Here is a 120,436-nt window from a genome sequence, read left to right as displayed (position 1 = left end):
GTCATTGTGTGGCCTATTTTTTGTATTTTGTTTTAGATTCGAACTTGAGTCGATCGTAACGACGAATTTCAATCGTTTGATTCCACTTATAATATGATTATCAAGTCATTGTCATATTATACAAAAACAGCATTAAAAGTAATTGCTTAGTCATTTGTGTTCAACTTTTTTTTTTTTGCTATCTAAAACCAGTAATTTGCATTTAATTGAATTGAGAAAAGATTGTCAAGTACTTATGGTATATATATATTATGCATATCATGTCGGCTTTAAGTATATACAGTTATTCTATTTTAAAGAAATCAACTTTTATGGTTGTTGATAGTCCGAAAAGCTAATCAGAAATGTTGAAGAGTTAGCTTATACTATAATCTATTCCAAACACAATAACATACAAGCTCCTCCGATTATGTGTTTCTGCATTACAGTCTTTGTTCTTTCAGTTATCACCATATGTCTATATATACATATATGTACATATGATAAACATAGTCGTCGTCTGTGGCTACTGTTATTATTAACTGCGATCATTGATAGACTTCAGCCGGCTGGCAATTGCAGTGAACACTCAATTTCAGTTTCCGGAATTCGAGTTCAGTTCAGTTCAGTCGAAGTTTCGTTGCAACTCGTCGACATCGTGTTACGCCCCATTGGCTATAGAAAAATTGTGAAATTGTGGCAAGTATTCGTACTGGTAATGCAAATTACTGTGTACTTACATACGTACATATATGATGTTGTTAAAGCTCTTGATTTATAAATAGTTAAATAAGCATTGTTGATGTTTACCTTAAACAAGTTGTTGTTGTTCAAGTTGATATTGAACAACTAATTGTAAGAGGCTATCAAAATTAGCCAAGTTAATTGAAAATTGCATAAAATACCTAGAAGGGGCCAAAGCTTAAATAAATTAATATATATGTACATAGTTAGATCGAGGCAAACAATCAACCAATTAGACACAATTTTGGATTTATTTATAATCCTATTCAAAGTAAAGGTATACGAGTTTTTCTTGCCCTTTTTTGATTGCGATTAAGAATGATTTTTGTTTAAATATGTAAAAACATAAAATATATAAGAACGAAGTTAGAATTTAGCTAAAAAGATATAGCGAAAGTTAATGAGTTACATATAAATTAATAATTGTAAATTACTAACGAGCAATGCAACAAAATTTAATAGTTAGTATTTTCTAACTATTTGTCATAGAATTGAATTTAAAGATATTGAAAATATTGCACAAATTTTGTCACAAAATTGTATAAAAAAAGGTTCTGCATCCTTTGTGTCAGAAGGGTATTGATTGATCACAAAAATCCCAAAAAGAAGATGAAAAAGGTAAGGATCAGCAATGAATTTGAAGCAACAGAGTTAAGAAATCTTTTCTTGAACATCAAATTCTCTGCATTGAAATATCTTACATATATAAAACTTTGTAAGAAGTTGTAACTTCACATAGTTCTTAATTCTATTGGCATCTGAAAACATAGCAAAAATCTGCATTCTCTATAGGAAACAGGTCAAATTTGATAACAACAGAAGGAGGACCTACAAATTGAGGTTAAAAAAACTGTCAAAACGAAACAAAACCAAAGAAACAATATCTATTTGTGGCTAAAATCATTGCATTCAGTTGCCTTTAGTTATTTTTTGCTTAACTTTAACTCATTACTTTTAAAAAAATTTAAAAATTAGGAATATATGCCAAATACGTTAATTTGAACTTTCTTTAGACTTAATGTAAGTTATGATCCTATTATTTCTGTCTTTTATATGTGCTATTCACCCCAGTGCCCTATGTTTATTTTGTTAATTCTAAATTCCAGACAATTGAAGGCCTTAAAAATTAAAAAGTTCTCAACATTTAACATTTAGAACTTGAAATTTCATTTTGAATACAAATTGTTAATTGAATTGTGTCTAAAATTGAAACCAGTTTTGATTTTGGCACTTGATTTGTTTGTTTGAAAATGTCAAACACCAATCAGAACTTGGACCTTGTTCTAAATGAAAAGAACTGCTTAATCACTATGACTTGCCCATGTTTACGGGAAACAATATAAACGAAAATAATGATGGTGATAAAAACTATGGGAGATACTTACAAAAGTGTTTCCTTATGGTTAACGCCTTTCTAAATTGTTTAATAAGCTAGTCAGCTAGTCAACAGAAAAAATAAAAGTTACTATAATTAGCACCTAAGTAGGAAGACAGGTAATTTTGCTGTTGGTTTTTTCCCTTTCATTGAATGAAGTTAATATTTTTAGTTGTTGTTTTTGTTTTTTAGCAATTTATTTTGACACTTTGCATGCGGTTAATTGGCAATTAAATTTGTTGTGATATGACAACTTTGTTTTCAAGATTAAATAAAATATCTTCGTGACATGTCAAGTACTTTTGGACTATACTATGTACATACATATGATATAGAGATTTCTCTATATACACACGTTTGTGCAATATGTGAATCAAAATCGAATGATGGAAAGGGTCCAAGCAAATGAAATATATTTATGCGCATAACTTTATGGGCTGTTGAACTTGGCGTGTGTGACAAAAAGACAAAAGGCCCAAAAAAAAAAAAAACATCAAAGCCAAAGTCAAACATAATGTACGGTTTTATTTGACGAAATTTGTGGACATTGAACGGGTTTCTCACCCATATATACATATATGTGTGTATATAATGATAAAAATAACCCTAACAACTCTGTTAGTAACTCGAAAAACTGTCTAAATATTGACCTTGACTTGGTAAGAAAATAACTCAAAAAGTCTTGCTAATTGCTCCAACTTAATCGCCAGATCAAAGCCCATTGTCAAGTCCTTCAGTGAGGTCTGAACGGTCATAGATCAATTGTCTTGCTACGTCATCATGAATTTTTGTTGTGTTTGTTGTTATTGTTGTTGACGTTTCTTTAAGCCAAGGTGTTGCCAAGTCGTCTACGTCGTTTAAATGGCCAGCCCACGTTTCGTTTTTTACTTTGCTTAGCCAAAAAAAATGCCTGATCATCGATAAAATATGAACACAATTTGTTGTTATTTATGTTTGCTTACCGAATATTGTATACTCTGCTTCAAATTGATGCATTAGTGTTGTAAAGTTGTTAAATTTGTTAAATTTGTTTCAAAAAATGTTGATTTTGTACATTTTTGATAACCCACGTTGCTTAATTATTTATTCTTATTTATATTATTATAAAGTAAACACTTTAATAAGTAAAATAAAATTTAAGTAATATTGGAATTCATACTTCGCGGGAAAGTTGAAAACTAAACCTAATTTTTCTAATATTCTTTGACACACATGTTGAGAAAAGTATTTAACATTAGAGGATGAATTTAGCGCTGCTTTAAAATTACTCAAATCATTCGTGACCAGAAAACTTATTCGGGAAGAGAAAACCGAAATAAAATTGCCATGTTCTCTTTTTTCGAATGCAAAAAACTTCAATGAAAAATGGATGATGAAATTAGAATCATATTAATTTCAAAATCTACAACTTTTACCCTTGTTATTATTAGCTATTATGGTTACAAACGAAATAAAAACCATGCTAAATTTAATATAATGGGCAAAAATGGTTGAGTAGTTAGTAAACTAGACTTCACTAGAAGTCAGATTATCTGTTGGCTTAAGTTAGGAATTGTTGACTCTACAACGTAGAGCATAAAAACGAAAACATGCTTGAATTTTTGAAAAATTCAAACTGTTTGCCTTTAAAATTTGGTTCTAGTCATTTGAAGTTTTTTCAATCAAACTTTTGAGTATCGAAATCTATGTATAAAATGCCCACTTACTCCTATACTAACGATATTTGAGAACTTTATTGTCGACGACTCCAAGATCTTAAACTCTAAAGTGTTATTATTTCAGCACAACATAAATATCAGAAATTTATAGGTTACCAAAAATTGCAAATCCAATTTTATATTTACCTTAAAAATTGCAAATTTATAATTGAGTAAGTCGAGCAATTCTTAAAAAATGTTCAAGAAACAGAAAACTAAAAAAATGATGACCCTTGACCCAGTAGTTCTAGTAACTTTCTAATAATATTATGAAGTTTCAATGTCTGAGTTTAAATGACGTTCTAGCCAGACTAAAAATCCTTGAAGTCTGAGAAGTTGAGCAGCATCTTTTAAGGTTTCCTCAAGACCATCACCTTCTGCACAAACGCCTTGATATCAATCAATTACTCTCATTTTCCATAGAGTATATGTATATCTACTCAAATTTGAACGTTTATCGACGCACACGACTCTAAGGTTGTGTGACCAGTTTTGGGCACTCTATTGTCTAGCCCACAACACCGCTTCCTCGCCGGCCTCTTGTCTGTCCATGTCTCTGACAACTTCTCTTCCGTTGTTTTCATCGTCGTCAATAGTACGGTGGCTTTTGCTAATGAAGATCAGCATTGAGTCATAATTTGATTGTATTGGCTTAGAGCTCAGGCATTGAACTGCTACTCTATGCTTCTTTGGCTGCGGCTGCGGAAGTAACCCAGTTGTGTCAGTCACACCGAGGTATTGGCAAAGAAGGAAATAGAAACTTTGACAAAATGTTTGAGCATCTGACTAAAGACTTTTATTCTCGATTTCAGCTTGAGCCGGTGAACAACAGTGGACAGACAACAATCAACAGACACTATGGGTAAAGCGGATTGCATAAGCTACGATGACAATAAATTGCCCTACATTGATTTGGGTAGTGCGCGGATACGCATGGATAAGGAGCAGGCACCCGAATGGGCTCTAAAAAAAGCACAGGATGAGCTGAGAGAACTACCAGGCATCAAGGAGGAAGCCATCAAGGAACTCAGAGTGCTGATACAAAGTAAGTGAAGAGAGGAGCTTCCATTGGGATTAGATGTTTTATAAATTTTCCCTTTCTTAGATGAAAAATACCTTAACTTGCCTTTGGATGATGAATATATGATGATGTTTTTGCGGCCTTGCCATTATTATCCAGAAAGTGCCTTGAAAAGGGTAAGTGAAAAAATCAATAATGAAAGTTTATTTAAGACCGGAAACTAAAGCAAGTTAAAGGCGGCAATTTATGCCAAATGTGAAAATATTTTGACTCTTATACAAAGAAACGAAATGACCTTTATTCTATATATGGAATTCAATTAGCATATAACTGATTAACCAGTTCGTTAACCATATAGAAATTTATGGAATAATAATCGTCCCATGTTTTCGTTTGTTTTGGAATTTAAGTTCTTTTTGAACTTCTTGTTTATAGTTTTAGAGTTCTAATAACTTTTTTTGAACTTTTTGGAACAATATAATTATTAGATTAAGTTCATATCTTTTAAAAACAGTTTAAAGTATTTGATTATATTATTTTTAAAACGATTTCTAGAGATTACGTAGAAAAAATTATTGACGATATTGAAAGATTTTATAGTAAATCTTTTTTAACTCTCAGTAGAATCTTCATTGTGCTTGCTTCAATTTTTATGTCATAACTTTGACTTAATATATTTTCTTAAAAATATAAAAAATAAGCTAATGCTTTAAATTATAGCTATGCACTTGCAGTTTATAATTTATTCAAAAAAATAAAGTAGATATTTTATTATGATGTTTAGGAACAAATTTTGATATTCGGAACTAATTACTTTGCTGAGTCAATTTTCTTTCCCATTCGAAAATATTAACTTTAAAGACTACAATTATTTTGGCTTTAGAATTACAGATATTTATACACTAAGCTGTAAAAACCTGTATAACAAAATAATCCTCCTAATCGTAATTGATATAAGAACCCATAAAGATAATTATAATCGCAAAAGATTAAGCTGATTTCATGTACAGTAGAAATTAGCTAAAATGTAATGCCAACTTTTTTTCTTCGATCAGCTCAAGAACTTCTATCACATGAAACTGAAATATGGCATTGCATGTGAGAATATAATACCCTCGAAATTGCGCAACGTTTTCGATGCGGATATACTCAATTTGTTGCCCACAAGAGATCAACATGGACGTCGTTTGCTGGTACTGGAGGCAGGAAGTAAGTAAAATGATCATATATACAAAAAAAAACTCGACGTCTAATAATTATTACTTGTATTTTTTCTCTTTTTTGTTGTTTTGTATAGAAAAATGGAAACCTTCACAGGTGCCATTGCCTGATCTGTTCCGCGGCATACAGTTGACCGTGCTGGGCTCCATGGTTGAACCATTTTCACAAATTTGCGGTGCTGTGGTCATAATTGATATGGAAGGTAATACAAAATAATGATAATGAGATCTCGTGACATGACATTGACATTTCTCTGAACTTACTTAGGTTTGCCCTTGAGCCATATTACACAGTTTACACCATCATTTGCCGCCATGTTATTGGATTACGTACAGGAATGCATTTGCATGCGTCTGAAGGCCGTTCACATTGTGAATAATTCATATATATTCAATATGCTTTTCGCCATATTCAAACCTTTCATTAGGGAAAAGTTGCGCAAGCGAGTAAGTAAATTTACAATAATAAAGATTTCCATAAATTTAAGATTTTTTTCTTTTATTTAGATCTTCTTCCATGGCAAAGATTGGAAGTCACTGACCTCTCACATTGAGGCAAATGCCTTGCCACCGAAATATGGCGGCACTGCCACCTGGGAGTTGCCTCCTGGTAAAGTGCTGGGTGATTTCTTTGAATGCTATTCCAAGGATTATGAACGTAAGTTCAGACGACCTTTTATAATTGGTTTCTCATAAATTTAAAATATGTTTTCTTTTTTATTACAGTTGCCGATAGTTATGGCTATGCTGAGGGTTATTCCATGAAAAAGAAATAATCTTTTGGGGGGATGGGAATCAACTATAATGCCTAATCCATTTCGATTCGTATTTTTAGTATATTAAGTTGGGTCATTTGTGATATTGCAAAACATTATTAAATCTAATAACCAAATGTGGAAAACATCGAAGCCAAGACTTTAAGTAGTGCACTTACCATAGGCCTTAAACATTTCTTGTTGTAATAATGGTTTGTCTATGTGAATATGTTGTTTATCTTAAATATAAATACAAGAAGTTGTTAAGCACAATTTTCAAAAATTAAACTTGAAAGACACTATGTAAATTAATCTGAATAATCTGAAACGTCTTTAAATTATTTAATCGTACACCAAATATCTATCAAGATTTGCAGCTAAATTTGTTCCAGGCTTTAATTTCCAAATGATTATCAAGTCACCGTTGCGCATACGCAGTGTGTTACAACTAAATAAGTGTCATTATCATATTGTTAGTTATGATGCTAGTTGTTGACAAGGGAAAATATATTCCAAAACTGAAACCTGAAACTGAAACTATATTTCAAGATTGTTAAACCTTATTTGAATAGCCCCTAATTATCAGGCATCGATAAAAAGAAATCTAAGAACGTTTTTCTTCTGTTTTTCAAATATATTTCTGTTACCGAAAGCTTTACAAATGTCACACAGAAAAAAAACATGTAAAAAATACATCAATGTATACTTCCGCACCGAGTACGCAGAACACCCAGCGAGGAACTCTTTCTGACAGACGTTTTAAAACGAATGTTGGCTGATCGGATGGCTTTAATGGCTGCTTGCGACGGGCTACATCGGAATCGGGTCTGCTCCGTTGTATGTTGGGGTTATAGACTAATATGTTTCTAAAAAGTATCTATATAGGTGATTATGATTTATGATTAAGATCTAAGTTCGTATGGGTGTTTTTCAAATTATGCCACATATTCTTCGAATTATTACTATTTTTCATATCTTCTTGTCCTCAAAGTAAAAAAAGTATCCTCCATTGGCACAATGTGTCATAAGTAAAGTTTTTGACTTAGTAATATGATAAAATGAAGTAAGTAAGTCGTCTCGCCGACTTCGGTATACCATCCACCAGGTGAACAAATATTTTAAATTTAGAACACCAAATGTATGCTCTCGTTCACTATCACAAAGACAAAAACAAACGAGCACTCTAGCGCCGCCACTAGCCTACGGCCAACTCCGCCCTTGAAATTCGCCTAGTAAAATTCGTTTATACGTATATGTATCTTCCATGTTTATAGTCCGATTTTATTCAAAGATCTACGTGCTCATACGGACGGACGGACCGACATGGCTAGATCGGCTGTTAGTCCTGATCAAAAGAATTTATATACTTTATGTGGTCGGAAATGCTTCCTTCTGCCTGTTTGGCGACTTTAATATATCATTTCTCCCTATGGGTGTATGGTATAATGATTTGTAGTCTGATTTATGTTGTGATAGTCGAGTTCTTAACTATTTTTTTGGTCCCTATATTGACTTTCGTGATGTCTCCATCACATGGGATTTTGTAAATTATGTTGCTTTGAATGTAATAGTTGGTCCTTGAGGACGGTTACCGAAGTGTAAGCGAAATAAATTGGAAAAACAGAAGGATGAAAACTTTCACTTCATTCTATAAAAAGCTTATCTCATTACATAACATAACTTTAAAATTTACCTCGAGCCAGCCATCAATTTATTACAAAAAGCTTTTATAGTATAGTGTCAAAAATTGTTGAATTCTGATTTTTGTTGCTTTTTTAAGTTGCTTCCAAATTTAATTATTATGGAGTATTCTTTCTAAAATTAAGGAGTTTTTTAGAAATAAGTTTAATTTCAAGGGTGTTAAAAGGGTATTTGAAGTTATTATAGTTTTCCAAAGGTTTTCTATAAAGGAACCACATCTTATTTTTTTTAATACTTACCAAATTCCTAAAAAATAAGCAAACTGTTGTTCAAATAAGAAATTCTAGTGCTTTCATATATAGTATATATATAAAATATATTTAATTCGATTTGTCTGGCTTTTTGGTTAGAGTTATTATACATATACACATTTATCAAAAGAGGAAAACATCCACAAAAATTCCAAAATACATTTAAGGAGTATTCATTAAGACTATGCAAAGTGTTCATTATTGGATTGTGTATATCAGATCTTTGCCTCATTAATCTTTGGCATAGGCACTGGAGTATGTAATTGGGTTTTTGGGGGGGGAGTAGTAATACTCTATAACTAAACTAAGAACTAATAAGAGACTTAACTAGGACGGCTTAGTAGCTAAGCTGGCAAATTATCAACGCATTCTTCGCATCTGTTAGATTAATTTTGTTTACTCTCATCACTGATTCCTGTAGAGGCGGTGGCAACACTTTCTCCAGTCTGTGATTTGGACATGGGCTGGATCGATGGCTTTTCCTTGCGTCTATCTTCGAGAAGTGGTGAACTATCTGGACCCTGCTCACACACCAAAGTCGAGGCCTTCGATTTAAGATCATCTGCACTGGAACTGCGACTCTTGTACTCCTGACCATTGCCCTTGTGCTGGGTCTTGAGATCATAACGATCAGATCGCCGTTGACACCAGATCAAAAGTTCTGCCACTGGCGTCCAGCAGAGTAGGAGCAGGCCAATGGCCAGACAAGTTCCAGCAAAGATTTGTCCTGCCAGCAGAACAATGGGTAGAACCTTCAATTGATCAGCCAATTCTGGAGTGATTCTTACTTTCTGCTCAAACCAAATGAGAGGAAAGAATATTCTGGGGATGTCTGTATACAATGCGATTCCTTCGATGGGTTCAACCAGCATGTTGACCTGGAAACGAGCTGCCACCTCTAAGGCAATGCCTGTACGTGGTTCCAGGACCATATAAAACTCATGATTCTCCTTTGTGGGCTCCAATCCCTCGACTTGATCGACATAGAATTGATCGCCATTATAGAAATGTGGATAGGACATAAAGACGGGCGATCCGAAACGACAGGAACTTATATTCATGACACCCGAGGGCACACATTCGCCACCGCAAAAACAAAGGTTCTCCGGAAATTGTGTGCCTAAGTGATAATACAGGAAATATATTATATTTAAGAAGAATTTAACTATTAAGCCTCACCATTATCTACCGAACGTGGTCCACCCGAGTACTTGAATCCCTTCAGGCCTTCTATTTCCATCGTTTCAGTGTAATCCAAAGGAATAGTGCGACACATATCGGGGGTAAAGAGACCCACACTGCCCCCTGGTTGCAATTGGGATGGTTGAAATTCACCCGCTGAGCCGTTTGTCATCCCGCAATGGGAGTCAAAGAAGCCAGTGTGTTGATTGAAATTCCAGGTATGCATTTGGCCCAATTTATCGATATCATCGGCTCCGGTAAAGACGTTAAAAGTTCCCGTGAGATCGGCACTGCCATTGCGAGTATAAAACCAACCAAATTTATCGAAAGGAACCTTGACATCATCGCCAAAAACTGGCATGGCAATGGCCATATCAATCATTATGTCATTATAGCCAGTGAAGAGGAGCTCATCCACCGATTTGCGTACCGACATTTGCTGATCGTAAAGCTTTAAGCCGACATCAACCATGCCCCGTTTCACACTATTCCATCTCTTGGCTGTGGCAGCAGCAGACTATAAGAAAGGAGGAAAATAAATCAATAGAGGATGATAAATGGAATGGAATGGAGTAACCTACCAATGCCACCGCATTTAGGGTTATAATCTCATCATCTAGACTGCCATTGCTACCCTCCGCATCGAAGTAGTAGAAACTTCTTTTCCTATAACTCACTGAGCTATTTTCGGGATGCCAATTGATGTCGACCTTGTCGGGTTTCTCACTGAAACGATACGGGCCAACTTGCTCCAGTATGGGCTTTGTAGAGAGATTACCAAAATCCTCGGGATTTGTCCAATTATACAGATATATATCTAAATTAAGTTCCAGCGGCGGAGTCTTCCAATTCTCATAGACACGTGTGTTGGGTGACAAAGTCATTTCCTTTAAACAATAAAAATCAATTTCAATTAATTGAACAAAATCTTAACAAATGCGCCCCGAACTCTCAGTGGCATTGCAACTGAGCAATTAAAGGCGGTTTCTTCTGAGAGTCGTCCCACATCAATCAAATGTGCAGCTGGCTCTGATTTAACCATCCATCACTAGCACTTGCTCTTGACCCTTGATTTGGACCCAAAACACTAACCTTATGCATGATGCAATTGAATATATCCTCCCAGAACATGCCACACAATATGCCAAATAGTCCCAGGCAAAAGCCAAATATGCCGATAATTAATTTTCGATGACTTTTTTGTTGGCCCCACATGGCGGTGTTTTGTGTGGGCATGGCTGTGGGGTCGACGCCTCCAATGGTAAAATGTCTGGAACTAAATGGACAAAATAAACTATTATTAGCCACGTGCAGAATAAGTAAAGCCAAACGAAAGAAACGGAAGCGAAGCCATTTTGGTTACAAATAAACAGATGACTAATTATATAAATATAGAAACAGGAGTTTACTAAGCAAAAAGCCATCTTAATGTCTGGCAAACTTATCAAAAATTGCAGCAAGAGATTAGATACAAATGGACTTTAGTTGTTTCTTTCAATATGCAGTTTAATTAAAGTTTAAACTAAAGTGGAAATCGACTAACAAAATACTAATTAAAAGCTTTCCAGTCGCAAAAATTTAAAGCGCTTTATTTTTTGAGGTTTTTTTATAAATTGATTTCAACTTCACTTCTTCACAATTTACAGACGACTTAAGTGCGAAGCAAAATTCGCATCAGAATATAAAAACTGAAACAGAAAACTCAAATTTTGTCCAACATAGTTTAAAATCCTTATAACATTTCCTTTTAATAAACTATTCTACATTTACTTTATAGCTCTCTTGGCAACTAACTAAATCAAATCGATAAAGAAACTGAACTAATTTAAATATATGTATATCAAGGCAGATTGTTGGAAACCTAAATTAATTTAAATATATGCAAAAATAGGAAGAAGAAAATTTATTTTAGGACACTTTGTATCGTTGGAGCACTGAAATTCCGAAATTCCGAAACCGAGTTCTTAGTTCCACTGACGACAATTGTTTTGTGTTTCTATTTCGAAACTTTACATTTTAATTGAGATAATTATATTTGATTCAATTCTGATCGATGCTCAAACGGAACTGATTTAATTGTTGCCTAAATCTTCTAGAATCATGCTGGCCAAAAGACTTTTAGACGAGGGCAAGTTAATAAGTGCGTGAAATTTGAAACAGAAAGTAAGAAACTGCATCAGTTGGTTGATTGTTGACGTTTCTAAGAATATTAAATATTGATTTGAGAATGAATAAAAACGTAAGAAACTGCATCAGTTGGTTGATTGTTGACGTTTCTAAGAATATTAAATATTGATTTGAGAATGAATAAAAACGCTAATTTTATTTTATGTTTTTCAATATTCAGATGATGTTTAACGTTCAATTGTTTTCATAGTTTAATCTGTTTTTTTCCCAGGTGCATTTGATCCAAAAGTCCGTTTTTTTTTGCGGGGCATATATTTAAGACTTTTTTGCTAAGATCTTAAATATTATAGATAGAAGTATGAACTCTTTGAAAAAGTTGGAGATTTGGCAAAACTAAGATAAACTGCATACCACATTTAATTTTTAATTTAGCCGCAATTTTCAATTTGGAGCCAATTTGTATGAAAATGTTTACGATACTAGTTTGTACTAAAGTACTTTTTTCGTTGAACTACAAAAGAAGGTAAATTGAATATTCCGTCCAATGACATATTTTTCATTAAAATCAGATCAAAATTATATAGTTTTTTTGCCTTTATCTTTTTGCAGTTTATCTTAGTTTTGCTAGATCTACAACTTCTTCAAAGAGTTCATAAAAAAATCTGTGAAAAAAACACATTAAAATTTGAAGACCGTTTTTCTGGTTCATCATCTGAATACAATAACCAACAAATTACAAAAAAAAATGTTCCATTATGTTTTTCTATGAGCCAAGAACGTCAGAACTAAAGTTTAAAAAAAAAACGTCTTAAATTCGTGACCGCCACTGTATGTACACGTTGATGGGACACAAATTTCATGTTTTCAACTGATATTCAAACGAGGAATATTTATAAAAAATAATAGTAAAGGCAGGCTTTAAATTTATTTAAATTTACAGCCTAGAACTAACATTTTTTTAATGTGATTTTTTAACACTTTTCCACCAACATTTTCTGATTTTAAAATTGATTTCTAATTGAATAAATGTAAAAGCAGATCTAATGGATAATTGGACATAGAACGATGGAAAAATGGTCAATAAACTTAGCAATAAATTTTATAATAATTTAATAAACGGTTTGAAACTCCGCTTAACAGCTCGATTAAATGTCTTCGTATAAATTATTTGTTTGTAACTAATGGCTCATATTCTTTTATTCAACTGTTTTTATCGAATGTTATGAAAAACGAACAGTTTAATAAAAGAGTTGTTCTTAAAATAGGTTTTGAAAATATGTAAAACATTAAAAAAAATTTGTTTGAGCGGGGCTTCAGGTCAATCTTACTAATTTATTTGTAAGATTTTAAATCATAGGCAGCACAAAAGGTGAGCAGGTTGTCTGTATAGCTATTTCAAGAACCATCAAGTTCTATCTAGCCCCGCTCAAACAAATTTTTTGATTTACTTCAATAAGGTCGAAATCTAGACAAATATTAAAAAAAAATTCATTGCAACAAGTCCTCTTTCAATTTTAATTGAATTTTCAGGAACATACTATCCAGCTAACTCTGACAAGAATATGTGCACTTTGGCGCCGCCACTGGTCAACGGCCAATTTCACTCTTATGGGCCATCTAGTGGAAAACGTTTATATGTATAAAATTTGCCTATTTCTAGTCCGATTTAAATAAAATTTCGTATGTCGTTAGAAATAAATGTCAGCTACTAATTGTAGTTTAAATTAAATTGTCATACTTAAAATTTGAGACATCAAATCATCTCAAATATACACACATACTTAATCTGATGTCTCCAGCTTTTAAAGTCTTTAAGAAAATATCTTTTAATTAAATTAATGGATCGGCAATAAATAAGAAAATAAGTTTGATAATTAACTTATCAAATTTGCTGGCTTAGCTGTTAACTATAAACTATTTCGAGATCTAGATGTTCATACGGACAGAGAGACTCGGCGGTTAATGCCGATCAAGAATATATATACTTTATTGGGTCGGAAAAGCTTCCTTCTACCTGTTATATGCATTTTGGCGACATTAATATACCATTCCACACTATGGGATAAAAAGCACATGAAATAATTTTTCAGAAATTATATTTTCTATTTCTTTTTAAGTGTGAACAATTATTTAATTTTATCGACACTTTTAATCATTTTAGTCGCACGAAATGTTTACCAGAATAATTATACACAAATTACCATAATTTCAATAGACTAAAAATAATTGTACTTAGTATATGTATTTTTATTTCAATTGAATTGAATCAATTGAAAGAGAAAAACGTGACTTTCAATTGCAGTTCACACTGATGTAAACTCAGTCCAGACTATATATGTATATATATGTATACCTATATATAGGAATATAGACAAATAGTATATATAAAAGTCATATCAGCGGAGATAATTTCTGAACGACGCCTGACGCACCGGCTTTTTAATTGAAGCAAGTGTTTTTCATATTTCAATCCAATTTTGGGATTTGAATTACAAATCAGACAATGACGATATCGACGGGATTTACTTGAATATATAATTCCTTCTCCTGGGGCGATAACAGGTTTTTGAACTTTGTAATAAGTATACATGTGAAAAATTTACACATACAATAACTTTGGCCCTTCCAATTTGTACTATATACTTATATACCTAATATATATGTGCACATTTATAATATTCCTCGTTCTGGTTTTCATTTTTTTTCTTCTTTTTTTTTTGCATGCTCTTTCTCTCTGATATATCATCATAATTGAGTCTATCAATTGACCCCACGGTGAGCTATGGACTGGGTCTTTGACACTTTCCGTTTTATTGTACACGAATACAAATCTATATATATATATATATGTATCTGTCATGTCAGAATGGGAGGTAAATTGATATGATTATGTGAATTTTTCAAATTTGTCGGCGTTTTCTCTTTTTTCGTGACATATTCTATTCATATTTTTATGAAAGATTATTGAAGTATAATAGAGCAAGCGAACTTAAACTATTTTTAAAGTTCTTCCCCAAGGTTTAATTGAAATCAAGAGCAACACTCACTATATAATTGCTTTCAATTAAGTTTTCTTCTCGTTCCTTTATTTTTTTTTTGGTCTTTCATATTTTCATTATTAAATTAAGCATCACAAGCGTCTTTTGACTTTTACGATTCCAATCTGCCTGCCACTCGAATGACACATGAATAATACACTGTATCATATATTCTCGATGCAAATTTTTCGGGGAAGAAAGCATTGAACCCAAAACTGAACTTTCTTTCTTTGCATATTGTTTGAGTTATATGGCCAAAGCCTTAAAGTCTCGGTCTCAAGTATACAAACAATGTGTTAAAATAAGTGTTTGTTCACAAGTCAACTAAGTTTTTTCAATAAATCGCTTCCAAAGTCACTGGCAAAGTGCAAGCTAGAACTGAGGGCATTAATATTGAGGTAGGCATTTAAATAGAACCTAATGTCTACTGGAATGTGATTAACTATTCAAATTTATTCCTAGAATGGACGCTTATGTATATGAGTGAATACTCCAATGTGGTTAACTATTCAAATTTATTCTTAGGATGGTCGTTTCACTAACTTAGAGGAATAGCTTTTTCCATACAAAGTTTTTGGTACACATTTTTAGAATTTTTCAAAAATTCATTTTAATCAAAGAACTGAATTCTTTGGAAAATCTTTAATCGCTTATAATCTTAAAAAAAATCAACTTTATTTTTACCATTATTGGCAGAGGAAAATTAAACTATTTTTTTAGTATTTGTTTTAAATGTTTAGAATTCGAAGAATTTTTAAAAAATTCATTTCAATTGACGAACTTTTTTGAAAAATCTTGAATCGCCTATAATCTTAAATCTACTTCAAGCTCGATTTAAGGTTTTCAAAAGAAAGTCCCAGTGCCAATGAATCTTTTGGAATTGAATACTCCAAATAACACCTAATACAGCTTGTAAAAAAAAAGTATACATTAGTATTTTCACAATGATGTACTGATTTAGTTATATGTATATTTTGATTTAAACTGTCCGAATTGATTATTTTTTTCACAAGACTTATTTCAATAATAACAATACTTAAAAAATAATTCGGAAATTGAACAGTTTTAGTTATTTTTTCTGCTAAATTTAGTGATATTGGGGAACTTTGTTTTAGACGTATTTCGTTATCCTTCAGATTGTTAATATCCTTAAAAGTTTCCGTTATGTTCTTGTTTCCCTATCCTTCAGATTGTTAGTATCCTTAAAAGTTCTTGTTATGAAAATGTACATATTATTGCAAAAAATAGTAGTTTAAGTAGTTTTTGGAATATTTCAAGGAAAGAAACTATTTTTTTTTGATACTGATTGTGAGATTTTTATTGGTTATAAAAATTAAGTTAAATTTTTCAAGCATCTTTTAGTTTAATTATAAAAGTTTTAAGAGATTTTTTGAGAAACCAGGATAATATTTTGCGAATTCCTAGAATTAATTTTAGATCCAAATAATTAAAAAATTTAGACTTTTGCTAAACCAATTGTAACAATCCATAAACCTTTATCTTAATATTGGGGGAGTTCGTTCTTGAGAACTGCAATAAATATAATTTGTCACTTCTGAAATGAGTGAATACTGAAAAAATATTGAGGGAATCCTTAAGAAGTTTTTAAATTTCGTTTCAATATAGGTTTCTTTCATTAATCTTTAAAAATTTAAGTGTGAGCTTTGAAACTGAGATGAAATGTTCATATCAAGTAATACAAGAGAGCATAGACTTTAGTTTAATCAAAAGATCACGATTGTAATGGAGGGAATTTGTTCTTAAGAACTGCAGAAAATGAAATTGACACTCCTGAAATGAGTACATATAATATATTAGTAAGATATTTCAGGTCTTGAGAAAATCCTAGGAAAGTATTTAAACTTCCTTCCCATATGGCACTGTTTAATTGATCCCTCAAATCGTAAAACTTAGCCTTGAGACTGCGATGAAATATACATATCAATACCAGAAAACAAAGGCTTTTTTTGAAGCCGGTTACTTTTTGTAAGAACTTTGCAATGCATAGAAGGAAGCATCTCCATCTATATAAAGTGTATAAGTATTGTCCTGATCTAAAGTCGAATACCTTATCTTTAAATAATGAAATTAATATGCACATATACATAGTATAATAGTCATTCATAGATTTATAAACAAATCTGGACGTAAAAAGTAAGTCTCAATCTGCGAAAGTAAAAGAAATTTCGAGTTATCCTATCAATAAGAATTTTTCTATTTGTACAAATTTTCAGAATTTGTCAAGTGCTGTCAAAAAACCATTTGTCTAATCTCAATTACCATTTACGTTTGATCGTTTCTGATAAAGTAAACAATGAAAAAGTTGCAATCTCTATTTGTCAGAGGCTTTTTATATATATATATATTTTTTTTTTTTTGGTTTCCAACTGTTATAACACCTGATCGAATTTCCAGGCAATTTCCAAACAAACCACAAGACTCATAAATTGACATTGAGATTGAACCGCAGATATTGTAAGTCTACAAATCTCGGAATTCAATAATACTTAATAGACCCAGATATATACATACATATGTATACAAGCATAAGAAAAGTAATCGAAAATAGAGAAAACGCAATTGCCTGGTTAGAGGAAGAGATTGATTGATTCTAATGAGTTATCAGTTTGCCATTTGATATGTGTAAACTAAAAATATAATCTACAATCGATGTAAATATATAACTTGGGGGGCTTCAATTACGTTACATATAAATAAATATGAAGTCAATCTAAACAAAAAAGAATCGCCGCATCGTGTGAAAAGTGAATTGAATTTGGCACGCAAATGCAATTAGTAAGTACTCGAAATACTTGAAGACTTGAAGAAATGGCAAAAAACGAAAAAAAAAGGCAGCGCAAACAACTTGGTTACTGTTTATTCAACAGGTGTTTCTCATTGTTTGCATTCTGAAATTCACTTCGAAAATGCCAATTTAAACGATTTAAGTAGGTAGGTAGATTGTATATAAGCTTTTTACTGTTCCCGTCTAGGCCGATTAACCAATAAAACCAATCAAGTTGAATTTATAATAATTTATATTTCATAATTGCCAGTGTAATCGTAATCTGGAAAAGTCTACTAGCGATTAAATGAAGGAACATATATGTCTATATGTATATACTAGACGATGGTAGGTTCTCTTTTTTGAGGCACATTGTTTCACTCACTTTGTTCTTTCTTTTTGCTTTTTATTGTTGTTGATATATTTTGTTGATATATTTGTTAAACAATCACTAAATAAATTTGCAAAAGGAAATTGTATAAGGCTAAGGACATGCTACTTGGGCACGTGTGTATGTATATGTGTGTGTGTGCTTGGACGGGGACTTGGGGACTTATCACAGGAAGAACTCAAAAAACCGAAACGGGCGCCAAGAAAAATCAACGTAAACGGAATGAAATGAAATGAAACAGCCGTTGGATAGGACCGTTACTCGCCAAAGCTCGATTACGACTAAGCGGCGAGGCCGATTCTACGGCCAAGTGGAGGCTACGTCGTTTTATATATATAAATATTATGTGTGTTTGTATTTTTTTTTACACCCGATGATACCCATGATGATGATGAAGAAGATGATGATGATGATGATGAAGAAGATGATGATTAGTGAGAGGAATATGATGAATGTCAGTCAAGTGCAATGCAGCCGGCTGCCTGGCTTGAGACAATCTTCAAATGTGTGTGTGTGTGTGTGTGGGGGTGGGTGGCTTGGGGGATGTGGGGACTAATTTGCGATTTAGTTTTCTGTCATTGAATTTTAACTACAACCGATTTCATTTAGCGGGAGGGGATGGGAGAGTGCCCGCATTAGAAAGGAAGTGGGTTAAACTTTCCAGTTCACAATATAAACAAATTGTAATTGAAATATTCTGAAACTGATAAATAATCATTCTTATCAACTTGGCTAATCGTATTGATTAGCCCCAAAGCATATGTACATACATACCTTTTTAGTATAACAAATCTTTACAGGAGCGGAAGGTGTGAGTAAAAGGTTTAAAGGGATTACATAGAGAATTTCATTTACTATTCTTCATTCATTTAAAAAACCCGTTCTTCATTTATTGAATTCAAAATACGATCTAATTTACTAAAGTAATATATGTATATGAAATCTTAGAATCTAGGAGGCGAAAATTCATCTTAAAAATACTTAAAAATACTATGATTGAAGATTTTTGAACAAGTGATCCTCAAAAAATATTGCAACTCTTACTATTCAGAGCGTGAAATTGTTTGAAAATATACAAACACTAAGGTACCAAATTGACTCCACATTTTTGCAGTTTTAGCTCTATTTTACTTTTCGCGACCGACAACTTTAAATATTATTCGACGATCGTCTTATTTATCGATAAATGCAGATCTTATAAAGCAACTACACTGAATTCCTTCGACTTAATTCAAAGTCTAAGGGGTTTTTTTTAGCTATTTTTCGACACAACATTCTTAAAAAGCTTTGAAGCTTTGCAATTAAAGCTTCAAGTAAATAAAGATATTTTTCCAATTGAATGTAATGAAAATATTCTGTCCTACAGCACTTGAAAGTATGTCAGGAAAAATCCCCTTCTAATTTAGATTCTAGCCATGCCTTGAGTTTAGTTCCTAGTCCTTCGAATTCCGAACATATTTTAATAATTTCAAAGTCAAGTCAAGTCGTTAGTATCTTCCAATGCTATCTTAGGATACGTCATATTTCCAACATTATAAAAGTGATCTTCAGCGAGTTTTACAAGACCCCTTTTATTGCTAAATCCACACCTGTTGATTGCGGGTATGTAAAACAAAGAAAAACATATTTATAATACCTATCGGCACACATGTATTATCATAACGCACAACCACCCACCGAGTTTAGTTCACATAGAATTGGCTGAGGCAATAAAACAATCAAATGTCGTTGCACTAGTTGGATGATTGAGACCAGGCGCCATCCCCTAATTCCCACCCCCAAGCCCCTCAAATTTACTTCAGTGACTATTCGGGTTCACTTATTGGATTATGCTTGCGTGTAGATATATATACATACATATATATGGATTAGTTCTCGAAATAAGTTGAGCGGAATTAAATTTAAGTAGTGATTCGGATTGTGGTTGCATTGTAGCAATTGGGTTAATGGGTCGAAGTAAAAGCAAATAGTTAGTAAGTTTATAACGTTCTTTGTTTAAATAAACCGATAAGTCGATTACTTAACTGAGTGTCGTACATTTTAGCTGTGAAAAAAAGCTTTTCCCAATGCCAAAGCTTGACAACTGAGGGCGCTGCTTTTGGTTAAGTCATACGAGACACGTTTGAATTTACCAATTTTCAGTTAATTTGTATAGCGTTATACATAGTGATAGATTTACAATCAAGGCGTTGTGTTTTTTTGCATCCCCTCATTAACTGAAGAATAACGTATACGCACGGTGTGACAGCTAATTTTCACGACTATATTTGGATGAATGTTAACATGATAATAATACTTAATAGGTCTTGAAATTATTGTCTAGCAGCCATCGACTCAATGCGAATTTCATAATTCAAGTTTTGTATTCTTAAATTTGTTCACAGAAGACCAGTCGGATTGATGTTTAAAAAATTGTGTTTCCCTATGGAACTTTACATTGTGACCCGAAAGTACCTCAAAATTGTGAATAAAACGCAAAATTTGGAATTGGTTAGATCGTCTTCAGAACTTGCTCATTTCTGAATAATACAAATATGCCATCGCCCTTTGCCAGAAATCGATGTCCGCCGGCCAGTATGATTAACATATTAAATGATTTCACTTGTTCATTTTAAGGTTTCGCCGCGTGTTTACGTATCCAACAACGATTATTGGCTGGTTTAATGGTTTGGTGAATCAAAGATAGTAACTTTCAGCATGTCCAAGGATGGTTTTTATACCATACACCCATAGGGTGATGGTATATTAAAGTCGTTAAAATGTATGTAACAAGCAGAAGGAAGCTTCTCCAACCCCATAAAGTATATATATATTCTTGATCAGCATCTACAGCCGAGTTGATCTAACCATGTCCGTCTCTCCGTCCGTACGTCTGTCCGTATGAACACCTAGATCTCGGAGACTGTAAAAGCTAGAGCCACCAAATTTGGTATGTAGACTCGTGTAGTATGTAAAGTGATCAAGTTTATTTCAAATTTTTGCCACGCCCCTTTTCGTAACGGAAATAGCCGAGTTATGCATATAAACGTTTTTCCATAAGGCTGGAGTTGGCCGTTGGCTGGTGTGGGCGCTTGGGTGCTCGTATGATTGAGTGAGCGAGATACTAAGATATGCTTGTTAAAAGCATGTGAAAATGCATTTGTTTAATAAAGTTGAAATATTTGCTTTACTGGTGTATGGTATACCTAATTCCGCGAGACGACTTACTTACTTCATTTGGTACAAATTCATCATTTTTGAAATATCTCATGATCAAAGGGTCCACCAAAATCAAACAAACTTTCTCAAAACCAATATCCAGCATTGGAGCATTTTTGAGAACTATATTTTGCTTTTAAAAGATTTTAAAGATCGCCCTGAGCGAGTCTTTAACTGTTTTGTTTCAATCGTGGGATTGAATATTTGATTGAGCAGAGTCCCCAGAAGCCTACCCATAAATATTCAAAACAATTCCGCATACGTTAGAGGGTAAAAGGTATAAAATTGAATGCGAATTATTTCCTTAAACCTTTTTCGCATTGTACAAATCGAAGCACTTCTGAGGACGACTAGTTAAAAAATATGTTTTAAATATTCAGGATGACAGATCGCATGCATTTTTGGCACAGTTTGACACAAACCCACTAACTTAACAGAAAAAGACATATTAAGAAATGTCAAAAATATTTCAGTTATTCATAAATGTGTGAAGTTTCTACACATTGTTGATTTTGGTCAATGCATATATAAATATTTGTAAATGTAACAAAGTTCAATAACCAAAAAAAAAAAAACAAGAATTGCACTATAAGAATTTTTTCCCATTAAACAATTTGAATGAAATTTGCACGACAAAAGGTTATTTTAATTTTTCCATATTTTTACAGAACATTTTTAATAATGGCACATGTTATAGTAAATAATTTTTTTTCGTTATGAATAGACGAGATTGGCAACGATTTGGAAAGCTTTTGATTCGGAACATTTTGGCAAGCCATGGATATGGAATGAAAAATATTGAAAATTAAATAATTCAAGACTCAAAATGAAAATATCTATGGGATAGTAACATTTAAATTACTTAATGTAAGTTGATAATGGCAATAAAAGTCCATTTTACATGATTTGATATGGGTTAGTTAAGCAACTATTATACTAAAACAGTTTTAAACATTCAACTAAATTTAGAAAATATTAGATTGTTGAGTATTGTTGTTGTTATCGTTTGATTCCTCCATGTGATGGGTATAACGAAATTGTATTAGAATGATAAGATAAGTAGTGGCAGCTCCAGTTATCTAAAAATAAAAGTTAATTAATCTTAAAAAATTGAAAATTACTTTTCATACTCACTGTAAAGTAGAGCGTACGATCCAAAGGAAATAATCCCGCTGCGGTAAATCTAACTCTGCGATGGGACAATTGCAACGATAATCGGAATAGTCGATCACGTAACTCTGGATCATCCGTAATATTGAGAATCTTATGAACCATGGCCGGAGTAATGCTATTCTGCAGAATTGTTCTACTGCTTGCCTCCACAATGAGAAATATAATGACAATATACCAGATCATTTGGCTAAGGAAAAAGGCAAAAAACTCATCAGCCTCAAATTTATCCAATCGCTTCGGATTCAGCTGGGCTTCCAGTATATAGAAATCGTCGAAGAGTATAAACAAAAACGATATGGCTATAATACCCAATAAAGGATATGTAAAATACTCCTCAATGGTTTGACAAATGTCGCAGAGTAAATTTTGTATATTCGAAACCTGTTTGATGGCATATTCCGGATTTTGGCGTATTATTGAGGTAACACTGTACCGCTTCATGGGTGTACTGATCATGTTACGTAAGCGGTATGCGTAATGATTATTATTGACCACTGAATGCATTGGTGAAATTTCCAGAGCATTATACTGCTCGATGTGAGCATCAAGAATGTCCTGAAGGATCTAGAAAAACAAGAAATGAAGGAAAAAACTAAATTAAGCCTCCAAACTAGAGTAGATGTTGAGTTGAGTTTACCTTTAACAATTACTCATATCGATTCTTACCTCGTTAAGCATACTAAAACGACTTCTGGCCAAATGTGTGGTACATAAAAACTTAAAGACCATAAAACTGATGTTAATGTGCGGCAAGGCAAATGTGGTAAATGTCACAAATGACGGTGAAAAGGTGGCACTTATTAGCAAGGCATAACTGACACACAAATAGATCACATTGAAAGTTAGCATGCCCACTGAGATTAGGAAACAGATTAATAATATCCTTCTGTAATCCAATTTCATGCCCAATCTAACGAATATTTCATCGACCACAATTATATTTTGAATGATGGAAACGAAACGCTGACGTTTGATAATGACAAATCCGAAAATGCTGCACATGGCCAAAATGCCAGTCAATTTGACGGTGCTATCACCCAATTTGGTGATATTTGTTTGAAAGAAATAACCAATTATGGAATCGCCATTCCTCATGGAGGCCAAAAAGCACAGGACAAAGAACAGAAAATGAACGATTCCGGCCACAAGTGAATATGTCGATGTGTGAACCTCCTTATCGGCTGCTTTGAGATTAAGGCGAAAAGGGGCCAAGCCCAGCAGAGAGATATAGGTGAGTGGGCGTAACGATTGAAATACATTATCCGCCTGGGAGATGCGCTCCCAGAGCTTGAAAGCCATTGCAGTTAACAAGTTGATTGGTTGGTTTTCACACGCGTCTGTGTCTGTTCACTGGGCCAACTCGAGGGCAACTAAACTAAAAGGAAGTCTGATGATTATATTACCATTATACACGGTCTATGCCTTATTCCTTTTTCCCTCTTTCTCTTTTCCTCTTGCCATATATCATAATCATCAAAAGTGACACACACACAGACAACACACAGATACCTGTTGAACACCTTACTAAGCTAATATCAATTGCCAGCAAATATTTAATTAAGCTTAAATGGTCGAGACCAGGATTGGTGGGAAAGGGGGAACAAGGTCATCAGCAACAGCGGAGTTCAACTTAAGTTCGTGTCCTGGTAATTTGCCTACTTTACTAATTTGATTACAAATAAAACAATTTCGGGCATGACAAAGCGTTTAACCGAGTCAGGCAAAAAACAAGAAAAAAACCAGAGGGCCGGGGCTAACTTCGACCGCGTCAAAGTTTGTATACCCTTGCAACATTTTTGGTAACTCTTTCCTTACCTATAGCCATCAAAAGTGGAAAAACGTTTAAGCTAAAAAGGCTAATGTTTGCGAAAGAACGGCCTACATAGGAAATAACGGAGTTATTGGTGAAAGTCACTGTTTTCCACCGATCGTTCCTATGGGAGCTATATGATATAGTTACCCGATCCTTATCAAATTTGGCACAATCATTAACAGATATATTAAACTAACAAATGTTTAATTTGAAAGCAATCGCGTCAAAAGTAACGAAGTTATTCACCAAAGTCACTGTTTTCGAAAGATCGTTCCTATGGGAGCTATATGTTATAGTCACCCGATCTTGATCAAATTTGGCATATTCGTTTATATGTGTAATTAACTCACCAATATTAAATGTCACGACAATAGCTCAGAAAATAACGAAGTTATTAAGAAAAGTCACTGTTCGTGACTTTGCCTTTTGTATGGGAGCTATATGATATAGTGATCCGATCCGGCTGAATCCGAGATATACAACGCCTGCAGTATATACAAGCCTACATGCAAAATTTCAGCTCTGTAGCTCTTACGGTCTAGGAGGAGTTTGCGTTGATCCAGACGGACGGACGGACGGACGGACGGACGGACGGACGGACGGACGGACATGGCTATTTGAACTCGTCTCGTCGTGCTGATCAAGAATATATATACTTTATATGGTCGGAAATGCTTCCTTCTATGCGTTGCACACTTCTGACCAAAATTAATATACCCTTTTTGCAAGGGTATAAAAATTGATATTTAAGACAAATTGGAAATTTGTATAAAATTGTGGTGACTCTCAAACTGTCAGCCATAAAAAAGAGACAAGCCATTAAACTACGAAAACTATTTTAAGTAATTATCAGCAACTAAAATAAGAAAAATGCATTAAATTTGAAAGTAGTTTAATTTTCGTTCAGCTTTTGTAGGAAAAATGGTTTGATATTGGGTTGTTTACCTATTTAACATGTTAACCAGTTTCTAAATAAGTAAATGCATGAAATATTTACACCAAACAATTAAATTATACAGACTTTTATTTATGTAAAACTAAAGACTTCACAAACATTTCCCACGAAGCTTTAGTTTTTAAATCAATCAGTGAAATTTGAAAGTATTTATAAATTTATATTTGGATAATTTATATTATATAAGCATAATCAAAGGTATTTTGTGGTAAACCGCTCTAAAAACGGACGTTTTTCTTATCCAACTAGTATATTCCGATATTAATAAAACGACTATAACCTTAAGAAATTAAAGACGTCACCGTAGCAATATTTGAGAAACATTTTAAATAATGATTAACAACTACAAAGGAACATGAAAAATTGGGCTATGTATGGGAACACCATTTGACTGAATTTTATTTAATATATATTTGAGAATATCTTATTCGATGCTGCATATTTATACCCTTGCAAAAAGGGTATATTAATTTTGGTCAGAAGTGTGCAACGCATAGAAGGAAGCATTTCCGACCATATAAAGTATATATATTCTTGATCAGCATGACGAGACGAGTTCATATAGCCATGTCCGTCCGTCCGTCCGTCCGTCCGTCCGTCTGTCCGTCTGTCCGTCCGTCTGGATCAACGCAAACTCCTCCTAGACCGTTGGAGCTACAGAGCTGAAATTTCGCATGTAGGCTTGTATATACTGCAGGCGTTGTATATCTCGGATTCAGCCGGATCGGATCACTATATCATATAGCTCCCATACAAAAGGCAAAGTCACGAACTGTGACTTTTCTTAATAACTTCGTTATTTTCTGAGCTATTGTCATGAAATTTAGTATTAGTGAGTTAATTACACATATAAACGACTGTGCCAAATTTGATCAAGATCGGGTTACTATATCATATAGCTCCCATAGGAACGATCTTTCGAAAACAGTGACTTTTGTCAATAACTTCGTCACTTTTGACGCGATTGCTTTCAAATTAAACATTTGTTAGTTTAATATATCTGTTAATGACTGTGCCGAATTTGATAAAGATCGGGTTACTATATCATATAGCTCCCATAAGAACGATCGGTGGAAAACAGTGACTTTGATCAATATCTTCGTTTTTTCCTATGCTAAAATTGTAGGCCATTCTTTCGCAAACATTAGCCTTTTTAGCTTAAACATTTTTCCACTTTGATGGCTATAGGTAAGGAAAGAGTTACCATAAAAGTTGCAAGGGTATACAAACTTTGACGCGGTCGAAGTTAGCCCCGGCCCTCTGGTTTTAAACAGTTTTTGGTTTTAGTATTGACAGTAAGAATGAACTGATCAGTTAAAGATTGAGTCGAACAAAGTAATGTTTAAACATTAAAGCTAAATAAAGAGAGACAGTGAGCTAATTATATAAATAGAGAGAGAGAGAGAGGCAGAAATGAAGAGAAAGAGACAGAAAGAGAGAGAAAAAAAAACCAGAGGGCCGGGGCTAACTTCGACCGCGTCAAAGTTTGTATACCCTTGCAACTTTTATGGTAACTCTTTCCTTACCTAAAGCCATCAAAGTGGAAAAATGTTCAAGCTAAAAAGGCTAACATTTGCGAAAGAACGGCCTACAATCTTAGTATAGGAAATAACGAAGATTTGATCAAAGTCACTGTTTTCCACCGATCGTTCCTATGGGAGCTATATGATATAGTAACCCGATATTTATCAAATTCGGCACAGTCATTAACAGATATACTAAACTAACAAATATTTAATTTAAAAGCAATCGCGTCAAAAGTAACGAAGTTATTGACAAAAGTCACTGTTTTCGAAAGATCGTTTCTATGGGAGCTATATGATATAGTCACCCGATCTTGATCAAATTTGGCACAGTCGTTTATATGTGTAATTAATTCACAAATATGAAATTTCATGACAATAGCTCATAGAAAATAACAAAGTTATTGAGAAAAGTCACTGTTCGTGACTTTGCCATTTGTATGGGAGCTATATGATATAGTGATCCGATCCGGCTGAATCCGAGATATACAACGCCTGCAGTATATACAAGCCTACATGCAAAATTTCAGCTCTGTAGCTTTTACGGTCTAGGAGGAGTTTGCGTTGATCCAGACGGACGGACAGACGGACAGACGGACGGACGGGCGGACGGACGGACGGACGGACATGGCTATTTAAACTCGTCTCGTCGTGCTGATCAAGAATATATATACGGAAATGCTTCCTTCTATGCGTTGCACACTTCTGACCAAAATTAATATACCCTTTTTGCAAGGGTATAAACATAGACAGAGAGAAAGTAAGAAGGTATCTGAGAAGCTGTAACTTAGAATTCGTATCAGAAGATGGAGTTGCAGATGAGATGCAATTGTTGTTACCTTTTGAGTAGCTGATCTATAGGATACTGGGTAAGTCGATAATAAAATTTTGATAACACCCAATTTATTGACGGCTTTTGGAACATATGCTTTACATTTATCTTTACCTTTAAGCCAAGTAGATTTATATTCACAACATTTTAAGTTGTAGTTGTTTGATCTTTTTGGAGTTTAGGAATATGATGCAACACATTAAGAAATATTAAAATAATAGTTTTCATAAAGATACTAACAATTCGTTAGCGCAATTTTCAGATACCACTATTCATATAGTGGTCTGATCCTAATAATTTCTAAACTTGGTCAGCTCAGCTCAATAACCACAAGTTTTATCTTGATACCTTATAAACTGAAGCCGTGAAATTGATTTAAACAGGCGTGTAGTCAGACAGGAATATATTGATTCAACTTCTTGTGATGAGTGAGAATATACATATACATTTTTTGGGTTGGAAAACTTTTCCTTCCGTGCATGTGACGAATTATAACTATCTTTCCCTCTGTAATAGTATAGAAAACGCAAATACATACATATCTAGGAAGTATGGAATCACATTAATATTATTACACATGAATATAATAACTATAAATTCAAGGGCTTATTTAATTTCCTTTGAAATATTTCTAAATTTACTTTAAACTTTAAACTGAACTATTTAATTTGAATTTCCGTTTCCTTTTTTCTCCACAGAAATTACTCTCAATTTAATATTTGTTGGGGATTATCGATATTTATTGCTAAACATTAATTTCCAAACAGGATAATTGAATTTGGGATAACATCTAAAAAAATATTTATATATGTATGTGTCGAATTGTATTAGCTGCGCACAGTTGGACGTATTTCTTTACAATATTTCACCCGCTCCATTCTCGCCACTTCATCGTCATTTCATCAATTCAACAATATTCATCTAGAGAGTGTGATTCGCTGTAATATTATTCAAGGCTTCACAGCAGGAATACAGATGACTATTATTGCTTGGGGAATTCGATGTGAATTGCAGCAATATAATGAGATAAGTTGTCAATGCGCCGCTTATCTATTTGAGAGTAAAAGCAAAATGTTAAAGGATTGAAATCTAATTTTAAAACATATATTCAATTTCTATACTCACTGTGAAGTAAAGAGTTCGATCTATATTGAACAGGCCAGCTGCTGTGAAGTTGATTTTCAAATGCATCAACTGCATGGAGAATTGTTGCAACTTCTCTTTAACTTCCACCGATTTGGTCTTATTGAGTAGAGCATGGACTATGCCGCCAGTTTTCTCACTCTTCTTGATGGCCCGATTACTGCCCTCGACTATGGAAATTATGGCAATCAGATATAGAATCATTTGGCATGAGAAAAATGTAACAAATTCCACAGTCTTGAATTTGCTTTCTCTCTTTGATTTGCCCAACAATGTTTCCAGAACATAATAGGCATCGAATACGATTATGAGAAACGCAATCGAAATGATGGTCAATAGCTGATAGGTAAAGTATTTATTAGCTGTGGCCGCTGCCTCGCAGATTAGATGATGGATTTCCATGGATTCTTGTATTATTTCAGCTGGATCCTTTGTGACAATGGTGTACATGGAAAAGGAGTCAAGACATTGTAGGGAACGCTGCTTTTGTGTGGCTTTCAAACTGCGAGAATCCCATTGATGTGCCAGATTCTTAAGAACCTGTAAAGGAAGAGAAATATAAATATTAAAATCTCTTTTAAAAGGTCATTTAGTAGAAAGTTTTTTTACTTCTTTATTAATTCATAAATTTTAAAGGATATTCCTACCATAGATCATATTAGAGATAAGGAGATATTCTAAGCAATATATTTACAAATTGGCAGTTTATCACTTTTTATAATGATTATGACCTACATGGCGTATGAGTGATCTACCGGCTATAAACTCAAACTAAAACTTGGAGTAACCCATTACAGCATTTGGTATAAAGTTTAAACATAATTTCGAAATTTTTGTTATCACTTTTAATCACTATAGTATGACCTTTTAGGTCACATGGCGTATGCGTGATGTAACGTGTAGAAAAAGATCTAGAACCAGAATTTGGTCAAAAGTTTAAACATAAATCCAAAATGGCTTTTAACTAATTGTGTTTGATATTATTCACTTTTCGAAAAGGTCAATATATATATATCAAAAGGGATAGCATTTGTTTAGAAATGATTTTCTACCAAATGGACTGACGAATGTTTGCAACATCATGATAAACTAATTGTAAGATTTAAGTTAGTTTACTTGGGCCTGAGTACTTTTCCTTTAAAATTTTATTATTTAACATCGAAAAAGTCTTCTTAAATCGCAAATATCTTCGACCCACCTCGTTTAAAACCTTCAAGTGCTGCCAACATCGATGAAGGAAAGCCTCAAAAAGCAATACACAGCTGAGTAGAAAGATTTGTGGTACATAAAAGGCCACGGTGGCTGTGTAGATGGGTCTCACATTATTCCACAACAACATGCACAAGGAACTAGCCAAATAGGCCACTTGAACAGAACAAATTAACAATAATTTCACATGTCTCAATTGCATAATTCGGTTATAATTAAAACAAACGCCAATTTCGAGAAGTTTATCATCAATGTGATAGACTAAATCACATAGTTTGATCAAGAGTCTGACACGAATGGCACTGCATGTGAATAGAATACACATTCCGGTCATGCCAATAAATTTCTGCAGAGAATCTCCCACTTGGGAGATTTCCGATTTAAAGAAATAATTCACTATACTCTGTTGTTCAATGAGAGCCGAGAGGAAGCAATAGCTAAAGAAACTCATTTGAATTAGGGCATTTAAATAGCCCAAGCGACTGAGCCGGAAATGGCGACCTCCTAGTGGACCCTTTAAACGAAAGGGTGTCAGGCCGAGCAAATAGGTGAAGAATAACAAACTTTGCTCTGCTCCATAAGCATCACTCGCACTGAACATTTCCTTGTAAAATTTGCCCATTTTTATTTAAACCCGAAACTATAAATGACAAAACTGATTGGCTCCCAGACATTTTATAGAAACTTTCACTTAGCTTCAGTTTGATTGTGTTATTAATATTTCATCAACCTGGGCAACACCTTGAAAATTGTTGGTAATGGAAACCTGTCAGTTAGTTCCACGTTCCAACAGTTTTCATTTAATGGACAGTTTGCTTTACTTCATTCAACTTTGTTTTTGTTTTGTTTTTTTGCGTTGTTCTTTTTCTTTTTCTTTGTGTCTTGTTCATAAAATTATAAAGTATATTTTGTAGGGAGGGAGGTAAAAACGTTTATGACTTGCCAACTTGGGGCTAACGGGGTGGTTAAGTCATTTAATTAATTGAATTTGGTCTAGAACTAATAATTGGCTTGTTAAAGAAACGAGTAAACCATTAAATTTTCTCACGAGACTTGTTCACATTTTGAGTATTTTATTTTTTAATAAACTAATTCTTTGACTTAATTAAAGGCATGGGACTTTTTAAGAGTTTTATTAAAGTGCATCAATTAAGATGTAAAACTTGACCAATTTTTTTTTTAACAAATTCTTTGACTCAATCCAAGGCAAGTATTAATTAAGTATTTATTTAGTTTGATTAAAGTTTATTAATGGAGATGTACTTAAAGTACACCGATTAGAGCGGGTTGTTTGTCAATTTTCATTAAAAATTTGTTAAAAACGATTTATTTATCCGATTGTACCATATTCTTAAAAAAGGAAACTCACTTTCAAGTTTCAAAAGAGAAAATGGAATTAGAATATACTGAAAGTATATAGACATTGGAGAATATATTTCTAAAAGGATATGTAGGAAAACATTTTTCGGTGATCCCTTTATAAATAGCGGAAAAAAACTTTAAACTTTTTTAATATTTTTTTTTAAATTCCTGTTTAAGATTAAACGCTGTTATTCACTTAAGGTTTATTCCTTAAATGAAACCTAATAAAGAAACAAACACAAGGAAGTAAACTCTCAATGTCACGACACTAAAATTTTCAATACAAACTCAATATCTCCTTTAAAATTCCTATTCAAGGGCGTATTGAAAAATATTAATTTAAAATGACAAAAATTACACTATATCCGAATTTTGGAGCTCTTTATAAAAATTCATTTAGAAGAAAAAAACGTTAGAGATAAGCCCACAAAATTTAAAGTACATCATCTCAATTGAATGTCCAATTGAACGCTATAAATTAACACATCAAACCTTTTCACTAACAATATATAAAAATCGTATAAAATCAGAATTTTAGGAATAAAAACATGTATGTCTGAAATTTTTTGCCGCCACTACAGTGCACTGTAGTTCTTTAATATTGTTTTACAATATAAATAAATATTTTAGGGGAATGAATTACTTTGAGAGTCATTTGAAAGATTGATACTTCTAACTAAAGTTGTATTTTGCAAGTCATTCACAGAACTAAAGGTTTTTTCTATCTAATTTTTGGGTACACTTTATATTAACGAAACCGAAACCCAAACGTTAAAAAGACTTTTTTTTGGAAAATAATGCATCATGAACTTAGATAATGTTCACAGTGATTTCAAATTTTCCAAAATTGATCAATTTTACTTTAAATTAAAAAGTGTATAGGATTAGTTTTAGCCTTTTTTTCTTGGTTGGTTTAGACCGCCATTCTACCATCTTTAGGAATGGTTTGGTAAAGTAATATTTGAAATGATTTCAATTTTGAATATTCCGAGAGTATTTTTGAATTATAATCTTTTATTAATGTTAGATCTTCAAGAAACAATCTGCTCTGAAATATATCTTTCTCTCAACGCGAATATTTCTTATCTTAGTACCAAAAAAGGCGTATGACTGCTACCCAAATAGAATATCAACTAACAACTTTATCTAATGCCAAAAAATTGATTTAAAGTAAGGAAAACTTGTCTGTGACAATTAAATGTTATGTTAAGCATAGAAATCATTTCATCTCTTTAAAGAGAAAACCTTTCATTGTGCTTAATTTCCCATCTTACCTTATTAACCATAATGAATCGCATCTCGACCAGATATGTGAAACAGGAGAACATGGCAATGGCAATGGATATGATTGTATGTTGAATGATGAATGTGAAGTGTAGAGCCCATGTTGGAGCCATGTCGCTGGAATACAGGACCGAAAAGGTGCCATAGGTGAAGAAGACGTTCACAAAGAACATGGTGATCAACAAGGCATAGCTGAATCTCAAGACTTTGCTGTACATAATCTTAACACCGCACGTTTGCAATTGCATGTCCATGGTGTGGAATTTCTGCAGACACTGTTCCAGCCGATGCTTGGGTATAATGGCAGCCAAATAGATGACAGTGACGCCAATGAAACCGCTGACAATCTGCATCATGTCGCCAAAGTAGGTGATGCGTGAACGAAAGAAATAACTGGCCACCGATTCACAATTGTTGATAATGGTCAGCGAATAGCAGACGGTATACAGAATAATGTGCATAATTCCGTTCACATAGCCGAACACGGATTTCTTAATGTCCTTGCGACGCGTTTTACTATCGGAGCAGATGTAGAAAGAAGTAAGACCATGCAAATAGGTGACATGGAATAAAGGACGCAGACACTCGTACAGTTGCTTGGCGGACAACCAATGTCGCAGGCGTCGTCTCAAAGGACTTAATTCCACCTCCACATCGGTTTCCACTTCCTTGACTTCCATTATGTATATTTAATATTCCTGTAATTTCGACTGCTTCGTTTGAGCTTCGTCAGACAACTGACTAGAAGGTTAGCAGAATGTTTTGCATTTCACTTTGCCGGTCATACGAAATGACAGGACAGGAGGTTCTTAGGTGGGGTTCCGGTGAGTGAAAGTAAATAATTTTCCCATTTTTATGCCGCTGGTTAAACTGTTGCATTTTAATTAATGGTGGTGGACATTTTTCCCCAAGGACAAAGTATTCCACTTTATTCCCTCTATTCGTTCGGCAATTTTTTTTCGTAACTGACTTTATCCTCTTGGGTATTTACCTCTATTTAGATCAATGAATGACCAGAGACTACTTTGTCATCCACTTTTTGTTATTTTTTTTTTCTCATAAAAATTAAGCCTAATGAATTTTATGGTTACAATATGTTCGCTGGTATTTATGTGGCTTACAATGACCATAAAAATGGCTTGTCAAATGTAGGTGAGATTTAGGAATTAATTCGCCGAAAAAGTCAGTTGTTATAAGAAAATTTAATAGTACTATATACTCTTTTGGGGGCTTGTCAACTATATGAGTTCGTGGAAAATGTCTTAAATGGCAAATCGACTCCTAGAAGTATACTATACTTGTTCATAAATTTTAAATATCATTAATTTAAAGGCTTAACAAAGGTTTTTTATAATTCAAAAATCTTAACATGACTTATAATTCGACCCAAAAACTTGTTCTACTAGAACTTTTGATATTTTTCGTATTAAAAACCATAAATGACGCCTTAAACTATGCAATACTTTTCTTCCAATTGCTAAGCCACCTGCAAATTGTCCACCTTCATTACTTAAATGTGTCAAAACAAGTCCCACACAGTTCATTAGAGGTAAAAGGATTAACATAAATTAATTATCACACTTGATTTACTGCCATTGGCAGCGGTTTCAATCAGGGAATTCCCCTTTGGTAAATAACACTAGTCTTTGTTGTTGTTGTTGTTGATGTTTACTTATTCGTACCTGATTGATGATACTCAAACGACGCTCGAAACTGAAGGCAATGACACAAAACAAACAGATTGCAATCGAAACGACCGAATGTTGCAGAAAGAACGTCATGCAGACACAAAACGACGGGGTGACATCCAGCGAGACGAGCAACCGGAAAACGCCAACAAAATAAACACCCAAAATCAAAAGTTTGAATATCAAAACCAAAATCGAATAACGAAATATACGTGAATATTTCACTCGTACGCCAATATTTGAGAAATTTGTATCCAAACTGTGTAGAATGGTTAGAGTGCCCAGCAGCTTGCAACGTTTCAGTATGGCCGAGGTATAGATCACAGCTCCAGCGATGAGACCATTGAAAATTTGCAAACGATCACCGATCGTGGAGATTTCTGTGCGAAAGAAATAACCCACAATGGATTCACCTTGCCGCAGCGATGATATATAACAAAAGCCACATAAAAATATATAAATAAATATATTGAAAACACCGAAACAGGACATCTTCAGATACGATTCGCCCATTTTGCGGCGGACCACATGAAACGGTGTTAGGCCATACAAGAAGGTTAGGAAGAACAGAGGACGCAGAGCCTCATACACTTGTGACGAGATAAAATACTTGCGTACGCGACGCAATGCTGTGGACATGATGATGGGCGACCGTTTGCCTCTAGCTATCAACGCGAACTGCAGCCAGGATAACGACAACACTTGCGACCTAACCTTCGTCTGGATGTGGCGGTAAAAAAAAGAGAGAAAAAATGCAAATAAAAATAACAGAGAAAAAAACGAGAGGTACATGCTCATAATGAGGTTTCAGGATACCAACAAGTGTGTGCGTGTGTTTGTGTATCTGTGTGTGTGTGTTCGTCGAGGGGATGCCTTGGGGAAAGGAAGCATAGTCAAACAGACGCCAGACATTGAGTTGTGGGTGAGCAATGGATACATATGAATGAGTTTGCTGTGTACTTCTCGTGACCAGCAATTCGTTATCATCATCAGCATGATAATCATTATTGTCACTGTAGAGACAGACACTCATGTGACACTCAGTTGGCTAGTCACACTCCAACTGGCTGACTAACGATAGGGTTAGGTTTGGGGGTGTCGTCGTCGAAGAAGAAAAAGGCCTTTCCCTGCCATATGCTGATCAGTGTTTTCTATTCTGTTTGACCAGTATGCAAAATAGTTTATTTTGGCACTTGACATTTGAGGGACATTTTGGGTCAATAAGCTAGAAAGATAAAAAGATTCAATTCTAATTACAGGAATTACATTTAATTAATGAACATTTTGTTGGTTTCAGAAGTAAGTCATTGAACTGGAAAGTTAATTACTATTTATTTAATCAATCAAATATTAACCACACAGACAAGTAAGATAAAATTGAATTACTTCCTTCATTTACAAGGTATGTAGTTACATAGAACAATATGTAAACCGAAGTTTAAGGTAAAATGAATAGAAAAAAGGTATCAAAATACTTATTATTTTCTTGTAAAATATTATTAATATTTGCTTACTAGCTTAAGAAGTAGAGAAGTAGAGTTGATATTTTTGAGTAGATAAAATTTGTCCCCCAAAGTATACACAAAAATTATACATTTCTATTTTACGAAAAAATTATGTAAAAATAAAGGATATAAATAAAATTAACTTGGGAAAATCCTTTAAATATATGTAGCTGGACCGATTTGTATCCAATATTTACAAAAAATATCTCATTGGGCGGACAAGAAAAACTTAAGGAAAAGATCGTGAGTATGATTTAGTGTTGTAAAACGGCATTAAAAGTAAAAATGTATAAGACAACATTTCAAATTATAAGTTCATTTAGCTGTCTTTCGTAAAAAATTTAAAAAAATGGTTGCTCGATTAGGTGATTTCAAAAAAACAATAAAAATTGGATTATTAATAGGGTATTTGGAGATGCTCTGGAAAAATCTAGTGTATAATTTTTTTGTAGTTTTGTTTACCTTTAAAATTTTCCATCTCTTGAACCAATCCGGAACAATTTATTTGCTTGTTCATCAACTGTCAAGTCACTTGTTAGATGTTAATTTAAATAAGAATTTAATGCATATGTCGGACTCAGCAAGCTAACCTTTCCTTGTTTTATACCATACAATTTCGACTTGAATTCTTCAATATTACTCAAAAATCGTCCAAGCATTCCGTTTTCAAATTGTTTCGCTTTTAATCCTGCCTATCGCCAATATATTCTGCTTGTAAGCACTGATGGAAATGTCCTTGCCCTATGTCGCCTATAATGCAATAAAACTGGAACTTTGTTTCGAATCCCGAAACTTTGTATAATCCTAATCTATTTGATCACTTTAAAGTCTTAAGTTTAGATCTATTAGTTCTCAGTTTGTTTTTAGAGGCTCGTGATTACAATGTAGGTTACTTTTTGGAAATAGTAAACACTTTTGCAATGGATTACTTTGTGGCGTACTCTTTTGAAAGGGGTGGAGTACTGTAGCCTTCGATTTAGGCCAACTGTTTATGAAAAGCTGCCATACAAAAATGGTGTGATGTGATTGCATGTGATTTCTTGATTAGAAATGTAATGGATTAAATCGATACTGTGTACAAAGTAAATCAGTTCATCAACAAAGTTCCGTCTGGGAATCTAATAGAGTAGGTTTATTAGGCTGTTGTACAGAAATTTACAATGGGCTTGATAAGCTAATCAGAGACCAAACTAATCTATTTAATTACTTATTCATTGGAGAGTTCGATAGGAAGTTAAGTTGCTTTCGTTATAAATAAACTTTTTGTTATGTCTACTCACCATATGCAATTGAGCTAAACGTCGCTGTAACGATCGAGAGATGGCACAGAAGAGGCAAATTGATATCGATATGGCCACCAGATCGTAGATCATAAGAAATGTCAATTGCCACGAAGCTTGCACTTCCATATTGGCCAGGCACACCAAACATGCGACAGTTACAAAAATATCCAGAGCTGCTACACACGTCAGGACTATCCAGGTTGTGTTCAGTATTCTATTATAGTTCATGGGAAAGTGTAGGGCCAGAAGTCGTCGATCGATTGCCACGATCAATTCGATGGAGCGTCGAAAGTGACGACGCAGAAACAAAGGCAATATGAATACCACAATTGCGGCACAAATACCGCCCAAGTCATGAGCCCTCGTGGTAAATGCCGAGACACTGTTGTTCATGAAGTGACCAATCAGACTCTCATTGCGCAGATTGATGGATGCATAGCAATAGGAAATGAGCAACCAACGTGAAATGACATTCACGAAACCATACCAAGTCTCTTGAATTGCCAGTGAATTATGAGGCTCTCCGACTTTTGCCATGTGATAGGGTATGATGCCAAGGCCATAGGCAAGGCCAATCAGCATCCGAGTGCCTTCATAGAAATCGTTAGCCCTAAAGAGGCAGTGCCACAGACGTTGGCCCCATCGAATGCCCCAGCTACGGCAAGAGCTTGACGTATCCGCCAGGTAACGCAACATTTTCTATACTAAATTTGTTCACATACTTTTCTGCGCATTTGTTTAATTCGATTGTGCTTGTTGTTGTTGTTGTTGCTGTTGGTGCTTGAGCTGTTATCAGAGATTAAATCCGTATCGCTCGAGTAATTGTTGTAGACCCTCCATAGCATGTCATCATCATCATCATCATCATCGTCATCACCATCGTCATGGAGTGCGCCATGGGAACAAGCTCAATTTGCATTTAGCTTTGCCCATAGGAAGTTGTAATTGGAGGTGTGGTCGATTGGATTTGATGAAATCGGGTTTAGTTATCTTAATTTGCTTTGGCTAATGAGCAAAGCGTGCGCTGCCAAAACAAATGCCGGTTAGATAAGGTATTAGGGAGAACAGCCCTCAATTAAAAGTCCGTAAACTACATATATACTTTTACAATTTTTTTACACAAAAAAAAAAGACAAACATATGAATCAAACTTTCTTTAAAGTTAATTTCAGATTGGTAATTAATTGAGCTTAAAACAAATGTGTGTAGAAAGAAGAAACAAGCCATTACAAGCAAACAAATATACTAAGACAAATAGGCACATAATTGGCATCAAGTCGAACATCATATGGAGGCAATTGTAATTTCAGTTCTATGGACTTCAAGAAGATCAACTACTTATATATGTGATGAATATGTAAGTAATATTTGTAAAATGAAATTTAAATGTGGTTTGAAAATCAATTGAATCATCAACTATTTTCTGAATGAAAATTGGCGAAAAAATAAAAAAGTAAGATGAATTTGTTTGTGTAATAAAAAATCTTTATTTATTCATGTAAATCAATTTCATCCCCTTCAAATTAATCCTCCCAAAAAAATACAAATATGCCAAAGTTTTTTTTCAATCCTCGAAACATGCCAAATAGTCCCTTTCCGGAATAGCCATCAGCGCCCCCTCCGATTCAGCTTTTTTCAATTTTTGCAATTTTGCCAAAATGGTCACAAAGAACGAGTGCAGTGTGAGACGACTTTCTTGCAACGAGATTTGACTTTTCGTTGGCCCCAATGGTCTTTCAAAATGGTGTTCACACATCCTTCGGATATTCCGATCATATCATTAGGGTTTTTAACAGTTAACCGATTTTCACTTCATTGACGTTTTGGTCATCTGTTGACGTCGATGGTCGTCCGGAGCCCTCCAAGTCATCATCACATTCTCGACCCTCTTTGAAGTCTTTGTACCACTTATAAACATTTTCCTGCGTATCGTATATGTATCGTCAAAAAAAAAAAAAAAACAAATATACATAATTCAAAGTGCATTTCTTTTGTGGAATAAAAACTAATATTCTATGAGTTTCTGTTAATAGTAATAAAAGTAGGTATGTGAAAATAACGTAGAAAGTTAGTTGAAGTTACTGATATTTGGTTCTTTAACCGCGCGATTATGGTTAAAATGTATTAAATTAATGTTCAAACTCATTTTCGGGCTAAAATCTAACTAACTAACTAATTTGTATGTTTCTCCTAAAAAAAACTTGCCTAAATAAATTAAAACAAAAAAAGTAGGTACATACATATAAAAATGCAGTGTTATAATTTTGTCCAAATCGGGCAAATCCGATTGCAAAACTGAAAAAATTGAATTTATATTTTCGTCCTACTAATGTGAATGCAAAATTTTATACCTTGATCTTTTAAATTTGAATTTATGCCGAACAAAAAGTGAATGTATTCCGATTTCATGTAAATTTTATGTTAATAACGGCCTCTATGAAACTTTGATTGGATGGTCCATCGGCTAAACCTAACCTATGCCAATAACATATGACGTATACGCAGAGTATGTCAGCGAGTCTAAAGATAAGTAAAAGTACAAGTATAGACATAATTACAATACTTATTGGTGTTATAAATCAATTCATAAACGTACCACTTAAAGACGTAAAACACGTAAAAGCTGCAAAGATGATAAAAATAGTCGTTTTTGAAATGAGGGTCAAATCGATAAATTAAATTTAATTATAGTTTCAAGTGTCTTCTTCTACTGCACTTGTTTATTACTAGAATACTTAATGTTACACTTTTATTATACGCAGCTTTGCCGAGTAATGAATTGAGATGAGACTACATGGAAGTTAATCACTCGAAACATAGTTTATCAAATGAGTCAAATAAAATCTCAAATAATTTCGAAAAAATATTAACTGCTTTGAATCACATTTTAGTTACATCATAATGTTTATTACTTAATCTTTTTACGTGTGGGATAGATATAACTATAACTTCCCTAGCGAAGACAGATCAATAAAGATCTATATATGTATATATCTATGTTATCGAAAACTCTTCTGAGGATTAGTGCCAATGTATGCAGATGACCTAACACCTTTCGGCAAACATTTTACATAGAGTTAATTCATCTATATAGATATAAATATAAATACATATATATGTATGTAAGTCTGGGCCGACTTAGTATTAGCTTGGCAACAAGATAAACTGGTAAGCAAGACGAAAACTGGCTGCCATCTTGAACAATGCAAACGAGGATGATTGCATAATGTGGACCCGCACACACACACAGTCCATAGTTAATGAGCTCTCAGCAACAACTGCAACAACTTCAACACCCACAACAACAACAACTCGAACTACGTCACACTCGTGTCAGCCACAAATCAAGCTTAGAATTTTGTCGCACAATTTGTTAGCAACAACAATACTAAGAAAAAAAAAAAAAAAAATGCAACCGCAATGGAAGGTCTCAACATCTATCCACTTCTGCCCTGGTCGGTTGGCCCTCCCCTTTCCTCTCTCCTTCTCTTTCTTGCCTGTCTTCTGCTCTCTTTTTTCATCTCCTTTGACAATGGCGCCAAGTTAACCGAATTTTTCCCACGTGCAACGCTGAAGAAAATTTATACATACATAACTATTTTTCGACATGAAAATAATGAATAGAATTTGCAAATAAATTACCAAATTGGAATTGAAATGAAAACTGAAAATAAAATGGAATTTTAAATGGACTAAAAAAGCCCTCGACATCATGAACTTGAAATGCACAAGATTAACTTATAAATAAGAGTTGAATAAAGTAGATGAAGCTAAAAGAAAACGAGTTAAAAAAACCAGAGGGCCGGGGCTAACTTCGACCGCGTCAAAGTTTGTATACCCTTGCAATTATTTTGGTAACTCTTTCCTTACCTATAGCCATCAAAGTGGCAAAACGTTTAAGCTAAAAAGGCTAATGTTTCCGAAAGAACGGCCTACATAGGAAATAACGAAGATATTGATCAAAGTCACTGTTTTCCACCGATTGTTCCTATGGGAGCTATATGATATAGTTACCCGATCCTTATTAAATTTGGCACAGTCATTAACAGATATATTAAACTAACAAATGTTTAATTTGTAAGCAATCGCGGCAAAATTAACGAAGTTATTGACAAAAGTCACTGTTTTCGAAAGATCGTTCCTATGGGAGCTATATGATATAGTCATTCGATCTTGATCAAATTTGGCGTAGTCGTTTATATGTGAAATTAACTCACCAATATTAAATTTCACGACAATAGCTCAAAAAATAACGAAGTTATTAAGAAAAGTCACTGTTCGTGACTTTGCCATTTGTATGGGAGCTATATGATCTATTGATCCGATCCGGCTGAATCCGAGATATACAACGCCTGCAGTATATACAAGCCTACATGCAAAATTTCAGCTCTGTAGCTCTTACGGTCTAGGAGGAGTTTGCGTTGATCCAGACGGACGGACGGACGGACGGACGGACGGACGGACATGGCTATTTGAACTCGTCTCGTCGTGCTGATCAAGAATATATATACTTTATATGGTCGGAGATGCTTCCTTCTATGCGTTGCACACTTTTGACCAAAATTAATATACCCTTTTTGCAAGGGTATAATAAATAAATTATAAGCGTTGTTTTTGACTAAGACTAAGAGAAGAGCATAACTGAAGTTTGACTAGCTGTGGATCAAGTGCCTGCTGGGCTAAAACCCATTCTACATTTCTAGATGAAAGTGAAAAAGAAAGAAAGTTCTATTTACTACTGTAAACTCTCTACTTTTTAAAGTAATTAATCCCTTGGGATTGTCTTTATATTTCCGGATTTTATTTATTTTCAAATTAAGTGCACATGCGGTCTTATTGACTATATTCAAGAGAGTGTGCCCGTACCCCGCCTTAGCGTATTATACCCTTTTAGTGTGCCCAAATTCGGTTATCGGGGAAATTCACTGAGACGAGGAGCGGGCTTATTTAAAATATTCCTAATGTTTACATTCGGCCAATCCTGACATTTGATCGACCTCGATCATACAATTCAACAAACATACAACATACAATATACATATATACAATACATACAATATACATATAAATACTGCTTATCAAATACATATTACAAACAGAAACTCACAGTTTTATCACACGCATGCATCCACGGCTTGAGTCGGGCTGATTCTAAGATACCTTTGTAGGGCAATTGAGTAAGTTGACAATCGTCAATATCAGTGACTTCGTAACGGTCATTTGGAAGAACTCGATTTATCTTATAAGGACCACGGTATTTAGGAGCGAACTTTTTGCACGACCCGGGAGTGACATCTACATTGCGAATGGCAACAAAATCATTGACTCTATAGGATAATGGTGCCCTATGCCTTAAGGCGTACCGCTTTTCATTGCGCTCCTGCGATAATTGAATTTTCGCACTTGCCTCTTGCCTAGTGGCCTCAAGGTTACAGGGGTTTTCTGAACTAAATTTCTCGTCAAGATACTCGGTTAATTCGTCTACTAAGGGGCCTCGCTGATCGCAACCAAACAACAACATTGACGGAGTTTTACCGGTACTACACTGCACTGAGTTATTAATAGCGAACTCGACACGATTAACTAATTTATACCAATCGGCTTGGGCTAAAGGTTCTGACAGCTTTCCCAACATTGGGGTCAACACACGGTTCACACGTTCGACCTGTCCATTGGCTTGAGGGGCAGCAGTCGCTACTTTAATGTGGTCAATATTTCGATTTTCTACAAACTCAGCAAACTCAAACGGCGTAAAACACGTACCTCTGTCGGATATAACTCTTCTTGGTCGGCTATAATAATCAAAATATTTTTCTAACGCGGCGGTTACTTCTTTGGTACTAGTGGAATTTACGGGATACAATTTGACAAACTTTGTAAATGCGTCAATCACTACCAAAAGGTGCTTTCTTTTTGATGTAACACTCGGTAAGGGACCTAAGTGGTCAACATGGATAGTATCAAATGGAATCGGACTTTTCGGAATACTATGAAAGGTTCTATTATGTATAGTTCTTGGAACACTATGTAGAATACACGGCAGACAATCTTTTATAAACGACTCAACCTTTGGATTCATTAATGGGAACCAGTACTTTTCTTTCAAATTGTTTACACATTTCTCAACGCCTAAGTGACCTAGTTTCTCGTGACACCTTCTTATTAATTCCCCTTGCATGCGAGCCGGTGCATACAAACACAGTCTTTCCTTAGCATTTCTTTTGTACACTATACCATCTATTAACTCAAATCCAACATCATTGCCTTTTTCTAAATTTTCTCTTAGTTTACGGATATCCGGATCTCTTATTTGTTCTGACTGCAATAATAAATCAACATCTTGCGGAGACGCACCCACTACACCAACCAGGTTTGCCGACTCATTTCGATCGAGCTGGTCACTTCTTTCGATTTGGTTACTCAATCTCGGATCAACAGAACTTTCATTTAAAGAAACGCAAGGTTTATTCTTAACCAGTTTTAACCGACTTCTTTCTAAACATAGCTCACACGGTCTGAAACAACTCTTCGCTAAATGAACACACGGGTTTGTCCCAAACGGTCCTAAATAATTCTTCCCTAAAGGAGCACATGGTTCTATTTTACACGGGTTTATCTCACACGGGTCTATCTTACACGGGTTTTTCTCACACAGGTCTATCTCACACGGTTTTGTCTCAAACGGTTTTATCTCACACGGTTTTATCTCACACGGGTCTATCTTACACGGGTTTTTCTCACACAGGTCTATCTCACACGGTTTTGTCTCAAACGGTTTTATCTCACAAGGGTCTGTCTCACACGGTTTTGTCTCAAACGGTTTTATCTCACAAGGGTCTGTCTCACACGGTTTTGTCTCAAACGGTTTTATCTCACAAGGTTTTATCTCACACGGTTCGGAACAACTCTGTTCTAAAACGGCATACGGCCTAATCGAATCTCTACTAAACTCATTTTTCTCTGAGGGGACACACGGTTCTATAAAATCGCTTTCAAACTCAGGCGGTTTAACTAACTCACATGATTCAACGCAACTATCATCTTGAATAGCACACAGCTTGGTCAAATCTCTACCAGACTCACACGGTTTAACGCAACTTTCCTCAAAAGTAATATGCGGTTCACAAGGTTCAATTGGGGCATTCTGGTCTCTCTTCACTAATAAATCGCAAGGATCAAAATCACCTTCTACAATATTCTCTAACAACTCGGTTTGCCGACTTAATGCGTCTACATGGCCCATGTTTGAACCGGGTCTGTGAGCAATGGTATAATCAAAGTTTTCCAATTCCAACGACCACCGCGCAATGCGGGGATTTATTGATTTTTTACTCAAGGTTTGGACCAATGAATTACAATCGGTAACGATCAAAAATGGTCTGCGTTCTAAATAAACGCGAAATCGGCGCACGGCATATATTATGGCCAAAGTTTCAAGCTCAAAACTGTGATAACGGGACTCGGCGGCTGTCGCCTTTCGGGAATAATAAGAGACTGGATGCATTTTGCCATCAGTCTGTCTTTGCATCAAAGAGGCACCAAAGCCATTTGAACTGGCGTTAGTATGCAACTCAGTTTCGTAGTTAGGGTTAAAGATAGCTAATACGGGCGGACTGGATAAGGCGGATCTTAATGTAAGAAATACATTTTTAGCGGTTTTGTTCATCGGAAATGGACCACCTTGTTTAAGCAACTCAGTTAACGGTTTAGCTATGCGGGAGAAATTCGGAACAAATTTGCGAAAATAAGAAAATAAGCCTAAGCACGAGTGTAACGCTTTGCTGTTAAGTGGTTCTGGGTATTCTTGAATAGCTTTTAAATGTGTATTATTTGGTAAAATTCCCTTTTCACTGACTTTATATCCTAAATAATCTATGCTCTTCTGTAGGAAAATGCTTTTCTTCAAATTGAGCTCTAAATTGTACTGAATAAAACGATCTAACAGTTTTGCTAACAACTTAAGATGCTGATCTACGGTGCGGGTGGCAAGAATAATGTCGTCCATATATACTACAAGTTCTCGATCTCTAATCATATCACTAAGTATGTTCGATATAAATCTCTGAAATACAGCTGGTCCGTTCTTTAGACCAAAAGGCATTCTCAGATATTCGAACTGCCCATCGGGTGTAACGAATGCTGTGTATTTAATTGAATCCTCTTCCATGCCTACATTGTAAAAGCCACTTTTCAAATCTATGACGGAGAAAACGGTCTTGCTCTCCAGGTATTCTAGGCAATCTTCTATCAAAGGCAATGGAAAATTATCCCTCACAGTCTTCTTATTTAAACCTCGATAATCAACGCACATTCGTATATTGCCATCCTTTTTTCGCACTAGGACGATGGCGGACGCATAGGGAGAGTTGCTTGGTCGGATTACATTATTGGCTAACAACTCACTAACCGTTTTAGAAACGATTTCTCTTTCATAATACGATAACCTTCTAGGACTACTATGAAATGGTGTTGTATCTGTCAGACATATTCTCATCATATATTTAGGCAACCCGTAATTAATTGAAAATCGGTCAATGTAATGCTCATGCACAATGTCTCGGCACTCACGCATCGCGCCTAATCCAAATTCACTGCCAACAGTAGTATTCCCGGTATCTGACAGCGTTGCACAAACAGTTTGCAACTCTGTTAGCCATTCTCGAAACGGGGATGCATTCGTGTTTACACTAGGGTTATTACAATTATTATCTAGATCAGTGGTGTTATTACTAATGGTATTATGCTTAGGATATTTAGTAAACAGGGATGCACAGAAGGATTTGTAAACAAAAGCAATGGTACTCTTTAATGATGCGGAATTCTTTTCATACTTTCTTACATTTTCAATCAATGAGAACTTAAGACCTATTTTATTCAAGGCGTCTGTACCAAGAAGTAGTTGCGTCGGCATAATATTATCGGGAATAACTAAAAATTGAATTTCATAATATTTTTTGCAAAACAGAACTAAACATTTGACTGTTCCAAAAGTCAGAATAGAGCCACCGCTCAGTCCATGAAAAGAACTTTTAACTAATTTATCGCAATCTAAATGCGGCATCAACGCTCTACTGGCAAAACTTACTGGGCTTCCGGAATCTAATAGGGCAAAAATATTATTAACATCAGTGCATCCCCCTTTACAAGATATTCTTAAACTTACTAATTGAATAAATGACTTATCATCAATGGTGTCCGGGTCTTCACTAGAGCTCATGGCGGCGATCTGGGTTCGCATTGGACAATTCCGGTACTGATGGCCCACTTTGAAGCACCGATAGCAACTTCCTTTTGGTCTCTCCGGGCGTGGACAGTCAAACATTAAGTGACCAATCTGGCGGCAATTGAAACATCTCTTATCCTTTGCAGCAGGCGTAATGGCCTGCGCACGGTCTGAAGTCTGACGAGCCTGAGGAACGTAGTTTTTGGCTGGTGGCTGAACTGTTTGAAAACGCATCATCTTCTCTCGCAATTCGTTCAGAGAAGTACAATAATACAAAGGAGCTGACAATCCGGTTCGATCTTGTAGTCCGTCAACAATGTATTTGACCACATCGGTGTCTTCAAAATTGCCCTGCTGAGCAATATTTCGCATAATGATGAAATACTGCAAGAGTGACTCTCCTTTGCCAATTGAGCGCTTCCTCATCTGGTTAGCAATCTCGTAGTTTGTCATTTGTAGGCCAAATACCTTCACAAGGGCATCCTTCAGCTCGCTCCAGGTTGTAGTCTTTTCATATGTCATATATGCTTTAGCAGATCCATCCAGCAGTCGGTTGCCCAACGACCAACATTGGGCATCACTCAGTACATACACTCTTGCTGCTTTCTCCAGCTCACGAATCCATACGTGAATGGACAGATCACCATCACCAGAGAATTTAGGTACAGTAGTTTCGACATCTTTCAAGTTCATGCGGCAATTATATTCCGGTCCACTTAAGTTCTCCTCCAGCTCCATAACACGTGTTTTTAGCTCCGCCAGGTTTTTACGTGCTGTATACAATTCGATGCTACTAAGAATCGAAGACAATTCGTCGGTTTTGCTCGCTTGTGCGCTTTCACGAACATGCACGTTCGCGTCTGGTCCTACAGAGGTCTCACGAGACATCGTCGGCGACTGGTTAGCACCCACTTGATCCGGTGTACTTGGCTGCTCAATGTTTCCCACGCCGCGCTGCTCAATAAGAGGCTCCGGACCAACATCCACAAGTTGTCCGGCAAGCACATTTGCAGAAACTGCTGGGCTGACTGCCTGCTCTTCGGGTACATCACTCTCTCCAGACTGATTCTGTGCCATGACTGTTTTTACCAATGCTCGCAATTGGTAAATTGACGCTTCTTTGTCGCAAGGTACTTCCTTGGCCGCTAGCAACTCAACAGCATTGTTTGATTTGCTTGTTTAATTTAATGATCTCGGTGTATTTCATGAAAATACGTTCTTTAGGGCAAACCCCACACCTGATTTGTAAACTCTCTACTTTTTAAAGTAATTAATCCCTTGGGATTGTCTTTATATTTCCGGATTTTATTTATTTTCAAATTAAGTGCACATGCGGTCTTATTGACTATATTCAAGAGAGTGTGCCCGTACCCCGCCTTAGCGTATTATACCCTTTTAGTGTGCCCAAATTCGGTTATCGGGGAAATTCACTGAGACGAGGAGCGGGCTTATTTAAAATATTCCTAATGTTTACACTACTGTGAAATTGTTTGATTAGTTTCTTATAAAGGAAAGGCGCCAGAGGTTGGCAAACATCCCGTAGACAAACTAAGTACCAAACTAATAGGATTGGAACAATATTCCATATTTAGAATAATATGTAACTCTCACAGGGATAGATTAGCAAGGCAAATGAAAGGAATATAGAGAACTTCAGTTACACTGCGCGCCACTTGAATAGGATACCTCTAAAGTCGATTTTCTTTAGTTAATTTCTGCTAAGCCAAGACAACTATGAATATAATTTTTGTTTTCCCAAAAAGTTTATTTTATTATAGTTATTTGACGAAAATTTCAAAGTTATTCAAAACTTGTTAGTATACAAAAAACAGTGTTAACCATTAAGTAACAAAATGTTGAGTCTTAAATGTGCACCACTTGAATAGAACACTTTAACTTGAAATTGTTTAAGGATATTTCAATCCACTTCAAATAAAAATATTACTTGAAATAAAAGTTATTAGCATGTTTTTAAACAAAAACCAAATTTTTAAATTTCTGAGGATTAGAGCCAATGTATGTAAGTAGATGACCTTGGAATTTTTGCGAATGCAAACATAAAACGTAAACAACTTTATAACGGTTCTATTCCAAAGCTTGGAACGCACCAGAAAGAGCGACGAATGCTTGAAATAAGATAATATGAGAAAATACCGTTGTTTAACCATTTCGTTTTCGAGTTATGAGCATTTTGAAACGAGCATACAGGGTGTCTATTCAAGTGGCGCGCAGTGTATAAAGGATATAAGAATAGCAATAGCTGAGCTATCAAAAACAAATGAAAGCCTAGTAAGCCTCAGTAAAGTTCCACATACTGGCGAAGTTGAAATACTTTTATGGACCCACCATAAGACGTTAGCATACTAACTTCGTAAACGTTACCAATTATACAAATCAAATTAAAGACAAGCATAACCTTTTTTTCGATCAATCGTGATTAATAATCACGCATATTTAATTAATCATTGGATTCAATTATCAATTAATATTTAGATTTTGCCATTACTAACTCATCGTACACCGCTTTACATCAATTGAAGTAAAGAACTTACTAGAATGCACCTGTTGCAATGAAGTTAAGGTAAACAGTTGTCTCAGAGACTTCATTATGTGGCTAAAAGAACTCCTCGCTGTCGTCAAACATAATATCTTCTCCACTAGGTAACTACTTTGTAATACTGGCAGTACTACGAACAACAACTGCTCTATTTTGGACCACCATAAATGTATGCACCAGCTTAACCCAACATCACCCTTACGTAAAGTCGTTCTATACCTACATTTTATATTCACAGTTTTTGTGAAACACGAAAAATTTTGATGTTTTGGAGTAGAAAAAGTTGCCAAGTTACCTCAATTACAAATAGGATACGTTGATTTTGAATATCTCGAAACGTTTAACTCAATTATCTCTATCTCAATGGCTTTGAGAGTAATGTGAAATGAAATACTTATATCTATCAAACTGGAAGATTTTGATACTCAAACTTTGATTTTCATTGTATTGAATTGTAAAGAAAGTCTAGAAGTTTGAGAAACCTAAAAAGATTTTTAAAATACGGAACTACTTTTGTAGGAAGTATGTATATTTGGTTTGCTTTTGTACATTGCAAATATTGGCGTTTAGTTGATTCAGTTGAATAAATATCAAATATTTCTTTTTCCAATTGCGGACAAGAATATGCTAAATTTTTGCTATCGAACTTTGAGCAACAAAAAAAAAAAAATTGGTTTGGTAGTTTGCCATATTAGGCATGATCAATTGAAATGGAATTTTCAATTCAATGAAAGATAAATATAGATATATTTTTGCTTTAAATTTTTTAGCTTCAAGGCAAAGACAAGCGAAATACAGAAAATAATAAGATAAAATGATTATAAAAGAAAATATTTTGATAAACTTGAACTGGCTGACATTTCGGACCACCGCAAAGTGTGGCGAAATATCTTTTTGGTGTTGTTTTTTTTTTCATCAATGTGCAGCAGATGTTTTTATACCCTGTAGAGATATATGAGGCGACAAAAGGTATATTAACTATGAGGAAAGAATAGAAATCTCATCGAAGCACTTTTCCATATGAAGCAGAGATCCACAAATTGACTTTTTGACTTATGATTGATGCCTTTCTCTATTACAGGGTATTTCAGTGTTGGTTCCTGGCCTTTGTCCAAGAGATTTTTGTTAATTTTTTTTCTTTAGTTTATTAGTTTCATTTACAGAAGAACCCAAAATAGCCAGGTGATGCTCGGAGACCAAGATGAATAAAGTCAGTCAGTGGGTTATGGTTAGGTTGCCACATCTATTCATTCATTGGCAGTCGAATAAGTAGAAGAGGCCACACTTTGGCTAGAGGAGAAGGGGGGCAGGGCTAACAACAGAAGCACCAGCAGAAGTTAATTAAGCCACAGCCCCAGGCCAAAGTTAATTATGGCCTTTATAGTGTGTGTGTGTGTGTGTGTGTGTAATTTATCTTGGTTTATGCTTTGTGCTCACAATTCTTTTTGCTGTTTTCGGAGGAGATTCTGTCTTGTCAACACTTGGAGAGCGACCTTGCTCCAACTGGTGTATCCAAGACTCAATGTTTTGATATCTTGCATAACGCCACAAATAATGAGCCCAATTGTAATTAAAAAGTTTGATGTCAAATGCAAGATAAATGTCTCTATCATTCAAAGTGTGGGAAGATTGGGTAAGTTTGTGCCAATTTTGTTAGTCAACGTGAAGAAAGTGAAATTTTTAGCTAATGGATAATTACGAAAATAAAAAAGCAAACCACATACAATTTTATATACCTATGTACATATATGTACATCGCTACATATATCTTTAAATATGTTTGGGTACTTATACAAAAAATATCTAGCTAAGGTCTCGCCTACTTAATTTCATGGTAAGCGGCTTTCGGGTATGAATTTTGAAATTGCCTTCTCTGGGCTAAACCATTTGAAAACTGAAGTGCAGATCTAATTGCAGTCTTAGCGTTTCAATTCAATTGGTTGGCTTGGCTCTATGGCTCTATAGGTCTATGGGGGTCTGTCCATTTTTTTTTAATTTTGGATTCGACCTTTTGGCAAAGACTGCTACCAGAGGCACAGACACTTCAAGTTCAAGTTCAAGTCAGGCTCGAGTCATTAAAGTTAATCAATTTGGCGATGTTCACACTTAATGACTTTGCCTTTAGAAAACTGTGTAAAATGTGTATGTTTTTTTGTTTTATTTTTATTTGTTCAAGATGCAAACACCAAAGTCATATATATACATGCATAGCCGATATCGAACTGATTTTCAAGTTGTTGCCACTTTATTTTCTGTTTGTTTGTTTCGGTGGCTGTTTTTTTTTTCTTTGTATATCAAATGCAATTAAAATTAATTTAGCAAACGACCTCACACAGCATGTTAAATGTTTGTTTGTTTGTTTGTTTGTCGTAATTCAATATTTTATATTGCATATTTGAAGATGCGTCAAGTGAAGTGCGTGAGTTGCCAGCATCATCATCATCATCAGCATCATCATCATCATCATCATTATCACCATTATTTGATTAGAATCAGGAGCTAACAGCAGCTGAAGCTGACTTGCCTTCTATGTGTGAACTTGAACATCAAATGAAACATTGAAAAGTGAAATGAAAATTTAAAAATTCCAATAGTAACCCAAAATTCAAATGTTTCAAGAATTTTCATAAATTTTTATTGCAGATTAATATTTACATAAAGGAAAATGAAGTTTATTTTGCTACTCTTACTAGGAGTGTTTGAAATTAGTGAGATGTTTTTAACGTAGAGAAGGAGACGATGGTGTCGGCCCATAATGAATTCTTGATCAGCATGAAAAGCTGAGTCATATAGCCATGTCCGTCCGTCCGACTGTCCGTGCAAATCAACTTCACGCCTCCATTTGGAAATCTATTGGAATGAATCTTGATATTTAACCTATATATGTATAACCCGGGTAAGATAAAGTATGAAAGTCATCCGTATCGACCCCTATAAATATAATTTGGTAATGTACGAAAAATAGATAAATGAGTTGGAGTATCCCTATGAAATTTACTAATGTGATAGTTTTTAATGTAATACATAACACCCCCAAATTTGAAAAAGGTCAGCCTACTACAACACTCATACTCACACATACAGATCCGATCAATTGCGAAAATGGCGAAATAAAAAGGGACAGAGTGATACTTTAAAGGAAAGTGAGAAAATATTATGGCAAAGAACCGCAACCCGAAGTTAGCTTCTTTAATATTTTTGTTGACTATAATATTTACAATTCTCTTACTTTAGCTTCTAATTCCGTGAAGGTCATTGAAATGCAATAAAAATGCCAGAAAAATATCCAAAACTAAAGGCAAAATAATCAATAAATCGGCCATCAATGGAGTGGTGACCGGCGAGGGCACCATTTATTTGACCAAGGATATCCCACAGGCTTTTCGAACCTGACATGGGCACCAAAGCAGTAAGGATTGATACATGTCCTAGTTATTCAAATTTGCATTTTGTAAAAGGAGTTTTTTCATTCAAAATAAAGCTGTGACTATTTTTTCAATTACTTAGTCGCGACTTTAGCCTTAAGCAATTCCCATTCAGCCTGATAAACTCAAGAAAAGAAATCCAATATGATAAGGGCTTAAAATAATTAAGTTAATTCTCAAGATTTTGGTAAGGAACTGAAAATTTTTAAGACTTTAAAGAATTTATAAATAATTATAATACGTCTAATTCTTCTTTTGTAGTTGCCAATTTTGAATCATTGTCGAGTTATGCACTGCCGACGAAGGCTAAACATAATACATTTTTGAAAATAGTCTAAAAAGACTTTCAATGACAAATATTTAAAATCAACAATAATAATTTCCACCTCCATAATTAGGAAAAAATGTGTTTTATTCGGCGGAGGCTTGTAAGGGCGGAGGTCGCCATAGGATAATGTCGGCGCTAGAGTGCACGAGTGTTTGAAGAGTGAGCGAGAAGTCATATGCTATGATAAGGCATGTAAAATAATTTAATAGACATACATATGTAAATTTGATCTTCGAAATTTAAAATTTATGTTCACTTGGTGCATGGTATATCGAAGTCTGAGAGACGACTTACTTACTTAATTTTTCTTAATTTTGCCACCATTAGATAAATGGTGATCAGAGTTATTTGACCCAACCATCATGGAAAAAACTATCTTGAGATATCCAGTAAAGGATAATTTATAGTCATGTTGCTCCGTTATGCTAGCTGCGATGGCATTAGCCGATGCACCATACAGAGTGCCATTGCCACACAAAGAAACATCCAAAATGAGGGCCAAAACCAAAAGCTGCAGGGGCAAACCCAAAGATTCCATCGCCACCAAAGAGATGACCAACTGGAATGCTGTCCAAAATAAATGAGGCCAGAGCTAATGTCCAAAGTATCATGAAAATATCTATGGCCAGACGATGACGTTCATTCACCAAGAGGATTTCTTTATAAAGAATCATCCTAATGTTAGGTGGATATAATCTTGCATGGCTTTTTAAATGTTGAATTGTTTCTTGTTTGTGATTATATGCATTTAGTGTCATTTGTGTCCTCTGTCAATAGTGATGAAACAACACTTAGATACAAATTTAAAGGAGAATGCTTAATGCTACTGCAGTGAGAAAAGGGTGTAAAAGTGTAACTTTGGTGGAGTCCTTTACATATTTTACATTTTCAAGTGCCAACAAACTTATGGAAATATTTTCTTAATTTAGTCAACTGAACAACGATGATCCGGGTTCGAATCCCAGGCTAGTGTATGGATGCAGTTTTGGTCTAAGCCGAAGGCCTTAGTTGCCATTGCTTGTAAAATATAGATAGGTTGATAGTTTATAACTATATCATATACTTTAATAATAATAATAATAATTTCCTTTATTTTATTAATTGAAATATTGATAATTTGAAACAACTATCATAAATTTCCTAATTAAATTACTTACACGCCCATATTGGAAAATTCGACATAAATTGACCAACTTTTTAATTATCGTTGCAATGCAAACGATCGAAAGATTCAAAAAATAAATCAATTAATCAATATAATCAAGTCAGGCCTTCTGCTCGACCTCAAATAGGCCTAAAAAAGAGAAAAAGAAGGAAAAAAAGTTCAATCCAAAGCTATATAGTTATTAACTTATATATTATTATTATTATTTATTGATGGTTTTGCTTTTACACCTTTTGACGTGTACCATGATGAGCAAATTATGCCGGAAGCAAATTGAAAAAAAGAAACTAATTGATTTTATTGACACCGTTTTTGTATGCTTTGTTGGATAACTTACATAAATGTATCGGACGCAAAAAATAAACAAAAATTAGATATTTGCTCTGGGGATTCAAAATTTCATTGGCCGTGGGGCGCAAAAAAAAAAAAACCGAAGCAAAAATTATAAACAAAACGAGGGGCAAATTAAAATAAAATCAAAAACACAAGCAACAAATAATCAATAACGGTTGTTAAATGACTTAATGATTTTTTGTCAGTTTTTTTTGTAAAATTTTACAAATTGATGCAAAACAAAAGACTGAAGCAACGAACTTGTCGTAAAGCCAACATGTTGGTCGCATGCATTTCCAACTTCACTTACTGACACAGTTGCAAATGATCTTTTTTTCTTTCTTTATTTTTATAACCAATTCACCTGGCCATAACTCAATTAACAACAAGCTAGCAACTGGCCACAACTTGTGGCAAGTTTGGCCAAAGAGCAAAACTGCGTGAGGCGTCCGACAAACGAGAAACAAACAAACAGACATCTGGCGGGCATACATACAAATGTGGGTAACAACTAGTCATACTTGGTTTGAGCGGAGCCCCCATCGAACGGCAACCACTGTAAGTGGTTGTAGTTGTTGCTTTTGTTATTTGGGGACAAGCTATAAACTGGCAGATCCGATCGTCAGTGCGTTCAGTTGGTAAAAGTGAAGCGTTGCGTGCGGTTGTCTTTACACACGAAGTGCATAAAAGGCAAAACCCAAGAAAAACTTACAAAAAAACAATTCAATTGCAAATTGAATTATTTGTGTAAAAGAAACGAGTTCGTGTGTTTTTTGTTTTAAACTCAAGGTGAATATCCTGCAAGGATTAAAGACTTTTCTAACAACAGAACTTTCCCTTTACTTGTGCTGCCCATTTGAGCAAATGTGATCAATAATTATTTTATAGATTAGATCAGGTTATCTTTCTTGTAATCTAAAATTAATTTATCAATCTGTTTTATAGTGGCTTAGGACAATATTGAGGATCTATATAGAATTTATTAAAAATGTCAATAATGTAGGGTCTAAGCATTTTAATTTTGAAGCCTTTGATGAATTGTGAATAAAAAGTTTTGTAATGTATAATAGTAAATTTTTTAAAGAAAATTCTGAAAAAAAAAGAATATAGCTAACTATTTTCTTGTTGTCAACAGAGACACACACCTATAAGAAGCCAATATTAAACTTCAAATTAGAGTTACGGTCAAAACCAAATGCAGTAAATTATTATGTTATTTTTTATCACAAATAACATATTTATTAAAATAGCCATTAAGTGATACTAAACAAATTAGAATTTGTCTAAAAATATATTCTGATTTCCATAATGCTGTGGCATTAAAATTTTGTTTAATGGTAGAATTGGCCAATTCTTATTGAAGACATTTTCGAGTGCTTAAAGGATTTTGTGAAATTCATAGAATATTTTCTCATTTGAACTCAAACAATTTTATTTATAGCACTGTTATAACTTTTTTGTTTAAAAATATATAAGTTTTTTAATCGATAAATATAAATTTATTTAATTGAAAATAAAATAGTCAGCCATTGGGGTAAATAATGCCTTGGAATCAAATATTCAAAATTTTATTTACATATATATTTTTTTGTGAATTCTATTAAATAAGTAATAGTTGGTTTATTCTTTGAGAAATTGTATCCTAATTTTACAAATATGAATGCAATTTAAAAGATTCCCAAAAAAGATATACAAATAAATTCCTAAATGGATATTTACAGATAAAATAAAAAAAGATGTATGCAGTTAGTCAAATAAATATATGTTCTTTACTTGTTTGTGGTATTTGTTAAATATTCTTTTAGCTTAGAGTCTAAACAGAAGTTTAAGATACTAATTTATAGTCTAGTACCTACTTAATCGAAGGCCTGGAAATGTATGTATATGAACGGCTGTACTAGCTAATGTTTGGGTTGGTTGAGGCTTCCTTTGAGACGAGTTCGAATATTAACTGGCGTAAGGGAATAGAAAATACTATAGTTCCTAATTACCTATTTCATATTTTATTTTAGGTATATTTAGACAGATTTTAATTTCACGTTTGTAATAGCTCCTGAGATCACATTGAGAACTATTCAAACCACGAGTTTAGAGCTCTTTTCCTTTGTTGTAATTAATTTCTTAACCAGATGATAGTATTATATAATTATATGATTTGCTATCGTTTCATAGAACTCAATATTTGTCGATTTTCTTGCGTTTTATGTAAATTTTCTTAAGTAAAATAAATGTTGGATTAGGTAAAATGAATAAACAGTAAATTACAATAGCTTAGCGGTCTTTAGTCTAATAAAATACTTCATTAGATGGATGATTAATAATTATTTGATAAACGGAATACTTGTACATTTATGTTTTATATACTTTTGTTAATTTCCCTATGTCAAATCTGTTTATACCTACTATTGTATGAAAAACTATATCAAATTTCTTACGATATCTTAGTGAACATTGTACGTGATTTGTATTTTTGTCGAACTTTTAGCCCAGATATTTTTTATATCCAATTGAGATCAAATTTAAACTCGATTTATTGCAAATATTTGCTTCCTATTTATGCTATGGCATAACAATTCACATTTACTTTCGAACGACATCCTTAGATCATGCATCAACAATTAAAAAAGGTCTCTTTTAATTGTTTACCGAACTGGCAAAAAGAAAAAACCAAAACCCATAATGAGGATGACTTTGCGACTTGAAAAAGTTACAAAACTCTGATAAAAGGGCGAGAGAAAAAAAAAATTGGTGTGATCAAAACAGAATCACACATTATGCGTCTCAATGACTCTCAGACACGCCCACAACTTTCCCGCAAAAAGAAAAATTAAGGAAGAGGAAAAGGCAAAGAGTGACAGAAGACAAGAAGATGTTGCAATTTGGACATACTTTCCCACATACCAACAGCGGAACGAGAGAGAGACAGAGACAAAGAAAAATGATTTTCTTAGTGTCAATTGGCAGCAGCCTTGCAATTTTGTTTGAATGCTTGGTTACTGGCAGAGGAAAGGGGGGGACAAGGAGACAAGGCACTAGAGGCTCATATGGAGAATGGGGAATCGTGACTTGTGATTTCTTCATTGGAATTTCACGAATCGCATTCATCTTCAACTTGAGATCTCGTTTTTGTTGTTGTCAGTTGCATTAAAATTACCTACATATTAAATGTCTGCATTTTGCTACCAAACAACCAAAGACAACGACAACGACAACAACAACAAATGCAAAAATAATTATAAACAATTGTCAGTGAGTACTTAAGACTCATTTGTTTTGCTTTTGAGGTCAAATGTTTGCTTTATTTACTGGGTCTTATCTTTGCATTATGCTTAAATGGCTTAGTCATAAATGTTTTACGACCTCCAAAATTACAATTGCTCCGCTACCAACAGCACCCACATTCCACCACCCACCCACCCAACCTCCCTCACCATTATTACCACAGCATGACATTTTGGCATATGAAAATTTGCATGACTCTTTGGTAAATTAGATTTTTCCACCTATTTGCACGGTGCCTTCTAAACACTAAAATACATAAAAATCGCATATTGCGCAATCTTCTGCTTGAATGCATGTCATTTGCCTCTGTTTTGTATGGCCTTCTTGGTACCAGTGTGTGTGTGTGTGTGAGGTGTGTGGGGTATGTGGGTGTTTGGGTTGGTGGGTGGTGAGTTGTGCGTTTCATGTTTGCATGTCACTTGATGAAAGGCTCAAATATAGATAGACATATGTTGGCAAATCCATTGCGAATTACCAATTTTTAATAAGCCAAAATTTAGGGACATTGTAAGGTTTAGTTGCTGACAATTATAAATTTTAAAAACAGCATCTAACAGAAGATTAGCTGACTGTGTTTTAATCTCTAATGCTTTTTCCTAAGTATTTGTTAAGTCTTATTCTTTAACAAATCAATTTAATTCAAGAACTAAAGAATTTTGAACGTATGTTTAGAATAAGAAACACTATTTACTCGATATTATTCAGGACACTATCAAATATCATTTTGAAAGAATCAAACTTTTTTTTTAGAGATTCATTTAAATGTTAAGCCATACACGGAAAATCTAATTTTCATCATGTTTTGAGGTTGAAAAGACTAAATCTTAAACTTAATCAATTTAATCTTTATTTGTCTCTTTTAAACTACAAAATATACATTGAGGTATTAATCAAAGTCGTTCATTACTAACTAATGAATGCAGTTTTGTACACTAATTAAAAAAATAATGATGAAATTACTTTTTTATTTTCTTTCAAAAAAAAGTTCATTACGTTTTTAAACGCCAATGAAAAAGTGATAGTTAAACAACTGTGACAATAATAAAAACGAGAAAGAAAAAAAAATCATAAGAAACACAAACCCTTTCTTCTAGGTAATATTGAAATGGACTACTTATATAATAGCAGAATATAACTATTTTTACTTACCAAACTGATGCCTATTATGAAAAGAAAATCTTTAGAGTATATTCTCATACTTTTTTTTGCGCTGAGTGTATATTAACACCTCTCCCTTAGCCACTAAGCTTTTGGAAGATTTTTTTATCCCAAATCAGCTTGTTAAGTCTCTTTTGAGACCAAATGTTCAGTAAAAAATGTTTATTTTCATACTTGTTATATGCTTACTGATACTGATACTGTTCCATATGCTTAAAATCTGTTTTATATAAAGGACCATAACACAATATTACGATATTGCGGTACATGATTACAAATAAGGCACTAAAAGGATTTGAAACTGATTAAACTAAGGAATCAGATCGAATTTATCAAATAGAAGTCGAAGCTAGGGTACAATTTTCCTCCGACAATGGAATTAATTAGAACTAGAAGACAAGCTCATTACAGATTTTTTAATCAGAAAGTGTCGAAAAAGATTTGTATATTATCATGAAATTTCAAAAATGCTGAATACGTTATCGTCCTCCTTGATAACGTAAGATCCACAAAACGTCCTAAACTCCTTTCTAAAAGAACCCTTCAATCTTCCATTTTGCACTAATTTTTTTATGAATTGGTACATTAACTTAAGTGAAAGTAATTATAGATTATTCATAATAAGATGCGCTTAAATTGAACTATATAGTTACAATAGAAGACATTTCTCTTTCATTTCTTTTCAAAAACTATTAATTTCTTATGTATAAATTTTAAATTGAAAGATTGACTATTATGGTACAAAATTATCTATAATAACATACAAGAAACGTTTGATATTTTATAATTTTTCGTTATCCACTTAAACTCAACAAATGATTATAATCATTAATAATTATTGGTTATTTAATTAATAGATATAAATATTATATTCAACATAAAAGAGTTTATATCCATAACAACAAAGTCTTTTACCCTTTATTATTTTATAGGGCCTTTAATGCTTCTTTTGTTTTTAAAAATCCTTTATGCCAATAAGATAAATATTTCATTCGATTGGATGACAAAAGCTTTGCCTCAGTCGAAATAGAAATTACTTCATTGGTGTGTAAAATTCGTTATAAATATTGGCTAAAAGGCTCGTTAAGTTTTAAGTCTTTCCAAGAATTAAAAAAAATTGTTAAAAATAAAACTTTTACTTATGTAAAATCGCCAGGGAATGTCGAATACATTTTAGTATAAACGAGATTTGTGTATAAACGATTTATTAACGTCTTCTTCAACTGCAAGAAGCCAGAGATGAAAGTGAAGTGGTCAAAACAGCTGAGCAGTGACATCTCCCAGCTCTTTGCACAATTGTCAATATTTATTTATATGTGTGTGTGTGTGTGTGTGCAAAGGTATGTACATATAAATAAACATATATTTTTATGTCATGACCAAAAATCAAGATAAATCCATTTGAAAACATTTTCACTATCATTTTGCGACAGGTGGCGGCGGTAACTTGTTGATGTTCATTGTTATTGTTATTTTAGTTTTTTTGTTTTTTGTTTTTGGCTTATTGTTGTTGTTGTTGTTATTGTTGGTTGTTGAGAAAACAGGCCCCTTTCTGAAACCTGATGTCTGATTGCTGATGCCTGCTGGTGACCAGTAAAAGTAACGCACCTTGCCAAGCTCCTTTAGCCGTGTCTGTTGAAGAAAAAACTTGACTTCAGACTTTCTTCTTCTACAATGAAGACTCAAACACACACACACACACTTACGCACACTCTGTCCAGTTTGACTTTGTTTACCAGCTTCTGGAAAGAAAACCAACAACGGACCAGACCAACTCCAAGACCAGACCAGGCAATTAAAAAAACCTCAACTCAGGCATTGCATCCGCAATGCCAACTTTCTTAACAATTTCAACAGACTTTTTGTGTTGGGCTTTTTTTTTCCAGCATCCTGCTTTAGGTATGGTTAGGTTATTACAAAATAAATCGGACAATTATCAACGGTTTCTTATACATTTAAGAGGGTGGTTACTAGGCGGTGTGAGGGGAAAGTTCACACAATTTGAATTGAAAAATGTTAAATTTTCTTTTGCCTCTTGTGGTTGTTGCTGGCAAATCCGTCTTCTGTATAATTACTGTCATCATCAGCATTCACTACCACTACTAGTCAGACTCTACAGCGGGGCAGAGATGAGGCAAAACTCGTCTCGTGTTCTAAATACTTAGCTCCAGCAACAAAAGATGCCAACCAACTCAGACAGATTTCTCCACAGAGTCCCCATATCGATTGATTTCTCTAATTTCAAAATAAAGAATTTAAATGAAATCTGCTTATTAATATTTCTCACCAAATGCAAACTGGTTGCCTTTTAAAGAATTACTCAATGGGCAACACCTCCTTCCCCTTAGCCCCAGGATAAGCATTTTTACATAATATTTTGTGTTTCTTACAAAAAATTAGCAATCACCTAGAGTCGACACCTGTTCATTTTTAAAGTCTTTGATACGCTCGTAAAAAAAAAAAAAGATTCGCCAACAAATTATTTTGCGAAAAAGTTCAAATTGCCACTACTAAAACGAGTTGCTATTAACTGGCCAAGATTGCTGTAAAAATGCTGAATAAATCCAAGATTAATGGCCATATATGCCAGACTGATGTCTAGGTGGCTAAACGAGTGAGAGAGAGAGAGGTGAGGAGGATCACTTGAGATGCAACTGGCTTGGGCATTAATTATTTAACTATGGAATGTTGCACAGATGATGTGCCAAAAAAAAAATATATATTTATATAAAAAATGTCTTCAAGCCGCATTCACAAGTGTTTTTATTTTGACTGAAGGTTTTTTCCCCCTTTTTTGGCAATAAAAATAAATGAAATATTTGAAGAGCCTAAAAGTGCCTTTCTCCAGTGCCCCCATCAACATGCCCCATTAATTTATATTTACAAGTGCAGCTCCAAAACAAAAAAAAAAAAACAAAAAATGCCAAAAAAAGCAAACCAATATTGCATAACCCACAACAAAAAAAATGAGAGCTACTTAAGTGAGGTGAAGAGAGACCCGAGACAATTGGTTCGACAGTTCGACTCTTGGACAATTAGTTGAAGCAGCAAATGAGCCAATAGAAATTTAAATTACAACATTTTTACAGCAACAATGAGTCTAGTAATTGGTAATGACAAAAAAACAAAAAAACAAAACAAAAGACAAAAGCAACAAACTGAAACTGAAAACTCTCTTATCAGTCGGAAGAGTTTGTTATAGCTCAGGCTGGCATGTGGCTGGCATGACCATGGCACATCAACTACCAACTACCACCACAACAGGCACAATGTGGCCTAAACACACACACATGCCAACTTTCTCCATTAAAACCAAAATCGTCTCTTTGTTGGTATGCAAAGACACACTTTTTGACTTTAGTTGAGCTAGAAAACTAAAACTCTTGCGTACTCAATGTGTGATATACGAGCTTGTACATTTGTCTGTCTATCTGGCTGTTGGTCTCACTGTCGATCTGTCTATGTGTTTGTTTGTTTATCCAGTTTGTATGTATGTATATGGCTAGAGGCAAGTGCGTTAGTCACAGACTTCATAGTGGGATAGGTCAGTGTTGAACTGGCAAATTAACTTGCAAAAGCCGTTCCATTCAAGTAATAAAAGAAATTCTTAGTTGACTTCAAAACAAAACAAAAAGAAACTAAGAATTCTAGAAATATTTATACTTAAAGAGGTTGTGCAGCAAAAGTAGTAGTAGTAAGTAGTTGTAGGTAGTGACTTTTGCTAATTATTTTTAGCATTTAATGCTCTTATTTGTTCAATCTTCTCTTTACGTAGAGATTAAGATTATTGAGTTTCTTTCGGGCATAATAGTATCAAAAAGAAACTCTTAGTAAGCTAAATTGGAGTTACAATTTGGTATCGCATATTTAGAAATTTCTTTTATGCCTACAAAAACTTACAAATATGCAAAGATCAAAGATTTATTAAGAGTTTGACAAAGTTTTTTGAATTCTGTTTTTGAGATTTATTGATGTCCAGACTTTAGAAGATTTCTTTGGCCTTCCCGTTTAGTTCATTTTAACTCCATAGCGCTTCCGTATTTAATTCACTTTATTTTTAGAAATTCATAAGTTAAAATATTTAGAAAAATGTTAGTTCCTTTATGACTATGAAGAACAATTGTAAATATGTCACTATGGTAGTCCTTTTGTCAACTCTGTTTGGGCAATAGTTTGGAATCGAAACTTTATTTTATGCAATGGCAATGCCTCTCGAAAGTAAAAACAATGTGTTGCCAACATTTTCTTGACTTATTTAGTTGTAATTCTTAACTAGTTTTGGCTTTGGCTCATTGCCATTTTTAGCAAGGGCTGCTGATCATTTAACTTGGTGGTTCTTAAAAAAAGCTAAACAGACGACCTGGTTACAACTTTGGGATAGCTTTTAAATAACCTTTAAAAAGAATATATTTTTTTAAGCGTACTATATTAGAAGTTCATACTGTAATAAAAGCTGGTTGATTGTCCAATTTAAGGTATGCTTTTTTAGACTGCGAGCTGTTGCTTAAACAATTTCTTATGATGTTATATTAGCATTAATTTTATTATTTTTTGGATCTTATAAATATAGGAAGATGTAATATTTTATATTTTGATTATTATTAAATTTATATAACACTTTCGTTTGATTGAAAATTTCTTTAGCAGAAACTTATCGAACTTCTTTTTATGTTACAGAATAATATTACAAATTAGAATTTAGAGATTTAATGTAGAACATAGATGAAGAATATTAGCTGAGTATTGAACTTAAGTCATTTTGTATGGCAGATTTGTTACATTTTCAGGTAGTTTAAATCCAGACAGATAGAAATAGATTTCTGTTAACCCTAATTGGCAATTTTATTTAACCTACTGATTGTTAAATCATTAATTTATGTATTTCACTTTTACTTAACATGTCATACATAGGTTGCTTAAATATTATGAGGTGGGATCATAGCCTTTATAGCTTTGTATGCTAAATTAAAAATTATTCGTTATCCACAATCGTTTCCGTTATCCCCGACGAAACTACTTTTTAGTATTGCTTCATCAGGGGGAAACTCGACCTACGTCGGGGTTCGAACTCGAGAACAAATGCTAAATTAGTTAGTTTGTATTCGTAGTTGTTAAAATCAACAAGCTAATAGCAAGTGCTAGGCTTACTTTTTGAGTCAATGACATTTTACAACCATAGAACAACCATTCAGAAATAATTTGAATATACCATATTGTTTTATTATCTCACTGAAAAATGTGTAAGGAATTATTCGATTTTCGTCAATGGGAGATATAGCTTAAAATATTGGGAGGGAAAATCGGCCATTTAAAATGATAAATCGAGGATTTTGGAGGGAGAATGTAAATTTGTTTAGTTCAGACCTTAAATCGGATCCTGGGAGAAATCAACCTTATTTTTCCCGGATGATCCCTCCACTGGTGTTCATACAATAGTATCCAACGATTTGTCTTCTCTCCTCGACATTGTGTACCTGTTGTATCCTAAAATATTTGGAATTTTAATAAAAAGAGGAAGAATGATGAAGCAATTCAAAAAGGCTACAAATTCTACTTTATGTTAATATAAAAATTTTGCTTTAAACCAAAGTTTGAGAGAGAAACCCAAACTCAAAAGAAATCTTTAACCATTTTGAAATGTCATCAGAGTAATCTTCTTAAACATTTTTGAAATGTCAACAAAACATTTTTCAACATCTGATGGCAATAAAGTTTATATAGCTAAAAAATTTAATACGCTTATCATTTTTGAAACATTTAGATGAAAATGAGCCTTTTATAAATAGAAATAAAGTATTTTGTGTTTTATAAAGAGCTATTAATCTAAAAAAAATTATAATCCTATTAAACAAATATATAAATATATTGTTATATATAAAAATGTTATAATACTTATTTTTAAGAACAACGAAAATTCAATTACATTTGTAAACAAATGAAAATGCAGAAGACTTGATTTGGCTAATGGCCAAAATCATGAGATGGACACACCTCCAATGACAGATTTTTGTGTTCTTCTATTACATAGTCAAATTGGAATAATTTGTTTACATTTTCATTTTGATGGAGGTTACCTCGATGAGTTCAATGAGGCCTGACATTCTGATAGATTGACCTTTTATTTTGAATATGAACCTAAACTAAATTATAACCATTATTTACGGGGGGAGAGAGAGGAGAGGGAAGCCAATTAACCAGCACGCGCTTTCTGGCCCATTCAATTATCTGCTTAAAATCATTTGCCAATCCGGATCTAATTGTAAATTGAAAATTAAAATGAAACCCAGCTGCCATTCGGTCCATCAATGGACCATTAAAATTTGCATATATAAAACAATAAAGCCATTTGCATATTGTTGAAACTTTTGAGTTGTTTGACAGGCCCCAGATGTGGCAGGAGAATCACAATTCTCACGATTACGACATAGGAATGACCTCCCCCTCAATAAAAGAGACTGAGAGTACCAACTGAATAGATATATTCTCTGTGGATATAGCAAATTTGGTATGGAAAACTACTCAATTAGTCAACTGAAATGAATTCCATACACAAAAAGCCCGCTCAAAATTGATCAAAAAACCAAAAATTTCCAATCACTGATTTTGCATGAAAAAAAAACGCCGTGTCCAATGGAGCGGAAATGGAAATGTGAAAAAAAATAAAATAATGTAAATGTGAAAATGGAAATGGAAATGGGTGTGACATCTCCCGATTGGGTCAACTGATGGCTAATGTTCTCATTTTCGATCACTTGTTTCAGAGTTCCGCATCGAGATGTTTGTGCTGCGCACTCTGTTGCTGCTGGCAGTGAGCTTCACCGTGTCTCTGGCCCAGCGTCGTCTGGCCCTGCCCGATCCGAGGAGTTGTGCCAATCGTGTGCGCCATGCCTCCTACCGCGATGCTCGCGGAGTGTCCCATTCTTACTTCTTCAGCTGGGAGCATGCCCCGACACGTAGCCTGGAGGTCGACTGGTTGGATGCCCGTAACATTTGTCGCCGCCATTGCATGGACGCCGTTTCGCTGGAGACTCCGCAGGAGAATGATTTCGTTAAGCAACGCATTGCTCGCGGCAATGTGAGATACATCTGGACATCGGGACGTAAATGCAATTTCGCCGGCTGCGACAGACCCGATCTCCAGCCCCCCAATGAGAACGGCTGGTTCTGGTCCGGATCGGGTGGCAAAATTGGTCCCACCTCGCAACGCAATACCGGTGACTGGTCCTCGACCGGTGGCTACAATCAACCTCAGCCCGATAACCGTGAGGCAGCCCAGGGCAACGATGAGAGTTGCTTGTCCATTCTCAATAACTTCTACAACGACGGCATTAAATGGCACGACGTGGCCTGTCACCACATCAAGCCCTTCGTCTGCGAGGACTCCGACGAGCTGTTGAACTTTGTCCGTTCCCGGAATCCAAATGTGCGCTTGTAATAAATACCTAATAATTAAAACCCATCTTATCATAATATTTATGTAGCCCTAAACAAAACAAAAAAAAAAGAATAAGGAGAACAATCAATGCGGATGTGTCAATTCTGTTAACAACAAATTTTCGTGCTTTTGTTTTTTGCAACAAAAAATTAAACAAAATTGTTAAATAATTATAAACAAAACAAAAAAAAAACCATCAAATTGTTGAAATAAAAATTGAACCTAAAATTAAAGTCTACTTTCTCTAACTAGAAAAACTAAAGCTACTAAGCAGGATAGAATTCTACGCTGTTCCTAAAAAAAGGATAAAGATAAATTATACCATGAAATGGTAAAATTAAAGTCGCCAACATTACTATGTTGTACTGAACGGATACAACGAGGCGTTTCCGACCACATAAAGTGTGGTAAATCATTTGATTCGTTTTTGTCAAACGGAACACTAACCAAACCAACCTGAAACTCCCGTGGATCGATTTAAGTGCCTTAAAATGTTCTATAGACAGATTTCTTTCGTAAGAAGGTCCTAAAAAAGACAAATACATACCAAATGCTAGAATATCCAACCATGTATAACGCGCTATAGTAAATACACGATCGAGAATTTGGTCAATTCTATTCCATATGGCAGCCCGAAAATTCATTTTTTTTCGATAATTTTGTAGTTATCATATTCAATAAGACCGCTATAATGAGACCATCACTACAAATACTCTAAATGGTCACTCGACAACAAGTTATTAGGGCAAAAGTCATTTAAATCGGTTCGCGACAATTTTGAATTGAATTGAATTAAATTAAATACAACACTGAACGAACGAGTCGCCATGTCCATTTGTTCTTCCTTCTATCAGGTAGTAAACTTTTATTTGTTTAATTAACATATTTATGTGACAAAAAACTGATGGGCTACTGAAAAACCTTAAAAATTTGCTTAAAGTCATTAGCAGACAAAAAAGTACAGTTTACTTTTAGGCTGAAACTGCAAATGGCAAATAACAGTGCCAATTGTAACGACTGCTGTTAAATCATTCGTATGCATACGATTTAGGTTATAATACATAAATATACATAAATTAGGCTAGGAATCGCAATTCATTTTTTGTATATTCAACGAAGTGTGCTAATTCTATTCGCCCGGGTTAAAAACCTTTTCAGTATTTTAGACTGTGTTTTGAATTCTAAATCTCTCGACCTGTTGCAAGAAAGAACTGAAAGTTCATAGAACTAGAGTTTAACATAGCCGAAATCAGAAAAGATTTGGACTCTTAGAGTTCGACATTTTGACAATTTACAAAGGCAAAATAATAAAAGGGAAACAAGCCAAAAAGGTTTAATATGAGTTATCCCAGACGGTTATATGGGTTTGAAAGGTTATATTAGATTTTACCTCATTGAAAGACTTGAAATTACTTAAGCTTGCCCAATGTTAATTCAGCTATCAAAGAGAACTTGAAAAAAAATTTCAAAATTTCTATGAAAACCTCAACTTTGGGAACTCAGTCCACTTAAATATAAATTTTCAGTTACTACTCAAACAAAGCAAACTTAATATTTAGATGTCATTAAAAAGTAGATAAAATATCGACGTTTGTAAATTTGTTAAAAATTAATCAAATAAGAGCCAAAGAAATCGGAAGTTTTAAAATTTGTAACCTCGCGATCTCAAACTAAGCAGAACAGTGATTTGTACGACAAATAAAATCTCTTGTAGCCTTCATTGGTTAAACCTTACCATATTTAGAACGAGCAGCGAAATTGTAATACACACATTTTTCCAAGAGTCAAAAATAAAACAAAAAACAGTTTTTGTCTTGATACTTTCATATAAAGGTTTCAGCTCCAAAATTCGAATATTCGACCCTGGCAAATCTTTATTGAACGATTAAAAGCGTGTGCGATAAAGAGGAACTGAAAAAAAGCATCTTGGTGCTAAGCACGGAATATATATTAGATGAACAAAACTTTCCACCGAACCCCCTAAACACTTGAGAAGTTATCAACCTGGCGAGGTGTGGAAGATGCATGAAAAGACACTTTCACAACAGCAGAAACTACGAAATGTCCTACATTTGACTTAAATCGGATCATTCTTTTACATATAATCCTTTAATTTTAAGAATAATAATAAATTTTGTAATACTGTACATTTTATATTAAAAAGAAAACAATACAATTATCTGTTTCAAACATTTATTTAGTTTAGGATTTCACTAGAAAATGCATGTAAATATATATTCATGTTCTGTTATATATCGAATACTTTGGTAAGTTTTGTAACTTAAATCTCTAAATAGTTTATAGTTCTTGATAACTAACATTTAAAACTAAATAATTTGATTAAAGTTTCACAAAAAGTAGAAGACACACAGGAAGTAAGTGTTAGGATTTGATTTAGTTAAAAATCAAATGTATAAATCAATAAATCATAAAAAAATTTAAATTAAAAATCAAATAAATTGTGCAACATAAAAATCTAACAACAATTAATTATACCATAAGTTTCTTAAGTCTTAAAGATTAAATAATTATGGTAATTAAGGTTTATTTTAGAAGATTTACAAATTAACAGGTTTTCGTTTTTCGTTTATTATTTGGAACTGGTCACTTAAGACTGGTTGTGTGTGTGTGTTGTGGTATGTGGTGTGGGTGGGAGTGGTAGTTGTTGGTATTTTGCTCTGCAAAATACAATCCTAAAAAAAGTGAAGAATTCATAATGTCTGATTAATAGTTGTAAAATATAAGAGCGATTATTACACACATATATCAATTTCGAGACCATAAATTTTAAAAGGGATTAATAAGAAAAAAGCAAAGGGAATTTAAGTTAATTATTAGTTGGTAATACCTGCACCCTGAATATTCATTGGATGGGGGAGGTCTTAGTGTTGAGATTAGTCTCAGTTAGTGTTAATATAGCCATTGAAATTACTTTTTAGTTACATGCAACATTTTTTTGGTTTTAGTTTGTTAGTCGAGACACAAACCAATAGAAACTGGCTTTTTACCTGCCACAAACATAACTTGAATTCAACATCAAACAATATTAGGATTTCATTTTGCTACATCTACAATTACATTTGATGATCGTTTTGTCTATATATGTTTAGTATTTAACTGTGCGTTTTTGTTGTTTTTTTTTTTTTTGGTTTTTTTCGTTCGTGATTAACTTAAGCAGTACTTGAGTTATTGGAGGCGCCACTGATAGCATTAAACAAGGCCATGCTATTACGTTGAGCTATGCTGTCGGCATCGTCGTTGCTAAACGGCTGGAAGGATGCATCGTCAAGTAACTCACTAAGGGCCTGGCACAATTTCTCATAGTTTTCCTTCAAAGCCAAATGATATTCCTTTTGGTCGGCACAAATCATGCGTTCATTAACACACAAAGCCTTGTGACAGACCCCAATGAAATCGCTAAAGAAATAAAGATAATGATATAAGTCGAAACAAAGTGAATATTAGTTTGCAGGCGTACCGAAAAACATCTTTTAGATCGCCAACACGATCGATTGAGAAATTCTTGATGACCTTGGCATCGAGGAAGGCATGAGCATAGGCCAAAGGACCTGCATTTACTGTCACAGCCACACTACCCTGTAAACGTAGTTGCAACTTCTTCACATCGGCTGGCGGCAAGATAATCTCCTCCAGCTCTGAAACCTTTGATTGCATTTCATCTATGGCCACTTCAATGGGACTTAGTTCGATTATTTCGCGCGACTTAACAGGAATGCGCTTCAATACATAAGGAAATGAATATTGCGCTGAGGGAGGGAGGATAAAAAGTATTATTTTTCTGAAATTCTTCATTTTAAATGTCCTTGATTCTTACTCTTAATGACGGTTTTGCGTTTCCATTGATCTTCCACATTGCCACGTGCTGCACCCGATTTGGTGAATGGTGTCTCATACATAAATGTATCCACATCGTGATTTTGCTCAAATTCATTGAGCCTCTGATCCAACTCATCCTTGGAGAAGAAGGGTATGACATGAGTCACCTGTATATAAGCCAATTTGGCATCCAGTTCTTCAACTTTTACCTGAAGCAAAAAAAAAAAAGGTTAAAGTCATTTGCTTTTGAAAAATTTCAAAAAAAAAACAAATCCAAGTGACCCGTACGTTTGTGCTTAAGGGGTGTACCTCAGTAACGAACGAGTTATAAGTTCATAACATATCGTTCGCTCTTTCAATATCCCACAACCAAACGGTTTATATACAATTTTGTATTGTTTTAAGAACCGTATATATTTTTTTTTGTAAATTTTTGTTTTTTACATGATAAAAGACGCGACAAACCGTAGTAATTCTAAATTTAATCAAATCGTGGATCCTGTCATGGAAATATTTAGACAAGTACAAGGTCGTCGCGGTGACGAGTCTCTACAAAATCTGCTTTCATTTCTAGATACTCATGTGGAGTCCAAGAGCTCAGATAAGGAGGACTATGATGACGATGGCGAGGGAAGCTTCTACAGTCGCAGTCTGAGTTTGGGCAATGGTCTTGGACTTAATCCTCATGCCGAGGTCTTTGTGCCGTCATTCTTGAAGAGCAAATTGAATAAACCAGAAGCTCGAGAGCCGGACACTAAGTCGGAGGCGACATCGACCACATCTTTGCAAAACGATGATGATGAAAATGACAGCGGGCTAGCAGATGATCAAGAGGATACGTTTAATATACAAAGACAGATTTTTGAGTTCCTTAGCCAAATGGGCGATGAGAAGCTATCATTGGATACCATTAAGATCACCCTACTGCCTGAAGGCCATGGAATCAATATACAATTTACCACTGATCAGCAAGAGTTATCTATGCCCGGTAAGTCGATCAGTGCAGAGGACTTGAAGAAGATAAAATCGTTCAAGGAGCATCTATGTCGCCAGACGGTTCTCAATTTGGATATAGCCGATCAGGAGAAACTCGCGAATAAACCCGAAAATGTTTTGGTGGCTCAATTCTTGCAAAGAGCCAGTGAATTATTGAGTGAGAAGTACGAATGGAATGCTCCAAACTCAACGAAATGTGACAAATGCTCCATAATCTGGGCCAATCGTAGCTACACCGAAGCGGAGATTGAGCAGCAAATCGAGTGTATAAAATCGTTTGAGAAATTCATATCCTTAACAGGCTCAATAAAATTTCAAGACTTGAGCGATCACAAGGAATTCCAAGAACTGTGCTGCAAATTGGGTTTAATCACAGACAAGGACCAAGTGAATCTTTCTGAACCGCAGCCCCCCACCACTGCGACTCCAGAGAAGGACCTTGCCGAAGAGGAGGATCCACAAGCCATAACTGAATATGTTTGTGGCAAGATCTATAGATATGATGATAGCAATGGTCAGTCTACATTGGTGAATCAATTGGAGGACGATGGAGACGATCATATAAATCGAATCATTGAAGGCGAACTGTTAATCTACAACGAGGATCAGCCAAGTCTTGATGCTCCACCAACAACACCGGCGATGTCCATGACAATAACTGGTCTCGCATCACCAAGCAAAGTGCGCAAGTCACCCAAGACAAAAGGGAGTGCTCGTCCCCAGACCCACAGCAGTAATGGTGGTCCACCACGAAAAAATGGAAAATTGCAAAATGAAAAGGTTAACTTGAATATACAGAAAATGCGTTTAAATGAAGTAAATGGAACTGCATCCACTAAAACTAAAACTCAGCTGGGTGCACTTCATCCAAGTGGAAAGAAAGCCAGTACAATCCAACATGCCACCTTGCCCATGTCATCGGGTATGCAGCCACCGATTGTTACTTCAATGACAGGACGTCGTCAGGGATCAGCCCGTTTGGCGACTGGTCTCAATAGTGGCAAACAGCGCATGGCCTCATCATCGACTAGTTACGGGTAAGACTCTGAAAACTTTACTCTAAAAGATATTCCCTTTTCGAATGGGTTTTTTCTTATCTTTAGGCCAAAGGCAACTAAACTGAATTCGACAAAAGGTAACCTGGTTGCCCCAGTGCAGATGGTGCCACGTAGCACCACCGCCTCATTGATGAGACAGTCGGCGGTTAAGAGGGTAAGAAAATGAAGCCAACAAATGCTGTATAATTCCTAAACTACTTTCTCTCTATATATATTTTTTCATAGCGTTTGAATATGTTGAGAGGCGACAGTGACTCGGATGTGCCTCTGCACGAATATCTTTTTAAGTAACCATTGAAAGAGTGGATTAAATTGTTTCAGAAGGCATCTACAAATCTGTAGTCAGTCTTACTATACTATGTGTGTGTTACGTAATATGTGTTAATGATCCTATACAAAAAATTATTAAGTTATTTGACTTTAATTACAATTATACCAATTATTATTAAATATTCTGAACTTTAAACCGTATTCCAAAACTCTCTTTTTGGGTATAAAATAACTGATAAATCTACTTAATCTTCATAAATCATTTTTTATTTAAACCTTTACTTACTGGCGATGAATCCATTATAAGTTTAACAACATCGGCGCCGAATTTCTCTTTGTATTGCTTGGCCAGACGTTCGGATATTTCACTTAGCGAGGTGAGTTTCGGTTCCTTGTAGACAAATTCAATGGCATGATCCTCTTCAAAGTACATCTGAAAGCAAATTTGAAAACAATTGACAGAGATTCAAATGAGGTTAAATAAAAATGAACTCTTACCATGCCATAGAAGACCACGCGGTAGAAACGACCGAGCATTCGTTTGCCGGAGCGATTCACTTCAACGATTTTGTTGTAGGCTTGGGTCAAGTGCTCATAACAATGGGCCAACTCAATAAAGTTTCTGGCCCTCTCGTAGATGGGTAAAATCAGCTTATACAGTTCACCCAAACACTCGAAGCGTTCGGCACGATCTAAAAAGTCGGCGCATTGTTTCAATTGCTCCAGCAACATTTGCTCTGTATACTGAGAGTCCTGGGCACCGGCATCCAATTTGAGACCCTGTTCGTCTAGGGGAATATTACGCGATATTTTCTTAAAAGCCGTGGAAGACCAGTTGAGGGAGCAGCCGCCTCGTAGGCGTAGATATTCACACATAAGGGCGGCAATATGAAGATGACAGCAGGCTGCCTCAGACAGATTGCCATTCTGCTCATGATTTCGAGCCATGGTGACTAGCCAGGTGTGACGCAGCTCTGGAGTGGAAGCATATGAATTGGCTAGTGAATATTGCAATTCCAGCAAACGTTCCGGATCCATGTGATGGGCTTGCATTTGAGCGGTAGCCATTAGCACCGTGCGCACTCGCCTAGTGAGATCCTTGACCTCCAGTGGGAATCCTGTGCCCTTCATGGCCTTATCACTATTGGCATAACTGTTGATTATCGACAAACTCTCCTGGAATCGGGCATTATTGAGGCCAATAACGTTGCCAATCATTTGCGAGACCGAAATGATAACCTGCAAATGGACGCGGGTGAGGGCTTTGCGCCCACTAAATTCAAAATTGCTGCGCATAAGCAAATACAAGACGGCGCAGGACTCATGGCGAATGTCCACCAGGCGACTGTCGCAGGCTTTGAGTAACTCGTAGACCATTTGGCCACATAACATGGCATTTCCCTTGAACAGAGCCACGGCATAGTTGTTGATGAAGGCTCTCAAAGCGGCGAATACGTGTTTTGACAATCTCTCGGATTGTCCCAGTTGCAGGAAACGCAAATATACACGAGCCAACTTGGGCAGGACAAGGCTATCCGTGAGAAGTTGACGAAATTGCAGGACATACATGCCCAGGCAATCTAAAATTATCATGCCCACCTCAGTGGCCAAATTGGATTCATATAAGGCCAATTGACTTTTAGCCAAAATGTCCATATCCTCCAGTAGATTCTCTCTAGTTTGATTCAGAGTGCCTCCTCCCAGACCATTTGTCTGTTCCTGACCGTTCTCCGCGCAGGGAGGAGCAGTGCGAGCTGGCAAAGTATTAGCTTTGGCGGATCTGCCCAAACGAGCATCCGGCGTAAGTGACACATTCTTTTTGCCCACATAACGGAATTGCAAGAGACACAGATCCAGAATGGAGAGAAATTGCAGAGTTTCCGTTTCATTGCAATTCTGCCACCAGCCCACCATTTGATCCTGAGACAAGTGTTTAACGATAAACAGGAAGCCGAGCAGTAAGTCCTTGCTCTCGCCAGCACTGAATTTATCGCAGCGTGAGAAAACCTGAGCATGGGTGACGCTAACCGAGCGATTGTGCCCATTTCGCAGAGCCACATCCGATTCGCCACCATTTGTATAGGCGCCAATGGTCGTTGTGTCTTGGGAATGCTGCAGGAATTACAAAGTAAAGAGATTAATATGTGTTTTCTTTTGCAGATAATTCAAACTTACCCCGGAGTCCGAGTTGGAATTGAGGGATAAATTTGATATGCCATTGGTTATGGCCTGACCCGCAATGGCAGCCAAATAGTTATTGTCCTTCATGTGCAGCGAAGTCCGATAGGGACTAGTCAAACGATTCTTTGATCTCGGCGTCGAGGTGAGAGAACCAAATGTGGATGAATCCTTACTGAAGACATAACTGCTGGAACAACTCAAACGTTTGGTATACGATGCAGAGTCTGCATAGACATGTCCATTGGGCGTGGAAGCAGCTCCGCCCGATTCGGACAGATCATCGATGCGATGCAAATTGTCCATGACAATTCCTAGCCATGGCACATAGAGCAGAGCTATGCGTGAGAGTTGTCCCCGCTGTTGATAGCGTGAATCTAGCTCATGTTTGGCCAGCAGATCCTTGAAAATGGCCAAGGCATGGCGTCTAACGTGTCCCACCTCATTGAGGCTGCTCTTCAGCTCTTGCAGCAGTAAGCCCGACAGGAAGTGCTGGCGGCAAAACTGTTCCGACAATGTGAAATGTTGCATCATTTCGGGTGGACGATTCTTTGGATTCAATATAAACGGAAGATTCAATGGAACATAGTGCTCATGCTGGCAAATCTCTTTCAGGAAATTGAATTTATATTCATGCAGAATCCTAGGATTTCCAGGCGAGAACTCATCCATGTAGCAGCGTATGAGTTTGAATATAAATCCTCGATCCATATAAGTCAAACATTGACGCACAAAACGAGCCAATGACTTGTTCAATTGTTGCGTCTCCTCGCCCAGATCCTCATATCGTGTGATTATATAGGGTATCAGTACCTTAATCAATTGCTCCACCCGATCGGAGTATTCCTTGGGAAAGCGTTCGTTTCGCAGCATACGTATCCGTCCCGTGGCCAACAAATGCTGCGCCATGCTCTTCACAATCAAATCAAAAAATATCGACGAATAGCGCATGAATTTGTTGACAATCAGGAAATCCGTATTGTTGGGATTCAAAAGATATGGCAAATGGCGACACAATTCACCATGAACCGTACGCATTCTGGCCGTCTGTTGACTATAATAGGGGGCATGGAATACATATTTAACATACGACATAAGCAAATCGGTTCTCTTGGCCTGATCCGTAATCAAATGGATAATGTTGGTCAACAGACGTATGACATTTTGGCCAATCTCCTCGGATTGGGTATGCACCAATAGCGTAAATAGCTCATTCAGTAGCGTGGGAAGATAGTTAATCAAAGATTTCATGTCAATGGCATGGGTGGCCTTTAGGATTTTGCAGGTTTCCGTTTCGGCGGGCAAAGCTCCAGTCTTGCCGCCCTCCAACAGACGTTCACAATGGGCAAAGAAATTGTGCAAATGTTGATCCGCTGTCAGTACCGTGGAGTCTAATCGCAGGGCCACCAGATACAGAGGTCTCTGATTATCGATCCATTGTATATCCGGTCCGCAATTCTGCTAAGAAATTGTAAGGATTTGTAGGCACAACCAGGTAAAGAGTGTGTGGGTTGGGTGTGGGTGTGGGGTGATAGGCACATGCAAATGGAAGTGGTGAAGAGGAGAGAGAGAGAGCAAAAGTTTAGGTTAGTTAAGCCAAGTGAAAATGGGTGGGAAGAAAAACGTAATACGATTTATGAGTTTCGCTTCATGATGGTGACTTTTTCGATTTGCTCTTACCCCTTTGCCCCAGCCCAAGGGCTGAATAGATAGATAACCCACTGGCAAAGTGGCCGCCACTGGCAACTGTTGCTCCTCCAGGCAGACGCGATTCTTTTGCAGCAATGGCAACCAGGCATAGCCAATGGGTGTCTCGAACGCCGCATGACTGTCGCGTTTCTTGCTCAAATTACACGAAACATGATAGAAGGAGAAGAGCAAATGATGCTCCGGAAATAGACCCAAAGGCAGACGCAATTTGATTTCCTCATACCAAGTGGGTGAGACATTGTGATGCAGCACAGGGCAGGCAATTTGCGAGACGAGCAAATCTTGTCCGGGCCGACCGTAGATGCACTGAAAGATAGAGAGATGATAGAGAGAGATTAGCTCAATTCAATATTCATGCACTTTAAAGTTTACCTTCAAGGGTTTACTGTACTCGCCATCGCCATCACGTAACTCCACTACGACGGTTATATTTCTGGCTCTCGAGAACAATTTTTGACTATCGAATTGCAAACTCAATGGATAGACATAGAGATGATTACAGAAACTCGTATAGGGATAGGCTTCACGTTCGTTTTGTGTTTGGAATTCAGCCAATTCCAGTGTGAGACTTTGCTTTGAGGCAGGATTAAAATTGGCCAGAGGATTCAATGACTTACTAAGACTACACGGCACAGGCGACTGATCCACCAATTGGATTTGCATCTTCATTAAACCAGGTATAACGGTGAATTTACTAAACTTCTCCGGCTTGCGATAGTCAAGCAAAAGCTTCAACAATTCATCGTCCCGCAGTTTAGGCAACTCTTGACGGTAAATGGTAGAGAATTCAAATTCCTTATGTGGTTCCACATCCAGTTCGTGACTGTAGGGCTTGAACAGGGCACGAGCTGCCCAGGCGAATGGCTGACGATAGTGTCCAATATGCTGGGCACAATTCTTCGCAGCTTTATGGCACTTTTGTCCCAGTTTTGAATCACGAGCTGCTTTAACATAAGGTTCTGCTGCCTGCTGTATGCTGCACTGCAGGATTTTCTCTATTCTGAGAACCAAAAAGATATCCGAATGCGGCGCACTTATGGAGAGCAAGCATTGATGCAATTTCTGAAGTTGGGAGCGTGGGCAACGCAACAGATCCGAGGAGACACCATCGAAAAGGGAATGAGGAGATTGTGATGACGCGGCGGCACGTCTCTCGTCGCCTTCTGTCGATGATTTCCTTGGCACTCCACACCCCGCTACTGAGGCTGGCACTGGAGTATTGGGCAGAAGTTGACCCGCAGCCGGATCATTAATATTAAAGTAGAAATTTTCACTTATTTTACGCCCTGCTTTGGCATCGTACAGTGCAAGACTGGTTATATAGGGCTCAACTTGGCACAGCTGTTCCCCGGTAGCTCCATCTGGTACAGAGTCTGTTGGCAGACACTGTAAGCGAAATTTTAGGCTATGACAACTAAGCAGGATTCTCGTGCCAAAGTGTTCACGATATTGCTCTAGATTCTCGCCGGGACTTGCTTTCACAGGACTCTGATAGCAGGCAAAAAGACGACGACGTTGCTCTCTTCTAGCCAGAGCTATGGAATGATCTGTCTCCCGGCCATATTTCATCAACTGTGGATGCAATGATTGGTCCAAACCCTTGAGAGTGCCAAAAGTAATTGGTTCTATGCTCGTGTTGGCGCTTGGAGGTTGTGTCTGGGGTTGACGTTCCAGTGATGCATTTCTCTTCTCCTCCTGAGCCTTATTTTGGGCCAAAACCGAGGATAATTTACTTAGCCAATCCTTAAAGTCTTGCTCATTCTCAGCGGCCAATGTAAAGGATTTATGTCCCGCTGTCATGCGCAACTCAAAGCAAAAACGTCCACGTTTGGGATTCTAAAATTAACAAATTATTAGCAAGTTTTTAATGAAATACTTTCAACTGAAGACTTACCTGCACCACCTCAGTGCAGAAATCCATCACAATGGTGGCCTTAGCTTCGCCCTGTTTCTCATCTTTGTGCAACTCTAACATGTAAGTCCCATCGATCTCTTGACGCAAGTAACAGTAGCGTCGCTTGAAAGATTTATTCCCTATATTGGCGAACATGCGATCCGCTGCTGAATCTGGACCTTTGAGTAAATAGCCCTGTTTGGTGATACTATCCGCTTGAGAACGTGTCATCTGTTCATCTATGCGATCCTGATCGGCATCTATTTCATAGACTTCTTCCAGAAGTTCCTCAGCAGGCGAGATGCTAGAGAGAGAGAGGGAGACGATTAGACTCCTTCTATCAAATTATGTCGGTTGTAACTCACCTTGGTAAATCGTGACAATTGCCACCATAAGCACTATATTTATAATGAATCAAGTGATTCTTGGCTCTATAGGTGTATAGAGCTTGTCGTGTGAATCTTGTGCATTCTGCTTTGCTACCCTGTACATAACCATCCAATTGATCTTCCCCGCATGCATCATCATCGGCGAATTCTTCGATTTCTTCCGGCTGGGCCAAGTGGGAACGCAATGTGGTGGATGATAAGGCAGATTCATAAGACGATTCCTGTGAGAGTTTTTGACTGCTTGAACCATTCGAGCATTGGCTACTCTTGCGTGAGAGCTGACCATGACCATTTCCCGAGGGAGTTCCATTTGTCCCATTGGTTCCACCATTCGAAATGCTGCCATTCTGTAGACTTCCATTCGATTGAATGCTGCCCTGACGACTCACTTGTGTGTGTCCATTATTGGAGGCCATCAAGTTAGCGGCGGGTCCATGTAGGGGACAAACAATCGCCTCATTGGGTGGCTCAAATCGATCGGCAACCGATTTGACATTTGTGCGTTGCTTGCGAGGCATAATGATCTCCTATAGAAACACCACAAAGCAAAAAAAAAAACAATATGTAATTGTTTAACTCGAAATGGCACCTTTAACATTTCAGCAATTAACAATTGATTTATATCTATAAATATTTATTTTCTTTGTGTATAATTTATCAATGTTTTTACTTTCTTTGTTTTTCCTACTTATATATTCTTCTTCTCTTTGGGAAATTTCCCCGGAATTTACTTTTCTTTAGTCTCATTCATTTTTATACTCACCGAAACATCATCAGTTGGATAAATAAGCAATTCCCGTTGCGGATCATTCTGGATGACTGTTTTATTTTTGGCTATAAATGCCTCAAAATCTATTGGCTCCACCACTGGAGGTTTACTCTGGAAATATCAAAATGGAAATCCAAATGGTATTAGAGTTTTCTGTGTGTATTTGGTTAAGCCTGTTGCTAATTTATGCGTACCACTTGTAAAAGCAAAGTAACATCTATATATAGAAGACCCCAAAAACATATTCCTTCCCCCCACCCACACCCCATGAAATGTTAAGCCAATTGAATATTTGAGAGATTCATTGAATCTAGACACGCCATAAATTTATGGCCACTTTGTACTTTTACACCCTCCGTCTGGTCTGTTCCTCTTTCTGTCAGACCTTGACCGCATTACAGAGAATGGTCGACTGGCCGACTGAGCGGATGTAATGATATGTTCCATGTCTAAACAAAATGATTCCGTTTAAACAATATTTCAGTTCGACATTTGCCAGTGGCTAAAATGGGATTCTTTCTGCGTATTAGTTTCTGAGGATGACACCATTGACTGACTGTTCGTCCATGACACAATATGACACCATGAAGGTGTGACCCAACCCTTTGATATTTGCTTTAGGTTAAAGTATCATTTCCTTCTCTGTGTGGAAATTCAAACTCTCCAGCTCCAGCGTGGGAAACGAAGCAAGTGGTTAGTGGTCATGAGGGAAGAAAAAAAAGGATTGTCTTGTGGCTTGTAAAATGGGAAACATAAAATCTAATTTGCCTTAGATCAGAGCTTTTATGTTGGTAAGATTCCCACCCACTATTAAGATTTGTAAGAGAATACAGATTGAATAAACAGAGTAGCAAATGGCTTCTTCTTAATGTTATTTTAGAATTTTTTTAATTGCATTTCGGTTTGGCTGAATTTAAGAAGCATTCAATATTAATTGTTCAGTTGAAAAACTATTTTTGTGTGTGGGTCAAAAGTTCGCCTTAAGAAATCAGACACAACAAATCATAATGTATGTATATTCAGGGAGTGAGCTAAATACACTGAGAGAAACACAATACAATACATCGACAATACTTACCCCAACAATCAGATTATGTTTAAAGATATTAGTTGCTAATTTATCATGTTTGCTATCAAAAGAAAAAGTTGGCATCGTTCGACAGAAAGAGAGAGAGCGAGAGATCTGTTTCTCTTAGTGTAGTCTAGTCAAAAATAACAAAACAAAAAAAACTTTTCCATTGAATAATCAAAATTTTTCGCTTCAAATGCAAATAGGCTCGAAAGGGGGCACATTGTGAGTGAGTGATTGAGTATGGTGAAGGGAGGGGATATTCCAACGAGAGGAAGGGGCTATCAGAAGACCACTTGAATGGTTTCCACTTGAAAAAAAGGCTGCCCTTTTTTTTACATAAAAAAATTTCTACATACATCAAATTAGCTTCTTTTCTGCCGCCGGACTGCATTGTTGCAATTTATAAATTGATAAGCCGCAACTCAAGTGACATTCCATGCCACACAAGGCAGCAACCAATTCAATTGGGTTGGGGAGATGGGTAGGTTGGGTGAGGTGGGATGGGGTGGTGTGGTGTGGTTAGACGGTCATTGCCATTGCCAATGTGAGCCAACCAACTGCCAATTGCCACTTGCCATGGGTAAAATGCATTATGCATCTATCCATAAAAAACGTCACGTTTTCTTCACTCTAACCAAAATCTGAATCTCAGCGGCAGAGGCAGCTCTTTTTGGTCTGAGGTTTTTACGCCTTGAATAGGCAGACAACGATAGGCTATTGGAGAACCACTGAACCAGTTGCGGTTGCATGATCATCTTCGTCTTCGTCTTCGTCTTGATCATAGTCATTAGCACTAACTTCTGTATTTTCTTTTGGGTGGTCGAAACTTTCTCGCTCAGTTTGGCTCTAGCCAAATTTGATTTTGGCCAATTGCCTTTGTTGACTTATGCGTAATGCTGTCTCCTTGTTGGCACTTGCTGTCTCTCCAACTGGTCGGTAATCGGTAGTTGCCTGTCGTCGCCAGTTTTAATTACGCAATGCGTCAAGTCAAGTCAATTTGCATGCCAAGCTGCGTGTAGGTTCATTGCTTGGGGGAGGAGTAGCAAACTGATGAGCGAGACACACAGCGGAGGGGAGGATATACACTGGGGCGTAGAAAAGGTTTATACAATGCACAAAATGCTTTCTCTCAAGTGGCAAACACCCAACAACTGGCTGGCAGTGCGGCTAAGTGGACAAGTGCATTGACATTGCAAGAGCCTCGCAGAGAAAATACTGCAAATACTATAAGGACAACACAGACAACGAGATAAGAGCCATGATGTGAGAGCCATGAGACATGACATAAGGACCTCTACTTCCTTAGTAAGGTGGAAAACTTAATTATAAAGATAGGTAGTATTACCTTAAGAGCATTCGTGACTTTGTAGTCAAAAACCAGTTAGAAAAATATCTCTAAAAATTTAAGAAAATAATATTATACTTATTTTTATATGGCCAAAGTTGTCAAAAAACATATTTCAGCGGTATATTAAATTTGTTTCAAATATTTCTCCTTTGCCCATTTTCATTTTAAAATATTGAAGACGACTTTATTGAGGCCATTTCAAGTCTTGCAAAAATGGGCATATTATTTTGATCAAACAGACAGCCATTCGAATTTGTTATTATAGACTCCATTAGCCAAAATCTTAGATTAGGAACTTGGTTGGTAGTTTAAAAAGTCTGTAAAATTACCAGTATAAATTTAAATGTTTAGATTCTAGGGTCCTTTAAAACGATTTAAACTACGCTTACTTTAAAATGTGTTGAATTTTGTTTAAAACAATTTAAATTATTAAGCATACTAAGTCCTTGCGGCACTCAATGACTTTTACCCAAAAGCCATTCAAATTCCACTCTAGTAAATATTATTAAGTTAGTTTAAGCTTAGGTAATCTGTTATTTTGCCCATCAAACAAAACTAATTAACAACAAAAATCTATTCTATGACATTTGCTAGAAATTTTTGTAAATAATTACGAAAGACAATTCATTCATTACTTTTTCACAAATTTTAGCCATAAATTTGAAAAACAACATTTTGAGAAAAATTCGATTTATGTTTCAGAAATCGCTTTTACACAGTCAAAGCTGACATTTCAAACTTGGCTATATCTCCACAAATATTTATATTTATTTCAAAATAGATAGGTAAAGCATAAACGTCGACCTTTTGAGTTGTACAAGTAAATCTCCATAATTGCTTTTAAAGAAACGCTTAAATAAGCTATAATAGAAGTGAAATATTTAGTAGTTGCAATAATGGCAAGTCTCTAAATCAACAAAATTTCAAACCATTTTTAAGTCTGTATTTCTTGTAATCTTTAAATTGGCATTTTCCAATGTCAGCTCTTATCTGTCTCCCACAACTAATTGGTTTTCGTTTTCATAGAGTATATAAAGTTCGTCTAATGGAGCATTTGGTTAATGAAATTCACCTCACTTACCATTTTCCCTCCCCAGACTGTCTCGGTCAGAAGCCCTTACATTTAGAAAATATGGAAACAAAATCTATTTTCCCTTTGTTTAGATGCCAGGCCAGGAAGCAGTCGGCAATCTATATAAATGCATATACATAAAGTTATGTGCATCCGTTGGAATGTTATTTATGCCATAAAATTATGCCAGAGCATGACTTGCCCCACTCCCCTTCACCATGCTGATGCCTTTATGCAATTGCAAAACTTGAGACGACATGGAGCATTGATAAAATTCCATTTGAACATTTCCTTCGTCATCGTTTATTTATATATATATATGTATGTATCTGCACACATATACGTCATTTTATATATAGAGAGATATATAGTTTTTTTCACTGTTTTCTTGTACTGAACTTGAAGCCGGTTTTTTTACGCCAAAAAAGTGACACAGCTCAAAAAAGGCCAATCCCAGACCCAAGTGTTTTGTTTTGGTCATCATCGGCGTGGTTTTTTTCCTCTTTATGGGGTCAATAAACTATTAGTGGCAATAAGTGTAACTGAAATAGTCATTAAAAAGTTGGTAACTAATTTTTATTCGCCCGTATTTGCTTTTTGCCAACAAATTGTCAGCTGTTGTTTTGGGTTATACAACTTTATCAAAAACTTTATTTAAATCAAGTCACCAAACAAAAAACTTTCTAAGCTCTTCTCAACTATTCTCTCGCTTTGAGAGCGAAAATTTCTTTATTTATACAATAAAAATAAATATAAAAAGGCAAAACGACAATAAATAAATTTCACCCAATTCCACTAAACAAATTTACATGCTGCGGCCCAGACAAATGAGGAAGCTTGTCATTAGAGAAAAAAGGCGGACGAGACGGCGAGGGGGCGGGGCAGCGGGTTCAGGCCCATTCATTGACGGTCTTTTTTTTTGTTCACTCGACTGACACAATGGCAAAATAAATGTCGCACAAAATGCATTTAAATCATGTTACTATAACTATGGCATTTAAGTTTCTTATTATATACAGATTATAATGCACTTAATCGATGACTTTTGTTTGATTGCATAAGTTGTTAAGCATTAAGTAAAAGTGCTGCAAAAACTTTCCTTTATTGCATAATAAAACTGATAAACGATTTAATAGAGATATGTAACAGCATGAATAGTAATAAAAAGAAAAGAATTGCAGATCGAAAAGAACTTGTTTTATATTCACATGATGCAAATATTTTAAATATTTCATCTAAATTGTCATCTAGCTATAAACGAATATTTTTTTATTGAGTTGTTTTATCTAGATGGTCTTCTCTGTGACAAGATGGCTTTTAGTTTCCGGACAAGGAAAACTTGGTAATGTTTTTTAAGTTGACAAATTAGTTCAGTTGTTAATTCTCTTATATATTAATATTCTATAATAAAATAAGTAAAAGTATGTAATGAAAAAATAGCACCGAATCCTAAATGTATGGGCTTGTCCGCGAAAAGGTCAACTACGGAATCCAACAAAAAAAAAACGCACAATTTTTCTGTTTATCGTTACAGTTAAGCTAAAACTGTTGAAATTTTATATTTTTGGGTGGAAATAGAGTTAGGAAAGATCATATGTAAAAGATTATTGTAAGCAAATTTTGTATTCTTCTGTTTTGCTTAAAATTAAAAATTCTTTTTCAAAAAGAGGTCAAGACAAAATTCGAAACTATCACAAGTTATAAATAATAAAGCTTGATATTTGTTATTTTATCAAATACTTGTTTATATGTTTATAAAGTTTAAATATCTCAACCAACTCGTAGATTGTGCCAATTTTAGGCAATGAAGTCTGAGGCCATGTTTAATTTTTCTTCCCATTGATATAGTAATCTCAAATCTTGGATAAAATAAAATTTCGTTTGAGTTACTTAAGATTTTATTTTACTTCCAAAAGTCGTGTAAGCGATCGCGGAAATGCCCATTTATTTACATATGTATTATGTACCTATTATGTACAATTGTATAAGAACTCAATTTTTTTTTATAGATTGAGATCTTTTTACCAATAAGAACCAAACTTATATTAACAAATTTAAAGAAAGGAAACAGTTTTTTTCTGACACTTTTTTTTCTAGAATTTTTTTTGGGGCCTATACTAAGAAATTCGACTTTTTTGCAGCACTTGAGTATTGAAAACATCTTTAAGTTTTTTTCATATTTCAAAGGAATTGCCAATATTTATTTGAAAAGTATTTCGAATCACAATTCTTTGAAATAATATAATAATTGCGGTTTCCAAGGGAATCATGGTGATTTTTTATAGAATTCAAGCCTATTTTACTCCAGGCTGCGTTACAATTGGTTCTGTATTGATTGGGCAGTTATCGATCAAATTTTACAATTCCAGGCAGAAATGTGGTAAGCAATCAGTAACCAGAATTTGTGGTTCACTTAGCAATACATTTGAAAAATGGGGAACGTTTTCATATCCCAGATCCAGATGTTTTACACAGATCCCTTAATCTACCTTTATAAACTACCTGCCACAACTAAAACCATGATTTAGTTCGGGATATCTCCTAAAACTCAGTCAGTCTAAATATTTGGACTTTGAATTTGAATTTAGAGCATTAGAAAACTAAACTCTGGACTCTTAGTCTATGTTCTGTCGGCGTGTGTAATCAGACATCATCTTTCTATAAAATTGTAGTTGACTTGAAATTCTAGTTTTAACTTATACATAAAAACGTCTTTAAGATTATCTGGATGAGTCAATTTACGTCGGATTATTCATACATAAAGGTGTCTATAATCTTCTAAATGTCTGACAAGCGGAAATTAAAATATTCCAATGATTTTTATTGTATAAAACTTCACTTTTTTGTGATTCTTTTACACTACAGAAACAAAATAATAATTGTGGCTTTTTTTTTCAATTTGCTTTAAAACTTGTTTGTCTAAAAACGCGTGGGCGAGCAGCATGTTTTTTTTATGGAAATGTCAATTTCATAATGAATTTTTTGTGGGTGTGCCATGGCGCCGTGAGGACCAAGCAAGTCGAAGTTCAATTGAAAATTTATAATGAAAAGTTCACATAAAAACGAAAGGTTTATTCACCTTTACAATTGAGCAATTAATGGGAATGGGTGGAATTGAGTAAAGTGGAGAAAAAGAGAGAGAAAGAAAAGATTTTGTTTGAACAACTAAAACAACTAATTAAACACATATTTCACACTCTACCGAAATGGGGGGGAAAAAGTCCCCAACTATAATTGTGATTAGTTTGACGGCAGATTCTTTGCTTGATGTTGGTTCATTGGCTGGCTCCTCTTTCTTTGGTCTTCTTCAATTTCAATTGTAATTGAAAGTGCTAAGTACATTTTAGAAAGTTGCTTTGTCTACACATGGTGAGCATCAGCAGAAGCAGAAGCAGCAGCAGCAGCAGAAACAGAAGCCGATTCCGAAGCTGAAGCTGACGCTAAAGAAAAAGAAGCAACTGGGGATGGATGGATAGATGATTGTGGAGAAGAGCTTCATCACACACACCCAATTTTCTAACGAAAACTGTCAACTTTCCAGTTGTTGGTCGTCTATAAAATTGCGCCCGGTTGTAAAGTAATTAAAGCAACAACAACTACAACAGCAACAACAACATCCATTACACACAATATTCTTTTAACAAAATGGTTGGTTTTATGTATTTGTTGTTTATGCGTTTTTACTCCAAAAATGCTTGTATGTTGGCTTTTTCTTTTGCTTACTTTTTCTTTTAATTATTGTTTGTGCTGAAGACATGATGAGGAAGAAGAAGAAGAAGCCCATAAGCATAAGCATAAGCTCAAACGCCGTGGGAAATTGTGTTTTCCGCTATACCCCTCAAACCACCCTCCCAACCGGCATCTTTTCACTTTTCTCATGACACTTGTCTCCAAGAAGGTAAGAAAAGACTTGACCAAGTTGTTGCTTGGTTGGTTTGTTGGAAAATTTCAGCCATTTGCCATTTGACCTTGACAGGTTAAAAGCCAGTCGAACAACAGCAACTTATGAGAATGTTTAAGTGCCCACAATGAGGTTTAGTAGCTAAGGGACAAGTAGTAGTTGGTCGGCTGCTAATTGAAGGTAAATTATTCAAATTACCTAATGCAAGTTTGTTTACTTACATTTTAATTGAGTTTATGTACACATAGCCATATGCAGCCACATTGATTTCACTTGAAATAGTGCCAGAGGGTATTTGAGGCTTAGCAATATGCAGCCACACTAATTGGCATTTTATGTTATTTACCACTTAAATCCTTCTCAACTGATCACCTCCTCTTAAGCTCTTTACGTGTATCTTTGTGTAATTTTTGGGGACAGTAGCCAACTTTCTTTCATAGACAAAGCCAAAACATAAAATTTTTGTGATAAATCACACATAAATAAAATGAAGAAGAAGAAATGGCAAAGGCAAACACAAAAAAAAGGTCGCTGACATGTCACATTGTCATATTTGCCTCTACAAAGCCGTTTTTGCAAATGTTGAAATTCACTAGAACTCATGACAATGAACAAACTCTAACTCCAACTCTAAACTCTGACACAAAAGCCGAGCATTGTGAATTCTCCTCCATACGGAAGCGAGTTTTAACACAAAGTGTGTCACATGATGTATGGATGTAGGAGGAACATGTCGGACAAAGAATAGTGCTAACAACTTAGTCACACACACACATATTGGGCTGATCCCCCTCTCACCCATTTCACAATGTGAATGACATTTGCCAATTGGAAATGAAGAAATACTATTAATTTCATGCATAGGCAAATCGTTTCAAATAAATGACAAATAAGAAAAAATATTGAAAAATTATCAAGATGATGTAGATGATGGCGATGAGTTTCAATTGCGCAATAGAGCAAAGTGCATGGGTATGGATGCTGCTGTTGCTGTTGATGTCTACAAAAAGTGTCAACAAACAGATAGATAAAACATACAACAAATAGTTGTCTGGAGTGGAAGATAAAAAGGAGAATGATAAAGACGATGTCGGGGCGAGGAGACTAATGCAACTTATGGGTGTGGCAACCAAATGTAAGCAATCCACCTTCTCAAAAAAGGCAATTTCGTAATAGTTGGCGAAAAGTCCACTAAATTTGGTGAGCCATTTGGTGATGTTGTCGCTTAGTCAACTTAAGTGCACTAAAACATAAAAAGATATTTCCTTATTTGTATATTTCTTTTAATTTTAAAAACCACTTATCAAAGTATTTAAAAGACCTCCTAAAAACTTGCTGGTTATAATAAAATCAACATAAAACCAATTGAGCTAATTTTCACGTTGAAGTTATATTTTTTACCAATACAAACAATTTACAAATATGCAAATATCTAGAAGATGCTCCTTGCACATTTCCTCTCATTTCTCACAGGAAAAAGATATTTCAAAACTTGGCCTACGTTTCAATGAGCCCAAGAGCTACAAACGTATTTAAAGATATATACATTATATATGAATTAAATCCTTTGAATGAGCTGGCTCGATGTCGGGAAAATAAAAAATGAGCAGTTTGTTTGTATAGCGCTATTTCAAGAACTACCAAGCTCTCTTAGCAGACTTTGCTAACCATTCTACAATTGTAAGGCCATACCACTATCTTAACACTAAAATCAGTTATGAATTGTAACTAAATGAAGCGAAAGAAGGCAAGCATAGCTTACAACTCATTTTCTCAAATGTCACATATGAATTGAATCTATTTTCATCTATTAACTAATGTAAGAGGGTTAAGCTTTTGAACAATTCTTTTAGTGATTTTATAAAGCGAAAAAAAAGCAGCCACACTATTTTTGGGAAGTTTAAGTCTACAAGCAATGCAGCAACACTATTTGAAGTTTATTAAGTAAATTTTGATGACTTTGCAAGGGGTTCTTGAATGAAACTTCGTATTTAAACTACCAGAGAAAGCTCAAATATGAAAATTGGTTGCATCGGACCACTATAAGATTTAGTGCCATAGAAACGAAACGTTGGATTATGTCTACTAAACCATTACCACTTACAATTAGACAGTTTTTAACGTTGAATACGTTTAAATTAGATTGGATAAGCAGAACACTTGTAATACTTTGATATTAATCAGCAATTATATAAACTCTGAAACACTACCGATATGCTTAATATGTATACTAGCAGAAGCAGAGCAAAATAACTAAGTTTTTGTGATCCAGCAGATAAACTCACTGCAAAATATTGAAAGTATTTAAATATCATGGGTTGTGGATCGTGATTATGTTGTTGTCTTTGGAAGATTTTTGTGCCAGTTTTGTTCTAGTCCTTTTTTGCTAAGGTTGATGTAGTTTTAACTTTTTTTTTGTGGGCGAGTTAGGTATTGACCTTATCTCATATCTCTGACCATTTGTAATGATAAGTTCCTTCTGTCCTGTATTTACCTTAAGTTCCCTGTAAAAAATTGATTGCCTTCCTTTCTTGTACCTACTAAATCACAACATTGGACCTTTTCGCTTTCCACAAACTGATAAATTTCCTTTGCTATTCTCAGTCGACTGTTCATTTTCTTCGTACATGCAAAAGAAAGCAATCAGTTGATTTAAAGGCCCTTTCAAGCATTAGCCGACAAAAAAGAAGCCAAATCAAGCATTTTTAACACCTTTCACTTGACGCAAAAGTTTCTCTTGCACAAAATTTAAGACACTCTCAAATTGACGTCTTTCCGCACTGTCATATTTATGTACACATATCAGAGATATGTAGAAAAAAATCTGCAACAAGTTTTTATTTAAGCAACAAACACTTCAATTCGTACTCATAAATTAAAATGCCATTAATTTGCATTAACAAGTGCCATAAACTATGTGAGATGGACGACTACGAGATACCCTGTAACTAACTAATGTAGAACTGAAAGAATACAGAAAGAAGTTTTCTAGTTAATTTACCCATGAGTAGAGTGAAAATTGTATAAAACATTTTTTAAACTATTTTCAAAAAAGCACTTGAAAATTTCCTTCTGTTTTTTAGAATTTTCCTCATTAAAATTCTCATCTATCCAAACGTTTTTACGGGGTTCTGTAAAATTGAGAAGTGAAATGGGAAATTGTACAGCGAATATTTTGCAGAAATCAACAAAACTTTTTTTTTGGGTCACATCACCCAGTTCACCCACACACACGCACACACACACACACTTTCGCACACCATTAAACGAATTTGGGTGAGAAAATCAAATTGTTTAAATTGATACAATTCTTTAAACATAATAAAATTATAAATTTTTGTGCATTTTGTTTGTTTGCTTTAGCAACAATTGTGTCGGTAATTTACTTATTTGTTGTTATTTGGCATCAATTGGAGCAAAAAACAAAATTGAATTGAAGGTCTCGCATCACTCTCTTTATTTCTCGGCAATTTACAATTTAAATGGAGCATAGAAAAGAGCAAAAAAAATAATAATTATGACCATGATACAATACCAATACGAACAGAAACCAGAAAACAAACCCAAAACACACTTCCATCTAAAAAGCAGTTAAAAACTGATATTGCACCTGCTACAAAACTAAAAAACTTGTAAATGTTCTCACTTTGAGTCAGCAAATTTATTTTGTATTTATTTTTGCAGACCAGTTTTTAGTTTTCATTTTGAGTTTCAGTTTTGATGTAGAGTTTCAGTTGTCGTGATGTGTTCAGGTTTTCAATGTCAATATGGGGAAGAGTTACACGCCTGTCTGTCTCTCTGTCTCTATCTCTATATCTATCTCTCTATCTCAATCTTTGTCTATTTGTCTTTCAATCTCTGTCTCTATAAAAGGCAAGGCAATGATGCATTACTTTAGAAAATAAATATTAACATTATCATTGCATTTAATTGTCTGAATTCATTTGGGAATTTCTCCTCCATTATGAATGTTGAAGGGGGCAAAATATAGGTTTTTTATATTTTAACATGTGAAATTTATCAACTTTATTTTCAAAAGACGCGCTGAGAGAAATATTTCAGACATTATTCTTAGGCACAACCAATATTTTATTTAAACAGATAATATATGTATATAAAACTCAAAAAAAGAGTGGTTTTTTAGTAAGATTATTTTATTACGGGTCTTGACCCTTTATAGTTTAAGTGAACCGCTAAAGTTAATATATATGTATTTAATACATTTAATGTGAAATCTTGAAATTGTTCTAGCATTAGCCACCATTCGTGCCAATACGCCTTTAAAAATTTCAAATTAAAATCAAGAAGTAATGCTGTTATAATTTTTGTTATCAAATCTGTTGAAATTTCGTTTCATAAAGAAACTTTAAGTATTTTTTTTTAAATTTTTAGGTACAATTTGCAATATTCGCACGACATTTTTGGGGTTGGATTAGTCAGAAAAAGCCGAAGATAGACCAAAAAGTGATGTTCCGAGCTCTATCCCTCTTAACAAATTTCGAACTTATTTTTAAATCCCAGTCGAAGATATATATAAGCTCTCTAATCCTGCCAGTGACTATAGATATTAACCAGTGCAACAATTTATTAGCTGTAACTAACAGCCGCTATCCCTCTTGGGTAAAAGGAAATCAAATGAAATCCGACTTTCCGAGGGGAAAAAGTCAAGCCAGGCCAAGGTCATTACGGGGAAAACAAAAAGAATCAATAAAACACAAACAACACTTGTTACAGGGACAAATTGAGGTCACAGGAAGGAAACAGCAGAAGAGTTCCTTTACCATAGTCGAAAAGCTGCGTTGCTCTTGATAGCTGCCAGTGGACTTCATCTAGAATGATAGAAAGAAACAAAATTGACAACGAACATGGTATAAATCAATGAAGACTCTTTCATATCGGTCGCTTATAGTTTGCCAATTGGATAAACTAAAACAGATATTGAATCAAAAGTAGCGCTCATTAAAGCGCAAACAAATGAAACACAAAACAAACCAAAGAGAGGGCAAGAGAGAAAGGTATACACAAAACATATAGAAGCAATATTTCCGCCAGTAAATACTATATAGAAGAGACGAGAGTGAGTGAGCGAGACTAACGGAGAGAGATGTGGGTGGATGGAGCAAAATATAGCACGATAAATACACAAAAATCAACAATATCAAAGCAGAGATGCGCAAAAAGCAGCGCACAATTCAAACAAAGTGAACAAAACCAAAAGTGATCGACTGTATGATGATCTGTAACATCATGGAGATGAAGGAAAATATTAAGTTAATACCACAAATTATAAAGGCGATAGACTTAAATTGGTCAATAACTTTTTGACTAAGAATTATGGCAATATTTCTTTTTTGTTTTTCTTTCTAATGTTTTATGGAAAACAATACGATTTATTCGAGTTAAAGGCCTTGTAATTAGTAGTCATATTTATTTCTTTTTCTTCAAGTATTAATACTTTATCTAAAATTGTAAAAAAAAAAAATAAAAAATACGATTTATTATGCAATATTTTTACAAAAATCATGGAAGATTAAGAAAATTATCCAGAGAAAAAGTTTTGCAAAACACTTTTTACTAATAATAAATTAATGAAATAGTAAAATTCCAATAAAATGGGTTCAATAAAAAAAGTAAGAAGTAATTTAAAGTTTATGATGACTTCTAGATTAACTTTTCCATTAATATAAAATGATCTTATAAAATAATGTTTGTACTTATTAATAGTTCCAATTCTAAGTTAGGAAACGGAAAACATTAATGTTAACAAAAAAAAGTTATTTAGTACTTTTTGATTACCTAAAAGAAACCCCTTAGACATTAAAAACTTGACAAATTTAAGAGAAACTCCTTAGTAGACCCTTTCTTTACGATTTTATGGCCTAGACCATATAAAATATAACCTACTAGTTCAATTGTGTTGGTTTTCATATATCTAACTGGCTTACAATCTCATTCAATCTGATTCCATCATAAAGACAGGGTATATACAGATATAACCCTAGGCGAAAAGCCAAAAATCATTTGAGCCGTGACGAATTGTAGCCACTTCCTCCTCCTGCCTATCCACATGGTAAAAACAAACGAGGGGACACGAAGCAAACCAGTCAACACGTGAAGCGGTGCTTTTCAGAAAACAATAAAACAAATAGCACCGAAATGCTTAATACCAGTCTCAGTCTATCATCCGTCTGTACCCTGTCTGTCAGTCGGGGCGGCAATTAAACAGAGGAAACTTCCAACTTATGTCCGCTAGGTAAATGCTTCACTGGACACATTAAACATGAAAAAATTTCAATAATTCTAAAAGGAAAGTTTCTAATTATGTTTATTCGACTGGTAAGGGAACTAGTCCTAAGCCAGCAGAATCCTCAGAGTTTCAGGAATTCCTTATGTTTGTGTTGAACATAATTAGATGATGAAGTCATTCAGAATAACAAAAATCAAATCAAAATAGGTAGTCAAAATGAGCAAACAAACATTCGTAGAAACACTTTATCATAAATCATTTTGAGAATTTTGCTTGGGTGAGATTTTATGTAGCTGAAAGTGGAAGTAATCGAAGTGAGTTCAAGGTTAACTAAAATGAGATGCTCCACAACATTCACAATGGGACAGAACTCAGCTAATCGTCTCAAAAATAAAACATTAAACATTTTAGAATCTCTTTAGCTCAAAAAAAAGACTACAATTTAATGAATATATTTCATATATGTATTCAAAATGCGAAAAGAATTCATTTAAAATGTATTTCTAATATAAATATAAAAAAGATTTAATAGTCGTCGCTATATTTACTTCTATTGTACATATCAGGTTCGCCATCCAGTTTATAAAATATTCAGTAAATTATTTATAACTTTTGATTGTGTAAGTCGTCGTTTCTGTTCTCAGTCTCTCTCTTTCCCTCTCCTTCTATCTCTCTCTCTCTCTTTCTTTCTCTCTCTCTCATTCCTATACCTCATAAAACCGCAAAAATGTGGTATAACTTACATTTTGCGATATCGTGTAACAAACAAGTGCAAAAAGAAAGCACTTAAAATGAATTTTACACAAAAATAATGTGACATTTCATAAATAAACAAATTGTTTGTATGTATGTCAATGTCATTGGTTTATTTTTCTCAATTTAAGTTAATTATCTTTTCTTGTGTTTGACCCAATGTGAACTACATTAACCGCAACCCTTTGAAATATTTAATGAATATTTAAGTTGATAAGGTAATGAGGCGACGACGACGATGATGACGACGACAAAATGACAATGTTGGTTAAGTGAAATTTCCTAAGCAAATACATAAGTATCGGCAATTTGGCCAACAAGCCAAACGAAGACTTAAACTGAACAGAAGCAACTCAAAATTCAGTCACAATCAAGTAAAATCGTCTGCGACTTCTCTGTGACTGTTCATTCAACATTTTCCCGATGACTTGATGATTAGCCTGTCAATGGCTGATTGTGTTTATTGCTTTTTTTTCTGTATAAGTCGACTTTTACTTTACCACAGCCAATTATTACGCACTAATTGAATTATTGATACTTGGTGGGCTACAGAGAGAGAGGCGCGAGAGGAAATCAGAAGGGGGGCAAACTCTAATTGACATTGAGGGGGCATGGCTAATTTTAGGGCCTAATATGATTTTGGGTTCGTAATGCAATTAGTGAGACAATAGATATAATTGTAAGGAGATCTGTTCATGGGTGACAAAATACACAACAAACTATATGGAAATTTCTATCTTTTTGAAGAAAACTAACTACATCATGTAAAAGATGAAGTTGAGCAGGACATTTGCCATTTTTCGCTAAAGTTGAAATTGAAAATTACCTAGAAAGTTGCTGAAAACACGAAAAAAAAGGGAGTAAGCCGAACCAACGCTCTATACCACATAAAAAATTTATTCACAATGACTGTCTGAGTCACTCGCAAAGTGTCTGAGAGTTTTTTCTTGTGTTCGGCAATATTCTTTATCAAGTAAAGCTTTTAGTTCTTTACTTTTTTGTCCAGGATGTTTCTGGTGAACCGCAATAAACCACATTTTGACCGTTTACTCAGGTAGAGCAAGTTCGCCAGAAACTTTGAACAAAAATACGATAACTTTTGGCACCAGTTTCTCACAAATTCTCAGAAAAAGCCCTTTGCAGTGGCCAAAACCGCATCATAATTGAGCAAAAAAGGAAAATTATTATTGTTTACTTATAGAAATAGAAATTCACAATGAAAGCGTATTTTCAATACTGAGTTGGAACATCAATTTATGTTGGCTCAAAGAGAATCTCCCAAGAGCCTCTAACTATTCATATTCTAATAAATAAAGGTAACTCTCTATGTAGTCTCTAAAAATGAATCATCAACAAGTGCATGGCGGTCAACCTTGAAAAATCGATTCCGACAACCTTTATACTGTATAGAAAAGGATACAGTCACCCTGTCAAACTCGATGGAATCAGCGAATCAGCAAAATATTTCGGCCTGATATTGGACAGGACTTGGAAGTCTCAGCTCAGGGGCAACAGGAAACAGCTTGACACAAGGCTGTAGAAGTATCTCTGGCTTATCGGGAGAAGACCCACCCAGTAGATAAACATGAACCTAATAATGTACAATGCCCATGTAGACCTATGGAATACCAATCTGGAGCAGCGCCAGCCATTCCAAATGCGACCTAATACAACAATTTTAGAAGAAGGCGCTAGGATGACATTAAATGCGCGTTTGCTCAGCACAAAAAAGGACTTGAAATTTCCTGGGTACAAGATTACATAGCCTGACTATCTAAAGACTAGTTGGAGCGACTAGACAGGCTTTTTAACCCGCTTGTCATTAACCTGAAGGACAACAGAGAAGCCTAAAAGACTCGCTGGACCTGCCTCATCGTGGAGAATATACTCTCCCTTTCTCAACTAATCTAATATGTATTTTAAACGTTTTTAGTCAATTTTTATTAAAATTAGTTTAACAGTCAAAACTGTTTTATAATTTTTGAATTTGAATTTTTCAAGTTCAGTTGTTCATTTTATTTCATAATATGTAAAAAATTACAACATTTTTAGAATCAGTTGCCCAATTGTGGCATTTGCAATTTAATGTTTATTTGGAAATATTTTAAATTCTTAACTTTACATATACAAAAATACACACATACTTATGTATGTAGATGCAAATGTAAAAACATACGCAAATTTGTATTTTTAAAATAAAGAAATACTCCCCCAAACATATTTCTGTATATGTTTATGTCGTTAATAGATTCTTTTCTTTATTATTATGTTTCAAAGTAAACCATTCACATTGGCAAGGTGTGACTGTGTGAAGAATATCTTTATCATTAACATTAATAATATACAATATAAACAAAAATTTGTTTGTGGAAGCTTTTTAGGAATTTCAAAACACATGACCTTGGCCGGACCACAAATGCTCTCTAGGGTACATCTCTCTCTCTCTCTGTCTACCTACATTCATACATATGTACATACTTATTATCAACACAGCATCATCATCATCACAAGCGTTAGCCCCGCTGTGATCCCCTTCCCTCTCCTGCTGTTTGACTTATGTAATGTCGCAGAATAAGAAGAATCCGTATATCGTTAATACTCTTACTTTCAATATGGGTATGCTGAAGTATTGAGCTTGTTTAGTTAACGATAGTAGTTAGTTCCTAACACGCCCTCTAAATAACTCCCTTTCCGTTTATAAGCTTATTTTGTTACTCCTTTACAGAGTATTCCATAAGAAGTCGATGAAGAGAACACACAAAATATAATATTATGCAAAAAAAATATTCCAACATTTTGGCCAATGGCCAAAAGCATAAAATGTGATGAGAATGATGAGATTTAAGAGTGTGTGTGTTGCAATAGCATAAAAAGGAATGCAAAAATACTATTCCAAAAAAACCGAAAAAGCACGAAAGAGACACACCCACAAGCAAAAACAAAGGGAATGAAAGGTAAACAACAAATGCAGTTAGTTGCAACAACAACAACAAGAACTATTACTACATACTACTGCAAATGAACTTACCAAAACTGCGCTCTCACGCACCAGCTGAGAGACACTCTCTCTCATTTGGACAGCAGAGCTGTGCTTATTCAAGCCCCGCGTAAATTTACGCTCCATTTTTATCCCTTATAAGTGTCGAAGTGTAAGTGTGTGTGTGTTTACGAAGGGTTAAATACGCATGGGAAACAAGTTGTTGTTGTTGTGCAAAAACCGGCAGCACTTTAAAAATAGACACATACAAACACGCGCTCAAAACACACAAACGCGCACACCTACATACATACATACATACATATACGTATGTACGCATACAAGTGCAGGACGGGATGCTTTGCCGCCGTCGATGACTAATCCTGCGTCCTTTTACTGCACGATTATTCACACTTTTCTGCCAAAAGTCCTTTTTTCCTTTTGTGCTTTTCACTTTTCTTATAATTTTTTTTTTTTTTGCTCAAAGGACACGTGAGAATCTTCTTTTGTTATACACACACGCACGCACTATATACACACACACGCACATACATATGTATATTCCTTTGGTCTGTCGGTGACAGGTTCTTATCAATTTTTCCCGTTTCTTTGTACAGCATCCCATAAAATTGTTAACTAAACATTCGTCTAATTAAATTTAAATACAGCTGCTTGTTGTTTTTGTTGTTGTTTACTTATTTACTTATTTGTTTTATGTATTTCCAGCTCGTTATTTGTTTGAATATTTTTAACAATTTTTTATTTTGGGTTGCAACGGCGTATGAGTTTCGAGTAAACATAAATTTTTCTTATTCCGTTTAATTCATATTTCGTTCAATAGGAATTATCATAAGTTTTAAATTTTCAAAAAACGGCATTATCGACGACCGACGTACGCAACCTCCCACCTTTAAAACAAAAACAAAACTAGAGGTGGACAAAACATCGATGTTTCTTTTCGATGCATTGATATTTCGCATTTTTAAAAAACATCGATGTTTGACAACGACTATCGATATTTGCTTGTTGTCATATTTTTGTAAAATCGAACCACTGTATCTTATGGCTAAATCCTTACGGTTACTTAAGGCCTGAATTTCAAGTTCATGTTAATGATACCGACCTTGCCAGTTGCGATATAGAGACTTTCCTTTGTCTGTCACATATTGCTATGTTCCGATTGGGTTTGTTTTCTGAAATAAATAATATAAATACACAAAATACACTGACTTACTCTAAGGGCCTAATGTCTAAGGTTAAATATGGGAATAAACAAAAACCTGGAGCACTGGGATCTGGGTGGCTACTGGCTCCTGTGGGTGTCCGTCCTACGTCTCACTGAAAATCCTTGGCCTTCAAGGAGGTGGAGAAGCTCTGTCTTGGCTCACGCACTTTTTAGTCTCTTTTTTGACTAAAACCTTTTCACGTGCCCTCCAGAACAGAAAACTTATTTGCTTTTTTCCGTCCCCTTCCTTTTTTTCCTGCCACAAAAAATTATCTTAAATTCAAATTTTGTTCCCGGAACCGGAATCGCGCCCAGATTTAGCTCGGTTCTTCTCTTTTTTTCCGCCAAATTTCCAGCAATGCCTAGAGATGACAAAAAGTTGCACTTGTTCGACTATTTTTGCTCATCGTGAGTAAGTTTAATCACTAAATCAACAGCTGTTAAATTAGTGTTGGAAAGCAATTGAGCTTTATGAATACCCCAAACAAATGTTAATTTCTACTGCGTGCACAATTCGAACAATGAGCAATATTCCAAAAACCACAAATAAACTATCTTTGGCCAGTAAATTGGCTAAGAAGCAAATAATTAAGCCAACAAGAATCATAGGCAAGCACAATAAAAATGATAATGAACAGGTACGAGGTATGATAATGAACAGGTAAAAAAAATAGTTCACAAACACACTTTTACCTTTAAGGACATTGAGGACTTGGTACAGGAAAGTCGCTACTTCTCTCCAATCCAAACCCGTAAACAGCGTCAGGTAAAGACCATAAAGAAGGAACTGCCAGCTACTCCGCCGCCAGTAAAGAAATCACGAGAATCCCAGGATAAAAAGGAAGAGGAATCGCAGGTTTCGAAAATTCCAATGGGCACAGCCATTGTAGTAAAATGCCCAGTTGTGGCCGATGAAAAGATCGAACTGGAGGTGGAGTCACCTAATGCCATGTGGGAACAACAATTGGAGAATATTCGCCTAATGCGCCAATCGGCTGCTGCTCCAGTGGACACTATGGGATGCCATAAATGCGCAGATCAAGAGGCTGATGAAAAAACCCAAAGATTTCAAAATTTGGTAGCTCTAATGCTGTCCAGTCAAACAAAAGATGAAACCACTTTCGAGGCCATGAAGCGCTTAAAAGCCCGAAATCTTTCCCCGGGCAACATAAAGGATATGCCAACAAGTGAATTGGAGGGTCTTCTACATCCAGTGTCCTTCTACAAGGTGTGTTGCCACTACTAAGCCAAGTAGTTCTTATCTAAATATACTGTTTTCTCTGCAGAACAAGGCCAAATATCTGAAGCAAACATCAGAGGTTCTCCTAGACAAATACGGAGGTGATATACCGGATAATGTCAAAGACTTGATTGGTCTACCCGGAGTCGGTCCTAAAATGGCTCACATCTGTATGAGCGTGGCATGGCATAAAATAACTGGCATTGGCGTGGATGTACATGTCCATAGAATCTCAAATCGTTTGGGCTGGCTAAAGACCCCCACCAAAGAGCCAGAGCAAACACGTCTGGGCCTAGAGAAATGGTTACCCAAGTCTCTGTGGTCGGAAGTCAATCACCTGTTTGTGGGCTTCGGTCAAACTATTTGTACACCTGTCAAACCAAATTGTGCCCAATGCCTCAATAGAGATGTTTGTCCATCTGCCTATAAAAATGAAACAAAAACTAAGAAAAAGTGAAATAATTGTTCATGCAAAACCATTTTAATATTTAAGATAAAGAGCTAAATTGTTTAAGTTGAATTGGCAAAAAGTAGATTACAAAATTTTCTTAAGCGTTTCAGTTTTAGAAAGTTTCTAAAGTGAGATTAATATGAGTGAATAAAAAGTATATAGAAGCACTAAGAAGAATGTATAGAATAAGTAAAATACTACAATTAATGTTTGAAAATGAGAAAAAAAAACTTCAGAATTATAAGATTACATAGTTTCTGTTTTGTAATTCATATCATTATAAGGAAATAGCTTGGATATCATTGTCATCTCTTGTTTAGTTAAAATTATGAGTAAGATTTATATTCCAGTTCCTCTTCCTAAGTGTTCCTTCGAATCGTTGGAACACAGCGATTCGGACGGCGAAGATGGGAGCGACGATGCCAAAGAATATAAAATCTATGTATTTTGTCAGGACGACGGCCAATCCTTTAATAACCAAATACAATTGCCCGAAGAATTGTGCAACAGTCTTCAGTTATTTGAAACTGATTTTGACGAACAGAATGAACTATTTTTCACCGAATTTACATTTCGATGTAGTCATATACTAATTAAGCATGTGGATAGTGATGTACCCAGCTCATGGCGAAATTCAGAGATTACGATCACCAGAAAAGATGCGTATAGAAAGATCAGGCGAGTGCGTCACTTAATCAGCACTGGAGAAGTGAATTTCAATGAAGCGGCACGTTGCATCTCGGATTGCTGTTCCGCCCGACACAACGGAGATTTGAATATTTTTCAATTGGGTCAAACATTTCCAGAATTCGAACTAGTTTTATTGACTCTAAAAATAAATAATTTATCGCGGGTCTTTGAAACTCAAGCTGGCTTTCATATAGTCCTACGCACAAGCCTTGAACCTGAACTATCCGGAAGACAAGGCCGCAAAAGGGAAATGGTAACTGTTAATGAGAAAGTCAGGGCTCGGAAGCACATGAAGAAAAAGAATGTGAGATTTAATTTGAGTATGAAACATAAAAGCCGCGGGCTATACCAACAATCTGACCAATATTTCGCACAATGCCGAAAGACCAAAAGGCATCGAAAGCCCAGAAAAACTAAAACTGAGGAGGAAGAAAGAATCTTTAATCTAAAAATGTATGAAAAACAGCAGCGCCGAATAGAGGAATGTCTTCTATCCAAGACTCCTTTAGATGATGAAATATACAAAGAATTAACTATAGATGAACCACTGCAAGCTGAAAAGTCGGAAGAGCCAACAGAACCAAGCAAACCAATTCCACTCAAAAGTGTGGGCAATGCAATCGATCTTCTCAGGTCCCACGCATTATCGATGGAAAATACCTTTATTGTAATACCAGAACATTTTCTGACTGGTCCGAAAAGAAAGCGGAAAAAATCGCATAGATTTAGTTATTCTCCATTTGAGTTTAAACGGAATAAAAATCAGAATGAAAAATGGCAACCACCAGATCTTTACAAAAACGTTCATAGCATTTGGAAACGCAAGGAGCCAGTGATGTTCACACCATCGGATCCAGAAACTAAAAACATTTAAAGATATATATATATGAAATAATCGTATTCATATTTATATTTCTTACACACATTTACTTTTACTCAATTTTTAATTTTATTTGCTAAACTTTTAAAATTGTTAAACAAATTTCAAATCTTTTGAAAATGCGCGCAAATGGCAACGCAATGGCACACAACAGCTGCTCATTTAGTTAAAGAAGGTGGCAACTCTCGTAATTTAAACAAGTTGGCATCACTTTTTGGCGGGAGTCGAGGCTTGTGAAATTGTCTGCAATTAAATTAATATAAACTCAAGAAAATGAACGATTCCTGTAAGTAAATCGTTGCTAATGATTAAAAAAATGAATTTAAAGTGAAAGTTATGTTTCTTTTCTAGTTGGAGATTTCAATGCCACCCAGACAGCTGGCGCTGCATCGGAGCAGAAGGGAGAGGTAAGTCTCAGGTCACATTTGTATTTGCAGTATTTAGAAGAACATTTTTCTGTTTCTAGGGAATCCTCCCCATGCTAATAAAGCAGATTCTCCTTCTGCCCGAGGGCAATATCGAGCTATTTGGCATGCACTATGCCATGACCACAGTGGTTGCAATTGTGCGCAATATTGAGACATCCTCGACCAAGATAACCTACACGCTGGAGGATCACACTGGACGTCTTGATGCCCATTATTGGCTGGAGGAAGGTGATGCTCATAAAGCTCCCGATGTCATGCTGAATAACTATGTTCGCGTCTATGGCACAACACGATCCCAGGGGGGCCAAAAGACACTAATGGTGTTCAAAGCATTGCCCGTGCTAGATCCCAATGAGGTTACCACACATCTTCTTGAGGTGCTAAATGCCCGCTACAAGGCAGAGGCCTATCAAGAGAAGGGTGGTTCGTCAGGTCATCAGAATTCCACAATGCCCGATTTCAGTGCCAGCCAAAGTAATGCCCTGGTCAACGGTTTGGATGCCAAGCAACAGGCCGTATTCCAGGCCATTAAGAGTAACGTCTCCGAGGAGGGCATTGGTCGTAAGGAGTTAAAGGGCAAATTCTCTCACATCAGCGATTCGGAATTGAAGTGAGTTGAAACGAAACGTAATTTAATTTTTCCCAGTTTTAAATTAATTACTTATTATTTTGCAGCAACATTCTGGAATTCATGATCTCGGAAGGCCATATTTATTCAAGCATAGATGCTGATCACTTCATCTGTACCATGTAAATCTCTTAAATAAGTTTATTAATTTATTGTTTAAGCGCATTCAATATCAATGAGCCAATTATGCAGCAAGAACTTCATTTCCTACAATTGTCCAGTAGTTGGTTCATTTAATAATCCATACAAAAGGAGCCACAAAATAATTCCATTACAAGGTTTAATTAAAATCGTTATTGTCTGATAATCAGTCCCAATAATTTGATATGAACTAATTGTTAAGATAATAAAACAACTATGTGTGAGCCAGGAACTCCATTATAAGCAAAGGAACCCATTAGAAAACATTTTTATTTGGTTATTTATTTATTAGCATTTGTTTTTACAATTAAACTAAATACTTAAGCGGTTTTCACACTGCGGTATGCACTAGCATTATCTCAGAAATGTTTTTAATACAAATTGGTTATAAAAACTTACCCATTTATAAAAGGAATAATTCCATCCAGTCTTGGACGAAAATTTCTATAGAGAAACCGCAGTGCAAAAGCCATCTTAAGTACCTACCTATTTTGCGTTATCCTCAAGTGTTAGTTATTTGACAAATATTTCTATAATAATGCCTCACGACCTTGCTTCTCATGAACCTGAAACAAATAAGATTATATATTATATATTATAAATGCTTAGAAAAACTGTCGATGTCTGTATGTACTTACATCTTGAGCTATCTTAAGCAGATGCTCGAAACTAGATTTTCCCGTTTCCATGACCATGCCATAGAAAACCTTTTCCTTGCTTGATGTTAACAAATTATATGGCGAATCGAATTCAACAACTTGACCGGCATCAAGGACCAAAACCTTGTCTGAATCGATAATTGTATTCAATCGATGAGCAATGGTCAGAACAGTGCAATCCTTGAACTTTCTGCGTATAGTCGACTGGATGAGGGCATCAGTTTGAGGATCGACATTGGCGGTGGCCTCGTCCATGAGTAGAATGCGGTTCTCACGCAGAATTGCTCGGGCCAGGCAAACAAGTTGCCGTTGACCCACACTGAAATTGGAGCCACCTTCGGATATCATGCTTTGTAGTCCTGTAGGCATCTCGGATATGTCCTCTTTAAGATGAACCTTGGGAATAAAAGAGTGTTCATTTAATTGCCAGTCATGTATCAGTTAAATCTGTTACCTCTTCCAAAGCTTGCCATAATTTAGCATCATCATACTGCTCAAAAGGATCCAGATTGTAGCGCATAGTGCCGGAGAAGAGAACCGGTTCTTGGGGTATAATGGAGATTTTGCTGCGCAGATCATGAAGACCCATTTCTTCGGTATTTCTTTTATCAATCCTTATTGCACCCTCATTGTGGGATAGGCGAAACAGGGCGTTTATGAGAGAAGATTTACCCGCTCCAGTGCGTCCTACAATGCCCACTTTTTCACGTGGTTTAATGACAAAATTCAATGACTTCAGAACGCAATCAGCTTGAGGATCGGGTATATAACGTAAGCTCAAATCTTCAGCCACAATTTTGCCTTGCTCGGGCCAATCCTTTGGTGGTTTCTGGTTATCCTTTGAAACAAATTTGCCCTCTGCATTCAAATCCGTATACTCCAAGACACGTTCTACTGATGTCATTGAGTTCTCCAATTCCGCAGATTGACGCATGCCCCACTGGACGGTACCAGTCATGGACATGGCTTGTGTAATGGCCAAACCAATTTGTCCTGGATTATCGAGTGGTGGGTAGAAGAAACTACTTAATGTAACCGTTATGACATAGGCCATACACATCAGATCCAAATAGTAACCAAAGGCGCGACTCGTCGACAAGAATGCATAGTAGCCTGAGCTATGCATATCCTGATAGTTATCATATTCTCCAATCAACATCCGCTGGGCTCCCAACGCCCTGATCGTGGGCAGGCCATTCAGAGTGGCACTGAAATGGGAATACATGGGAGATCTGGCCACTGCCTCCAGACGTTTCACATTTCGCGATGTCTTTAGATAGAATTCTCGAAGGAAATAGAAGGCCACAAACATGGCAATTGTATTAAACGAGTACCAGGGATTCGTGATGCACAAAATGGTAATGACGCCTGTTAGCGTTAGGAAGATGTTGATGCAATCCAGCATTACGACGGGCAGTACCTCATCCACCTGCCCTAGGTCCATGGCAAAGCGATTCAATATGCGACCAGAGGGATTTGTGTGGAAGAAGTAAAGCGCTGCCCTGGACACACTATGGAACATCGAATTATGCAAATTGGTGGATGAATGCATGGTCATGCTGAAGAATAGCAGAAAACGGACTAAGGCGCAGATCACCAGGGATACATTAATGGCGGAGAAATAATAGATATCCCACGAAGTAGTCGAAGACGAGTTTTTCACCCTAAAAAGAAGAGAAAATGTATTAGAAATGTCGTCCACTGTATGATTAGCGCTATGACTCACCAATAGGATAGGAAATAATCACCACCTGAGGCCAACAACTGGGTTCCGAGGCAAAGAAGTATGACCAGACTGAACATGAACCAGCTAGAACCAGCTGAGAAATATTTTTGATATAAGCTTAGGCCAATATCTTTACCGGAATGCGACTCTTGGACCGTGGAATTTGTGGTTGTTGGCTTTTCATCATCATCGGCTACTAGGGAATCGGCTGTGGAATCCAACGAAGCTGTGCTTTGAATGCTTCCCTGACGAGAGTATGTGGTTTTCTCCACCTCCTTTTCCACATAAGCATCCCCTCCATCTTCATGTTCAGTATTTTCCTTTAGTAGCTGGGCAAAATCTTGGCCACTCTTGAGCATATCATCATAGGTGCCCATGGCCATAATCTTTCCCTTATCCATGATTACAATGAGGTCAGCGTGCTCCAGAAATTGTAGTTGATGTGTCACTAGGACAACCAATTGATGACGCAAGTATCCACGCATACACTCATCGAATAGGTGACGACCTACATGAGTGTCCACAGCGCTAAGAGGATCATCCAGTAAGTAAATATCCGCCTGACGGTAAACTGCCCGAGCCAAGGATATGCGAGCCCGTTGACCTCCCGAAAGACCAGCTCCACGTTCACCCACAATGGTCTTGTCGCCGCCCAAAAGCTGAAAGTCTCGTTCCAAGGCGCATTTCCTTACCACTGTGCGATAGCGTTGCTTATCCATGGGCAGGCCAAACAGAATATTGTCTCTGACCGATCCATTGAAGAGCCATGGTTCCTGGGAGGCATATGAGTATCTTCCGCTCACCTTAACTGAACCGGACTCGGGAGACAGTTCTCCCAAAATGGCTTGAATGAGACTAGATTTACCAGATCCCACAGGTCCTATGACAGCCACCAATTGCTGAGGCTTGAGACTTAGGTTGATGTTATCCAAAGCAGGGTCATGATTCTCGGGACTCCATTTGGCTGTCAATTGATTGATTTCAATACCTGTATCCATAAATTGATGATTATGTTGACCGCTTCCGTTTGCTTTCTCCATTTTAAGCTGATCCTGTGATGGTTCACTGTCATTATGAATCTCTGATTCATTTCGCATCAAAAAATTCTCAATTCTTCTAACGGAGACAACTAATTCGGCAAATTGAGACATTCCACTTGGAAAGAATTTGCTCACAGTACGCCGTAAAATATTGTAGAAAGCTGTCACACAAAAGGCTCTCTCCGCCGTGAGCTCTCCTCCGGATAAAACAAATCCCAGGAGACTCACAAAGATAGCAATGCGACCCAGAGTTATCTCAAAGGAGAGTAGTAATCCTCGAATGTAATTGACCTTTCGAATGGAGCTCATTTCACTGCGTCGTAGCTGTTCAATAAGTTTCCCGAATGGCTTCTCCCAAGTATACATTTTGATCACTTGTATTCCGGAGATTATTTCGTTCATCATGCGGACACGCTGATCCGTTTGCAGAGCTGTCCTCAGTCTCAATTTGGAAGTGAGTTTACTCATATAAGCTTGGAAAGGTAGATAGAGTAGGAGAATAGCTGTCCCATAAAATGAGGACCATCCAATTTGCTGATACAGGAAATACGACGATAGCAGCAACTCCAAGGGTCCCAGCCAAAGGAAGTGAAAATGTATAAATGCCCGATCAAAGCGTCCAAGATCATTAGATATCAAGTTCACCACCTGTCCAGTGGTTGTATCACCCAAAGCGGTTCTACTTAAGCGAATGGCTTTGCGGTAAATCGCTCCACTGATGGCCACTCGCATTTTCATGGCCAAGTGCTAAAAGATAAAAGTTCAAGTATACTTATAATAAAGAAGATTTTAAAGTTAATCAGTTTGATAACTTACCATCATGCCCATCATGTATGGATGGGTAAACAAGACACTGGCAGCAATCGTAAAGATCAGTAAGCTGGCATAGATCTGGGCACTCAGTCCATAACCATTACCATGTTTGGTGAATTCAGCTATCAAACCTGCCAGCAGCAGAGGGGCAGTAAGTCTGTGGAACAGAAGCCAACAAATTTAAGGATAATTCTTATTTAGTGATCTCTTGTTCAGCTTACCTGGTGCCTAGTTCCAGAATTCCAATTATAATGCCCGAGCTAAGTAATTTCCAGCCAAACATACGAAATATAACCTTCATAAGGCTCGGTTTGTTGTTGGTTTTCTTTCGACATTTCTCCACCTCTGATTCCCAAATGTGATCAAACTCATCACCCAGATGATGTGTTCGGTGACTTTCGAGTGGCTTATACAAGTCCTCAGGCTGCAATGTCTTTTTGCGTCCTTTGAATAGAATTGGCAATGCGAAGCTATAAAAGTTATGAAAGGAAGGTTAAACATTTGTGAAATGCATAGACAATCAATATTAAATGAAGATTAATTTTGCTCTACATGGCTTTACTTTCTATTTCCAGACTTCAGATGAGGAATAATTTTTTTCAATATTTTGTTTATGTAAACATCACATCAAACCTCTTTGGAGCTCATGCCCTTTTGTGACTTTCTTCCTTGTTTATCTAAGGTTAAGGTTAAGGGTTATCTAAAGATAAACGTTTTCTTTTTATTTTTATTCACTATCTTTATTTTTGATATCTAAACGTTTAGAATGAGAGATTCCATTTGAAATATTGATAAGATAATATTAGTGATAAGTAATTAAAAGTAGCGAAGATTTCAGCATCTTGTGATATCTGAAGATATGACGAATTGTGGGAAAATTATTGAAGAACCTACCAAAACATAAGCGTGGACAGAATACCTGCAGACTCGCGAGGATTTTTAGCCAGTTTATCAGACTGCATTGTTGCAAATCTATTCGATAAAGACAATATGTACAATTAACAACTTTTAATACCGATCATTGGTTAATCCCCAAACACTCCACTTAATCGATATATTTTAGGCTTAATTAAATTTATTCAACTATTTTGAAACGTTTGAAGTGAGTTTTAGGGATTCTATATTATCTATACGTTATGTAAAATTTTCGCGTATCAAATTATGTAATTAATAAGGGGAAAACTTTCCATTCCAGTACACACAATTAGAGAATTTTATGTAACAAACGTCCGTAGCACTCCGCTTTTCAACTCGTTCTGCGATGTTCTGGGCCTAGTCAGAGGTGTTTATAAGCTTCATTTTTTCCACATTGATATCTAGGGGGGACCCTGATTAACTTTGTCTAAACGAGGGCTGTAATATAAGTACTCTGACAGAATTGTCACGTCAAAATGCAAATGATAAGATAAAAAGCAAGGTCAGTAAAGTTCACGAAATTCATAACTTTCATTCATTAAATTGCCATATGAAGAATTACTATATTTTTTGTTATATATTTTAAGATTTGTTCTATATTTAGCTGTTGACTGCAGTCTAAATAAAATCTAGTTTTAAGGCTATTATTACAAGTTCAACATGACTAGAAAATATTCAAATTTCTTTTTCCCAGATAATTTAGTTAAGCACTTGGGATTTGTTAGTTGCGTCAGTTAGTTCTATCTTTTAAGATAACCAAAAATGTGTAAAAAGAAAACATTTATGCTATCTGAACAACTATAAATTAAGACTTTACACTTTAAAAGAGATACAGGAACGCCTACCCCCCATTTATCTACACAGACAGAACGAAATTAGTAATTGTAATTAAATTAGTTAATATAGCAGAGACTGTGAATAGAATGATAAAACTTATGAAGATTGTTCCAGTCATTGAAAACTAAATTTAGTTGATTTTGAAATATACATATTCTGATTTTTTAAGGGTTTGTTTTTTGTTTTCTCTTGGTCTGTTTAGAGTTAACCTCAGAAAATTCGTAATTTAGAACGATTGGTGATCATTAGATCATTCAAAATCTCAAATGCACTGCAAAATTAACTCATTCTAAAAATCAAATCTTGTAAAACCTTGACCAAAATGTTTAAAAAAATCGTTTTTGAACTCCATCTACAATCAGCTTTGTTTAATAAGTGTCATGAGGTAATATATAAATTTCTACAGGGTTTGAACACTGAAGCAAAAGTTATTTAAAGTATTTAAAGAGAAAATAAATTCAAAGATACTAAAGATTTATTGAGCTACAATTAAGAAAGTTCGTTAAAAAAATATTTTCAGGTTCTAAAATTGGCTAAAGACAAACTGGGAATACTTTAAGAGCGTCTATTGTGTGGTGAAAATTTAACGTTGGTGAATTTCGCCATAACCCAAAAAGTATGCTACATTTCATTTCGATTTATTTACTGAAATCACAAAATGACAACAATTGGTTTAAATATTTAATTATATATTTAAATTTATTTGTTATTAGAATTATAATGAGATCCATGTTATATTATATATAAATTAAATAAAGCTAAATAGTGAAATAAAATCACCAAATGTAAAAAACCTTCATTGATCCTTCAAAGGTTTCAAACAAGGCACTTCTGAAGTTCCTTTATGGTAATTAATATTTCCTATCCAAGGCCTGCAAAGTATTGTATTAGTAATTTGCGATATTTTGAAATGGGCATAAATACTTACATTTTCTGATATGCTTAGAAGATTCTCAAAACTCGAAGTACCCGTCTGCTTGACCATGCCGTAGAACACTTTACTTTTGCTTGATGTTAGTAAGTTATATGGCGAATCGAATTCAACAATTTGGCCCGCATTAAGGACCATAACCTTATCCGAGTCCATAATTGTGTTCAATCGATGAGCAATGGTCAGAACAGTGCAATCCTTGAACTTTCTGCGTATAGTCGACTGGATGAGGGCATCAGTTTGAGGATCCACATTGGCGGTGGCCTCGTCCATGAGTAGAATGCGGTTCTCACGCAGAATTGCTCGGGCCAGGCAAACAAGTTGCCGTTGACCCACACTGAAATTGGAGCCACCTTCAGATATCATACTCTGCAATCCTGATGGCATGTCCGAAACTTCCTTTCTCAGATGCACCTTTTGTACAAGATCAAACAAAAGTAAGCAAAAGGTTAAAATATGCCAAGCTGAATCACTTACCTCTTCCAAAGCTTGCCATAATTTAGCATCATCATACTGCTCAAAGGGATCCAGATTGTAGCGCATAGTTCCTGAGAAGAGTACCGGTTCCTGGGGTATAATGGAAATTTTGCTGCGCAGATCATGAAGACCCATTTCTTCGGTATTTCTTTTATCAATCCTTATTGCACCCTCATTGTAGGACAGACGAAACAGGGCATTGATTAGAGAAGATTTACCCGCTCCAGTGCGTCCGACAATGCCCACTTTTTCACGTGGTTTGATCTCAAAGTTAATTGACTTTAAAACGTAGTCCGATTGAGGGTCAGGAGCATAACGCAGACTTAAATTCTCAGCTACTAGTTTGCCATTTTCAGGCCAACTGCTTGGAGGTTGTTGTTCCACGGTGGACTCAAATTGGCCCTCCGGTTCTAGGTTTCTATATTCCAGGACACGTTCCACTGAAGTCATTGAGTTCTCCAATTCGGCAGATTGACGCATGCCCCACTGGACGGTGCCGGTCATTGACATAGCTTGTGAAATGGCCAAACCAATCTGACCAGGATCATCCAGAGGTGGGTTGAAGAAGCTGAATAAAATCACTGAGATCACATAGGCCACGCAAAACAGATCCAAATAGTAACCAAAGGCTCGACTTGTGGATATGAATGTGTAATAGCCAGAACTGTGCAAGTCCTGGTAGTTATCATATTCCCCAATCAACATACCCTGAGCATCCATCGACCTAATCATGGGCAGGCCATTGAGGGTAGCACTGAAATGGGAATACATGGGCGATCTGGCCTGGGCTTCCAAGCGTTTCACATCTCGTGAAGTTCTTAGATAGAATTCTCGAAGAAAATAGAATGCTATCAGCATTATCACCGTGTTTATCAGATACCAGGGATTCGTGATGCACAGAACACTTATAATTCCAGTTAGTGTAAGGAACACTTGGACACAATCTAACATAACTGGAGGCAGAACCTCATCCGTTTGACCCAAGTCCATGGCAAAACGATTCAAAATTCGGCCAGATGGATTTTTGTGAAAGAAATACAAGGGACTTCTTGAGACACCTTTGAACATGGAGTTGTGTAGATTGTTAGAAGAGTGCGTAGTGACGTTGAAGAATAGAACTGTGCGGAGTATTGCAAAGATCACCAGAGATGCATTGATGCCGGCAAAGTAGTAGATCTCCACATAGGATGAGGCATTCTTTACACTGCAAGTAAAAGATGGTTACTACTGATTCATTTTTCCAATAACCACAAGACATACCAATAGGAGAGGAAGTAATCTCCACCAGAGGCCAACAATTGAGTTCCAAGACAAAGAGCAACCACCAGGGCAAGGACAAACCATCCGCAGCCTGCTGAGAAATATTTATGGTACATGCCAAGGCCGATTTCTCCATTGGAATTCGAGGTGGCTTTTACCACCTGAGGAATCATTTCTGGATAGTCTATGGAGTCAAATGAAAGGATACTTCGGGTACTTTGGGTACTAATTTGACGGCCAAAGAACGGTTTCGCATCTCCTCCAGCCTTTTCTTCCTCTTTTGTATCGCATTGATCCGTGCTCTCTATGAGAAGTTTGGCAAAATCTTGGCCACTCTTGAGCATATCATCATAGGTGCCCATGGCCATAATCTTTCCCTTATCCATGATTACAATGAGGTCGGCCTGCTCCAGAAATTGTAGCTGATGAGTGACTAGGACAACTAACTGATGACGCAAGTATCCACGCATACACTCATCGAATAAATGACGACCTACATGAGTGTCTACAGCGCTGAGAGGATCATCCAGCAAATAAACATCCGCCTGACGGTACACAGCTCGAGCCAAAGATATGCGAGCCCGTTGACCTCCCGAAAGACCAGCTCCACGCTCACCCACAATAGTCTTATCGCCGCCCAAAAGCTGAAAGTCGCGTTCCAAGGCGCATTTCCTCACCACTGTGCGATAGCGTTGCTTATCCATGGGCAGGCCAAACAGAATATTATCTCTCACCGATCCATTGAAGAGCCATGGTTCCTGGGAGGCATATGAGTATCTTCCGTTCACCTTAACTGAACCGGACTCAGGTGACAGCTCTCCCAGAATGGCTTGAATGAGACTAGATTTACCAGATCCCACAGGTCCGATGACAGCCACCAATTGTTGGGATTTCAAACTAAGGTTGATGTTATCCAAAGCGGGTTCCGAATTGTCAGGACTCCACCGGGCTCTAAATTGCTCCATCTCAATGGAGCCTTCTGGGAATTTTCCTTGTTTCTCGTTATCCCTTACCTCCAATTCATCGCGCATCATAAATGTTTTAATCCTTCTCAGGGAAACTAATAGTTCGGCAAATTGGGACATTCCACTTGGAAAGAATTTGTTGACAGTGCGGCGTAAAATATTGTAGAAAGCTGTCACACAAAAGGCTCTCTCCGCCGTAAGTTCTCCGCCAGCTAAAACGAATCCCAGGAGACTGACAAATATGGCAATTCGACCCAGTGTGATTTCAAAGCACAGAAGCAGTCCTCGAATGTAATTGACCTTTCGTATGGAGCTCATTTCACTGCGTCGCAGCTGTTCAATAAGTTTCCCGAACGGCTTCTCCCAAGTATACATTTTGATCACTTGTATTCCGGAGATTATTTCGTTCATCATGCGCACACGCTGATCTGTTTGCAGGGCTGTCCGCAGTCTCAATTTGGAGGTGAGTTTACTCATGTAGGTCTGAAGGGGCAGGTAGAGGATGAGTATGGCGATGCCATAGAAAGAGGACCAGCCAATTTGTTGATAAATAAAAAACGAAGCCAAAAGCAGTTCCAAAGGTCCCAGCCAAAGGAAGTGAAAGTGCACCAAGGCCCGATCAAATCGCCCCAGATCATTGGAGATTAAGTTAACCACTTGCCCGGTGGTGGTGTCTCCCAAGGCGGTTCTACTTAGCCGAAGAGCTTTGCGGTAAATTGCTCCACTGACGGCCACTCGCATTTTCATGGCCAGGTGCTAAAAGAAACGGAATTAATTTGTGAACTTCTTCACTAGTTAAGCCAAACTTACCGTCATGCCCATCATGTAGGGATGCATGAGGATAACACTGGAAGATGTGGTTAATATTAAACCAATGGCATAAAGCTGAGCTGCCAAACCATTTCCGTTTCCGTTGATTGTAAACTCGTTTATCAGACCAGCCAGCAAAAGCGGTGAAGTGAGTCTAGACCCAGCAAATATCTCAATAAGTATTCTGATTAAGTTCTTTCAAGTTAGTTCTAGCTCACCTGGTACCCAATTCCAAAAATGCAATTATTATACCCGAGAATATTAATTGCCAGCCAAATTGGCGTCCTATAACCTTTATAACGCTGGGTTCTTTCTTCAATTCGGCCGACTTTGCCACCTCTTTTTGCCATTTCTCGAAAAATTTGTTGCCCAAATATCCAGCCTGATGCTCCTTGAGGGTATTATAAAGATCTGTCGGTTCCAATGTCTTTTTTCGTCCTTTGAACAATATAGGCAGAGCGAAACTGTAAAGCCAAATCGCAATAATCAATCAAACGTTCACCTAATTGTTTTAGATTTGATTGAATATCTTACCAAAACATCAATGATGATAAAAGCCCCGCCGATTCGCGGGGATTTGGTGGTAATTGACTGGCCTGCATGTCGCAATCTATAAGAAATCAATTTTTCAATCAACTATTTAATATTTTTATTGCGTTTATTTATAGCATTTGTCATTATCATTTCAAGTGTTCTGTCGGTGGGAAACATTACTCAACACGAGACCACATCGGCTTATCAATGGAAATGATAATCGGCGGACAGCTAGGCAGGAAGGCGAGGGGCCAGGCACTTAAGTCGGCTGCACGGCCTGCACGCGGCTCGACTATATGTAATATCTCTAGCAGACTACCTATCTCAGTTGTGATTCATAGAAGAAGCCATTAACAGAAGCTTCGCTAATTATCTGACATTCGATTACTTAGACCCATTGGGACTAAACGACTCGCCAATATCTCTAGCACGTTTCCAACGAATGATACACTTCACGTTTACAAATCGGAGGGGGAAATAGAAAACAATAGAGTACTTATATACATATTTGATAAGCAAATATAATCCCCGTAAGTATTTCATCTAAGGCAACTATTCAAATAGATGTCTGGAGCTAAAGTAGGAATCATTCTGCTTTACTTTTAACTTGAGAAAGAGAGGGCATTTTAGACTAGTTGCTCTTCAAGGTCAAGTCATTCGAATGGCCAAAACTTCACCAGTCCCATCTATGCCAAACAGATAGAAACTCTAAAAGAAAGTTGTGTGAGAATCTGCCAAATGAGCAATACTAGAAAAATAGTGACATATTTTTTACTCAAAAGTACATACATACATATGTACAAGATGGTGCAAAAGAAGTATCCGGGCCAAAAATAGTCATCCGATGTTGTTTGGATCTCATTTTTTTCTAAATAAAAAACACTTATGTGTATTTGGCCAATAAATTTCCAAATGTTTAAATAAACATAATTTAAAAACAGAATCAAAGTTTTTTATAAAAAAAAAAAAATTAGAGCCAAACAACATCGGGTGACTTCTTTTGGCCCGGATGACTTCTTTTGCGCCACCTTGTATATGGTTCGCTTTACATGAGTAAAGGAAAACTTCAACTTTTAACCGTTTTTTAAGATTTGAACTTGTTTTTAAGACATTGTCAACCATACTTTGTTGTATGATACTTCTAGGTCTTTTCTTTTTCTTACTCGTATGCATATAGTCCGAATGCTATTAGATGAGTATATACGGCCAATTTGACGATAATCATTGGTAGTCACTCTCTAGTTTTTTAAATCTAATCGTGTGGAATTAAATAAATTGCTAACCGGTGCTGGCCATAATTGGATAGTCACTACCAAGGCATTGGCCAATCGGAATCTACGCGTTAACGGCGGCACTGCTGTTTAACATGTACAATAGAAGCTTTTAGGATAGCAGCTATGATGCGAGTGTTGCCTTTCGTTCACTTCATCACTTTACTTCACCGGAGTGAAGGAAGGTTGTAAAAAAAGGACACCCGGCTAAACTAAAGATTTGAATGCCACTTGCACTTCTTAGGCGTGAAGATCGCGTGTTCCCCCAGAGGCTTTAGACTATTAAGTATATATATTATTTATCGGCAACAACTGCCTGCCAACTGCCATATCTGTAAGTCTATTCGTCCGTCCGTATAAACATTTACATAAATTTCTAGGTCTAAATATGAGAACAACAATCACCAAAATCGCACTTGTTTTTTAGCTTTTACTCCTTGCTGCAAGAAAGGTCTCAAATATTGTTTTTTTTTTTGTCCTACCTAAGACAATAACTCTAATTTCGATACAGTGAATTATTTTCTTTACTACTTAATTTTACATACTTATATTCTAAAATTTTTGTGGCCTTAGAATTAATAGTGTAAATACCGAGATTTAATTAATAGAGTTGTGTTTCTAATTGATTTATGCCTTAAGATTCTACATTTATAAACACTCTCACTCGCACACACAACAAAAATTATTCTTATTTTATTATTAACTGTGCTTCAATCAAAGAAACGAATAAACAATAAACACTCACTAATATTGCCAATGAAAAATTTATTCTCGATACAATTTAAAACGCAATAGAAACAAAAACAAATTTTTGTTTCCATTAGCTCTTCAAATTTTATTGTTAAAATTTTCTCATAACATTTCTTGAGTGCATTAGATAATATTCCCCACTCTCACAGACTAAATTGTTTACAAATATTTCATTGTTGTTAATTAATTAAATGAAAATACCTTTTTTTTTATCTTAGTTATATAAACACTTAATTCCACTATATAATTCTTTAGGCAACACTTAAAAGGTAAAAGGACTTTTAGTTTAATTAAACAAAAGCTTCTTTTAATAATATATTTTATGTCCGTAGTCTTTGACTATTCAGCACGTTCTGATGTCTTAGACAATTTGGCGTATTTATTTAAAAAGCAGCAACGTTGACTAACTGGGGTAACGGTAACTCATCAATGGTAATCTATAATATATTTTATACAGTTTGAAATGCACAATTAATTTTCGATTGATACGGGGAACACTTAAAAACGTTCGCCAATAATAGAAAGCCAAATGTCGGCCATTTTATAATGGAAATCTTATCTTTCGCGAGGGTAATAATAAAAGTTTAACTTTCAAAAATTAAGTACATAAAAGCATAAAAGTATTTTGGTAATTATATAAGAAAATGTTTGTTCTAAGCCAACTTTACAAGAGTACAAAAAAGGGGTTTGTTTTTTTTCATGTGTTTTGATTTTTCAGTTCTTTTCTTAGTAACAAATTTTAAGATAAGTTTCTTAAGGTTTATATTATTGTTAAGTATTATATATACTAAGCCGAATCAATAATATTTATATAAATTAATTGTCGAATATAGAGAATATATGTATAAATGTAGAGATATATATATAGTTGAGAGAATCAATCCTGTACGTAGTTGTAGAAGATGTTTAAAAACTTCTAATATACCTTTTGGAAGAGTAAGTAAACAAATCAATTTAATCATTCACTGAATTATGTTGTATATTATGGCCAAGGAGACGCAATACTTTGGCTTATCAAATTGAATTATTTAGGTCTGATATGCAAGACACTAAATGTGGTCAGTTGGGTGAGTAGCTTCATTTGACTTTTTAGACAGATAATTTACAATTGCGAGAAATGTTTGCCATGACTCATGTGAAACGGTGATTCACAATATTTGAATTTGTTTTTATGTTTTAATAAATATATCAATCAGTGGTCGAGTTAATTTTGATTTATGATCAATGAATTGCTTTTATCAATAACTTAAGTAGCAACATTATTTTGTTTTGTTTTCTGTTTTTGTTATTTTAAGTAGCTACTGATTGCTGGCTACTGCCTCCAATTGGTTTCCATTGGAGTCCCATTTCATTTTTGAAGTGCCAGCATTTCAAGTTTATCACAAATCTATAAATAATTAATCGTAGACTCATTGGCTTAGTGTTATATGACTATCTCCGATGCACTTGAGTACAGGCAAACTTAAGTATTTTGACCTCTAACAATCGGAAAATGATTGTGTGGCGAGGAAAATGAAATTGTATGTCGATTCTGTCAAAAGCATTTAATGTGTTAAAAAGCATAATTGAGTTGTCAGTTAGAAATAAGTATTTAAGTTATAATAGATTTAATTTAAGTCTAAAGTTAATGGAATTTCATATTTTTTGGATTTTTGTATTCTGTAGACGCAATGAATAAACTTAATCACTAATTTAGTTATGTTTAAGGACAAAGATTTGTTTTTAATAAGTTTTATTAGAAATTTAGACAATTTATGGAGGTATTCTTGCTTTGGAAAATCTAAAAAATATATATTTTTATAAGCTTTAAATATTTCTTTGAGTATTGAAAATATCTTCCTTTTTCGAAATTCGAAATACTTAAGGAGATTCGACGTTTTCTTATGAGGCAATGTTTTCCTTAGGTATTTTTTACTCTTTATTTTTTAACATTAAACTAAAAAAATGTAGAAAAACAGGTTTTTATTTTTGAACGGCCGAAATTTTATCAGAAAAGAACCCAAAATTATGATTGAGATCGGGATCACAATTACATCCAACACCGGGTTAAATAAAAATTTCCGATGATCTTGCGGCGAGTTATCCTTGCCACCCAAAAGGATGCCTTTTTTTGGGATGCCGTGAATTTTTTTGAATAGCTCTCAAAGCGAGAGAAATGTTTTATTATTTTACCTTTAATTACAAATGACTTCTTTCTGGAACTCGAGGAGGAGAAGACTCATTTCCCTTACTCCACTCCACATTGGAGTCTTGTACCAACTGGTCTGCAACTGGAATTATCAAACATTGGCGACCGTGACAGGACCTTGCACTTCACAAGTCCAACAACTTCCTTAAAAACATTTATAACTTTAGAATTTATTTACAAAACACTTTTAACAATTTGTTTTGAAGTCTACCAAAAATATCCACAACAAACTTTATCTTTTCTTCGTAAACAATCTTAAATTTCTGCATTATATTCTTATAAGTTTAAAGGTTTCAAGTAAAAAATGCAATTCCAGCTTTTATAAGATGGGTAGTAGGTATGTTCCTCAATAAGAAGACGAATAATTTTACTTTTAGTAAGAAGCATTTCTCCGAATTTCTTTGGAAAATAAAAATTCTGCTGAATATGTTTTTTTTTTTTTTGCTTGGTTATAAATGGCTCTACGGTTAAAGTATATTAATATAAATAATAAGCCTATACAATGATCAATAGATTAAAAAAAAAAATAAATATTTAAAGACTGCCTAAAAACTAAGACTTGTGTCTTAAAACTTTTCACATGCTTCCACTTCTATAACACCTGAAATTTAAAAGTCGAGTGGGAATAAATTATTGTTATCATTTTACAAAGAAACACTTATGATAAAACTAACTTCCTTTTCCTTTTCGAAAATTTGTTTTCAAATGCCATTTTTCCCCTTGTTGCTTTGTCCTAAGTGGAATATGTTTATTTTCGAAAACAAATGGGTCCCTTTTTTTTGAAATTTTCTATTATGGAAGCACTTTGCTTCAAACAAACAACAGAATATTTCAGATAAGCCACCAAATGGTGACGGTAAATAAACTTACACATGATAGAAGTAGTTTGCTTAGCTCGGTTATCAATAACCAAATAGCAACAACAAATTGGCTGACCAAGCCTGTGACCACACACATACACACACACACACACACACACAACCAACACTCTGATGCCAACTTCAACTTCAGTTACTCCAACCCAAAGCCCATTCCGACTACGACTTGCAATGTCATGTGAATGCAGCTGGTCAGCGACTTTGTATATTATTTGAAATATCCTAGCAAAGGGTATTGGTGTTTCTAAGGGATGCTTGTTTACAAATCTTTAATATATACAATGGCTATTATCGAAAGCAGCAAATTTGTTTATCTGATACCTAATAGAAGTTTCAATATATGTAGAAATATTCACAATTATATTGCTTCATTTCGGTTTTTGATATTAAATGTAAGCCCAGAATTGGAAGTCAAAGTCAAAGTTCGTCAAAGGAGTCTAATGTATGGTAAGGGTATATAATAACCGTTGTATTCAAATTATTATCCTTTATGACATTCTGTATATTTTATGTTTTGTTAGTTGTTTATCATTTATTTACATAAAATAAGCGGAGACCACAAGGTTTAATTAACCGCAAAAGTGGCATAAAAATTGAAAAATGAAAAAAAATGATGTCGAGAGGCCTTCATAAAAAAAAACCCGACTGTATGTTGTGATATGAGATAATGCCAAAGGTAAATACACTCAAAAAAAAAAAAAAAGGAAATAGATATGCAAGGGCATTAAACTGGATAATAAGGTAAATACATATATATAAACAGCTATGCATATACATATATATTTCTGTACGATAAGTATGACAGTTTGGTCAAAGTGACCGAACACCGAAGCTAAATAAAACCGAATGTGGGGCGTCTAACCGGACATTGACCGTTCTTGGAATCCCTCCACGTTATTCTCTTCTGCTGGGTTATCAGTTGGCGACGACGACGACTCAGCATGAGTGCGCCTGTCACTTAAGGCAAACATATGTTTCATTACAAATTGACGACCACAACAATAACAACAACAACAACAAGAATTTCAGCTTATCAGTGGCTTCTGCCCCTTATCAGCACCACATTGAGGGTGGGAGGTGGTTAAGGGTACGCACAAGGGCAAGGGCAATCACTCCGACCAACAAAAACAATAACGACAGAGAAGACAACAAATGAAAATTAACGAAAACTAAATTTAAACACGTCTTGCTGTGGCAAACCCAACAGAAAAGAGAAAAGAGAACGGGAAAGTCGGTTGAGGATGACCAGTTCCAGTTTCATTAGCTGCAGCTGTGGCTACTACAACTCCTATCACTTCTAGTCAAGGGCGTATTCCCAGCACTTACATGTTAGGGGGGAGGAATTCTTTCTATTTCATCATGGTTAGAATTAACCATAATTCATGGTTAGAATTATTCTTATCATATCAAGAGATAACAGAAAAGAGGATATAATTTGTTTTTCCCATTTTCTTTATTTATTAAATCAAACTCCAATTGTTTAACTTAAAGACACTACTGTAACGAAATGGTATTTCAGTCTCCAAAATATTTTCAAGGCACAGGATGAATCATTTTGAAGGGTGTAATGTACATTATAGTTTTGTTTGATGTTTATTTTATAAGATTTCTTTTTTAAATGGTTTTAATTAAAAATTAATCCAATAATACTTAAGCTTATAAACTTATGAAACGTATGAAAATTTCCCAAGTGAGCAACCTAAAAAAACTTTTGCGTATTTTTTACTCAAAAGTATCTATTTCGATTCATATGAATAAAGGAAATATTCATATTGAACAGTTTTTAAAGATTCGAACTTGTACCAAAGTTACCAGCAGCAAAACTTCGTTGCATTCTACTTTGAACACTTTTTCTTCTTACTCGCTGCTTTTATCTAGAATTTTTTTGCATAGCTGTTTATTAGGCAAATATCTAAAAATAGTTTTTTCTTTTGAATCGAACTTAGCCGTCTCGAGGTCAATCTTACTAAAGAAGATTATTTCAAAGGTAACACACAAAAAGGTGAGCAGGTTGTCTGATTTTTTCAGGTTTTTCTTTTGTCTAAGCCGCGTAATTTCGAAAGACCAAAATCAAAATATTTCTGTGTT

At 35.5% G+C, this 120,436-nt stretch overlaps 11 protein-coding genes and 2 long non-coding RNA genes across 19 annotated transcripts; 6 read left to right on the top strand and 7 right to left on the bottom strand.

Moving 5' to 3' along the window:
• The first annotated feature begins 4,640 nt into the window (after positions 1-4,640).
• On the top strand, positions 4,641-7,119 carry LOC6643798 (alpha-tocopherol transfer protein-like). The gene is made up of 7 exons (XM_002066864.4): positions 4,641-4,840; positions 4,901-4,992; positions 5,872-6,025; positions 6,114-6,239; positions 6,305-6,483; positions 6,544-6,694; positions 6,763-7,119. Exons 1-7 carry the CDS (start codon positions 4,654-4,656, stop codon positions 6,810-6,812), a joined length of 939 nt encoding a protein of 312 aa, XP_002066900.1. The 5' UTR covers positions 4,641-4,653; the 3' UTR covers positions 6,813-7,119.
• Positions 7,120-8,789: 1,670 nt separating this feature from the next.
• On the bottom strand, positions 8,790-11,201 carry LOC6643865 (protein peste). The gene is made up of 4 exons (XM_002066863.4): positions 11,018-11,201; positions 10,507-10,812; positions 9,923-10,442; positions 8,790-9,863 (listed from the first exon to the last, which is right to left on the bottom strand). The coding sequence occupies exons 1-4, from the start codon at positions 11,159-11,161 to the stop codon at positions 9,130-9,132; spliced, it is 1,704 nt and encodes a 567-aa protein (XP_002066899.2). The 5' UTR covers positions 11,162-11,201; the 3' UTR covers positions 8,790-9,129.
• Positions 11,202-22,429: 11,228 nt separating this feature from the next.
• On the bottom strand, positions 22,430-23,943 carry LOC6643864 (putative gustatory receptor 28a). The gene is made up of 3 exons (XM_002066862.2): positions 23,304-23,943; positions 22,599-23,201; positions 22,430-22,543 (listed from the first exon to the last, which is right to left on the bottom strand). The coding sequence occupies exons 1-3, from the start codon at positions 23,934-23,936 to the stop codon at positions 22,430-22,432; spliced, it is 1,350 nt and encodes a 449-aa protein (XP_002066898.1). The 5' UTR covers positions 23,937-23,943.
• Positions 23,944-28,489: 4,546 nt separating this feature from the next.
• LOC6643863 (putative gustatory receptor 28b) lies at positions 28,490-37,816 on the bottom strand. Of its 3 annotated transcripts, none has more exons than XM_047010658.1 (3): positions 37,232-37,816; positions 28,886-29,443; positions 28,490-28,810 (listed from the first exon to the last, which is right to left on the bottom strand). In XM_047010658.1, the coding sequence occupies exons 1-3, from the start codon at positions 37,814-37,816 to the stop codon at positions 28,682-28,684; spliced, it is 1,272 nt and encodes a 423-aa protein (XP_046866614.1). In that variant the 3' UTR covers positions 28,490-28,681. The 3 variants fall into 3 exon arrangements, with proteins under 3 accessions (XP_046866614.1, XP_046866615.1, XP_002066897.2); XM_047010659.1 differs by lacking the exon at positions 37,232-37,816 and adding an exon at positions 34,441-35,087; XM_002066861.3 differs by lacking the exon at positions 37,232-37,816 and adding an exon at positions 30,102-30,734.
• A 13,810-nt stretch (positions 37,817-51,626) lies between these two features.
• On the bottom strand, positions 51,627-67,003 carry LOC124460271. Its single transcript, XR_006954195.1, has 2 exons — positions 66,688-67,003; positions 51,627-51,945 (listed from the first exon to the last, which is right to left on the bottom strand). It is a non-coding gene; the product is annotated as an uncharacterized LOC124460271 (long non-coding RNA).
• On the top strand, positions 65,458-66,274 carry LOC6643862. The gene has a single exon (XM_002066860.4). The coding sequence runs from the start codon at positions 65,481-65,483 to the stop codon at positions 66,138-66,140; it is 660 nt and encodes a 219-aa protein (XP_002066896.1). The 5' UTR covers positions 65,458-65,480; the 3' UTR covers positions 66,141-66,274.
• Positions 67,004-67,648: 645 nt separating the features above from the next.
• LOC124460318 lies at positions 67,649-68,287 on the top strand. Its single transcript, XR_006954252.1, has 2 exons — positions 67,649-67,900; positions 67,974-68,287. It is a non-coding gene; the product is annotated as an uncharacterized LOC124460318 (long non-coding RNA).
• A 29-nt stretch (positions 68,288-68,316) lies between these two features.
• LOC6643860 (dedicator of cytokinesis protein 9) lies at positions 68,317-97,292 on the bottom strand. 5 transcript variants are annotated; one of them, XM_047010854.1, is made up of 14 exons: positions 96,663-97,292; positions 91,416-91,463; positions 79,236-79,352; positions 78,449-78,999; positions 78,084-78,387; positions 76,562-78,025; positions 76,160-76,495; positions 74,477-75,940; positions 72,800-74,413; positions 72,588-72,734; positions 69,976-70,186; positions 69,619-69,907; positions 69,322-69,557; positions 68,317-68,833 (listed from the first exon to the last, which is right to left on the bottom strand). In XM_047010854.1, exons 1-14 carry the CDS (start codon positions 96,756-96,758, stop codon positions 68,745-68,747), a joined length of 6,966 nt encoding a protein of 2,321 aa, XP_046866810.1. In that variant the 5' UTR covers positions 96,759-97,292; the 3' UTR covers positions 68,317-68,744. The 5 variants fall into 5 exon arrangements, with proteins under 5 accessions (XP_046866810.1, XP_046866811.1, XP_046866812.1 ...); XM_047010855.1 differs by having other exon boundaries at positions 74,477-75,937; XM_047010856.1 differs by lacking the exon at positions 91,416-91,463 and having other exon boundaries at positions 96,663-97,291.
• Positions 70,310-72,502, top strand: LOC6643861. Its single transcript, XM_002066859.4, has 3 exons — positions 70,310-72,010; positions 72,077-72,185; positions 72,257-72,502. Exons 1-3 carry the CDS (start codon positions 70,422-70,424, stop codon positions 72,320-72,322), a joined length of 1,764 nt encoding a protein of 587 aa, XP_002066895.4. The 5' UTR covers positions 70,310-70,421; the 3' UTR covers positions 72,323-72,502.
• A 1,009-nt stretch (positions 97,293-98,301) lies between the features above and the next one.
• Positions 98,302-99,609, top strand: LOC6643859 (endonuclease III-like protein 1). Its single transcript, XM_002066857.3, has 3 exons — positions 98,302-98,474; positions 98,537-99,064; positions 99,123-99,609. Exons 1-3 carry the CDS (start codon positions 98,325-98,327, stop codon positions 99,531-99,533), a joined length of 1,089 nt encoding a protein of 362 aa, XP_002066893.2. The 5' UTR covers positions 98,302-98,324; the 3' UTR covers positions 99,534-99,609.
• Positions 99,610-101,232: 1,623 nt separating this feature from the next.
• Positions 101,233-102,546, top strand: LOC6643809 (replication protein A 32 kDa subunit). Its single transcript, XM_002066856.4, has 4 exons — positions 101,233-101,383; positions 101,449-101,504; positions 101,564-102,135; positions 102,201-102,546. The coding sequence occupies exons 1-4, from the start codon at positions 101,371-101,373 to the stop codon at positions 102,277-102,279; spliced, it is 720 nt and encodes a 239-aa protein (XP_002066892.1). The 5' UTR covers positions 101,233-101,370; the 3' UTR covers positions 102,280-102,546.
• A 76-nt stretch (positions 102,547-102,622) lies between these two features.
• LOC6643808 (probable multidrug resistance-associated protein lethal(2)03659) lies at positions 102,623-107,516 on the bottom strand. Its single transcript, XM_002066855.3, has 7 exons — positions 107,427-107,516; positions 106,754-107,002; positions 106,536-106,689; positions 104,680-106,466; positions 103,408-104,617; positions 102,933-103,349; positions 102,623-102,860 (listed from the first exon to the last, which is right to left on the bottom strand). Exons 1-7 carry the CDS (start codon positions 107,492-107,494, stop codon positions 102,825-102,827), a joined length of 3,921 nt encoding a protein of 1,306 aa, XP_002066891.1. The 5' UTR covers positions 107,495-107,516; the 3' UTR covers positions 102,623-102,824.
• Positions 107,517-109,077: 1,561 nt separating this feature from the next.
• Positions 109,078-113,329, bottom strand: LOC6643807 (probable multidrug resistance-associated protein lethal(2)03659). Its single transcript, XM_023176654.2, has 7 exons — positions 113,262-113,329; positions 112,946-113,191; positions 112,728-112,881; positions 110,953-112,673; positions 109,693-110,896; positions 109,213-109,629; positions 109,078-109,156 (listed from the first exon to the last, which is right to left on the bottom strand). The coding sequence occupies exons 1-7, from the start codon at positions 113,327-113,329 to the stop codon at positions 109,136-109,138; spliced, it is 3,831 nt and encodes a 1,276-aa protein (XP_023032422.1). The 3' UTR covers positions 109,078-109,135.
• Positions 113,330-120,436: the final 7,107 nt, after the last annotated feature.

This window comes from Drosophila willistoni (genome assembly GCF_018902025.1).
Source record: "Drosophila willistoni isolate 14030-0811.24 chromosome 2R unlocalized genomic scaffold, UCI_dwil_1.1 Seg167, whole genome shotgun sequence".
NCBI classification, from domain to species: domain Eukaryota; kingdom Metazoa; phylum Arthropoda; class Insecta; order Diptera; family Drosophilidae; genus Drosophila; species Drosophila willistoni.
Note: the sequence above shows the minus strand (reverse complement) of the source record. Positions and strands in the feature narration are given on the sequence as shown.

Excerpts from the sequence above, each read along its gene's own strand:
- LOC6643798 (XM_002066864.4), top strand. The coding sequence starts at position 4,654 with ATGGGTAAAGCGGATTGCATAAGCTACGATGACAATAAATTGCCCTAC. Across the intron at positions 4,993-5,871 it reads CAGAAAGTGCCTTGAAAAGG|CTCAAGAACTTCTATCACAT; the intron begins GTAAGTGAAAAA and ends TTCTTCGATCAG. Across the intron at positions 6,484-6,543 it reads GGGAAAAGTTGCGCAAGCGA|ATCTTCTTCCATGGCAAAGA; the intron begins GTAAGTAAATTT and ends TCTTTTATTTAG.
- LOC6643865 (XM_002066863.4), bottom strand. The coding sequence starts at position 11,161 with ATGCCCACACAAAACACCGCCATGTGGGGCCAACAAAAAAGTCATCGA. Across the intron at positions 10,443-10,506 it reads CCCTAAATGCGGTGGCATTG|TCTGCTGCTGCCACAGCCAA; the intron begins GTAGGTTACTCC and ends CCTTTCTTATAG. Across the intron at positions 9,864-9,922 it reads ACCACGTTCGGTAGATAATG|GCACACAATTTCCGGAGAAC; the intron begins GTGAGGCTTAAT and ends ATTATCACTTAG.
- LOC6643864 (XM_002066862.2), bottom strand. The coding sequence starts at position 23,936 with ATGGCTTTCAAGCTCTGGGAGCGCATCTCCCAGGCGGATAATGTATTT. Across the intron at positions 23,202-23,303 it reads GTTTTAGTATGCTTAACGAG|ATCCTTCAGGACATTCTTGA; the intron begins GTAAGAATCGAT and ends TTGTTTTTCTAG. Across the intron at positions 22,544-22,598 it reads ATCGTACGCTCTACTTTACA|ATAACTGGAGCTGCCACTAC; the intron begins GTGAGTATGAAA and ends TTTTATTTTTAG.
- LOC6643863 (XM_047010659.1), bottom strand. The coding sequence starts at position 35,085 with ATGTCCACAGCATTGCGTCGCGTACGCAAGTATTTTATCTCGTCACAA. Across the intron at positions 29,444-34,440 it reads GTTTGAGTATCATCAATCAG|GTTCTTAAGAATCTGGCACA; the intron begins GTACGAATAAGT and ends CTTCCTTTACAG. Across the intron at positions 28,811-28,885 it reads ATCGAACTCTTTACTTCACA|ATAAGCGGCGCATTGACAAC; the intron begins GTGAGTATAGAA and ends ACTCTCAAATAG.
- LOC6643862 (XM_002066860.4), top strand. The coding sequence starts at position 65,481 with ATGTTTGTGCTGCGCACTCTGTTGCTGCTGGCAGTGAGCTTCACCGTG.
- LOC6643861 (XM_002066859.4), top strand. The coding sequence starts at position 70,422 with ATGATAAAAGACGCGACAAACCGTAGTAATTCTAAATTTAATCAAATC. Across the intron at positions 72,011-72,076 it reads TCATCATCGACTAGTTACGG|GCCAAAGGCAACTAAACTGA; the intron begins GTAAGACTCTGA and ends TCTTATCTTTAG. Across the intron at positions 72,186-72,256 it reads GACAGTCGGCGGTTAAGAGG|CGTTTGAATATGTTGAGAGG; the intron begins GTAAGAAAATGA and ends ATTTTTTCATAG.
- LOC6643860 (XM_047010854.1), bottom strand. The coding sequence starts at position 96,758 with ATGGAGCGTAAATTTACGCGGGGCTTGAATAAGCACAGCTCTGCTGTC. Across the intron at positions 78,026-78,083 it reads TCTGCACTGAGGTGGTGCAG|AATCCCAAACGTGGACGTTT; the intron begins GTAAGTCTTCAG and ends TGTTAATTTTAG. Across the intron at positions 69,908-69,975 it reads ACGCAAAACCGTCATTAAGA|CGCAATATTCATTTCCTTAT; the intron begins GTAAGAATCAAG and ends TCCCTCCCTCAG.
- LOC6643859 (XM_002066857.3), top strand. The coding sequence starts at position 98,325 with ATGTTAATTTCTACTGCGTGCACAATTCGAACAATGAGCAATATTCCA. Across the intron at positions 98,475-98,536 it reads ATAAAAATGATAATGAACAG|GACATTGAGGACTTGGTACA; the intron begins GTACGAGGTATG and ends TTTACCTTTAAG. Across the intron at positions 99,065-99,122 it reads ATCCAGTGTCCTTCTACAAG|AACAAGGCCAAATATCTGAA; the intron begins GTGTGTTGCCAC and ends TTTTCTCTGCAG.
- LOC6643809 (XM_002066856.4), top strand. Across the intron at positions 101,505-101,563 it reads CATCGGAGCAGAAGGGAGAG|GGAATCCTCCCCATGCTAAT; the intron begins GTAAGTCTCAGG and ends TTCTGTTTCTAG. Across the intron at positions 102,136-102,200 it reads ATCAGCGATTCGGAATTGAA|CAACATTCTGGAATTCATGA; the intron begins GTGAGTTGAAAC and ends ATTATTTTGCAG.
- LOC6643808 (XM_002066855.3), bottom strand. The coding sequence starts at position 107,494 with ATGCAGTCTGATAAACTGGCTAAAAATCCTCGCGAGTCTGCAGGTATT. Across the intron at positions 106,690-106,753 it reads ATTCTGGAACTAGGCACCAG|ACTTACTGCCCCTCTGCTGC; the intron begins GTAAGCTGAACA and ends TCTGTTCCACAG. Across the intron at positions 104,618-104,679 it reads GATTATTTCCTATCCTATTG|GGTGAAAAACTCGTCTTCGA; the intron begins GTGAGTCATAGC and ends TCTTCTTTTTAG.
- LOC6643807 (XM_023176654.2), bottom strand. The coding sequence starts at position 113,329 with ATGCAGGCCAGTCAATTACCACCAAATCCCCGCGAATCGGCGGGGCTT. Across the intron at positions 110,897-110,952 it reads GATTACTTCCTCTCCTATTG|TGTAAAGAATGCCTCATCCT; the intron begins GTATGTCTTGTG and ends TTTTACTTGCAG. Across the intron at positions 109,630-109,692 it reads TATGGCAAGCTTTGGAAGAG|GTGCATCTGAGAAAGGAAGT; the intron begins GTAAGTGATTCA and ends CTTGTACAAAAG.